Here is a 144,179-nt window from a genome sequence, read left to right on the forward strand (position 1 = left end):
GTCAGGTCCCGGCCTGCTCTGTTCTTTCTGTCTTAGACCCTTCTTGAGATATCCCATGTCAGGTCCCGGCCTGCTCTGTTCTTTCTGTCATAGACCCTTCTGGAGTTATCCCATGTCAGGTCCCGGCCTGCTCTGTTCTTACTGTCTTAGACCCATCTTGAGGTATCCCATGTCAGGTCCCAGCCTGCTCTGTTCTTTCTGTCCTAGACCCTTCTGGAGTTATCCCATGTCAGGTCCCAGCCTGCTCTGTTCTTTCTGTCATAGACCCTTCTGGAGTTATCCCATGTCAGGTCTTGGCCTGCTCTGTTCTTACTGTCTTAGACTCATCTTGAGGTATCCCATGTCAGGTCCCAGCCTGCTCTGTTCTTTCTGTCATAGACCCTTCTGGAGTTATCCCATGTCAGGTCCCAGCCTGCTCTGTTCTTTCTGTCATAGACCCTTCTGGAGTTATCCCATGTCAGGTCCCGGCCTGCTCTGTTCTTACTGTCTTAGACCCATCTTGAGGTATCCCATGTCAGGTCCCAGCCTGCTCTGTTCTTTCTGTCATAGACCCTTCTGGAGTTATCCCATGTCAGGTCCCAGCCTGCTCTGTTCTTTCTGTCATAGACCCTTCTGGAGTTATCCCATGTCAGGTCCTGGCCTGCTCTGTTTTTTCCGTCTTAGACCCTGCTTGAGGTATCCCATGTCAGGTCCCGGCCTGCTCTGTTCTTTCTGTCTTAGCTTTTTCTGGAAGTATCCCATGTCAGGTCCCGGCCTGCTCTGTTCTTTCTGTCTTAGACCCTTCTTGAGATATCCCATGTCAGGTCCCGGCCTGCTCTGTTCTTTCTGTCATAGACCCTTCTGGAGTTATCCCATGTCAGATCCCGGCCTGCTCTGTTCTTACTGTCTTAGACCCATCTTGAGGTATCCCATGTCAGGTCCCAGCCTGCTCTGTTCTTTCTGTCATAGACCCTTCTGGAGTTATCCCATGTCAGGTCCCAGCCTGCTCTGTTCTTTCTGTCATAGACCCTTCTGGAGTTATCCCATGTCAGGTCCTGGCCTGCTCTGTTTTTTCCGTCTTAGACCCTTCTTGAGGTATCCCATGTCAGGTCCGGGCCTGCTCTGTTCTTTCTGTCTTAGCTTTTTCTGGAAGTATCCCATGTCAGGTCCCGGCCTGCTCTGTTCTTTCTGTCTTAGACCCTTCTTGAGATATCCCATGTCAAGTCCCGGCCTGCTCTGTTCTTTCTGTCATAGACCCTTCTGGAGTTATCCCATGTCAGGTCCCAGTCTGCTTTGTTCTTTCTGTCTTAGACCCTTCTTGAGATATCCCATGTCAGGTCCGGACCTGCTCTGTTCTTTCTGTCATAGACCCTTCTGGAGTTATCCCATGTCAGGTCTTGGCCTGCTCTGTTCTTACTGTCTTAGACCCATCTTGAGGTATCCCATGTGAGGTCCCGGCCTGCTCTGTTCTTTCTGTCTTAGATGCTGGAGGTATCCCATACCAGGTTCCTGCCTGCTCTATTTTTTGCTGTCTTAGACCCTTTGGGCTTATTGAAGATTTGACAGGTGGGCCGCCAAACTGCTCAGGCAGTGGAAGCCCTGCCTTTTCCAGCCCTGCAGTACAAAGAGTTTGCATTGTGTTTGTGTTACTTTTTTAACGCAGCCTGATGCAAAGTCTTCTGTTGAGATTTTCAAAACCAGCGCAAATCATGATTTGCTGCATTCTGCAGCACACATACAAAGATGAAAATGTCTTTAAGCATAGTTTTGGTGCAGGAAGGGACCCCTTCTGGCACAGAAAGTATGCTGACCACAACACAGATACCCTTGGCCATGGCGCAAGAGGGCCTGTGTTGGCCGTGGCAGCAACAAGTGTGGAAGCGTATTAAGAGAGCAGGACTGCAGCACTACCAAGTAGATATGGTGTAGTTCTGCTCTCTCCCATTCACACAAAGCAGCCCAGCAACTTTACTTGCTAGGCTGCATTGAGTAAACTCTTTGTCAATATGCCCCCATGGTTTTTCCACCATATTTGGAGCACATTTTTGCTGAAAAAGATGCAGTCAACACTTTTGGTGAAATTGCAATGCTACTGCCCACCATACTATGACGTGACGTTGTAGTATAGCTTTTGGTGAAATACCCCTGTGCTGGACATTTTCCCTCCCTAAACATCAGGGACATTTCTGTAGTTTCCTACTCGTGACTCTGCAGGAAATATCAGTGTTGGAATTCCCACCATAACCTAGGTAGGCATTGACGCTAACACGTCGATGACCTTGTGATGGCTGGGAAGAGGCTACACACCCTACACAGAGGCTCATTTGGGCTCTAGAAGAAGTGGGACATCAATCCGAAACCGGCAGATGTTCAACTTCGCCCATACACGAGGCTCACCCTCTTCATTTAGAGGGGAAGAAACTGTGGGGCTTATGACAGCTGAGGGACACAGCTGAGGCTCAGCTGTCATAAGCCCCACAGTTTCTTCCCCTCTAAATGAAGCGGGTGAGCCTCGTGTATGGGCGAAGTGGAAGATCTGCCGGTCTATGATTGGTGTCCCACTTCTTCTAAAGCCCAAATGAGCCTCTCTGTAGGGTGTGTAGTCGGAAGGGTGTTGTCTTCGGTTTGTTCTTATGCGGGAAGTGTTTTTGTGTCATCGGTGATGACCACCAAGGTGTGGCTATCATGCTATAGGACTTAGTGCTCACCAGTGTTACGGATGAAGGTGAGTGGGAGATAGAATCAGTAAGCTGGCACGTTTGAACAGCTCTGCAGGTCTCTTTATGGTGTTGCTTTTGTTCACAGTTCACTTACCCAGTTACCGCATTGGGCTGTCCATTCTGAGATATTGTGTTTAAAGTTTATGGTCCTGAGCAGGCATTGGTTGGAGGCAGAGGTGGTGGGGAGATCTGCTGGAATGGATTTGGTAATATCATCCCATATCTGATTGTCATTGTGGGTGTCATGAAGCGGTCCTAGTTTGTATCTTGTTGAGACCTACAGTGGTCTTCAAGATAAGAAATCCTGTTGGCCATCGATATGTGGGAGATCTCTTGTGTTATTCCACGTCTGTTGAGTTGATGATGGGTAGTTAATGCTGTGCACCGGTGCTGTACTGGGTGATGGACGTGACCCTTTGACTATTACCTGGTTATTACAGAAACGAACTAACCAGGACCATTATTGAATAATTCATAACAGCTTGAGCATATCCAAGAAACTTTAAATGTGAGAAAAACATGGGGTCTTTAGTCTTAAAACACACCTTACTTGTCTCAATGATGCTACCCCTTGGAATCACATTCATTCCTTGTAATATGACACTCTCTCAACAACACAACTGGGATGACAGCCCATAGCCATGTCCCATAGTGCACCAGGGAAGTGGGGCCACCATGGCCTAGGCCACACCATCTAGTGTAACAGTACACGTCATTTTCCCCAGTGAAATAAATACCACCCTCTCTCCATCAGAGGATCTGACCATTGATGTACTGATGGCATTTCTTGCCTATTAATGAGAGTTTTTTTTATTCTTCTGCAAGGAACCATATATACGCTCATCTCGACTGCACAGGGAATTTGCAGTCCAGCACTAGTCGTCAACTACCGGAAGCAGATAAAGTTATGTCCCCTTTTCTATAGTATGGTTGTCAGAGAAACTTTATTGTCAAATAAATCCCCGTTTGGCACAAGTACTATACATAATTTGCCGTATAATAAATGATCCCGCCTGTAGTCTCTTATTTTTCCATTTATCTTACACTTACACTCCTTCACTGAGCACGGTCAGTCTAAGACCTCCTTAGGTTTTGAGGAAGATGTCCCCCCCTGACCAAAGAAACTCAGACACCAGGCTTTGAGTGGGGGGGGGTCCTGCCAGTGCTCAGTGCCGGCAGTAATCAGAAGCACATATCAACACGGGTCTCCTCTATGCTCTGTATTTATGCCCCTACCTTTACAAGTAAAGAGCTCTATGTATCGACAGTGCATGAACCAGTGCAATAGGCCAAGTCGGTGATGCCGTCCCTGTCACATGTCACGTGTTGCTTCATTTTGCTTGTCTTGTGTATCTCTCCTTCCCAGGAGCATTTCATTTTCCCATCTGTGTTTCTCTAGTTTTTTTTTTTTTTTTTTCCTGCAACGTGCGGGAGTGTTCTATAGCACATGCTGCAATCTGAGTTGCCTCTTGGTGTTTGGGTGAGTCCAGAATGTGGATGGGTGTTCATGATGGGGCAAGAGTGAGAGCTCTGAATTGAGGATGGCAGCAGCATGGGTTTCTCACCGTGCCTTCCACAGTGTTAGGAGTTGTTCAGACTACAAGCACATCCAGTGCTTGGCCTCTCTGCAGAGTGTAATCAGAGATGACCACATGTGTGCCAACTGAATGTAGGATTATATGGGACAGTGTGAAAGAGGCACATGACTGTCTAAATGGGTGTGTGGGAGGGAAAGGGCATGGTGACATAGAAAAGACAGAAGGAAATACATGCAGGAGAGAGTGAAATGACAAGCAAAGGACAGGAAGGAGTTAAGAAAGAGATAGAGAGAGATAGGGTGTGAGTGACTCACAGAGTGAGAGATTGTAGAGTAAATTGACATGAAGGGGCAAATAGGAGCTGTTACTCATTTATACGATATTGAATAACAATCATTCCCAACAAGCATTGGTAATGCCAATATGCATGACTGGTTTTAAAGGTCTGTTCATTGTTGTGATAATTACTAGTATGAACTGACATTAAAAAAATAAACGTGCAGCAGCATCCAAATGTTGGTCAGGAGGAACGCAGTGTCAAGCACAGGATTGTATTCGGAAGACACAGGATGTTAGGAAACAGGATGTTTTAGGCCACGCCCTTAATTATGTAAACCAATTGGATTGGTCACTTGTAAATAGTTGCAGGTACGCGGAGGGCCAATGGTCTGAAAGGGATATGCCTCCTGAGGTGAGTCCCCTGGTAAAAAATCTGAAACGCTACCTTAACAATGCCTAGACAATATGGGGTGGTGAAGGAATGGTGGACATCCTTAAGGGGCTACTAGCAGCAGGAGGATTCTGGACCCCAAGGTAGAGACAGAATCACTGACCATCTTGCTCCCTTTGATTCATGATGCTCAGTCTCCACACTGGGATTGTCTCAAGATTGCTTTGTTGAAGTATTTCTGTATGCTTGCAATGTCTCAGAGCACTGGGAAGTGGCTGCAGAAGGAATGTTGGAACTACAAAACACACCTAAACAAACAAGCAAGCAAGCAGGACCATGCTAGGCTAGGTCAGTTGGTTCAGGACTGCAAAAGCCTCCCCCCGCCCCCTTCAAAAGACTGAGCTCATTCGTACAATCAGTTTTCTGCATTTTTTATTTGAACTGGGTCAGACATTCTGAACAGGAACCAGTAGTGGCTGCTACCAGACCCGGGTGGTGAGCAGGTGGGGGTGTGGGAGGAGGGAAAGACAATGAAAAAATAAAAAAATTAAAACACTTACCTGTAACGGCAGGCCGCTGCCTCTCCCACATCCTCCATCATCTTCCTTCTGCAGTCCCGGCCGGCAACAGGAAGCACCTGGGCTCCAAAGCTCCCCTGAGCCAATCACAACGCTGCTATGCAGCATTGTGATTGGTCTGAGTGTCGTGGTTTGTCGCTCAGATGGGGACTGGGAGGCTTTGCATGTTCCTCACCAGGCTGTGCAATGCAAGCCTGGTGGGGAAGATGCAAAGTGCGCAGGACTGTTTGGCCGGCCCATGAGGACACTTAGGGAGTGTAAATCAGACCCCCCCCCCCCCGCTCGGGCCAGCCCCTCACCGAGAGCCACTGATGAAATAGGAAAACTAAAATGATAATAACTATAGTTATTATCATTTTATTTTTCCTTGTTAGGTCGAACCTAGTGCAGCGCGCATGTGCTGAACTAGGAGATGACCTTTTGGAATCTGTCTGCCCTTTTCAAGCACTCGTGCTTGTGGTGGCATTCACCTTGCGGGAGCGAGCAGCGGTGCGCAGGGGCCATCAGTTTGCAATTAGTGTGGCTGCGCGCACATCTGCACTTTTCAAGCACTCGTGCTTCTGTTGTGATTCTTCCTGTGTCTGGCAAGCACCAAGACAAATGACTTGCTCTGTTTGTTCACTATACTTTGCTGCACTATTTTAAGATGTTTTTATTTTTGAGCCGCCCATCGAACTAAGCTGATGTTATGTGCATTTTCTTTTGTAACCTGCAAGGATAGAGGGGTGCGTGCGAATAGTGTCAGTTGTAATTTGTCCACGTTGTGATGTTATTTTGGGTTAATTAAATGTTTTTCTTGTTGCGCCTCTCGTAAAAGAAAGCCGAAGTTCTATTGACATTTTTATTTGTTATCTGCAATGTTAGAGGGGTTGGTGAGAATAGCGTCAGTATTAATTTGTCCACATTGTTATTCTGTGATCTTCTTTTGGATTAATTTATTAACAGTTCCGTACCTTTCTTATTGGGCTCACAGGTCTTCAATACTGAGCGCTACAACTAATGTTGTTTTAAAAGATTGACTTATGTGTATTTATTAGGTTTATTACTGTGGAAGTAAAACATATATATATAATATACTTTACTATTTTAAAGCCAACCCTAGAAAAAACACAGCCTTGTTCTGCCCTCGTCCTTCACACTACTGTCAGTGTTTTGACTTGCTGTGTGCTTATTGAAACCGAGCTGTTAATCTTTTTGTTTTGCTTTTGCTGTTTCATCTAAGCCCGCGATCCTATGTAACAGGCTGTTTCTACCAGTGCACTTGTTTTTTTTGTTGGATTTTTAAGTCAGAGAATTATTGTTTTCCGCTCGTGTTTGTGTGTTTTTACTGCCGATGATTAAACATTTTTCCAGGTTATTATTTTGTTGAATTTTGCTTCGTTTTGGATTGTGTTTTATCTTTGTACTGGTTGCTTTAATTATATGTTACTGTACTTGCTCTGTCCATGCGCTTTACTTTGCTGCACTAGTTTAGCATGTTTTTGTTTTCGAGCCGCCCTTGGAAGAAAGCTAATGTTATATTGCTTTTGTGTTTGTTACCTGCAAGGATAGAGGGATTGGTGCGAATAGTGTCAGTTGCAATTTGTCTGCGTTGTTATTTTGTGGTGCTGTTTTGGGGTACTTTTTAACTTATCAGTTTTATTATTGTGCAAGTTAAACATATATATTATATGCTTCATTATTCTAAAACCAACTCTGGAATAAAAACAGCTTTCATGTAGTATTTTAAAATAGTTGTTGCTTTGATCTGCCGGTGGAAGAGATATAGCACTACATTATATTATTCCAGGAGCCCTGTTAGTACAGAGGGGTTGGTGCGATTAATGTCAGTTCTCAGGTGTTCGCTCCATTAATTTGTGATGTTTTTTGTGATTAATTTCTTATTTATTTTTAGTTGGGCTATTAACATTCTTTATAGTTATGTTTATGATACTGTCTGGTACAATTTATTTTGTTTTTAAAAATAGACTTTGGAGCACGTGTTGGCTTTATTGACAGTGTTAATAAAACATATATTGTACACATTTTTTCTCAAAGTTGAAAAAACTAAAAAGGTACTTGGCTGTGATTTGAACGGCCACGAACAGTAGGGTGAATAAATCTGGTTTGCGACTCACTCTCTGTGTAGGAGGTTTATTCTTAATTGAACCTTTCCTATACGGGCCCATTTTGGCAGACTTTGAGGGCAGACGCAGACAAGGACAGTTGATAGGCAGTAACCTAACATCTTTTCATTTTTTATTTTTTTATTTTGTAATTCTGTGGCAAGGTATGCTCGGAGCTTCTGAGGGTAGTACAGAGTCTCAGCAGATGCCTCGGTCCTTGATGCCGCATAGACTTTTATTTTATATTGCTCCAGCCTAACTAGGGGACCACCTTCATCGACACAAAAGTGTGGTGGGTAAGAGAGCTTTTTACATGAATGTTAAATTGACACTTATTGTTGATGATGTAGTTGCTGGTGTGCATTTTTGTGCCTTAGTTGACACTTGTGTGATTGATTGTTACACCTCAAAGCAGAGTGCATAAGGAGAATTGGCGTCTCTCTTTTTTCCTCATTATTACGTATAAAAGGACTTTCAGATATGCGAGTTCAGACTAGCAGTTGTACAAAAATAGCACTTTAAATAACTACTTCTCAATGCAGTACTATAATGTGCCTATTAGTGTCAAAGTTTCCACGTTAATAAACAGTAGATGTTGTAGCACCCAGGATAATGTGCTGCTAAATATTTATAAGGTCCCAAAGGCGAGACCTATTGGCTATGCCAATGCTTGTGGGGCGGCACTTCTCCGCCTAAGTGGAGGAGCCGCCACTGACAGGAACAACCCCATGTGTACTGTCACACACGTTGAACTGAGAGGCTCAGAGGGCTTAAGAATCTATCCGATCATTGCATGAGATGCTGTCCTACTGATTTGTATGTGCATAAATGTCACACACAAGACATTATGCACATAAACAAGAATCAATGCGTGTAGGCATCTGGCCTGGGAGCCGTTGGAGCATGTTTTTTAAACGTTTATGCAACTCAAGGCAGCAAACCAAGTTGCCGCGCTGCGTGAACAGGAAAGAGTTCAACAGTGCCATTTCTACGAAGAAATGGCGCTCTTCAGCGATCTACCTGTGCTGGCACGCTTGAAGCTGTCTAGCGCCAAAGCAGGCACCCTTGTGCCATGCTGCAAGGTTGCCTATGTTACAGGCAGGATTGTGTTTGCGGAGGAAAGGACACCTTCCAGCACAAAAACAATCCTAGGAGGCAATTTAATTTCCTCTTTCTATGTGTGATTCAGAATTCATTACACATAGAAACATATTACTCCTCGTTACACCTCTCTGTGGTAGGTGCACCACTTTGATGCAATCCAAGGATTACTACCATTAGCATATCTGAGATTGCATCAAAAGCCATGTGTGGATGCGTGGGAATGCCGATGCTCCACCCAGGGAATGCCTATCACAACAAAATGTAACGCAACGCAGAGTAAGCCGCTGCATTGCACTACATTTCTTTACAAAGTCAACCAAGGCGGCGCAATCAGCCCCATGTGTGGCTTTGTAAATTCCATTTGAGGACCTGTGTTGTCTTGAAACGACTTGCATCACGCAAGGTCAAAGGTTAGTAAATCTGGGTCTTAATGTACAGCCCTCATTGGAGTAAAGCCCAAAATATACCTCCAGCTTCTTTTCTTATTCACAAAAGTGGTTCAAGCCTTAGACATACAAGTAACACCCAAGTAGCCCATGTTTCCCTGAGGCTCAGCTTCCCACTCCTTCCCCAGGTGCTGCTTAAACTCTAAATGCCTATTATAAATGCTGGTAATACCATTGCAGGATACATATAATATGAGAAATAAAGTATTGATTTTAAACTGTAAAACATCGTTGGTTCCTAAAACATTTTTATGATGAAAATTGTCTAAGTGTTTTCATTTCATTTTTGTTTTTTTCAACGCTTTGGGTCTACGTTTACGGTATATATCTCTCTGAATATACACATATACAATCCATGATTTTCATTAAACACAAATACTTTTTTCAAGAAATTTGAAGAAAAGCGATATTTTATTAAACTATGGATTTCTTAAGAAAAACACACAAAAAGCTTTAAATAACACATACTCAAGGCATTTTTTGCATATAATCTACATTAAGCGATGCAGAAGCGTTGGAAGTAACGCAGCGATGCTACAAATCCATAAAATGGACAATTCTCCTCTTCTTCGTAAAAGGATGCACCAAGGACTGTCCATGCCAAAGTCCTGGCCCATTGTCACTTGTCGCAGGACTTTTTTTTGCACGGTGCAGCGTGTCATGGTTATTCTAGAACAGAAAATAAAAATCAGTTAGTGTTGTAAAGTCTAGCTTTATACCTCATCTAGCAGGAATCAAAAATACCCAGAGTAGATGGAAGATAGCTAATGAAAAGATCTCAAGCTACTCCACGGCAGGCCCATGTCAGGCATGAACTTGTGGGAAAGTCCAGGCTCTTGTTTACTTTCTGGTACTTGTAGCTTTGCAGTTCCCAATACATGGAGGTCTCCAGGCACCCACTCCCGCAGCACTGAAGGACAGGCAGCCTGGAAAGTGCAGTGAAGGGCTCTGGGGATTCCCACCACCTATAATGTTCCTCCTCCCCTCCCCCAGTGGTTAATTTGTAAAAAAAAAAAAAAAGTGCCGGGGCTCTCGTCAAGAGGGGCAGCTTGCTCCAGCCCATTTCTCCTGTAACGCTGTTTATAACAGAGCCAACTATTAACCATGGAATGGGGAGAGGATGTGGCGTAATGGCAGGAGCTGGCCACTTCAAAGCTAGTGTACCAGGTTCGAGTCTCGGCATCGGCTCAACATCCTGTGTGATTCAAGGCAAATCACTGTGCCTACCAGGGCCGGACTGGGAACCAAAACCGGACCTGGCAAAGTGCTCGGCCGGCACCCCCGGGTCTGGGGGTGCCGCCGAGCTCTTTGCCAGGGCCGGTTTTCGGGCAATTTTGTTACAGGGCCGATTTTGCAGCTATGCTGCAAAAACGGCCCTGTAACAAAAACGGCCCCCAGGATCCCAAAACCGGCCCCCACCCGTGCGGCGCACCAGGGGATTGCCCGGTGCCCGCTACGGCCAGTCCGGCCCTGGTGCCTACCAAAAATGAGTGTGTACTTAATTGGTGCTCATGAAACTATAGCACCGATGTTAATGATTAAGTGCCGCCACAGAGCACCCGAAACCACTGGCTCAAAGTAAGCACAGCCTCCACCCCCTTCCAACCTCAATCCCCCCCTCCCCCCCTCCCCCAAAGCGGGCCAACGGAGAACTACACAAAGGTCTGGGCCAAGCTAAAGCTCTCAGGATGGTGTCTGCCTCTGCAGTGCAGACGCCTCCTAGATCCATGTTTCACCCCGGCAGGTCCAGTATGCAAACACCACGACTAGGGTCGCTACATAGACTTGACATTGGACAACTTGAGACATCTAGCACCAGCAATCTCCATCACCCATTACATGCAGAGTTTGGAGGGAACCTACAATCCTCAATTTTCAGGAAGAAACTCTAATGCAGAATAGAATCCAAAGACAATTCAGAGAGGTGCGGGGCAAGGCTTTTGCCAGTAATCTTGGGGGTCATCCTCCATTGTACAGGACACATTCTGGTACCAGCATTAATCCTGTGCCAACCAACTGCGACTACAGAGAAATGCAACCTCCAGGAATGCTGTATAGCGCATACTGCAACCTGAGCTGCCTCTAGGTGTTTGGGTGAGTTCAGTGTCAATGTCCAACAGCCAATCAAAACAGGGGACCAAAGGTGGTATTCTGGGCCTTGAGCATTACGTTCTGTCCAGAAAGTCTGAACCTCGCAAGCGCTGCTGCCTTACCTGCAGTGTAACTCAGTTTGAACCCCCTCATTCCAATAGTGCTGTCACTGGAGAAGATGATCTGCACAGAGCTTGTGAAAGACACCCAAGTGTTGGGTGCAACAGTGCCGCAGTATTTGCCATTGGGAATGAACACCGGGACTTCGGATGGGTCATCAAACTTCATGTAGTCGAACATGCAATTCAAGCCATTTTCCAACTCAAAATCTACAAATGTAATGTTCACCTGTGGGAAAGGGAAAGGCACAGTTAAACACCACAAAGCAAATTCCCATTGTATTCCAGCAAATCAGCCCTTAGTACCACCCACCAGTAGAAGGCAGTGTGGGGCACAGTGATTATGTAAAAAAAAAAAGCAGACCTTCCATTCCCACCAAGAGGTGGTGCTGTGGGGCACTGTGCTTATAGATAAAAATGTTCTTCTAATCCCATTCTACAGGACACCCAAGGGGATGTTGTGTTTAATCACAAATGAAGGAAGAGGGAAAGTGTTTTTATACGTGAAGTGAGTTCTGTCTGGGCATGAGCACTACAGCTTAGACTAATGCCTTACACCTGGAAGTAGAGGGCGTCTAGGAATGAACACTACAGCTTGGATCAATGCCGGACACATGTGAGTAGAGCAGGTCTGGGAATGAGAACTACAGCTTGGATTAAAGCCGGACGATTTTGCACATATGTAGAAGAGGAGTTATTTGGGAGAGTGAGAGGATATTTTTCCATGTATAAATTTCCTAATTAAGCATAGTAATTAGCTACAACTGAGCACCTGACTGCCAGGTATAAAATACAGTTGAAGGTCACATTACTGTCTTCACTTGCTGACCCTTGCCTTCCTTAGAATCTGCGGTACGAATTTGCTCCAGTTTCAGATTCTGAAGGTTATACTGATCTCTAAACGACAGTAGCAGTGGCTTGGTCTGCCCCATTAGTGACTACTGTCAAAGCACAAAACTTTTTGTTGGAGTGTGTCATGCACCGTTACTGCCAGAGCTGTCCACTTCCACCTTTGACCCCATCCATTAGCAGTGCCGGCACCGCCAACTACACTGGAATAAAGAGTGCTTTGCTTTCCACCATAGTATGTTATGTTGTAATAGTTAATCGGGGGTTCTCTGCCCATGTGTGCTCTGGGGCAGAAAATGTGGTGAGAGTGGATGTATACTCTGTTCACTGCAGCTGTTGATCGATGCCTGACACCTTAATTAGAGCAGAGCTGGGAATGAGCGCTACAGCCCTTTGGATTAATGCCGGACAGCTGGGAGTAGAGCAGGTCTGGGAATGAATACTACAGCTTGGACTAATCCCCGACTGCCTAGGAGTAGAGGGGAACGAACACTACAGCTTTGATTAATGCCGGACACCTAGGAGTAGAGAAGAGCTAAGAATGAGCGCTACAACTTGGATTAATGCCGGACACCTGGAAGTAGAGCAGGTCTGGGAATCAGCACTACAGCGCTTTGGATTAATGCCCGACACCTGGGAGTAGAGCAAAGCTCAGAATGAGCGCTACAGCCCTTTGGATTAATGCCGGACACCTGGGAGTAGAGCAGAGCTGGGAATAAGCGCTACAGCCCTTTGGATTAATGCCAGAATCCTGGGAGTACAGCAGGTCTGGGAATGAACACTACAGCTTGGATTAATGCCGGACACCTGGGAGTAGAGGGGGTCTGGAAATCAACACTACAGCTTGGATTAATGCCGGACACCTGGGAGTAGAGGGGGTCTGGGAATGAGCGTTACATCCATTGGGATTAATGCCGGACACCTGAAAGTAGAGCAGAGCTGGGAATAAGCGCTACAGCCCTTTGGATTAATGCCAGAATCCTGGGAGTACAGCAGGTCTGGGAATGAACACTACAGCTTGGATTAATGCCGGACACCTGGGAGTAGAGCAGGTCTGGAAATCAACACTACAGCTTGGATTAATGCCGGACACCTGGGAGTAGAGGGGGTCTGGGAATGAACACTACCGCTTGGATTAATGCCGGACACATGGGAGCAGAGAGGGTCTGGAAATTAGCACTACAGCTTGGATTAATACCAGACACCTGGGTGTGGAGGGGGTCTGGGAATGAGCACTACAGCTTGGCCAAATGCCAGACACCTGGAAGTAGAGCAGGTCTGGGCATGAGCACTACAGCTTGGACTAATGTCGGATGCCTGGAAGTAGAGCAGGTCTGGGACTAAACACTACAGCTTGGATTAATGCCGAACACCTGGGAGCAGAGCAGGTCTGGGCATGAGCACTACAGTTTGGACTAATGCCGGATGCCTGGAAGTAGAGGGCGTCTAGGAATGAACACTACAGCTTGGATCAATGCCGGACACATGTGAGTAGAGCAGGTCTGGGAATGAGAACTACAGCTTGGATTAAAGCCGGACACCTGGAAGCAGAGCAGGCATGGGTATGCACACTACAGCTTGTATTTATTCCAGACACCTGGGAGTTGAGCAGGTCTGGGAATGAACACTACAGCTTGGATTAATGCCGGAGACCTGGAAGTAGAGCAGGTCTGGGCATGAGCAGAACAGCTTGGACTAATGCCGGATGAATCGAAATTGAGCAGGTCTGGGAATAAACACTACGGCTTGGATTAATGCTGGACAGCTGGGTGTAGAGTAGGTCTGGGAATGAGCAGTATAGCTTCCATTCATGTCTGACACCTGGGAGTAGAGCAGGTCTGTGAATGAGCACTACAGCTTGGACTAATGCCAGACACCTGGAAGTAGAGAGGGTCTGGGAATGAGCACTAGAGCTTGCATTAATGCCGGACACCTGGGTGTAGAGAAGGTCTGGGAATGAGTTCCACAGCTTGGGCTAATGCCAGACACCTGGGAGTAGAGCAGGTCTGGGAATGAACACTACAGCTTGTTTTAATGCCTGACAACTGTGAGAAGAGCAGGTCTGGGAATGAGCACTACAGCTTGAACTAATGCCGGACACCTGGAAGCAGTGCAGGTCTGGGAATGAACACTGCAACTTGGACTATTGCCGGATGCCTGGGAGCAGAACAGGTCTGGGAATGAGCACTACAGCTTAGATTAACCCTTTCCGTGCTCATGACGGAACCACTCCGTCATGAGCCACGGGTGCGCTGTGCTCATGACGGAGTGGTTCCGTCATGCTGCGGCCGTTGGCGGCCGCTCCGCCCACGCGGCGCTAATTCCCAGCCTGTGCGGGCGATTAGCGCAGTGGGCGGAGACGTGACAGAACCACTCCGTCATGAGCACAGCTCAACCGTGACTCGTGACGGAGTGGTTCCGTCACGAGCACAGCGCGACCGCAACTGCCCCCAAACCTCCTCAGCGCCGCGGCGGAATTCCTGCCGCGGCGAAGGGGTTAATGACGGACACCTGGGAGCAGAGCAGGTCTTGGAATGAGCCCTAAAGCCCTTTGGATTAATGGTGGATACCTGGAAGTACAGCACATCTGGGAATAAACACTACAGCGTGGATTAATGCCGGACACCTGGGTGTAGAGAAGGTCTGGGAATGAGCCCTACAGCTTCTTTTAATACCTGACAACTGGGAGTAGAGCAGGTCTGGGAATGAGCACTACAGCTTGGACTATTGCCGGATGCCTGGGAGCAGAACAGGCCTGGGAATGAGCACTACAGCTTGCATTAATGCCGGACACCTGGAAGTAGAGCAGGTCTGGGAATGAGCACCACAGCTTCCATTAATGCCGGACACCTGGGAGTATAGCAGGTCTGGGAATGAGCACTACAGCTTGGACTAATGCCAGACCCCTGGAAGTAGAGAGGGTCTAGGAATGAGCAATACAGCTTAGACTAATGCCTTAAACCTGGAAGTAGAGGTGGTCTAGCACTGAACACTACAGCTTGTATTAATGCCAGAGACGTGGAAGTAGAGCAGGTCTGCGCATGAGCACTACAGCTTGGACTAATGCCGGACACCTGGGAGTAGGGCAGGTCTGGGCATGAGCAATACAGCTTAGACTAATGCCTTAAACCTGGAAGTAGAGGTGGTCTAGCACTGAACACTACAACTTGGATTAATGCCGGACACTTGTGAGTAGAGCAGGTCTGGGAATGAGAACTACAGCTTGGATTAATGCAGGACACCTGGAAGCAGAGCAGGCCTGGGTATGCACACTACAGCTTGTATTAATGCCAGACACCTGGGAGTAGAGCAAGTCTGGGAATGAACACTACAGCTTGGATTAATGCCGGACACCTGGGAGCAGAGCAGGCCTGGGAATGAGCCCTACAGGTTGGACTAATGCCGGACACCTAGAAGTAGAGAGGGTCTCGGAATGAACACTACAGCTTGGATTAATGTCGTACACCTGGAAGTAGAGCAGGTCTGGGAATAAGCACTACAGCGTGCATTAATGCCGGACACCTGGGAGTAGAGCAGGTCTGGGAATTAGCGCTACAGCTTGTTTTAATGCAGGACACCTGGAGGTAGAGCAGGTCTGGGAATTAGAAGTACAGCTTAGACTAATGCTGGACACCTGGGAGTAGAACAGGTCTGGGCATGAGCACTACAGCTTGTTTTAATGTCTGGCAACTGGGAGTAGAGCAGGTCTGGGAATGAGCACTACAGCTTGAACTAATGCCGGACACCTGGAAGCAGTGCAGGTCTGTGAATAAGCACTACAGCTTGGACTATTGCCGGATGCCTAGGAGCAGAACAGGTCTGGGAATGAGCAATATTCCAACTGCAGCAACGGCGGGCCCTTCTTGCCGCACCTCACATCAGTTCTCAAAAAGATATATATAATAATAGTTATCGTGCAATCAACCCCATACGCCAGCCGCTGAGTGGCGCTACTGTGCTCCAGATCAATAATATATAAACAAAATTAAAGAGATAGTCCAAAAAGCCAAACGTTGTAACTTAATGTCCTCTTTAATTCAAAATAATTTTGGGTTGTAAAAAGATGGTCAGCCAACGCGTTTCATTCCCTCAAGGGGAACTTCATCAGGGCTTTGATCAATGATTATGTTCTTGAAAGTAGAGCAAGTCTTGAATGGTTAGCGAAGTATAGTGTAATTCACATGTACTTCGGATTTCAGCAATCGCCTACGCAGGGATCCTAGTAAAACGGCGTGTTCCTCGTTGAAACTACAGTTTGGATTAATGCCGGACACGTGGGAGTAGAGCAGGTCTGGGAATGAGCACTACAGCTTGGATTAATGCCAGACAGAAGGGAGTAGAGCAGGTCTGGGAATGAGTACTACAGCTTAGATTAATGCTGGACACCTGGGAGTAGAGCAGGGCTGGGAATGAGCAGTAAAGCTTCCATTGATGCCGGACACCTGGGAGTAGAGCAGGTCTGGGAATGAGCACTACAGCTTCGACTAATGCCGGACACCTGGAAGCAGAGGGGGTCTGGGAATGAACACTGCAGCTTGGATTAATGCAGGATACCTGGAAGTAGAGCAGGTCTGGGAATGGGCACTACAGCTTGCATTAATGCCGGACACCTGGGAGTAGAGCAGGTCTGGGATTGAGCACTACAGCATGTATTAATGCTGAACAGCTGGAAGTAGAGCAGGTCTGGGAATGAGAACTAAAGCTTAGACTAATGCCTGACACCTGGGAAGAGCAGGTCTGGGAATGAGCCCTACAGCTTAGATTAATGCCGGACACCTGGGAGTAGAACAGGTCTTGGAATGAGCACTAAAGCCCTTTGGATTAATGGTGGACACGTGGAAGTAGAGCACATCTGGGAATAAGCACTACAGCTTGGATTAATGCCGGACACCTGGGAGTGGATCAGGTCTGGGAAAGAGCACTATAGCTTCCATTAATGCCAGATACCTGGGAGTAGGGCAGGTCTGGGAATGAGCACTAGAGCTTGCATTAATGCCGGACACCTGGGAGTAGGGCAGGTCTGGGAATGAGCACTAGAGCTTGCATTAATGCCGGACACCTGGGAGTAGAGCAGAGCTGGGAATGAGCACTACAGCTTGGACTAATGCCGGACACCTGGAAGTAGAGAGGGTCTGGGAATGAACACTGCAGCTTGGATTAATGCAGGACACCTGGAAGTAGAACAGGTCTGGGATTGAGAACTAAAGCTTAGACTAATGCTGGACACCTGGGAGTAGAGCATGTCTTGGAATGAGCCCTAAAGCCCTTTGGATTAATGGCGACACCTGGAAGTAGAGCACATCTGGGAATGAACACTACAGCCTGTATTAATGCAGGACACCTGGGAGTAGAGAGGGTCTGGGAATCAACACTACAGCTTGGATTAATGCCGGACATCTGGGAGCAAAGCAGGCCTGGGAATGAGCACTACAGCTTAGACTAATGCCTTACACCTGGAAGTAGAGGGGGTCTGGGAATGAACACAACAGCTTGGATTAATGCCAGAGACCTGGAAGTAGAGGAGGTCTGGGCATGAGCACTACAGATTGGACTAATGCCGGATGCCTAGAAGTATAGCAGGTCTGGGAATAAACACTACAGCTTGTTTTAATGCCTGACAACTGTGAGAAGAGCAGGTCTGGGAATGAGCACTACAGCTTGAACTAATGCCGGACACCTGGAAGCAGTGCAGGTCTGGGAATGAACACTGCAACTTGGACTATTGCCGGATGCCTGGGAGCAGAACAGGTCTGTGAATAAGCACTACAGCTTGGACTATTGCCGGATGCCTGGGAGCAGAGCAGGTCTTGGAATGAGCACTACAGCTTGGATTAATGCCGGACACCTGGGAGTAGAACAGGTCTTGGAATGAGCCCTAAAGCCCTTTGGATTAATGGTGGACACCTGGAAGTAGAGCAGGTCTGGGAATAAATAATTACAGCTTGTATTAATACAGGACACCTGGGAGTAGAGCAGGTCTGGGAATGAGCACTACAGCTTGTTTTAATACATAACAACTGGAAGCAGAGCTGGTCTGGGAATGAGCGCTACAGCTTGGATTAATGCCGGACACCTGGAAGTAGAGCAGGTCTGGGAATGGGCACTACAGCTTGGATTAATGCCGGACACCTGGAAGTAGAGCAGGTCTGGGAATGGGCACTACAGCTTGGATTAATGCCGGACACCTGGAAGTAGAGCAGGTCTGGGATTGAGCAATACAGCTTGGATTAATGCCGGACACCTGGAAGTAGAGCAGGTCTGGGAATGGGCACTACAGCTTGGATTAATGCCGGACACCTGGAAGTAGAGCAGGTCTGGGAATGGGCACTACAGCTTGGATTAATGCCGGACACCTGGAAGTAGAGCAGGTCTGGGAATGGGCACTACAGCATGTATTAATGCTGGACACCTGGAAGTAGAGCAGGTCTGGGAATGAGCACTACAGCTTGAACTAATGCCGGACACCTGGAAGCAGTGCAGGTCTGTGAATAAGCACTACAGCTTGGACTATTGCCGGATGCCTAGGAGCAGAACAGGTCTGGGAATGAGCAATATTCCAACTGCAGCAACGGCGGGCCCTTCTTGCCGCACCTCACATCAGTTCTCAAAAAGATATATATAATAATAGTTATCGTGCAATCAACCCCATACGCCAGCCGCTGAGTGGCGCTACTGTGCTCCAGATCAATAATATATAAACAAAATTAAAGAGATAGTCCAAAAAGCCAAACGTTGTAACTTAATGTCCTCTTTAATTCAAAATAATTTTGGGTTGTAAAAAGATGGTCAGCCAACGCGTTTCATTCCCTCAAGGGGAACTTCATCAGGGCTTTGATCAATGATTATGTTCTTGAAAGTAGAGCAAGTCTTGAATGGTTAGCGAAGTATAGTGTAATTCACATGTACTTCGGATTTCAGCAATCGCCTACGCAGGGATCCTAGTAAAACGGCGTGTTCCTCGTTGAAACTACAGTTTGGATTAATGCCGGACACGTGGGAGTAGAGCAGGTCTGGGAATGAGCACTACAGCTTGGATTAATGCCAGACAGAAGGGAGTAGAGCAGGTCTGGGAATGAGTACTACAGCTTAGATTAATGCTGGACACCTGGGAGTAGAGCAGGGCTGGGAATGAGCAGTAAAGCTTCCATTGATGCCGGACACCTGGGAGTAGAGCAGGTCTGGGAATGAGCACTACAGCTTCGACTAATGCCGGACACCTGGAAGCAGAGGGGGTCTGGGAATGAACACTGCAGCTTGGATTAATGCAGGATACCTGGAAGTAGAGCAGGTCTGGGAATGGGCACTACAGCTTGCATTAATGCCGGACACCTGGGAGTAGAGCAGGTCTGGGATTGAGCACTACAGCATGTATTAATGCTGAACAGCTGGAAGTAGAGCAGGTCTGGGAATGAGAACTAAAGCTTAGACTAATGCCTGACACCTGGGAAGAGCAGGTCTGGGAATGAGCCCTACAGCTTAGATTAATGCCGGACACCTGGGAGTAGAACAGGTCTTGGAATGAGCACTAAAGCCCTTTGGATTAATGGTGGACACGTGGAAGTAGAGCACATCTGGGAATAAGCACTACAGCTTGGATTAATGCCGGACACCTGGGAGTGGATCAGGTCTGGGAAAGAGCACTATAGCTTCCATTAATGCCAGATACCTGGGAGTAGGGCAGGTCTGGGAATGAGCACTAGAGCTTGCATTAATGCCGGACACCTGGGAGTAGGGCAGGTCTGGGAATGAGCACTAGAGCTTGCATTAATGCCGGACACCTGGGAGTAGAGCAGAGCTGGGAATGAGCACTACAGCTTGGACTAATGCCGGACACCTGGAAGTAGAGAGGGTCTGGGAATGAACACTGCAGCTTGGATTAATGCAGGACACCTGGAAGTAGAACAGGTCTGGGATTGAGAACTAAAGCTTAGACTAATGCTGGACACCTGGGAGTAGAGCATGTCTTGGAATGAGCCCTAAAGCCCTTTGGATTAATGGCGACACCTGGAAGTAGAGCACATCTGGGAATGAACACTACAGCCTGTATTAATGCAGGACACCTGGGAGTAGAGAGGGTCTGGGAATCAACACTACAGCTTGGATTAATGCCGGACATCTGGGAGCAAAGCAGGCCTGGGAATGAGCACTACAGCTTAGACTAATGCCTTACACCTGGAAGTAGAGGGGGTCTGGGAATGAACACAACAGCTTGGATTAATGCCAGAGACCTGGAAGTAGAGGAGGTCTGGGCATGAGCACTACAGATTGGACTAATGCCGGATGCCTAGAAGTATAGCAGGTCTGGGAATAAACACTACAGCTTGTTTTAATGCCTGACAACTGTGAGAAGAGCAGGTCTGGGAATGAGCACTACAGCTTGAACTAATGCCGGACACCTGGAAGCAGTGCAGGTCTGGGAATGAACACTGCAACTTGGACTATTGCCGGATGCCTGGGAGCAGAACAGGTCTGTGAATAAGCACTACAGCTTGGACTATTGCCGGATGCCTGGGAGCAGAGCAGGTCTTGGAATGAGCACTACAGCTTGGATTAATGCCGGACACCTGGGAGTAGAACAGGTCTTGGAATGAGCCCTAAAGCCCTTTGGATTAATGGTGGACACCTGGAAGTAGAGCAGGTCTGGGAATAAATAATTACAGCTTGTATTAATACAGGACACCTGGGAGTAGAGCAGGTCTGGGAATGAGCACTACAGCTTGTTTTAATACATAACAACTGGAAGCAGAGCTGGTCTGGGAATGAGCGCTACAGCTTGGATTAATGCCGGACACCTGGAAGTAGAGCAGGTCTGGGAATGGGCACTACAGCTTGGATTAATGCCGGACACCTGGAAGTAGAGCAGGTCTGGGAATGGGCACTACAGCTTGGATTAATGCCGGACACCTGGAAGTAGAGCAGGTCTGGGATTGAGCAATACAGCTTGGATTAATGCCGGACACCTGGAAGTAGAGCAGGTCTGGGAATGGGCACTACAGCTTGGATTAATGCCGGACACCTGGAAGTAGAGCAGGTCTGGGAATGGGCACTACAGCTTGGATTAATGCCGGACACCTGGAAGTAGAGCAGGTCTGGGAATGGGCACTACAGCATGTATTAATGCTGGACACCTGGAAGTAGAGCAGGTCTGGGAATGAGAACTAAAGCTTAGACTAATGCTGGACACCTGGGAGTAGAACAGGTCTGGGAATGAGCACTACAGCTTAGATTAATGCCGGACACCTGGGAGTAGAGCAGGTCTTGGAATGAGCCCTAAAGCCCTTTGGATTAATGGTGGACACCTGGAAGTACAGCACATCTGGGAATAAACACTACAGCCTGTATTAATGCAGGACACCTGGGAGTAGAGCAGGTCTGGGAATAAGCATTACAGCTTGGATTAATGCCGGACACCTGGGAGTGGATCAGGTCTGGGAAAGAGCACTATAGCTTCCAGTAATGCCAGACACCTGGGAGTAGGGCAGGTCTGGGAATGAGCACTAGAGCTTGCATTAATGCCGGACACCTGGGAGTAGAGAAGGTCTGGAAATGAGCACTACCGCTTGGATTAATGCCGGACACCAAGGAGTAGAGAGGGTCTGGGAATCAACACTACCGCTTGGATAAATGCCGGACATCTGGGAGCAAAGCAGGCCTGGGAATGAGCACTACAGCTTAGACTAATGCCAGACGCCTGGATGTAGAGGGGGTCTGGGAATGAACACTAGAACTTGGATTAATGCCCGTCACCTGGGAGTAGAGCAGGTCTGGGAATGAGCACTACAGCTTGGATTAATGCTGGACACCAGGGAGTAGAGCAGGTCTTGGAATGAACACTACAGCTTGGATTAATGGCAGACAACTGGGAGTAGAGCAGGTCTGGGAATGAGCGCTACAGCCCTTTGGATTAATGGCAGACACCTGGAAGTAGAGCAGGTCTGGGAATGAGCACTACAGGTTGGATGAATGTGTTACACCTGGGAGTAGAGCAAGTCTGGGAATGAGCACTACAGCTTGGATGAATGTGTTACACCTGGGAGTAGAGCAAGTCTGGGAATGAGCACTACAACTTGGACTAATACCAGACACCTTGGAGTAGAGTAGGTCTGGGGATGAGACCTACAGCTTGGATTAATGCCGGACACCTGGGAGTAGAACAGGTCTGGGAATGAGCCCTAAAGCCCTTTGGACTAATGGCGGACATCTGGAAGTAGAGCACATCTAGGAATGAACACTACAGCTTGTATTAATGCCGGATACCTCGGAATAGAGCAGGTCTTGTAATGAGCCCTAAAGCCCTTTGGATTAATTGTGAACAACTGGAAGCAGAGCAGGTCTGGGAATGAACACTACAGCTTGTATTAATGCAGCACACCTGGGAGTATAGCAGGTCTGGGAATGAGGACTACAGCTTGGCTCAATGCCGGACGTCTGGGAGTAGAGCAGGTCTGGGAACGAGCACTACAGCTTGGATTAATGCCAGACACTTGGAAGTAGTGCAGGTCTGGCAATGAGCACTACAACGTGGATTAATGCCAGACACCTAGGAGTAGAGCATGTCTTGGAATGAGCCCTAAAGCCCTTTGGATTAATGGCGGACACCTGGAAGTAGAGCACATCTGGTAATGAACACTACAGCTTGTATTAATGCAGGACACATGGGAGTAGAGCAGGTCTGGGACCAAACACTTACACTTGGACTAATGCGGGACACCTGGGAGTAGAGCAGGTCTGGGAATGAGCACTACAGCTTGGACTAATGCCGGACACGTGGAAGTAGAGGGGGTGTCTGGGAATGAGTACTACAGCTTGGAGTAATGCTGGACACTTGGAAGTAGAGGGGGTCGGGGAATGAACACTTCAGCTTGGATTAATGCTGGACACCTGGGAGTAGAGCAGGTCTGGGAATGAGCACTACAGCTGGGATTAATGCCGGACACATGGGAGTAGAGCAGGTCTTTGAAGGAGCCCTACAGCCCTTTGGATTAATGGCGGACTCCTGAAAGTAGAGTACATCTGGGATCAACACTACAGCTTGTATTAATGCAGTACGCATGGGAGTAGAGCAGGTCTGGGAATGAGCGCTACAGCTTGTTTTAATGCTGTACACCTGGAAATAAAACAGGTCTGGGAATGAACACTACAGCTTGGAATAATGCTGGACTCCTGGGAGTAGAGCAGGTCTGCGAATGAGCACTACAAGTTGGACTAATGCCGGACACCTGGAGGTAGATCAGTTCTGGGCATGGGCACTACAGCTTTGACTAATGCCGGACACCTGGAAGTAGAGGGGTTCTGGGAATGAACACTACAGCTTGGATTAATGCCGGACAGCTGGGAGTAGAGCAGGCCTGGGAATGAGTATTACAGCTTGGAGTAATGCCGGACACCTGGAAGCAGAGGGGGTCTGGGAATGAACACTACAGCTTTGATTAATTCCGGACACCTGGGAGTGGAGTAGGTCTGGGAATGAACACTAGAGCTTGGATTAATGCCCGTTACCTGGGAGAAGAGTAGGTCTGGGAATTATTACTACAGCTTGAATTAATGCTGGACACCTGGGAGTAGAGCAGGTCTGGGAATGAGCACTACACCTGGGATTGATGCCGGACGCCCGGGACTATAGCAGGTCTTTGAATGAGCCCTACAGCCCTTTGGATTAATGTCGGACCACTGAAAGTAGAGTACATCTGGTAATCAACACTACAGCTTGTATTAGTGCAGGACACCTGGGAGTAGAGCAGGTCTGGGAATGAGCACTACAGCACTTTGGATTAATGCCGGACACCTGGGAGCAGGTCTGGGAATGAACACTACAGTTTGGATTAATGCTGGCCACATGGGAGTTGAGCAGGTCTGGGAATGAACACTAGAGCTTGGATTAGTGCCGGACACCTCGAAGTAGAACAGATCTGTTAATGAGAACTACAGTTTGTATTAATGCCAGACACCTGGAAGTAGAACAGGTCTGGGAATGAGAACTAAAGCTTAGACTAATGCCGGACACCTGGGAGTAGAACAGGTATGAGCATGAGCACTACAGCTTAGACTAATGCCTGACACCTGGGAGTAGAGCAGGTCTTGAAATGAGCCCTAAAGCCCTTTGAATTAATGGTGGACACCTAGTAGTAGAGCACATCTGGGAATAAACACTACAGCCTGTATTAATGCAGGACACCTGGGAGTAGAGCAGGTATGGGAATGAGCACTACAGCTTGGATTAATGCGGACATCTGGGAGCAAAGCAGGCCTGGGAATGAGCACTACAGCTTGGACTGATGCCAGACGGCTGGATGTAGAGGAGGTCTGGGCATGAGCGCTACAGTTTAGACTAATGCCGGACACCTGGGAGTAGAGCAGGGCTGGGAATGAGCACTACAGCTTAGACTAATGCCGGACACCTGGAAGTAGAGGGGGTCTAGGAATGAACACTAGAGCTTGGATTAATGCCCGTCACCTGGGAGTAGAGTAGGTCTGGGAATGAGCACTACAGCTTGGATTAATGTTGGACACCAGGGAGTAGAGCAGGTCTTGGAATGAACACTACAGCTTGGATTAATGGCAGACACCTGGGAGCAGAGCAGGCCTGGGAATGAGCACTACAGCTTGGATTAATGCCAGACACCTGGGAGTAGAGCAGGTCTGGGAATGAGCGCTACAGCCCTTTGGATTAATGCCGGACACCTGGGAGTAGAGCAGGTATGGGAATGAGCACTACAACTTGGAATAATACCAGACACCTTGGAGTAGAGTAGGTCTGGGGATGAGACCTACAGCTTGGATTAATGCCGGACACCTGGGAGTAGAACAGGTCTGGGAATGAGCACTACAACTTGGATTAATGCCAGACACCTGGGATTAGAGCACGTCTTGGAATGAGCCCTGAAGCCCTTTGGATTAATGGCGGACATCTGGAAGTAGAGCACATCTGGGAATGAACACTACAGCTTGTATTAATGCCGGATACCTCAGAGTAGAGCAGGTCTTGTAATGAGCCCTAAAGCCCTTTGGATTAATTGTGGACAACTGGAAGCAGAGCAGGTCTGGGAATAAACACTACTGCTTGTATTAATGCAGGACACCTGGGAGTATAGCAGGTCTGGGAATGAGGACTACAGCTTGGCTCAATGCCGGACGTCTGGGAGTAGAGCAGGTCGGGGAATGAGCACTACAGCTTGGATTAATGCCAGACACTTGGAAGTAGTGCAGGTCTGGCAATGAGCACTACAACGTGGATTAATGCCAGACACCTGGGAGTAGAGCATGTCTTGGAATGAGCCCTAAAACCCTTTGGATTAATGGCGACACCTGGAAGTAGAGCACATCTGGTAATGAACACTACAGCTTGTATTAATGCAGGACACATGGGAGTAGAGCAGGTCTGGGAATGAGCGCTACACCTGGTATTGATGCCGGACACATGGGAGTAGAGCAGGTCTTTGAATGAGCCCCACAGCCCTTTGGATTAATGTCGGGCCCCTGAAAGTAGAGTACATCTGGTAATCAACACTACATCTTGTATTAGTGCAGGACACCTGGGAGTGCAGCAGGTCTGGGAATGAGCACTATAGCTTGTATTCATGCCAGTCACCTGGGAGTAGAGCAGGTCTGGGAATGAACACTACAGCCCTTTGGATTAATGCCGGGCACGTGGGAGTAGAGCAGGTCTGGGAATGAACACTACAGTTTGGATTAATGCTGGTCACCTGGGAGTTGAGCAGGTCTGGGAATGAACACTAGAGCTTGGATTAGTGCCGGACACCTTGAAGTAGAACAGGTCTGATAATGAGAACTACAGCTTGGATTAATGCCGGACACCTGGAAGTAGAGCAGGTCTGGGAATGAGCACTATAGCTTCCATTAATGCCAGACACCTGGGAGTAGAGCAGGTCTGGGAATGAGCACTACAGCTGGGATTAATGCCGGACACCTGGGAGTAGAGCAGGTCTTTGAATGAGCCCTACAGTCCTTTGGATTAATGGCGGACCCCTGAAAGTAGAGTACATCTGGTAATCAACACTACAGTTTGTATTAGTGCAGGACACCTGGGAGTAGAACAGGTCTGGGAATGAGCGCTACAGCTTGTTTTAATGCCATACACCTGGGAAAAACAGGTCTGGGAATGAACACTACACCTTGGAATAATGCTGGACACCTGGGAGTAGAGCAGGTGTGGGAATGAGCACTACAGCTTGTTTTAGTGCCGGAAAGCTGGGAGTAGAGGCGGTCTGGGAATGAACACTACAGCTTGGATTAATGCCGGACACCTGGAAGTAGAGCAGGTCTGGGAATGAGCACTATAGCTTCCATTAATGCCGGACACCTGGGAGTAGAGCAGGTCTGGGAATGAGCGCTACAGCTTGTTTTAATGCTGTAGACCTGGAAAAAAAACAGGTCTGGAAATGAACACTACAGCTTGGAATAATGCTGGACACCTGGGAGTAGAGCAGGTCTAGGAATGAGCACTACAGCTTGGACTAATGCCAGACACCTGGAAGTAGACGGGGGTCTGGGAATGAGCACCACACCTTGTTTTAATGCCGGACAGCTGGGAGTAGAGCAGGCTTGGGAATGAGTACTACAGCTTGGATTAATGACAGACACCTAGAAGCAGAAGGGGTCTGGGATTGAACATTATCGCTTGGATTAATGCCGGACACCTGGAAGTAGAGCAGGTCTGGGCATGAGCACTACAGCTTGGACGAATGCCGGACACCTGGAAGTAGACGGGGGTCTGGGAATGAACACTACAGCTTGGATTAATGCCGGACACCTGGAAGTAGACCAAGTCTGGGAATGAGCACCACAGCTTGTTTTAATGCCGGACAGCTGGGAGTAGAGCAGGCCTGGGAATGAGTACTACAGCTTGGATTAATGACGGACACCTAGAAGCAGAAGGGGTCTGGGATTGAACATTATCGCTTGGATTAATGCCGGACACCTGGAAGTAGAGCAGGTCTAGGCATGAGCACTACAGCTTGGACGAATGCCGGACACCTGGAAGTAGACGGGGGTCTGGGAATGAACACTACAGCTTGGATTAATGCCGGACACCTGGAAGTAGACCAAGTCTGGGAATGAGCACCACACCTTGTTTTAATGCCGGACAGCTGGGAGTAGAGCAGGCCTGGGAATGAGTACTATCGCTTGGATTAATGCCAGACACCTGGGAGTGAAGCAGATCTGGGAATGAACACTAGAGCTTGGATTAATGCCCGTCACCTGGGAGTAGAGCAGGTCTGGGAATGAACACTACAGCTTGAATTAATGCCAGACACCTGGGAGTAGAGCAGGTCTGGGAATGAGCGCTACAGCCCATTGGATTAATGCCGGACACCTGGTTGTAGAGCAGGTCTGGGAATGAGCACGACAGCTTGTAATAATTTCGGACACCTGGAAGTAGAGAAGGTCTGGAAATGAGCACTACAACTTAGACTAATGCCGGACACCTCAGAGTAGAGCAGGTCTTGGAATAGGCCCTAAAGCCCTTTGGATTAATGGTGGACACCTGGATGAAGAGCACATCTGGAAATGAACAGTACAGCTTGTATTAATGCAGGACACCTGGGAGTAGAGCAGGTCCGGGAATGAGCGCTACAGCCCATTGGATTAATGCAGGACACCTGGGAGTAGAGCAGGTCTGGGTATGAACATTATAGCTTGTATTAATGCCAAACACCTGGAAGCAGAGCAGGTCTGGGAATGAGCACTACATCCCCTTGCATTAATATCTGACTCCTGGAAGTGCAGGTGATGTGGGATTGAGCATTACCATCCCTTGGATTAATGCCATACACCTGGTAGTAGAGCAGGTCTGGGAATGAGCACTACAACTTAGACTAATGCCGGACACCTCAGAGTAGAGCAGGTCTTGGAATAGGCCCTAAAGCCCTTTGGATTAATGGTGGACACCTGGATGAAGAGCACATCTGGAAATGAACAGTACAGCTTGTATTAATGCAGGACACCTGGGAGTAGAGCAGGTCCGGGAATGAGCGCTACAGCCCATTGGATTAATGCAGGACACCTGGGAGTAGAGCAGGTCTGGGTATGAACATTATAGCTTGTATTAATGCCAAACACCTGGAAGCAGAGCAGGTCTGGGAATGAGCACTACATCCCCTTGCATTAATATCTGACTCCTGGAAGTGCAGGTGATGTGGGATTGAGCATTACCATCCCTTGGATTAATGCCTGACACCTGGGAGTAGAGCAGGTCTGGGAATGAGCCCTACAGCTTAGAATAATGCCAGACACCTGGGAATAGAGCAGGTCTGGGAGTGAGCCCTACAGCTTGGATTAATGCCCGTCACCTGGAAGTTAGAGCAGATCTGGGAATGAGCAAAACAGCTCAATTAATGCCAGACATCTGGGTCTGATGCAAACCTCACAAAGAGCACCGCCGATAGGGTCAGTGTCGAATACCTGGTTTCACTGAGCACCTAACAGTGTAAACCTCACCAGCAAAGAATGTCGGACACCAGTCGTTATTGCTGATCACACTGTGCACAAGGACGCTGGGACCAATGTCTCAACACCTAACTTATTGTCCAGGACCTGTTGTGATTTCTGCCTCTACCTCAGTGACTGAAGCCTCAAATCCGCAAGCAGAAACAGCCATGGTATCAGTGCTCAGCAACAACAAATACTGCCAAAAATTAAGCAATAGCACTCCTGCTTTGGCCACCAGGGTCGCATCTCATGGATATACCTATAACACCCTCTGTGAATTAAGAACTCACTTTCACTGTCCATCCTCTTGGAAGGATGCCATTTTGAAATCCTTGGGTTATTAAGCTTTATTTGGCTGCAGATGCTCTACAACCGCCAAATACAATTCATCTCTTACCCTACACAGGAATGGCATGTTTTTCGTTCATGAAGTGCTAGACCCAGGAAAAGTGCAGGGTTTTTTTAGGTTTATGGGCTTTTGTAAAAATTGCAAGTTTTTTTTTACAAAAATCATAATTTTATGATTTTTTGCCAAATCACAGAATGCTGGAGAGTTTGACTAAAGCATGATAACCCATGGCGGACACCTGACTTGAATAATAAACTTATATTATGAAACACCATCGGATGACTGGTCTGGACCCCACCACCGTAGTTAATAGCCACCTCGTTATGAATGTTAATAGAAGTGCCCATATAACCTCATGGGTGACAAGAAGCGCTCTACAAATCTCTCGATTGATTGATCGAGGGCTGTGCTTGGAGATGCATTGAAGAGTCAAAGTGTGATCCTCTCTTACCAGTTGAGTGGCTCTGATGGTCCAGATGCAAACTGTAGATCTTGGGTACTGCTGAGGATAGTTTGGGGTGGTGATTTCTCCAGAGCTAGCCGTCAGCGTTCCTCCACAAGCTGCAATGACATTCAACACTTTACTCGTTATTGACACCTATAAATGGTCATCGTCATTGGTTCTGCTTACGACACAGAAGACAACCTCACAGGGATGCCATAAGATGTCCCATCATGCACCAGCCATCCTTTCTTGAGGGGCTTAGGGGACCGGTCCCTTCTGACGCACTGGATGGCTGCTAGATGTTGTATTTCAAAACCCAGGGTTCTATGTCACAATACTAAATATATAGGGACATATAGATCTATTTTTCTTTAACTTTATTCAATCTAATATAAAAACATAGATCATAAAAGTATACATATCAAGATAACATCATCCTTCTAAATACAATAAAACTAATGCAAACTGACAGTTAAAATAGCAATATACAAATTACAGCCCGACACAAAGGGGTATAGGATTAAACTGTGCAAAGATTCGCAATTCGGTGTCTATACTTTATGCGATAAGCACAATAGAAAGTCAAATAAAGTGCTACAGATTTCAAATTACCAGATTAATTAATATATAGCTAATAGTAGTGATCTAAAGAAAGAGCCTGCTATTCGAGCCGGTAAACAGCGTTTACTTCGCATGCGATACTTCGCATGCCATTACAACGCGGTTGTTAGAACGACCGCGTTGTTAGTTCGCATACCTTTACTACGCAAGTCAGAAAAACGACTTGCGTTAGAGGGGAGAAGGTGTTGGAATTTAAATCCAACACTTTCCCTAGTGTCCGCACAGACTGGAGTTGGAATAGTAAATTATACTGTTCCAACATCTAGCGCCTCCTACTGCAATTCGTTGTTCCGAATTGTGTAGTAAAGGTATGTGAACTAACAACGCGGTCGTTCTAACGACCGTGTTGTAAAGGCATGCGTACTAAACGCATGATAAGTAACGAGTGCTATTCAAAGAGCCACCCGTCGGGGACTTGTAAAACCATTAAAAAATTTCACATACGTTATAGGAGTCCTGTGTCGTGTCAAACCTCCTTCACGTAATTTTCATAATATTTTCTGAAGCTCAAATAAGGGTGGAGCTAAGGATTAACATAGCTTTCCAATTATAGTAAATGTCTCCTTTGATTGCAAGCCCAAAGGAATGGTGCTACGCAAAAACATACAAAAAAATCCTGGAGCTTTTTCAAGAAAAACAGGGCGAACCACCTTAGAAGAACTAAAATATAGATGTATTATTGTTAACTCTGCCTAAGCTGATGATATAATGGTAGTCTATACTGTGGATCAGATATATTTGTAGAGCTACATTTTTGTACCATGATATATCAACCGCCCCCCACTCCCACCTGACGTGGACCATTTTATTAATAATTTGTTTTCCAACTAACTATTTGCTCTATGGCATTGATTTAATATGATTTCAATGGATAAATAGCCTAGATCTCATTCATTTATCATTTATGCCACATGGAGGGAAGCTGATATATGCTGCGCCCCCACCAGAAGCCACATAAAGGGAATGGAAACGCATTGGTCAATCCAGTTAATATTCAAATGAATGGATGAATTAGTGTCAGATGTTGTGACGGAATACCTGCTACTTTACACTTTCTGTGCATGACTTACTTGCACACACCAAGGCTCATTTGGCCTCTCGAATATCTGTTTGTGTGGGGATAGTAGACTCAACCGCCCCTAGTCAAGTAGTGGCTAGCGCATCATCTAGTTTGTTCAGTTTTGCATGCCTCATATTTCTTTGCACCCACAGGCTATCACCGCCACCCGAAGACTAGTGCCAGGGGGATTTTCCCGAATCTTCAGACCTAAAGTCAGTTGCGGCCAACGAGCTGGTATGTTGTCTTCTCTAGGGAGCAGCAGCTCAAAGTGAAATGAAGCGACTGATGGAGGGCAATGCAAGGATATGGAGGCAGCAGCAGCAGCGGCTCCTCCGTATAGGCGGAGGAGCATCACTCCGTTGGCTCAGAGCCAACAGCTTCAAAATAAAATTATATTTTCTTATTGTTTTATTTTTCAGCTGCTGGTCGGGCCAGCACGTGTAGGGCGGGGTGGGGCTGAGGTCACAGGGAGGAGTAGTTGGTGCACTCCTAAGAGTGCATGTCAGTTTGGCAGGCCGTCTCAGGCTGGCCAAACAGACATGCGCAGTTAGGTTTCTGTAACCCAGCTGTAGTGGAAAAACGTCATAGACTCCCTGTGCCTGAATGGAGCATCAAACCAGCCCGCTCAGGCCAGTCCAAATGCTGCTCTCATAGGATGAGAGCAGCATCTGGATTGGTTAGGGAGTCTGTCCCAGGGACTGTCGGGAGCAGCAGAACAGAGGAGTACCGAAGCGCGAGGCGGCTGCAGGATCAGGTGAGTTTAATTTCTTTTTTATCTGTTATGTCAACCCTTTCCCCCCCACTGCTGCCACCCCCTCCAACCCCCCTCTCCACTCCCCTCTCCACTGCATATTGGCAGCAGCAACGACTGATTAGCAGCCCACTGGATGCTCTTATTGCCATGGCAGTACACAGGGAGCTGTTCTTATTACAGTGACAGCACACTGAAACATGCCTCTACTGCAGTGACAGCCCAAAGCATCTGCAATTACACTGAGTATTGTTCTTATTACAGTTACAGCACACTGGAAGATGCAGCAACAGCAGCAACTGCACAGTGGCAGCTCCTATTACAGCGACTGCACACTGAGAATTCGCTTCAAATTATTTTTCTGTAGCAGTAAAGGATGGTAGTATCTATAAGAGAGTGTTAACTATTCCTTCAGGGCTGCTTACTGTGGCTGATCCCTCATTCATGCAATCCTGAAAGCAGCCCTATAAGCCTGAGCTGTTGCAGGGCGTGAGAATACCATGTGCACACACTGCCTGCCCAGCATATTACTGTGACAGCTCACTGCTAGTTTCTGTCACTATAGGCACTGCATAGGCCATCAATTATATTTTTATGTGCACAAACAGATGCAACACACACGTCCATTCTAAGACTCCATTGAAAAATACCAATGTGATGGAAAGAGACCAAAATCCAAAAAAGTCACATACATGCTTCGAGGCTAGTGAGGCGGCTGTGCAGGAGAAACCAAGTTCCTAACTTTTTTGTTGTGTGGTCCAAATTGTAAAGTTGAATCATGTATTCAAGAGGCAGAATCATGTAGTACTCCTTTTAGATGTGTAAAAAAAAATCAACTCAGTAGTAAATCCGTGAAATAAAGCGAATATTATTGGAACATACAGACCACTTCTTTTCAGATAGTGGTTGTCAAACCTACCTCTATCATTGGAAACAGTGGTGGCAGTTCCTAGGGTACTTGGGCTTGTCGTTGCTGTTGTGGCTGTCGTTTCAGTTGTTTCGGTCGCTGTTGTGGGAATGCTGGTGATTATTTCCTCCAGCTCAGTGGCAGTCTTGATAGTGGTGGACGTCTCTGAAGTGGTTGTGGTGGTTGTTGTTGCTGTGCTGTTGATGGTGTCGGTTGTGGTCTTCATGGTCGTACTTGGAGTGCTGGTGGGCGGTGGTGTTGTGGAGGTTGGAGCAGTTGCAATCCGCGTATCGTATGTTCTGGCATCTAAATCACTTGTTTGTGTTTGGAAATCTATCACAGTCCTTGAACAGAGTCAGAATATCCACAGCATGGTTCATAGACTATTTATGCCTCCCAGTTCCTTCACGCAAGTGGAGTGGAGGCTGGAGTGCCATTTCGATACCCGGACACGCGTGTTGTAGGTGAGCATCCATAGGCAAGTGAGTGTCTGATGTTTAACAAAAGATAGTGGCTACTGTTCCTTCTTTCTGTGTGCTGGTAGCCCACATTGTTTAACTGTCAGCAAGATATTTACCCAACTTGACCCTCCAAAGCTGGGACTCCCAACCCATAGACATTCAACTGCTTTCCTGCTTCCACCTACAACCCGGGTTCCCATGCCAGCAGAACAGAGGCGCTTCCAATCCAAAGAGAGGCAGGGGAGTCAAGCCCATTCGACATCAACATTAAAGAGCACCATCATGGTCACAGCTGATCAAAGACACTAACTTTCCCCTTCAGTGGTGTATTCCAACACCATCAGCAGACACAGAAGAATGAATGCTCCACGCCCTAGACTGCTTGTACCAGGGGTCCAACTGGCATCACTCAGCTACCTCAGCCGACCTTTTTACACGCCTTGACATTTTTTTAACGGTCTGTGATTTATTTTATTTACTTACTAACTATTGGGCGCACTGATACTTAACAAAGGCTTTCTGGTGCTGATAAAAAAGAGCAATAATCATTTAATAGCAAACACAACAAGATGATGGACGGAGTCAAGCTAGCCTGGCTGATGAGGGGTGAAACCCCGAAATTGGTTCCAGGATGCTTGTTTTCAGTCCAGGGAGGACCTGGCCTGGCAGTTCAGGCTGGACTTTTTCCCTGGGGTTAAGACTGATTTGCATATGGCAGGGTTTAAACTGGAAGGGCATGGGGAGTTGAAAAAACGATGGTTTTGGGTCCAGATTTATGTACTGGGGTGAATGTTTGACATTGTTCAATATTTGGTTCATCAATTGTTCTTTTTGCAATAACATTTAAAACAAAAAAGTAAAGCTAAGACTTGATCACAGTCGAGTAATGGATCAAAGGTAACATAAACAAGGTTTTCAATGCACTCACTGTGATTTTCTACCCCCTGCAGGTGACCTCGCAATTTGTTCCAGAGTGGGCGCGTGCGATACTTGAGGGCGCCCACCCTTGTGGGGCTTCTTGATTTATGTTACATGGTAGATGGAAAGATTCTGCCACCACAGACTCGAATAAGAGCATGTTTCTTTAGCAATAGGATGATCTCTGATTTATTGTGCAGTAAAATATACTGTTGTCCCTACAGAGACATTTAGGCCCAGATTTACCTAATCTTTGCACCTGTGCAGTGTCATCCAAAGTGACACAAACTGGCACAAAGTGTTGTTTTCGAATTTACTTTCCAGCTCAAAACTTGTTTCTCCCTTTTGCCGCCCCAGGCGGCCGCCTAGTCTTGCCTAATGGTAGAAACGGCCCTGGAGGCACCCTTATGACGTCACAGGCGCTGTACAAATAATATGCAACGTAACGCAGGATGGAAGAGGATAGCCCTCTACTTGAAATGGGCCATTCCTCTGCTACTTCAAGGCACCCCCACTCCAGGGCTGTGCGTCTTCAGCACCAGCCACAGACCACCTGCGCGCAGTCTTCACATCGTGCACAGAGCTGCACAGACCCTGCAGACCGTGTTTACTCATTTCTCATCACAGAATTAAATACCCTTCATATGATTCCTGTTGGCATATTGCACACCCGAAGACGCAAAATTGCCCAAGGCTGCAATAGCGGTGTCGGTGCTCACTCCCTAGCTATTGTCAACAGAGCACATGCGACGCACAACGAGAACGGATGTCAACAGACTTACAAATGGAGGGCTAGACCCCAATGTTGCTCATGTTTTTCAATAAAAACATACATTTTGTCTCATTTGACCGTCATAAAAAAATCATATTTTTTTTTTTAACCGCTCGGTACCTTTTTGAAGACATTGTTGGAAGGTTGAGCAGAGTAACTGCGTAGTGATTACCTCTTATCCTGTAAGTATCACATATAACCTTTACGCATTTCATTACTGGTAATTGGTTAATGGCTTAACAACTGAATGATTAGAGATTTGCACTTAAGTTGGCTTCATCTTCAACATGCCTAGAACTATTAAAAATGGTTATTGTTCTCTTTTGGAATTCTGGTCTGAAATATTGGCAGCTCAGTGAACTTTGCGCCTGTTGTCATAATAATAGGCTGTTCGTGCCTAACAAAAATGAATGGGTCCTCATGATGTAACGCAACTTGAGCTTGTGTAAAGCGCTCTGATACCTGATACTTTCGGTTCAAGATCGCTCTATATAAAACTCCTTAAAAAAACCAGAACTGACCACTAGCCTAGTGTCATGTCCGATACCATCATCCGGTAGTGACTGTTTAGGCCAACGTCAATGTCCATGCTGGGATTTTTTTTTTTTTTTTTTTTTTTAAAAACCTTTATTTGTGCATAGTAAAAGAACAAATACGGGCCTACAACCATCAGGCCGGCCACAGTACGGTTGAGCACAGAGACAAACAATACATCCCCTGTGCGTCAAGGTCAAGATGAGCAACGATTCAGGATTCATACACTGGAGGAATCCTTGACACCGGGGGAAGGAGAAGTGAAGGTTCATTTTAAGGTTTTCAAAAAAAAATTTTATCGAGAAAAAAGTCAGTAAAGGATAGAAACAAGGAGATTCGAGTCCGCAAGTCGGCTTCATACACTGGAGAGCAGCAGCATCATTAAAACAGCCATAGAAAATCTCATACAGTAAGGCGATGCAATTAGATAACAGGATCATCACAGTAGTAAATACGCACCCCCTAAAAGCCGCCCCCACTCAATCCACCCCGAATCGAAACAAGTATAGCGCAGAGACATAAAAGAAAGAGGCCCATAGAACTAAAAGAAACAGTAAATTACCCCCCCACCCTACACCAATGCGGAGGCTATGGCCTACCCCCCCCCCAGCATAGTGCCTGTCGCCCAATGAACCCGAAATATAGACGAGAGAGAAAGTAGGAATAGAGTAAAGAAACTAAGAGAAGAAAGAAGAAAGGAAGCGGGGAGGAGCCCACGTATCCTCAGGAGCGCCCGACACCACCGGCCAACCAAGCCTCCACACACTGAAACCCCACTACACCCAAAGGCGGTCGTGTGAAGATAGCATGTAACACCACGGAAATGAAGGCAGACAGATCGCGACGAGTGCGCACAACATAAGTAGACAATTCCAGTCCCAGTCCAGCCCGGCCGTGAAGCCATGATGATAGAAAGTAATCTAGCCCTGGCCCGATCGCGGGCGTACGATTAGACCCGCCCCCTCGTGAATGCCCCGCATCCCGAACAGACAAAGACAATATGGCCACTTGGGAGAAGATGGAGAAGTAGAGTCACAAAATGGCCGCCGATCATCTATTGAGGTCCCCTTGCACACCATATAAAATCCAGACCTGGCTTGTAAAGTACATGAGTTCCACATAAAGGGAGCCGTAGGCCACCGTGAACGGTTCCTCGAGGTCGCCAGGTGTAGTTCAGCTGGAAACTCCTGCGGGCACGGTGAGGCAGGCAACAACAAAGCAGGCAGCAATGACCGGGGAAACAAAGTATCTGCCATTGAGCAGGAGAGCGATTGATCCTGAGCGCCGGGAAAGCCAGATGCAGACACCAGTGTAGCACCGTTATACCCAGTCGTTGCTTCCCCGCAGGAAGACCACAGCACTGGCAGACTCACGTCTTGTTGATCACAAACGGGGCGCTCACGGCCCGCAGCAGACAGTGTAGAGTCGAACCGCTCACTCAGCGTTTGCAAGCCGACACACAATTGCAGACGAAAGTCCCGCAGGGCAGCCAGAACGGAGCCGTATGTCAGCGGAAGCTGCGTCCCCACAACGGCAGCAATCCGGGACGGCACTGGGGAGCTGGAGTCTGGTAGAGGGAGGGCGAAGCAGGCAGCGGGCGAGACCGGAGCATCACCCCCCAGCAGCGAGCAGGCAATCAGCGCCATGTTTTACCGTTGAACGGTACCGTGGCCAGGGGGGGGATCGTGACAAGGAGGCAATTCCCAACAGGTCTGCGCCGCAACAGGTGAAAGCCAGCAGTCTCTTCCCCTCCCTCGGGCTCTCTTTGCAGCCGACTAGACCATAGAAGAAGGGGGTCTGCAGCCTTCCACAGCGTGGTCCACAGAGCGGGGTAGGAGACCCGCCACACCGGGGCTTACCCTCTAGCTCCAGCCCATCAGGTGCAGGGTACAGGAGGTGTCCGGGCGTCTCTCTCCCGGCTCTTCTGGCGACCGTACGTGGCGTGAGGCGGGATCGGGACCTCGGGCTCAGATTTGCACCAGCGGGTCCGGTGACTGCGACACTTCCAGGGGGCCGGCCGAGGCCACAGTAGAGCAAGGGTCCAGGGCGGGGAACAAAGGCACCAAAAACTCCGGCATCCGGGCGGGCTAAGACTTCGGGAAAGCGGCGGCGCAGTCAGCGCGTCGTCGCACACGTTACACCTCGAAAATCGGCAAGGATAGGAATCAGGATGATAGTCCGAGGCCAAGGGCCGACGGAGCCGGGCGCTCAAGCGACTGCTCCGGTCGCCATCTTGGCTCCTCTCCCATGCTGGGATTTTTGAGCCAGTGCTTACCCTGTTAAAAGTAAGACTACAAATCCCAGAATGCAACACACAGGTGGCCACAAACCCAAGATTGGTTGAAGGTGTTCCACAACATGGAACCACTTGTCAACTATGGTGAAGTGTGCATTCTGCCTCGCACTGGCTCAAATTCTGGCCAGGATTACTCTCCTAGCGGTAATATGCACGAGCTTTTCAATAACTTCTATTCACAGCGCCAAGAAGCAGTTCATTCTATGTTGCACGCCAAACTTTATTAACGTCTTGCCATAGTCTCTGGTTAGCGCAGATTTGAGCATCATGAACTATAATCTTCCTGACAAGGAAATCTTTTAATTGTTGTGATCAGCCTCTATTAAATGGATACAATGGAGATGATAACTATTTCAGACGCCTCAGTGGGAAAAAAACAAGCGTTGGCAAAACCACTAGGTCAGGCCTTGGAAGATGGTGCAAGTTACTATTTTTGTTGTTTCTGATGTTGAAAACGAGGTGCGCTGACGCCTCAGTGGTATTTAAACACAAGGCTCTATTGGGCATCCGTGTACATAGTTCTGTGAGTGTATGGCTACTGTAACGGTCTGGCCTGGGCCTTTCGTTGAGGTCGTTTGCAAGACTGACTGTTGTGATCGTGTTTCCTGATAGTAAATGAGAGTAACATAGAAGGGTTCGGCAGTAGAGGGTGTGCCTCTCTAGCCTGGATGACAGGGGGAGAGAGTGATGGTAGTAACAGGGAGGGGGTGGCATTTTTCAATTCTCGCCTAAGGTGGCAAAACACCTAGAAACGACCCTGGGTGCCTCAAAGCACTGAAATCCGTTCTCACTACACACCTCTCCTTGAGCTCTCAGTGTTTAGGAAAGCCGTGGCGAGCGATTTAAAACAGTCTACATTCCCTGCACTGCCAGCCCCTTCTCTTGCACCGACAGAGACGCTGCTTGTTTGGGATTCCAGCACTTTTAGCACACATTAGAAAGAGACGAAGGGCCCAGGGTGGGGATTTGGCGTGTGTCGCCCTCTCTGGCTGGATCCGGCGAGAGACAGTCTGCGCCCCCTGAAGGTTCCTCAGAAGCAGGGCCGTTTCTACCATTAGGCAAGACTAGGCAACTGCCTAGCTTTACGTTCGTAGGATCAAATAAAATAATGTTTCTCCCTTTTGCCGCCCTAGCCCTTTTGCTGCCCTAGGCGGCCGCCTAGTCTTGCCTAATGGTAGAAACGGCCCTGGAGGTGTCTGCACACCTCGACCCTTAACAGCGTCTCTCTATGATTGGCAGCATTTAAGGGGTCGGGGGTATTAAGCTTTCCCTCACTCGTGCTCCTAGCCGTGTGCGATGGGTTGCGCTCGATGCACAGGCGCGCCTAACTCTGAATGTGGTGGTCTCTGCACACCTGCGCTTCTGGCGAAGTCCATGGGTGGGTGACTCTAAACTAGCAGTCTTTGTAAGTGCATTAAAAAGTATGGTGCCTGTGATCCTGAGTGCAATGGGGTCCGGAGTCTAACACATGGCTGAAAAAGAATGAACATGTTGGTGTTAAGCTTTCAGATAACACACACACCGCATGCATGAAAAACAATGAATGGAACTGTCCACTGAAAATGCACGGTCTTGCCTTATGAAACCTCGACTGGCTTCCGCAATCACTGACTGCTTGTGTAACCAGAGAGCCTACATTATGGAACTTCCTGATACTCTGTCAATTAAATCCTAAATGGCTCCCAGGCAGCCTTTCGATTTGCTGATTAGCCATTAGCCAGTTGGCACATTTACATTTTCTTCAGGTGTCAGGCCCCTGGCTAGGGTTGTCTTTTATATTGCTGCCCCCCGGCTTCACGGCATAGGACACGCCATCCAGTTTCCTTTCAGTCCAGGCATCTCAGGGCTTGGGTTTCTTTTTCTTACGCAAACAGCATGGCAACTGTTTCTGTTTAAATTAAAAAACCTATGGGCATGTAGCTCCTCAGCGCACCTGCCTGTCAACTCGCGCTGGAGGGTAAGCTTCGCCAGCGTTCCAAGTGTTTTGGGTTTTCTTTGTAGATTTGGTGCGGTCTGTGGTCACAGACAGACCTGCTGTTGTGCTTTGAGGCGACTACCTCTGCCGGTAGCTGAGGTCGCGTCTCTCACGTCCCCCGATTCTGGGGTCACCGGCTCCTGGTAGCCCGTCCGTCCTCCGCATAGGACGAGGCGTCGCCCAGGTTAGTGGAAGTATACCTGGAAGCAGCAGCTTGGTGACCGGAAACGGGTGATCGATATGGGACGGTGGCTCTGGAGGAAGAGAGTGCGCTGTTCTCTGTCAAGGCTGTCTGGGGGGCCACGCAGTGGCCCCTCAACAGGGCGGCCGCCTTAGTGCCACAGGAAGGCACTGGAGTCGGCCTCCTAGTTTCCCTGGGCGAGGGACCAGGGGGACTCCCGGCCGGCCACTTCCGGAGTGGGAAGGGGGACAGGGGTACATATACTGTCCCCCGCCTACTGAGCAGCCTCTTGTCCGCTGCCCGTCTTGCCTTTCCCGCCCCACCGCATACCCTGCGGACGGACAATGAGGAGGATTGGGGGGGGGTACAATTTCTAACCTATTGTTTTGTGTTGCAGGAGGAGTTTCAGGGCAATCCAGAGTCTGCAAGTTACCAAGGGGTACTTCATGCAGCAGCACAGTATGGTGCTAAGCCAAGGATACCCAGGGATGTCTTAGCGTTGTCCCCTGGAAGAACTACGGCGCCCCGTTAGTCCTACGGCCAGTTGTGGGTCTGAGCAACTGGGGGTTGCCTGGAACGCTCCGCCCACCTTTTGGGGGGCGTGAGTAAGGAAGTGGACTGGTGGTCCACTGACGGGAGGGGTGGCCCCTCCCAAGAATTGGTAAACACCGATTGGCGACGGCCACGGTGTAATTTGGCTCATCAGACGGGCAGGCGGCATAAGGGTTGGCCTGCCCTGGGATCGCCCGTAAGATAACCCATCATGTTGGTATATTTGTTATGCAAATAAACCCGCAGCAATTTTCTCCACTAACAAGGTGTTGTGTGGTTTATTGATGTATTGTGCTGCATGTATACTGACTACTGTTGCCGATATTGGCACTAAGAGTAGGGTTGTCGGTGCGTGTTGACAGCCGGGATGTTTCTGATTGAAAGGCTGGACGTATATAGCTTAGTGCTTTTAGGTGCCACAGGTGAGATCTGTGCGCGTACTCTATAGGTCTCAGGTTCTATTCGCAGGAACTCTGACTCTTGATTACTTTGACATGTGTAACGTAATTCCATATAGTTGGGAAAGGCCGTCTGTTTTTTTTTTAGATTATGTGTAGGGCTCCCGGTTTTATGGTATTTATTTTTTGGCCATTTCCGTCTGTATTTATCCATATTTATTTTTTGGGCATTTTATCTGTATTTACCCACATGTTTTTTTTTTGCGACAAGCAAAAGTCGACACAACAGCTAGTATTGTTCCACATATATTTACACAGGAAGGGGGCAGTAGGACATTAATACCGGTTGTGACAGAGGGAGACCCATGCTAAACGTTAGCTCTAACATGGCTTTAAATCAGCCCAATTGTTTTTACTGGAAGCGGAGTGCACTAACCCAAGGTTTCGGATTGACATGTGTGACATTTTCATAATTTCAGTGAAATTCTGAGACATTTTTACGCCTATGAGTGGCTTTGTTACAAGCAAAATCAAGCAGGCACACTTAATAATCCAACTCAACAATGGTGCTAAGTTAAACCGTTCTCAGAAGGATGAAAGAAACAGCCAACCCTGCTGAAACCTCAACCTGATCTGCAGTCAATTATGGGAAATTTGTAGCACGCAGATGAATAGTGCCTCGGGGCAGCCTTTGAGATTACACATTGTGGGAGCTGCAGACGTCAGCGCATGGCCATGTGCCAAGAGGCCACTTGGTGTGGCGCTGCACAGGTCTGTCTGCACTCACTCTCCTGAAGAGCTGTCGCATGTGCACTCTCACTGCCTCAGGTATGCAGCAAGTCCCCCCTGCACACCCCACTTCCAAAATACATATCTTCCGGTCGGATTAAAGTAATACTCTCAAAACACGAACATGCCTGAGTACGGACTCAAATGGTTGGCGATAACTTAAATTCCATACAGTGAAGTTCAAGCTATTGAATATGAAAGTATGAAAGTTTGTGGCCATCGCACAATATTACCTCTGAATGAAGATTTTCTCTAAATAAATGTATGCCGACAAATCTAGTAATTTCTGTTATGGTTCAGCCCTCAATTGGTCGTGTACAATAGAGCTTCAGGAGCACTTTCAGCCAAAAAGGCATGGGAGCCTCGGCGGGGGCAGCCCGCAACAAGTCAACCCCGGCCCAGACTGGGCGACGCCGCTCTCCCGAGGGCTCCGCTGGAGCTCTCACTCGCCCACGAGTTCTGGGGTGGTGGGAAGAATTACTGCCCATTCTCCCTACTCCCCCGCGGTAGAAGGGGGGCTCCATTGCTGCCCTTAACTGGGGGTGGGGAGGGTATCCCGAAATTAAGGTGCTTTTCCCGTGATAGCATGCTCGCTGCGTCCCTTACCCAACTGGTGTGCAATGGGGGTTCACCCCAAATGGAGGTGCATTTCACGTGACAACAGACTCACTGCAGCCTTTACCAGCCTGGGGAGGTGGGCGAGTGGTGTGTTGGGTGGGGGAGGGGTTTCAGGCGTTCGATTGTGGTTCACTCTGAAATCAAGGTGAATTTAGTGACAGTAGACACTTTGGGACCCAACGCCGGAGCTTCTGTTCAAAGTCCATGTGCGTTTCACATGAAAACAGACAATTTGCGCCATTTACTGATAGATTTTGCTCCGAAATCGGGTACATTTCCTGCGATAAATATACCTCCTTTCCGCAGCGGCCTACCGAGAGTTTCACCCCAAAATTAAAAAGCATTGGACGTGATAAATGGACTCGCTGCCGATTTTTATGAGGGATGTCACCCCAACGTTAGGTTGCACTTCTCATGATATTCAAACAATGGGAATTTGTGCCGCCTCCGTTTCATAGTAATTCATTGCCATATGGTGACATTTAGCCACATGCCGATAAACATCTCAGAGTGTAATTGACTCCAGCCGCACCCGAGTACTTCACAGGTCTTTAAAAAGACCATACACTAGTTAACGAGGCTTTATTGTTCTGTTCACCCCTTCTTACCAGACTATGGGCAGTGTCTACAGAGCCACCCTGTGCTCAGTGGCTTAACCCCTTCGCCGCGGCGGGAATTCCGCCGCGGCGCTGGGGGGGGGGGTTTGGGGGCACTGCAGTGGCGCCGTGCTCATGACGGAACCACTCCGTCATGAGTCACGGTTGAGCTGTGCTCATGACGGAGTGGTTCCGTCATGACTCCGCCCACGGCGCTAATCGCCCGCACAGGCGGGGAATTAGCACCGCGTGGGCGGAGCGGCCGCCAACGGCCGCAGCATGACGGAACCACTCCGTCATGAGCACACGGCACCCGTGGCTCATTACGGAGTGGTTCCGTCATGAGCAGGGAATGGGTTAAACACCGAAACGTAAAGAGCTGCCTTTTACACGGGACAGCAGAATTGTTTATTTTGAACGTCGGTAGCAAAATACTCAACGGCAGCGCGGCAAAATTTGCTAGTATTTTGCGGTCTCTAAATATAACTACAGACAAAGGAAATGTAGTTTTCCGTCTGTATTTATATGTAAAAATCAGTAAAAAGGGAAAACCGGGAGCCCTAATTATGCGTAAACTCAGAGGTTAGGGAACAATATACAGTGGGCTGTTTGCAATGGTGGAAATGACAAACGGAGGCGTGGGGTGGTGATTAAAGGGGGTGAGGTCAACAGCTGTCTACTTCTGCACACTTTTTACATACTTCGCCACCAACAAAAATGGCAACAAGGAGATCATGGTAGTGTGGCTTACTTATTTGGTCACTAACGGGCTCCATTTGATGTCAGCCGAGGAGGTTGAAGCGCCTGCTGCACCCACCTACAAGTTTCATTGTATGAAAAGCGCGAGCCTCGGTGAGCGTGTCTTTAGGGCCCGCCCCCCCAGGCCCCAAGACACCCCCCCCCATTCTCTGGTCCGTGCCGGACGAAGTGCTTCCGGGTCAGGCCATGACGTATGTCTGGTCAGGGCCTGGCCCGGAAGGGGTGGAGTCGAGGTGGGGGCTATTTAGCCCCTGGACTAACCTGAACGCCCTCTCTTTGCACCGGTATCCTGGGACCACGACGACCCTTTTGTATCTGCAGCGTCGTCCTCGTGGCATTGCGGCGTCATTTTTCTGCGGCTTGGAGTTTGGGTGCTGTCGGCGGTAGCGAGGTCCAGGCGGCGGTAGTGAGGTCGAGTCGGCGGTAGTGAGGTCCAGGCGGCGTGGAGTTTGTGGTGTCCGGATCTGGAGGTGTGGTGTCTGGGGCGTGGGGGAGCACTTTGTGGCTGCCGGTGGTAGGCGCGAGGGGAGCGTGTGTAAACTGATTGCCTTTCCGTGCGCCAGGTGCCGGTGGCTGCTTGCGGTTCCCGTAGTAACTGGATGACGCCTCCCTCGGGGGATCCGGACTCGTTAGTGCACTGCATTCAGCCAGGCGGGGTGGTATATACTGTACAAAAATCTTCGTATCTCCTGAGTTTATACTGCCCAACTTTCTTATAACTTTGCAATAAACCCCACCCCAGTCTCCCTGGCCTGCGCTACCTTTCACCTGGGGGGCCTCTAAAAAAAAGCGCAAGCGCGCGCATCGGAGCTTTGGCGCGCATTTGCGGGGGTGAGTTTCTGGCATCACGGAGCGGGAAGCGGGTGCATTTTGGCGGGAGTTTCAAACGCTCTTTCGGTAAATACGCGCTTCTCTGCATTTGAACAGGCGCTTGCAGGATAATGAAAGCATTTTTAACAGGGCGTGAAAAGTGAACAGATAAAAGGCATTGTGTAGCACAAATTGTTCTAGTTGCAGTGCACAGGTCGTAGGGTGGAGGGTAGCTGTAAGTGATTGGCAGCAACTTCACGGTAAACTGTTGATTGTGAGCCACGCGCTCTGGTGGGATTGAAGGGGCATTGTTGCAGCAATATTGTTGTATCTGCGGTGTGCAGGGCATACGCGGTGTGCAGGGCATACGGTGGGGGTGGCTGGGATTGTTACGCATCAGTTTCTCAATCGACTGTTGATGGTGAGCCACACGCTCTTGTTTGAGGAGCATTGTTACAGCAATCTTGTTTGGTTGGCGCACACGCTCTTAATTGATTAGGTAGCATCACTGCAGCTAGCCAGCGTAGAGCATCTCAGTAGAGGGGGGTTATTTCAGCAGTTTGCCACCCGATTAGAGGGAGAACAATGCCTCCTAAACGCAATCCAAAGAGGAAAGGGGGAGAGTCTGAGATAGCACAACTTTTGAAGTTGGTATTGGAAAAGTTGGGCAGGGATGAGGAGGAGAGTGAGGATGAACAAGGGGGGGAGGCGCCAGTGTCCAATAGTGAGGAGATCACTGAGCCGATTGAAAGGGCCCGCCCCCCGAGAACTATACTCCCACAAGGCAGCATTTCCAGCTTTAGTGAAGAAGCCTAAGGTGGCCAAAAAAGGGAAGGGGGGCAGGGGATCAGAAGATATACCTAACCTTCCGGTAATGCCTCAGCAGCCAGTGCTCCCCCTGTCTGGTGGGCTCCCTACGCCAGTCCTCAACCCGCCTGAACCTGCGCTTCCTATGCCTGTGGAGCCTCCCGCACCGAGGCTTACTAGCCCTGTGCCTGCTACCCCAGTACCCGGGGACCCGCATTACCCAGCGTGCCCCCGCCAATTACTCAAGGGGTACCCCCCACAGGTAGGAAGTGTCCCACCGTTAGAAGGGCGGGACTATGTAAGTACAATCCTAGCAGAGATTAGAGGGGCTTTGAAGGCCTTGGTACCAACACCTGCTCCCCCAATCATCGCAGTATCAGAGGAAGCGCCAGTGGTAGCCCAAAGCCCAGTAGGAGTGACTGGTGTGATAGTGCCCCCAACTTCAGGACAAACGGGGGCAGCAGCAGAGGGGGGCAAACGAATACAACGGCCATACTGGCAACGGTGGCGACACTGTTAGCACAACTGGCCGCACCCCCAGTAGGGAGCCCGAGTAGCAGCGGCGCGACAGTAGCACCATGGGCGTCAGCAATGGGTACGCCAGACGTGATCGGCGAGTTGAACAAACAGGTGGCCCTTTTGGGTAAAGCGCAGGAGAAGGATGCAAGCACACCCCCTCAGGCGGTGGGTCAAACAGCCCCCGCTCTATGCGTGACAACGGGGGTTACTGCAGGTAAGGCAGGAGAGTCTACAACCAACGAGGTGGACAGCGGGTCAAAACCAGGTGGAAGCCATGAGGTAGTGTTATCTAAGCGGGGGAAATTGGCATTGCACGTTGCGCAGGACACAAGGGAGATCTGGAAAGGGGATTTTATTGACATATTCTCCTTGATTAGACCAAAGAGGAGGGAGGTGGAGCCTAAGGAGAAGGATGGGAAAGACAGTTCCTTCAGAGAGAGGAAACCTAGGGTGGAGGAGTCGATCACTAACTGGTTGTTTGGGTTTAATGTTTTTTTCCATAGTAATGCTAGAAAAGAAACCAGAGTTGGCTATTCCCTTGATTTGCTATTCCAATAAGATTTTTAAAGCTCAAGCAATGTATGGGGGTATGGCTTGGCTAGATTATGATAGGGACTTCAGATGGGCCAAGGTAGATGACCCAGACATGGGCTGGGATCAAACTGAGGTAAATTTGTGGTTAGAGAGCGTCAATAACAAAGCGCCCATGAAACAGCCCTTTTGGACTTCCCAGGGAGGGACGGGGGAGAAAAAAGGAACATGTTGGGCTTTTAATCGGAAGACGTGTACCTGGCCCCCCGGGGCATGTAAGTTCAAACACGCTTGTGCCTACTGCGGCCACCCTTCCCACCCCGAGTTTAAATGCATCAAGAAGTCCAAAGAAAAGGGAAGAGAGTCTAAACCCCACACCAGTGAGCTGCCCATGCCAGTTGATCTAGGGAAGCTGATTTTCTGGCTGAATCAGTACCCGAATTGGAAAGCAGCCAAGATATTGTATGAAGGTTTCTCCATGGGCTTCCGCATTCCGGCACAAGGTGTGCCCCCGGTGGGGTACTGCAATAACCAACTCTCCGCACGCATGCACCCTGCAGTGGTTAGTCAGAAGGTCGATAAAGAGAGGGTGCTGGGGCGGGTCGCTGGCCAGTTCGCTGCTCCTCCGTTGCCTGGGTATGTGTGTTCACCGCTGGGCGTGGTTCCTAAGAAGGAGCCAGGCCAGTTCCGGATGATTCACAACTTGTCAGCGCCACAGGGGGCATCAGTGAACGATGCCACTGACCCGTCCCTTTGCTCTGTGACATATGCTTCCTTTGACGCGGCCCTGCTAAGGCTGCGTGGCCTGGGGCCCTGCGCCATCATGGCAAAAACAGACATTGAGTCTGCTTTCCAGCTATTGCCAGTTCACCCAGATGACTATCATTTGCTGTGTTTCCAGCTGAATCACCAGTTTTACTATGACCGGTGTATACCAATGGGTTGCGCAGTATCTTGCAAGTACTTTGAGATGTTTAGTTCTATGCTGGAGTGGTTGTTTGGCTTCCGAACAGGGCATAGGGATGTAGTACACCACTTAGATGACTTTATGATCAGGGGCCCCCCAGCGTCAGGAGTTTGCGGCCAGGCACTGAATAAGCATAGTAGGTATGATGGCGGAGCTGGGCGTGCCACTGGCTCCTGGGAAGACGGTGGGCCCGGCCACTTGCATGTCTTTTCTGGGGATTGAGATAGATTCTGTATTGGGGGAGTGCAGGTTGCCCTGGGACAAAGTTCAAGCCTTTTCAAAAGCAATAGAGTCTGCCTTGGCCAGGCCCAAGGTCACGCTGCATGGTTTCAAGTATTGGTGGGTCAATTGAATTTTGCCCTAAGGATCATCCCGATGGGATGCCCTTTCTCAAGGTCGATTGCCCAGGCTATGGTAGGGTTGACTCAGCGACATCACCACGTGCGATTACAGGCTGATGTGAGGGAGGACCTGAGGGTCTGGTGCAGTTTTCTGAGCGATTTAAATGGGAAGGTAATTTGGCCAGAGCCCGCGGTAACCAGCTCTGAATTGGGTTTGCTCACTGACTCAGCCGGTATAATTGGTTTTGGAGCGTTTTTTGGGGCCTCACTGGTGCAGGGGTGACTGGCCATCTTCTTGGCATGAGAGCGGCTTGACCAGGAATATAGCCTTTTTGGAATTATTTCCCATAATAGTGGCAGTGGACATCTGGGCAGGGTTCATTAGGAACAAATCTGTAATCTTGGTCAGACAACATGGCAGTGGTCGAGGCAATCAATAGGCAAGGAGCTACTTGTAAACACGTTTTGAGGCTATTGAAACATCTGGTGTTAGCTTGCTTGAAGCTCAATCTGCTTTTCAAAGCAGCTCATATCCCTGGGGTTGAGAATCAGGCTGCTGACGCTTTGTCTCGCTCCAAGTTGCAGGATTTCCGGAAGTATCACCCTCAGGCAGAGGAGCAGATGACTGGGTTCCTGACATCTCTGTGCAGGATTGGAGCCCCACCCTAGCATATTTGTAAGGCAGCTCTAGTGCCTGCAGCAGAGCACAGGTGATAAATGTAGGTTACAGATTGTTTTAGAGACGATAGCACAGAAGGCTGTGGAGAAGTGTGGCTCAATGATTAGAGCGGCAGACCCTGATGCAGAGGTCTAGCCCGGGACCAGGGTTCAATTCCCCACCTCGGCGGGTCTTGGGCTTGAAAATTCCACGGACCTGATAATTCTTGCCTCGGTGCCTATTCCAATCATGGAGTGCCACTCTGCAACTCTGGGCAATAGCTTGCTTAATCTCCACAACGGCCCCCACAATGCTAAGGATGCCTGGCCTCCACCTTGGGGTTGCCCAGGAGTGGACGCCTCACAGGGAAAGCCAGGATGGGTTCCACAGCGGTATTCGTACAAGTGCCTTGAGACCCTTGCGGGTGAGTAGTGCGCTATATAAGTATCGATTTTAAGGCTAACAAATACTTACAAAATGCGAAACAACATTCTTCGTGCTGTATAGATTAATTCCTTTTCAGTGTCATCAGTAACATGATCCTGCGCAACTTTTATGGACATACTCCGCCGATCACCTTCTTCACTTTCTATTTTAACAAAAAAACGCGCGCGTCTCAGACTGTGGCTGCCAGTGTTCTCCTCGTCTGTCGGTTGTCGAATTCTCGAACCCACTCAGGCCAACCTCTCGATGGGCTGTTGTCCCAGTCCCAGCTTTGGTTTTAATGTGCTACGCTGCAAATCTCTATTCTATGCTATGTTTCCTTTCTCTGTTTAAAGCTCGATATCTTAAGAGGATATGGATCTGTTTGTTGTTCCACACAGCGTACAGAGAAGGCGATCCCGAGAAGGTCAAATCCCTGTTAAAATATCCGTTATCTTTCAACCATGTCTGAAGTGACAGTGGGCCCTGCAGGGTACATCATTGTATCTGCAAGGTGTGACTGCCGTGCGTGGGCTCCAACTGCTCAGAACCAGGGCACACTACTTGAGATTCACTGAAGCAAGCCATCATGTGGACCACTACACTCAGAAGGAAACTAGGGGCACTAAAGGTCTCCAGTGAGACACACTGGATGTGTGCCCCATGTCTGCACACAGGGCATCGGGCCCAATCAAGATAAGACTCTCGAGTGAAACCATCTTATCAGAGGATGTGGCACAAGGGCAAGAGCTGGCGACTTGGGAACTGAGGAACTAGGTTCGAGTCTCGCCGTCTGCTCAACATCCTGTGATTCTGGGCAAATCACTTAATCTTCCGTTGCCTACCAAAAATGAATGTGTCCTTGTGTACTCTGTAACTGGTGCTCATGTAAAGCGCTCCAATACGGGTTTGGGCGATAAAAAACTGCAAAAGAAAAAAGACACCTACCGAGGTGGTGTTGTCCTCAAGAATAAAGGAGGTTAACTGCCCCATAGTCAGCAAATCAAGTAACTACATTTATTAAATAAGCCATCTCTAGACAAAATATGAGTTAGAAACCATTAATTTTGTTAAAAGCTGAAGTACACTACAGAAGGCAAAATATGGTTAGCCCAAAATATATAATAAATCATATATGGGAAATCAGCAAAGGCTCAATGAATGGCAGAAATCAGTCGGCAGTTCTAGTTAAGAACTGGCATTAAGCTAATAAATGCAACATGAGACTCAGGGTCTTGCCCAAGTAGAATCTGCAAATTATTTTAAGTCCAGGGAATGCAATAAATCAAGCTGAGTCTGCTTTCTAGGAATCAGGAAAGCAACATTGTGGAGAAGTGTGGCTCAATGATTAGAGCAGCAGACCCAGATCCAGAGGTCTAGCCTGGGACCAGGGTTCAATTCCCCGCCTCGGCGGGTCTTGGGCTCAAAAATTCCACGAACCTGATAATTCTCGCCTCGGTGCCATTCCAATCATGGAGTCCCACTCTGCAACTCTGGGCAATAGCTTGCTTAATCTCCACAATGGCCCCCACAACGCTAAGGATGCCTGGCCTCCACCTTGGGGGTGCCCAGGAGTGGACGCCTCACAGGGAAAGCCAGGATGGGTTCCACAGTGGTATTCGTACAAGCGCCTTGAGATCCTTGCGGGTGAGTAGTGCGCTATACAAGTATCAATTTACATTTAACATTGGCTCATCTCCAAAATGATCCCTCTTTTGTAGGAAAATACACAGTATAAATCACACCGTCAGCAGAAGGTGAGCAAAATGTTACAAAGGCTCAGCGAATGCAACAATACTTGACACCGTCCTAACAAGATTCCCTAAATAAATAACAATTAGTCCCCTTGCTAAAAATTGTGTTATTAGTTGAGAGGGGTGGAGGCTCCACTCAAATAATAAACACAATCCTTGTAAGGGTGAATCACAAAAAGTCACTAATTTCCCTTTGCTTAATCCTGTGGCAGCTTGACACAAAAGCAGTCAGGGTTAAGTTAGACAAACACAAATAGGAGAGAAGCACCCATAAAGTGTTATTTATGTGCAATACACAATCTGTTCATCCAATATGACTTAAATGTAATCTGTCCTATCAGTGATGGCCACAAGGTATTCCACATTGAGTCCATCAATATGTCCAAACAGACCAATTCATTATGTATTCCTTTTACTGTTGATTTTTATTTACAATATTCGTCTTTATTACATATGGTAATCAAATTGTCAGTCTAGTCAAAGCTTTTCTTCCCTTCTACAGGACTTCATCGAGGGTGTAGAGAAACATATACAAAAATATTTATAATTTAAAGAATCAAAAACCCCTAATGCATACATTTCCCAATTCCACATATCACAACAGTGATACTGGGACACTCCTCGGAGTAACTATTGCGCGTTATAAAAATATTTAACATAACATAACATAACATAACAGTACATCAACCTTCACGGCCAACAGAATAGCAAACCTCATCCGGAAGAGTAGAGCCAATGGATCCCACGGCCCTGACGGCATTCCTGCCTCGGGATATAAGCAGGATGCTGGGTTTTGGTCCCTGCTGATGTAAAACCGTCCGTACTACAGAATCCATCCCTTCGTCTTGGAAGGGATCGAAACTGCACCCCATTTACAAAACAAGCATTGGCATAGCCAATAGGTCTCGCTTTTGGGACCTTATAAGTATTTAGTTTTGCAGCACAATATCCCTGGTGCAACAACATCACCTGTTGCATGGCGAAACCTTGTACCTTATAAGTGTTTAGCCAGGCAACAGTTGATGTTGTTGCACCAAGGATATTGTGCTGAAGTTATCCAGCACAATATCCTTGGTGCGACAACATCAACTGTTGCATGACTAAACACTTATAAGGTCCCAAAGGCGAGACCTATTGGCTATGCCAATGCTTGTTTTTTCAGATGTGTGTGCCTTTCTGGCTCTAGTTTGTCACTGTTTGAGTTTGTCCCCCTCCCTATGTGTCTCTCCACAGTTCTAGTGCTAGGATGCCTGCGGATGCCAGTTTCCTCTCTACAAATAACTACATAGAAAAAAAATAAAGAAAAGTACTGCATTCCTGCTGAGAAGTGCTGTTATTTTAATGTTGAAATAAAAGTAGTGTAGGTACTAGGTACCAGACAGCCCTTGCCCATTTAAATCACCACTAATTACCTATAGTATTCTGAGTTTTCAAAATTAACTTTCTGCTCGAGATCGCATGCTTGAAATCGTTGACTGTCAACTTTTTCTTTGAAACTCTTTGTTAAAGTCAGGAATCACAGAGAAACTTCCTGGCTGGGTTCTTTGCACCAAGGAAACCAGAAGGGGCTCGGTGTGACACTCCCCTCCTGGGAAAGAGCGCTCAACTAAACAAGGAAGGCTGTTCCATAATACCATAACTCCGCGTCCTTGCTGCACTTGATAAGGAGCCCCGAAGCTGGTGGGGTGGATTAACAGGAAAACACAAACGCATGAAATAAATAAAGCTATACTTTTTGTAGTGGAGGTAGGGACGTTTTAAGGATTTTGGGGGCCCTGGGCCAAATATATTTTGGGGCCACTGCTTGGAACAGCTTTGATTTTAATGATCCATTTTCAGCTCTTACATGCCCTCTGCTCAAATCCTAAATGTGCGTACTCTGATATTCAGGAAAAGTGATGTTTTGTTTTCAGTATTCTAACACAGCAGCAGCTCACTAATATTACTGTAAATCTCCGTGATACCCCCCCTTTTCACATATGGGAGGTCCTGTATTGATCTAAAAGAAACGTTTCATATGTATGTTGCAAGAAACAAAGAAATTTTGTCTGCCAAATGTCTGTAATAGACTCTAACCGATTAAAAATAAATGATAATAGAAAAACGCGCTTTACAACAATCTGTTCAAAACGTATTCAAGGTCATCAGGGCAAGGCCCTTTGCAGAACAGAGCTGGCTCTGTCAGGGCCCCCTGAAAGGCTGAGGCCATGGGCCAGAGCCCACTTTGCCCATGCCTTAAAACGTCTGAGTGGAGGGTGGACAGCGCATAACAAATCTGTGCAAAGAAGCTATGCTAGTCTCTGACGTTGATAGACAAAGCACAGGCAAAATGAGAGAAGGATTTATGATCCTGGTTGTCTCATGAAGAATGGTCCACGGTGAGCATCCACTCCAAATCAGTATCACGCAGTAAGCAGAAGGGAGGATGAGTGATGAAAGTGTCACTCCTTTCAGCCTTCCTATATCATTGGGTGAGTAGGTGGGTGAAGCGAAAATGTGCGTAAGGGTGGAAGAATACTAGTGGCATCACAGATGTTTGCAGCTTCCCTCTTCAGGGATTGGATGGATGTATGCGTCGTGACGAACTCTGACCTTTATCTCTATAACTTTCGATAACGTCGAGCTATTTTTTTTATTGCAGGGAGGGTTCCGAGCGTACGGTAGACAACATTGTAATATAGGTTAGATTTTCATGTCATTGTTATACATAAAATTGCTCTCACATTGAGCACAGAGGACATCAATACCCCTTTGAGGAATTATGGCTCTCATCAAAGATGGAAAGCCGTGCGGCCGCCCGTGAAAGTTAAACTGATCGCGATCATAGACACAAGACAAGCCCGGCTTCTAAAGTGGTGAGGGCGCGAGTGCCCGCAGCGCGAAAGTGAAAGCAAATATGTCATATGTTTACAGTTACAGCAAGACGCAGGCAAGAGAAAGGCAGATGGCGGTGTTAGCAAATTGGATAAGGAAGCTTTTGAAATGTACAGCGGAAACAATAGTGCTCCTGGGACAAGGTATCTTTTAGGGTGGAATGTGTTTTCTGGCCTGATTCATACAGGGGAAAAAGCAGGGTAGTAATGCCGCGCGGCCGCCGTGAAAGTGAAACCGATCGCGATCATAGACACAAGACAAGCCCGGCTTCTAAAGTGGTCCGATCGCGAGCGCCCGCCGCGCGAAAGTGAAAGCAAATTTGTCATAGGTTTACAATTACGGCGAGACGCGGCGGAGCATGGCGCGCGCGCTTGGCGGGGGCGGGAGAGCGCATTCCAGGCGGGGGAGCGGACCCTTTGAAGTATGATGCCTAGGCTGTGGCTACACGTGCACGCGCCAGTGGGCTGAAGCGCTTCCCCAAACGGATTGCATGGCGGCACGATGCACATGATTGTGCGCGTGCTCGCCATGCAATCCACTTTTGGGAGCACTTTGAAATGCCCCTCTTACTAGAGTCTTGCATTGCGATTGCGTAAACGCAATAGCTAGGCGAGACCTAAAAAGGGCCTAGTAGCGAACCCCGAAAGCTGCTGTCTTCTAGCCCTTTTGAATGTTGAGGCCAAATACTTCACCTCCTTTCTACTGGAAGACTTGAATGCATGGGCAAGTTGAAAAAAAAACTTGATAACCCTGAACCAAACGACAATTTTGTGGCTATTAGGATGTTGGTGGCAAAGCCGACAAGCATTTGCAATGCAATTGGTCTCGCATGTACGCGTGTTTGAGCTATTGGCATTGAAAATGACAATGCTTTTTATTTATGTTTTTGTTTTTAAAACATAAATAATAGGCTTTGTCATTTTACTACAATTATACATAAAACATACTCACTTATAGAGACTACCAGCCAACCCTCTTCTTCCATTGGTCTGCTATTTGGCAATTAAAATTTTCCTTCCACCCACCACATCGCTGAGCATGGGACAATGGGTCAGCCCACTTCAGCCACTGGCTAACTTCACTGTGAGTGAAGGCATTCTACTCTTTCACAAGGAGCCCTGCCACACACACAAAGTAGTTCTTTTCAGTGCCAGAGACCACTAAGGCAATGTGCACTTTCTGAAACCCAAAAAATGCTTTACTTTTACCAGTTTGTTTTAGATTGGCTAGAGCCCGGCAGCTTCCCCAAGTGTAACGTTTTGCAAAAGCCATGGCAAAACAAACATCAGCAAAGCCAAAAGGCAAGCAGCCAACATTAGATCTATTGGCTTTGCCAGTGCTTCGTTCCATCAGAGCTCAACTCAGATTTCTCCACAGGCAGCATTCCTCTCCAGTATGCACTCCTTGCACTTCAGTGAATTTGTCCTAGAAAAGTAACCGGCAAGTAAATTATTATTGTAAAGCGCCTGCTACCATTTTTATGCAGTCAGTTTAATTTAAAGACATTGGGGCAACACCCTACTGGCTCAGGACTGCTCCCCTGGTAGTTCAGGGCCTCTTCTCTTCTTCAACACAGCAGGATGTCAGTAGACATGGGTGCATAGGTCCCTTCTGGGCCTCTGTCTTATGATACAGTCCCTGGCATGGAGAAGAGTGGCCCTGAAATGTCCACATCTAGGGTACGTTACTTTCTAAAATCCACTGACAACATGGCTAGCTTCACCCATACCGATGATAGAGAATTTTATTAGAAATTAAAATAATATAGTTAAAACCACAAGTGCAGTATTTTATGGGCAATTCATATTGAACCGAGAAGTCGTTTAGAAATGTGCAATTTGCAGTAGTTGGTTATACATATTTGTATGAGGCCTCCGAAAATGCCTCAAGCAGCTTTGCTTTGCAAGTAGCTTGAATAGACGTGTTGAAACATGCATAAAACGTTTAGAACGTTGACCTTTCCATGACTATGCCTTTAATGAACACTTCACATAACTCTGCAAAATGATTCTGATAAATAATAATAAAGTTTTGAAATGTTTACTGAGAAACCTTATCGTTAGATGGAATTATGAAAAATAATCACATAGGAATGTAATGCTTGAATACAGACGTTAACCTTTTAACATATTTTTCCTTATTTTATAAAGGAAGATGTGGTGGTAAATCATTTCCCGCGACAGTTGTTGTTTCGATTTTGCTTAGCTAACATACAATTTGTTTTATTAGAAAGTTAGAAATGTAGTCTCGCTTGTGAGAAAGGAGGTCTGAGACCCAAAAGACCTCATTTGTAGTCATTGTAATAACTTTATTTCACACTTCATGATAACTGTCAGTAGTTCATTGCCTCGTATGTGGGAAAGGAAGGAGCGAGTATGTTCTCAGAAGCTGATTGGACGAGAGGAAAAGAAGATGCAACATGGATTGCAATATTTCTTTACGACTGTTTATATTAGTGTGTGTGTCCCTAGAGTAGGGATGGACATGCTTTTTGCCCATACGCTTTACCCTCATGCTTTCTGTATACACCATTTCCCATCCACTCCTGAGGCTAAATGCTGAAGGCTTAATGCTGAACGCAGGAAGCTGATTCGCCACCTTTTAGAACCTTATTGCCGATTGTTTCATGAACCTCTCCTTATGGGAAGTTCTGCTGTTATTGATTAATTGAATTTGAGCTTTACGCTCTATCTCACTTTTACCTCTCGAACTGGAATTCTTCATGGGTTCATAATGACACCTTTCATCCCATTTTTAAAACAGGGGTTCTTTCCTTTATGGAACGCATTATTATGATTTTGTTCTAACCATATTTTATCAATACTGTTAATTGACTGAGATATTGAACTATTCGAATAAAAATAGATTTTACTAAACCTTGAATAAAATTAAAACCCTTAAAATGAACTCCAACTTTCATTATTGACTGAATTTAGAAATAAACATTGTGATTATGATTTAGGTGATGATTTGCTCCTCATTCTCAAATGTGATGACCAAGGTCTGTGGCATATTTTGATCAAGAAGAAGAAAAACAGAAAGAGAATAGGAACCCGAGCGTGGACCAGCCCTGTGTGTGTGTGTGAGAGAGAGAGAGACGATAAACCACAATATTTAAATTGATTCACACTCCAGCAGATTCTGGTAGTAGAGGGAAGGGTTTAAGTTTTGAAAAGAGGAGCTATAAAATACTTGCCCAAGTTGTAGTAATGCACGAGTGGCGGAGCCCAATGCCCAGAACTTGAAGACTGATAAGGTGGAATTTGCGAAGGCGGATGCTGTTTTGTTTGAGTATTATTAGAGTGATGCGTCATGATTTGTGATTATTTGTTGTGTTATTGAGAAGTGATTTAGGGTGTGTAAAATCAATAATTTGATTAAATTATATATTATTTTGTTGGGAAGTTAAAGAGTTATCAGGCTCGGCGTAGCCTAAGATCCCGGCATATCGATATTGAACTTAAGAGAAAAGTGTGGAATGCACTTTATGGTTTTCTTGTCTGCTGAATGTTTGTGGTGTAGACTATGACGTACTGTCGACTACACAATTGATATAGGGATTATATTAATCTGTTGTCATTGTATTAATATTGAATGATGTTGGCAGAACCTGATTGTGCAAAGGGTGACGCTACATTGATTAGAGTGATTTCCCGCTGGTGTAGATTTCACTTGTGAATGTGAAAATCTCTTTTTATGGAAAAAATCAGAAGGTGTAAAAACCTTAATATTCCCATTCTTGAATTGCTTTGATTTTCTTTAGTGAAGCAGGCAAAGATTGTTTAATTTATTTTTTAAAAGTTGTAGAATTGTGTGTATGAGAGAAATTGTAAAGGAGGGTGAATTGCTGCAAGGAGAGAGATCATACGTCATAGTGTGCTGCGTTGGAATCAGTTGGTTGGTGTATTGTTGCACTGTGATTGGTTGATGACGACACAGAATGCCACACTGTGATAGGTCAGGTGTTGTGTGAATACGGCATTGATAATGGTTAATAAGTCTTCAAAGATATAAACTGTGAGAGGATTGGAGAAGGAGATTTGATGTTTAGGGAACAAAATCAAACCATTGAATTTGGATTCTTTTATTCAACTGGTTATTGTTGAACTTTGTAAAGATCATGAAGTGCTTTAAAGGACGTTATAATTTTGTGAGAGGTGATGTTACCATTTAGATATGGAAAGGTGAGGAAGAGCCTCCGCAGGGTAAACTTGCACATTATATGACCACAGAATTGGGATTACATACATGTCTGTGGCTTCATCAATGGTGCAAGATTACTGCAAAGGATCGGCCATTGCTTTTTCCTTGATATGGTGCCTTTGAAATTAGAAATGAAGGTTGAAGGAGAAGCTGTACGACATGAAGCCACTACGAGTTCTTTCCCAGAAGGCACACTTTGTCTTGAGGCCAATCCTTACCTGCATCTTTTCCTGGGCACAGTTCTACGGTCGCTGCTTGTCTCCCTCCCGCCGCCGCTATTCAAACGCGGCCGCTGTGCGGAGGCGGACTACGTTTCCCAGCACCCTCAGCGGCGGAACCGGAAGCCGCCTCCTGCAATCTCGCGCCTGGAGGCGCTCAAATTCCAGCAGAGCCACTGGCAGAGCGGGCGAGTTCTTTCCCAGAAGGCACACTTTGTCTTGAGGCCAATCCTTACCTGCATCTTTTCCTGGGCACAGTTCTACGGTCGCTGCTTGTCTCCCTCCCGCCGCCGCTATTCAAACGCGGCCGCTGTGCGGAGTGGACTACGTTTCCAAGCACCCTCAGCGGCGGAACCGGAAGCCGCCTCCCGCAATCTCGCGCCTGGAGGCGCTCAAATTCCAGCAGAGCCACCGCCTCGCGGGTCTGCGCGCGGGACTGCGTCGGGCTAAGCCCGGGCAAAGGGTGGGCCCTCTGAGGCCCTCAGAGGTCAACATTGGTCGGGCGGGCCACCCCTCTAAGTTGCCAGCAAGGTGAGCCCTGAAATATTTATTATGGGGAAACGAAATACAAGTTCTACCACACAGGCATCTGAGGGACCTTCTGTGCTCCCGCCTACATTCGAAAGTATACTGGAAAACGCCTTCAATATGGTTACAAACGAAATTGCCAATACTGAGAGGAGAATGTCGATGGACCTTATAAGTCTACACTCAGAGCCCCAGCAAACGAGCTCAAATAATGTTTTGTTGCTTTCCCCTGTGGTCACAGTTATGAAATCTAATCCATTGGCTAATCCGTTGGCAATGCTACCTGGGGGTAGAAGTCCTATTATTCTTACTGACTCACAGCCTGACCCTGTTGTACATGTTGCTATCTCTCCTCTGAGCCCGAGCAACAAGATTGTTGGAGAGAAAAGGAAAAGAGGCCCTTCGAAACTAACAGTAAATAAGAGGAAACAGCCCCCTCGTAACAAGAGCCAATCGACCCCCCAGAGTATGTGGACTAGAGGGAAGCAACAACCGCCTAGGGGTGGCAGCGATGTTATTGAGTCTCTACAACTCGCAGAGGGGCTCCCAGTCACAACTCTCCCTAAAGAAGGACATAACTCTGCCCGCACACAGACTGAGCCTATTAATGAAAGTGTTACTCAAAAAAACCCAAATGGGAATTTTATTGAGACTATAGTTGATACTATTTTTAAACAAATGGAAAGTCAAATGATCAAACAGTTTAATACTATTTTTAAAAGATTAGATAGATTGGAAAACCTGGTAAAAAAGGAAGACGCAAAAAGGAAAGGGGTGATTAGCCTTGATCGAATGAGGGGAGATCGCCTACTGAAAGATTTGGAAGTTGTCAGCAAGGGCTTTTTGGGTGGCAGGCCTAACACCACCAGTAGTACACCCACATCTAATATTGCACCCAGGGGTGATACTGTAGGGAAAACCCAATCTGCCATGACATCGCAGCACACCCCGGCTGTAGCAGCTGGACCGCCTTGCCCCACTAGTGTGGTTGCTGGTACATCAAAGGGCGGATCCACCTTGGCCATCACGAAGCCGGGGGCACCAACTAATATTGGCTCAGATAAGGGCCAAGCTGTTGCTACTAGGCCCATAAAACATCTGGGGCCGGCCCTTCATTTGCCTCCTGATGCTTGCCCATATGTTCTCACCTTGGCGGGTCTACCACCGCTTAAGGAGGGACAAGGTGAGTCCTGGGTCCAGTTGAATAACAAGTGTATTGACTGGTTGACTAAACATAAAGGGATAGATCCTAACATCTCGAGTGAAATTTTGTCAATCCGCCGGGTGAGCTGGGTTGGTCCTTTATTTAAGAATATCACTGGAGATTACATTGTAATCAATTTCAGACACCCCACTATAGCTAAATTCATTCTTAGTAGCAATAACATCTATCCTAGCCCTTCAACTGTTGTAACCCCATTGCCTTTGGGTTACTTCTATAGGCCACCTCAGAGACCATTTAGCCCAGCTCCACCACCCTATCCACTGTATAATAGATTCAGTGTACTATCTGAGTCGGGGACCTTGGACTGACCATCAGCTATCTTCCCAGATATAGCAACTAGCGATCACTTGAATACAACTGGTCCCGTGGGTGAATCGTCAATTTGCTCCACTACAATGGTGTCTAATGGCATTAGAGCGCCAGCGTCGCCATCCCATTTTAAAATAATCGCCCATGCCACCGTCACCCCTATACTGTCCGATAATCTGACAATCCTGAGCTGGAACATTGCCGGTCTCAATGCGAAAATGAAAATTAGGGACTGGACAGACTGGGTTATCAATTTTGACATTTTAATGTTCCAGGAAACTTGGTGTACTAGTTCCTTGCTCTACGAGGGTTATAGTTGTTACAATCAAATTGTACCCATCCCGGATATGGGTCGACCTAGCGGGGGACTTTCTATTTGGGTTAAGATTAGGGCAGGAGATAAAATTAAAGCAGCCTTGCAAAGTAACGATATGAATTTCCAGGCTCTGATTTTTACTAGTAGGATAAAGTTATGTCTAATCAATTTTTATAACAATGAATTCACAACTCATCCCAATACAAATTTTATAAGATTGTTTGATTTTATTGATGAAATTGTAGACGGTCAAAAGTATGGTAAATTTGATGGTATTTGATTAGGAGGCGATTTTAATGCACATATTCACCTCAGAACCGCTCCTTGTAAAAGAGGGGAAGAATTGCTCAATCACCTAGCCACACGGGATCTAGTCAATGTTATGGAGAGGGCAAACACCGCCGTGAATAAAGGACCTGTGGCCACCTATGTCGGGCGTGGGAGCTCAACAACAATAGACTATGTATTTATATCCTCCCTGCTCGTGGACCTTTTATTAGAGGCTGTGGTTGTTAGTACCATATACAGTGACCACCACCCAATCTTAACCAGTTTTAAATCTATCAAAATACAGGGGAATCACAGAGAAATTGGGGCAAAAAACTTAGTAGCGTCAACAGACAAACTTAGGGTGGTCTGGAAGGGGATTGACAATAAGGGGGTTCTAGCTCGCACCATTAAGATGCACCCTTTATTAGTGTCTGTCTGTTTATCTACTGATAGTTCTGGACATGACATTGTTGAGGCATTTATTGGGCTGTGTAAGGCCATAAAACCAGCTCCAGCCAATAATAATAAAAACCAAGGTAGTTTGACACCTCATGTTCCAAAGCAAACCGGGAACTAAGGGCTGCCCTTATAGTTGAACCACGGGACCAGTCTCTGGTGAGGAGACTGAGGTCAAGTTATAAGCGCACTGTAAAAAAAAGATCTGAAGAGCTACTAAAAGACCATTGGGAATCCCTTGTGTGCACAGCGGCACTGAGAGATGCCGCCGGGTTCTGGAGCGAGGTTAAGAACTTGAGATCAATTGGATCTAATATCACCCCCATAAACTGCAATATATCAGGGGACGCGTGGGTGGACCATTTTTCAAATATTTATGCTGCACCGCACCCTTCCACGGAAATTTCTCAGCCCTTCACGGCACTGAATATTTCTATAATGGAGGTGGAAGATGCCATTTCACAAAGTGCGGGGAACAAAGCACCTGGACCCTATGGACTATCCATCGACCAAATAAAATCAGAGCCTGACTTTTGGTCACCTTTATTGTGTAACATTTTTAATAACTTATCTCATACCCCACTCCCAAGAACCTGGTCTAATAGCATCATCGTGCCAATTTTTAAAAAAGGCAACAAACTCGACCCTGGTTGTTATCGCCCAATATCTTTAATAGATAACACCCTGAAGATTCTAGGTAGGGTTATCTTTAACAAGATCAGAACCTGGGCGGAGGAAAATATGATCTTACACCCGTGCCAGTTAGGCTTTAGAAGTAACGTAGGGACTGTGGAGCAATGCCTAAATCTAAACTTAATACTGGCCAAATACACCATCGCCAAAAAATCCCCATTGTATTTAGGGTTTATGGATTTAAGTTCTGCTTTTGATTTTGTTAATCGTTCCCGCTTATGGTCAGTTCTGTTGAATTATGGTTTAGATGAATCTCTGGTTTATTTTTTGGCCCACCTACACAGTGACTTGAAAGCCCGCCGCGTTCGAATAAATAATGATGGTGAAGTTTCTGGTGACATTTTAATTAGCAGGGGAGTCAGACAGGGCTGCGACTTGGCCCCCCTGCTTTTTATATATAAATGAATTGAGTAATTCTTTGCGTAAACTAACCAGTGACGTCCCGCACATTAATGGCAAACCACTCCCTGCACTCCTCTATGCGGATGATGCGGTCCTTATGGGCCGCACACCCAATGCACTGCGCACTTTAATATCAGGTTTCGTCTCATATATGGCCGACCTTGGCTTATGTACCAATTTTAATAAATCTTATATAATGTCCTGCGGCCCAAAGAAACATAGAATTCGTCATATCATGTCAGGGAACAATGTTTTAAAAAGCACTTGCACTTTTCCCTATTTAGGCCTGTTGTTCTCCGATTCTGGATCCTGGCAGCCTCACGTTGCCTGGGGGAGGAACAACCTGGGCAAAGCAACTAATTCTATAATCACTCTCCGCCAACCCAAACATGCCGAGGTTATTACACCATTGTTACAAATTTACAGAACTCAATGTTTACAGACAGGAACCTATGGTGCAGAGGTGTGGGGACATTCGAACTGTACTAACATACAGACCGAAGAGAATAGATTTTGTAGGAAGGTTCTGGGGGGGGGGGTCATCTCAGCCCCATCTTACGTGTGCCATAGGGAATTGAATCTCCCCTATATAGAGGATTATATAAGATGCAGACCCGCCCTGTTTTGGCAGAAAATATGGCGGAACTCCGCTGCCTCTTTGACCCGTGATATTATCTCGGACTGCTTAAAATGTGAGCGGGCTAATCACATACACTGGCTCAGGGCAGTCGAGAAAAGCTTAGTAAGCGTGGAGAAGGGGCATCTATTTTTATCACCTCAAATTATTGATTGCACGCATAAGAATTCAGAAATCTCGAGAAAAGGTTTCATTTTTCTGAGATAGCTGAGGTGGAAGCGGGCATTTTTAGTCAATAAGTTGACGTGATTTTGCATATTAAGGGTCTTGTCCAGAGTGATACCTAGTGATAAGGAGGAGTCTACTACAGTTGGCGTGCAATTCAACGCAGTGATAATTTTGATCCATTCCTTTGTCTCAGTGGAGTTCTTAGGGGGGGAGATTAGGAGAAACTCTGCTTTTTGAGAGTTTAGCTTGAGGAAGTTGGTCGATAGCCATTGGACTGTCTTTTCGAGAGCTAGGTTCATTGTCCTTATCTCTTTGATAGAGGAGATCTTGATGTACACCTTGTAGTCCTCTTTGTCTTATGCAACATTTTCTAAACATTGATTTACACACGTAGGATTAATTGTCTCTGTATGTGTGTGTGTGTAATGTAAAATGCTCCGACACCCTACACTGGTAAGAGAGGTGCTATAAAACAAATGAATTAAATGCTGAGAGAGGGGATATGGAGAGATGAGAGGCACTGCTGGAGGGTGATAGTGAGGGTATCATTGAAGAGCCCCATAAAGATTGTTGTATTCTGGTGCACTGTAAGCTTATCATTTACTATGCTTTAAAAACGAATACAATTGAATATATAATGAAAAGTTGGTTGTAGAATCCACCATTTTTGCTATATTTTCCAGGGGAAAACCCCCCAAATCCCACGTGTAGTGGTCAGGCTCACCTGCTGTGCTCGCTATGAACCGTATTTGGGCTGGTCTGACAAAATTTGCCAGGGCTGCTTTGGGTTCCCAGTCCAGCCCTGACACCTGGTGTTGCTGCTTCAATTATGACTGTTGCGGTACAAAAAGGGCGTTGTAAGACCTGTACCGCAAAGATAGGGAAAAGACCGAGTATGTAAAGCCAGCTATTATAAGGTACATTCCCCTTCTGGAGCCATGCGGTAGGCCCTACATCATGCCCCAGGGCTACCTGCAAAAAAAACTGGGCAAATTGAATAGGAGCTTGTTGTTTCGGTTCAGGGATGGGAGCATTAAAAATCTACTTTGCTTCCCTTTAGGCTTTAACAAAAATTTGGAAAACTTAAGCTGTCCCTGTAACCTAGGTGGCAAACAAAGCCTGTTGCATTTTACGTTCTTTTGTGGTTTTTACATAAAATATACCAAACACTACCTAATCCCGTACCTTAGAAAGAATGCTCTGATGGATTTTAATCTAGCATTTAGAGATTTATTGATGCTAAGCTCTGATGATGTAATCCTCAGAGTTAGCTGCTTCCTTCAATCCGCGGTTCGATCCCGAGCAACAATGTACACGGTCAGATAAGTTTGTTTTATTCTTGCATAGTTTGCACATTGCATATTTGTACCAGTGGCTGCTTTTTTTGCACATGCCATAGCTAAACTAGCTGTGCATTGTTTTAATTGTTGCCTATTCTAGCCTAAATCATATTGCACATTTATTGTAGAATTATTGTTACTGTCATGATATCCGTATTCTATAAAATGCTTACATTATAAGACTAACTAGGCCGCTTTTTTATTAGCTTTTAAAAATTTATCTTATTGTTTTTATTGGATGATTGTTGTGATTTACATGTACTTTTATGGATGGTTTTTTTTCCGAATAAAGATCTTTGACTTGACTTGACTTGAAGCCACCACCTAGACCCACCCAATACCAAGCACTGAATATTTGGGAGAAGGTAGCATGAGACAGGGAAAGAGACAAATATCAGAACAGTATTTTATGTGTATAGCTCAGTGGATTACTGCTTTTGTCACAGAGATCCTTTTGTTATTGTACAGTTCATTAGTTACAAACGTAATCTAGGTTAGTGTGTTTTTTTTTTCCCCGGAGCGTCATTATCCTAATTTTGCTTACAAAGGGTTTGTTTGGGTAGAAATAAATTCTTATTAGTAGAGTCAACTCCTACCAATGTGTTACGTTCTGAATCCCGCGTATGTACTTCCACAGACCAAGCACTCTTAAAAATGCCTACCAGTAAGGATGACATGTGAATACTATTTATTTTTATTTAATTATTTTATTTTTATAGTTTTATAGAGCGCGAACCAGACCCAAGCTAGGGTATCAGAGCCTTTACATAAGGCAAATGGTGAACACATTCAAAGGGGAACATTGCATACAAAGAAACATAGTCTGAAAGTAACAAGGAGTAACAACATTGAGAGGACTTGTTCTGAGCAGTAAAACCATTCAAAGTTTGTATAGGTTTTCACTTCTCGTGGCAGCAGTGGGAAGAAATGTTCTGAGCATTAAAAGACAGTTCAAGTTCGTGTAGGTCTTCACTTCACGGTCAGGTAAACCGAGAGTAGAGTTAGTTAGGGGTTGTAGATCAGGGGTCGTGGTTGTGCAGATTTAAGGTAGGAATTTGCTCATAAGGTATAATTTTGCTTCCTTTTTGAAGAGAGGCGTAGAGGAGATTTTTCTGATGTATGGTGGAAGCGAGTTCCATAATCTTGGCGCTGCCCCGGAGAATGCTCTGTTGGAAGTTTTAGACTTTTTGAAACGTGAAGGTTTCAGAAGTAGATTGTTTGCGCTCCTTGAATGTCTGTTTCCTCCAGATAAGGTACGTTTTTGGGCTAGGTACTGGGGGTGTTGTGGTGTAACAACTTGTGTGTGATGCAAGCCATTTTTAGGTGGATTCGGGCTTCGTAGGGTAGCCAGTTGAGTGCTTTCAGATGTGGCGATATGTGGTCAAATTTCCAAGAACCTGTTATGAGTCTTGCTGCGGCATTGAGACAGGCTTTTAGAGGGGCGGTTGAGACTTTGGGAAGCCCAGCGAGGGTGGTACATCCGTATTCAAGCCTTGAAATAACTAAGGACTGGACTGCAGTTTTGAGGTCGGAAATCTCGAGAAAAGGTTTCATTTTTCTGAGATAGCTGAGGTGGAAGCGGGCATTTTTAGTCAATAAGTTGACGTGATTTTGCATATTAAGGGTCTTGTCCAGAGTGATACCTAGTGATAAGGAGGAGTCTACTACAGTTGGCGTGCAATTCAACGCAGTGATAATTTTGATCCATTCCTTTGTCTCAGTGGAGTTCTTAGGGGGGGAGATTAGGAGAAACTCTGCTTTTTGAGAGTTTAGCTTGAGGAAGTTGGTCGATAGCCATTGGACTGTCTTTTCGAGAGCTAGGTTCATTGTCCTTATCTCTTTGATAGAGGAGATCTTGATGTACACCTTGTAGTCCTCTTTGTCTTATGCAACATTTTCTAAACATTGATTTACACACGTAGGATTAATTGTCTCTGTATGTGTGTGTGTGTAATGTAAAATGCTCCGACACCCTACACTGGTAAGAGAGGTGCTATAAAACAAATGAATTAAATGCTGAGAGAGGGGATATGGAGAGATGAGAGGCACTGCTGGAGGGTGATAGTGAGGGAATCATTGAAGAGCCCCATAAAGATTGTTGTATTCTGGTGCACTGTAAGCTTATCATTTACTATGCTTTAAAAACGAATACAATTGAATATATAATGAAAAGTTGGTTGTAGAATCCACCATTTTTGCTATATTTTCCAGGGGAAAACCCCCCAAATCCCACTTGTAGTGGTCAGGCTCACCTGCTGTGCTCGCTATGAACCGTATTTGGGCTGGTCTGACAAAATTTGCCAGGGCTGCTTTGGGTTCCCAGTCCAGCCCTGACACCTGGTGTTGCTGCTTCAATTAAGACTGTTGCGGTACAAATACCACAAATTACAACAGCACAGACAGTCCCAGACCAATTGCGACTGCCCCAATACCTATTGCCCCAACACCAGCAACTCAAGTTACTCATTCCCAAAACTCACCATCCTTTTTGGCTTCAATTATAGGGTCGAAGATTCTCTTCAGTGGGACCCCGCCTGCAAAAAGAAACAGCATAAATATGACATGTTTACTGTGCAGAGTAAAGAGCTTGCAGGTGTGCCTGATTGGAAGACACATAAAGTGCTGTACCCTTTTACCTCAATGTGTATATCTGTGATTTACTCAAATATTTGGCATAAAACGGCAAACCCTTTTACCACAGTGTGTATATTTGTGATTTACTCACATGTTTGGCATTTAGTTTCATTGTGAGCACTGTTTCTATCAGTGAGAAAGTGCATGGAAGGTGAGACGATTAAATGTGAGTCTACATATTGGATTGCTAGTATTGATTGTAAGTTGTGAAAAGAATGAACCTTGTTGTTATCCTACCAGAGGGGCTATTTTAGTACAAATACATTTCTTAAGGGGTAGCATTGCACCTTTTTGCTTGAGTGGCTTATTTGTGGGAGTTACTTCTACGTGTGGTTGTGCTGACAAAATCCTAGTGCAGGTGGAGGCCCAAGTTGTGTTAAAGGCGGTTGCTATTTTGTTTGAGTATTAATAGAGTGATGCGTCATGATTTGTGATTATTTGTTCTGTTACTGAGAAGTGATTTCGGGAATGTAAATTCAATGATTTGATTAAATTATATATTTTTTTGTTGGGAAGTTAAAGAGTTATCAGGCTCGGCGTAGCCTAAGATCCCGGGATATCGATATTGAACTTAAGAGAAAAGTGTAGAATGCACTTTATAGTTTTCTTGTCTGCTGAATGTTTGTGGTGTAGACTATGACGTACCGTCGACTACACAATTGAGATAGGGATTATAATAATCTGTTGTCTTTGATTAATATTGAATGATTTTGGAAGAACCTGATTGTGCAAAGGGTGACGCTACATTGATAAGAGTGATTTCCCGCTGGTCTAGATTTCACTTGCGAATGTGAAAATCTTTTTTTATGGAAAAAGTCAGAAGGTGTAAAAACCTTAATATTCCCATTCTTGAATTGCTTTGATTCTCTTTTTTGTGAAGCAGGCAAAGATTGTTTAATTTCATTTATTAAAAGTTGTAGAATTGTGTGTATGAGAGAAATTGTAAAGGAGGGTGAACTGCTGAAGGAGAGAGACCATACTTCATAGTGTGCTGCGCTGGAATTGGTTGGTTGGTTGGTGTAGTGTTGCACTGTGATTGGTTGATGATGACACAGAATACCACACTGTGATAGGTCAGGTGTTGTGTGAATACTGCATTGATAATGGTTAATAAGTCTTCAAAGATATAAACTGTGAGAGGATTGGAGAAGGAGATTTGACATTTAGGGAACAAAATCAAAACATTTAATTTGGATTCTTTAATTGAACTGGTTATTGTTGAACGTTGTAAAGATCATGAAGTGCTTTAAAGGACTTAAGAATTTTGTGAGAGGTGATGTTACCATTTCGATATGGAAAGGTGAGGAAGAGCCTCCCTTGGGTAAACCTGCACATTATATGACGACAGAATTGGGATTACATACATGTCTGTGGCTTCGTCAATGGTGCAAGATTACTGCAACGGATGGGCCATTGAGTTTTCCTAGATATGGTGCCTTTGAAATTAGAAATACAGGTTGAAGGAGAAGCTGTACGACATGAAGCCACCACCTAGACCCACCCAATACCAAGCACTGAACATTTGGGAGAAGGTAGCATGAGACAGGGAAAGAGACAAATATCAGAACAGTATTTTATGTATATAGCTCAGTGGATTACTGCTTTTGTCACAGAGATGCTTTTGTTATTATACAGTTCATGAGTTGCAAACGTAATATAGGTTAGTGTGTTTTTTTCCCCGGTGCGTCATTATCCTAATTTTACTTAAAAAGAGTTTGTTTGGGTAGAAATAAATTCTTATTAGTAAAGACAACTCTTATGAATGTGTTACGTTGTGAAACCTGAGTTTGCACTTCTTCAGACCAAGCTCTCTTAAAAATGCCTACCAGTATGGATGACATGTGAATCCTACACCTTGTAGTCGTCTTTGTCTTATGCAACATTTTCTAAACATTGATTTACACACGTAGGATTAATTGTCTCTGTATGTGTGTGTGTGTGTGTGTGTGTGTTTGTGTGTAATGTAAAATGCTCCGACACTCCACACTGGTAAGAGAGGTGCTATAAAACAAATGAATTAAATGCTGAGAGAGGGGATATGGAGAGATGAGAGGCACTGCTGGAGGGTGATAGTGAGGGAATCTTCGAAGAGCCCCATAAAGATTGTTGTATTCTGGTGCACTGTAAGCTCATCAATTACTATGCTTTAAAAACGAATACAATTGAATATATAATGAAAAGTGGGTTGTAGAATCCCCCATTTTTGCTATATTTTCCAGGGGAAAAACCCCCAATTCCCACTTGTAGTGGTCAGGCTCACCTGCTGTGCTCGCTATGCACCGTATTTGGGCTGGTCTGACAAAATTTGCCAGGGCTGATTTGGGTCCTCAGTCCAGCCCTGACGCCTGGTGTTGCTGCTTCAATTATGACTGTTGCGGTACAAATACCACAAATTGCAACAGCACAGACAGTCCCAGACCAATTTCGACTGCCCCAACACCTATTGCCCCAACACCAGCAACTCAAATCACTCATTCCAAAAACTCACCAACCATTCTGGCTTCAATTATAGGGTCGAAGATTCTCTTCAGTGGTACCCCGCCTGCAAAAAGGAACACAGCATAAATATGACATGTTTACTGTGCAGAGTAAGGAGCTTGCAGGTGTGCCTGATTGGAAGACACATAAAGTGTTGTACCCTTTTGCCTCAATGTGTATATCTGTGATTTACTCAACTATTTGGCATAAAATGGCGAACCCTTTTACCACAGTGTGTATATTTGTGATTTACTCACATGTTTGGCATTTAGTTTCATTGGATTACTGCTTTTGTCACAGAGATCCTTTTGTTATTGTACAGTTCATGAGTTGCAAACGTAATATAGGTTAGTGTGTTTTTTCCCCCGGTGCGTCATTATCCTAATTTTGCTTAAAAAGAGTTGGTTTGGGTAGAAATAAATTCTTATTAGTAAAGACAACTCTTATGAATGTGTTACGTTGTGAAACCTGAGTTTGCACTTCTCCAGACCAAGCACTCTTAAAAATGCCTACCAGTATGGATGACATGTGAATCCTACACCTTGCAGTCCTCTTAGTCTTACGCAACAGTTTCTAAACATTGATTTACACACGTAGGATTAATTGTCTCTGTATGTGTGTGTGTGTGTGTGTGTGTGTTTGTGTGTAATGTAAAATGCTCTGACACCCTACACTGGTAAGAGAGGTGCTATAAAACAAATGAATTAAATGCTGAGAGAGGGGATATGGAGAGATGAGAGGCACTGCTGGAGGGTGATAGTGAGGGAATCATTGAAGAGCCCCATAAAGATTGTTGTATTCTGGTGCACTGTAAGCTCATCATTTACTATGCTTTAAAAACGAATACAATTGAATATATAATGAAAAGTGGGTTGTAGAATCCCCCATTTTTGCTATATTTTCCAGGGGGAAAACCCCCAATTCCCACTTGTAGTGGTCAGGCTCACCTGCTGTGCTCGCTATGCACCGTATTTGGTCTGGTCTGACAAAATTTGCCAGGGCTGACTTGGGTCCTCAGTCCAGCCCTGACGCCTGGTGTTGCTGCTTCAATTAAGACTGTTGTGGTACAAATACCACAAATTACAACAGCACAGACAGTCCCAGACCAATTGCGACTGCCCCAATATCGATTGCCCCAACACCAGCAACTCAAATCACTCATTCCAAAAACTCACCATCCTCTTTGGCTTCAATTATAGGGTCGAAGATTCTCTTCAGTGGGACCCCGCCTGCAAAAAGGAACACAGCATAAATATGACATGTTTACTGTGCAGAGTAAGGAGCTTGCAGGTGTGCCTGATTGGAAGACACATAAAGTGTTGTACCCTTTTGCCTCAATGTGTATATCTGTGATTTACTCAAATATTTGGCATAAAACGGCGAACCCTTTTACCACAGTGTGTATATTTGTGATTTACTCACATGTTTGGCATTTAGTTTCATTGTGAGCACTGTTTCTATCACAGTCAGAAAGTGCATGGAAAGTGAGACGATTAAATGTGAGTCTACATATTGGATTGCTAGTATTGATTGTAAGTTGTGAAAAGAATGAACCTTGTTGTTATCCTACCAGAGGGGCTATTTTAGTACAAATACATTTCTTAAGGGGTAGCATTGCACCTTTTTGCTTGAGTGGCTTATTTGTGGGAGTTACTTCTACGTGTGGTTGTGCTGACAAAATCCTAGTGCAGGTGGAGGCCCAAGTTGTGTTAAAGGCGGTTGCTATTTTGTTCAAGTATTAATAGAGTGATGCGTCATGATTTGTGATTATTTGTTCTGTTATTGAGAAGTGATTTCGGGAATGTAAATTCAATGATTTGATTAAATTATATATTTTTTTGTTGGGAAGTTAAAGAGTTATCAGGCTCGGCGTAGCCTAAGATCCCGGGATGCAAGAAAAAAAGAGTTGATGCACACGCTATTGAAATAAATGCATAGTTCAAAACAATCAAATACAGCACAAAGCTTCCATTCTTCTTAATTTATTAGCGAAGTTCTTCCACTCCCCAACGCGTTTCGTCGTTTCGAGGGAATTATCCCATACGACTTCCTCAGGGCTGGAAGTGACACAAATAACATATGTATAGAGAAATGAGTAACACAGGAGTATTCTTGTTAGTACTTACAGGAATGAGATAGTCATACTTCTTTGAGAAAGTGAAAACCCTACCAGAGTTATAATCTACCTCATCCCTTTTCAGCTTCCTAGCTTTGCGCTGTTTGATATCATTCTGATGTTCAGATAGTATCCCTTTCAAAATATCATAGTTTTTAGATGTTGCTTCAGGCAAGTTTAGAGAAGCAATCTCGCTTTCTAACTGGGTAATTTCGGCCTGTAGTTTCTGTACTTTTCTTTCAGCATTTTCTATAAGAATTTCCATAAGTTTCATGGAGCTAGATGTAAGCTCCTTTTCCCAGATACCCAGAAGGTCATCGTCCAGATCATCATATGTTGGCATGATCTGAGAACGTAGGCCTCTGGGTATCCTGTTGAGCTTCATATATTGCTTAAGTGTGGCTCCATCCCACCATTTTGACATCTCAAAACGTTTAAGTTTCTCCAGTTTGATAAATTTATCACGCAATCCTTCATTTTTTGGTTTGTTAGTGACATTAATGGCCTGTATAACCGAACTCCCTTTACTAAGATTATCAAACAGTTCTGCCGCCAATGAATCTTGTGATATATTTACGCATTTTAGTGTTACTTGCAGTTTATGCTGGAGATGTATTTACGATTTTCTAGTTATACTGACTTCAATTCGTCATCGTTTTAGGTATATTCAACTTAAACCTGGTTATTTGGACGGCCAGCTTATGATTGAGCAGCTTTTTTACAATTGGTATTAGAAAATAGGATCATTTTCCAGTTATACCAGGTATATATATTTTTGAATTTTGGTCTCATGATTGTTTGTGATTGATCGTGCCTCATATGTGACGCAATGACTAAAAATGAGTCATTTATATTGTTCTAGATTGGCAGTTCATCAAATAATTGAGGTACAGATTTTTTCTTTTCCTTTGATTAGTAATATTAGACTCACATGGGTTGGTGAGTAGTTTCTTTTAGGATTTTTCACTGATGTTTACTATTATTTTGTGTTTTTTATTGATATACTGCTTTAGACTAGTGCTTCATATCGTTACTTTAGAATATTTACCATTCTTGTCATATAACTTTGCCTGTCTTTTGAACCGTTTGTCTCTTTACTTTGTGTTTCAGTCATTGTGTGTTGTAAAAAAATGTTTTGTGTCTTTTTTCTGCTGCCATTTCTCTATACATATGTTATTTGTGTCACTTCCAGCCCTGAGGAAGTCGTATGGGATAATTCCCTCGAAACGACGAAACGCGTTGGGGAGTGGAAGAACTTCGCTAATAAATTAAGAAGAATGGAAGCTTTGTGCTGTATTTGATTGTTTTGAACTATGCATTTATTTCAATAGCGTGTGCATCAAGTCTTTTTTTCTTGCATCTTTATCAATCTTGTATTGAGCCTTGTGGGTTTTGGGTGTTGTTCCCACTGTTGTTTGCACCGCTGTCAATTTGACTTTCATATATTGGATTCTGTGCAATTTTTGTTGATAGCGCCATTTGCCTTTCACACCCTGCGAATTGTCTGTAAGATCCCGGGATATCGATATTGAACTTAAGAGAAAAGTGTAGAATGCACTTTATAGTTTTCTTGTCTGCTGAATGTTTGTGGTGTAGACTATGACGTACCGTCGACTACACAATTGAGATAGGGATTATAATAATCTGTTGTTTTTGTATTAATATTGAATGATTTTGGCAGAACCTGATTGTGCAAAGGGTGACGCTACATTGATTAGAGTGATTTCCTGCTGGTCTCTATTTCACTTGCAAATGTGAAAATCTTTTTTTATGGAAAAAGTCAGAAGGTGTAAAAACCTTAAGATTCCCATTCTTGATTTGCTTTGATTTTCTTTAGTGAAGCAGGAAAAGATTGTTTAATTTCATTTATTTAAAGTTGTAGAATTGTGTGTACGAGAGAAATTGTAAAGAAGGGTGAACTGCTGAAGGAGAGAGATCATACTTCATAGTGTGCTGCGCTGGAATTGGTTGGTTGGTGTAGTGTTGCACTCTGATTGGTTGATGATGACACAGAATACCACACTTTGATAGGTCAGGTGTTGTATGAATACTGCATTGATAATGGTTAATAAGTCTTCAAAGATATAAACTGTGAGAGGATTGGAGAAGGAGATTTGACATTTAGGGAACAAAATCAAAACCTTGAATTTGGATTCTTTTATTGAACTGGTTATTGTTGAACGTTGTAAAGATCATGAAGTGCTTTAAAGGACTTAATAATTTTGTGAGAGGTGATGTTACAATTTCGATATGGAAAGGTGAGGAAGAGCCTCCCCAGGGTAAACCTGCACATTATATGACGACAGAATTGGGATTACATACATGTCTGTGGCTTCGTCAATGGTGCAAGATTACTGCAACGGATGGGCCATTGAGTTTTCCTAGATATGGTGCCTTTGAAATTAGAAATAAACGTTGAAGGAGAAGCTGAACGACATGAAGCCACCACCTAGACCCACCCAATACCAAGCACTGAACATTTGGGAGAAGGTAGCATGAGACAGGGAAAGAGACAAATATCAGAACAGTATTTTATGTATATAGCTCAGTGGATTACTGCTTTTGTCACAGAGATCCTTTTGTTATTATACAGTTCATGAGTTGCAAACGTAATATAGGTTAGTGTGTTTTTTCCCCCGGTGCGTCATTATCCTAATTTTACTTAAAAAGAGTTTGTTTGGGTAGAAATAAATTCTTATTAGTAAAGACAACTCTTATGAATGTGTTACGTTGTGAAACCTGAGTTTGCACTTCTCCAGACCAAGCACTCTTAAAAATGCCTACCAGTATGGATGACATGTGAATCCTACACCTTGCAGTCCTCTTAGTCTTACGCAACAGTTTCTAAACATTGATTTACACACGTAGGATTAATTGTCTCTGTATGTGTGTGTGTGTGTGTGTGTGTGTGTGTTTGTGTGTAATGTAAAATGCTCTGACACCCTACACTGGTAAGAGAGGTGCTATAAAACAAATGAATTAAATGCTGAGAGAGGGGATATGGAGAGATGAGAGGCACTGCTGGAGGGTGATAGTGAGGGAATCATTGAAGAGCCCCATAAAGATTGTTGTATTCTGGTGCACTGTAAGCTCATCATTTACTATGCTTTAAAAACGAATACAATTGAATATATAATGAAAAGTGGGTTGTAGAATCCCCCATTTTTGCTATATTTTCCAGGGGGAAAACCCCCAATTCCCACTTGTAGTGGTCAGGCTCACCTGCTGTGCTCGCTATGCACCGTATTTGGTCTGGTCTGACAAAATTTGCCAGGGCTGATTTGGGTCCTCAGTCCAGCCCTGACGCCTGGTGTTGCTGCTTCAATTAAGACTGTTGCGGTACAAATACCACAAATTACAACAGCACAGACAGTCCCAGACCAATTGCGACTGCCCCAATATCGATTGCCCCAACACCAGCAACTCAAATCACTCATTCCAAAAACTCACCATCCTCTTTGGCTTCAATTATAGGGTCGAAGATTCTCTTCAGTGGGACCCCGCCTGCAAAAAGGAACACAGCATAAATATGACATGTTTACTGTGCAGAGTAAGGAGCTTGCAGGTGTGCCTAATTGGAAGACACATAAAGTGTTGTACCCTTTTGCCTCAATGTGTATATCTGTGATTTACTCAAATATTTGGCATAAAACGGCGAACCCTTTTACCACAGTGTGTATATTTGTGATTTACTCACATGTTTGGCATTTAGTTTCATTGTGAGCACTGTTTCTATCACAGTCAGAAAGTGCATGGAAAGTGAGACGATTAAATGTGAGTCTACATATTGGATTGCTAGTATTGATTGTAAGTTGTGAAAAGAATGAACCTTGTTGTTATCCTACCAGAGGGGCTATTTTAGTACAAATACATTTCTTAAGGGGTAGCATTGCACCTTTTTGCTTGAGTGGCTTATTTGTGGGAGTTACTTCTACGTGTGGTTGTGCTGACAAAATCCTAGTGCAGGTGGAGGCCCAAGTTGTGTTAAAGGCGGTTGCTATTTTGTTCAAGTATTAATAGAGTGATGCGTCATGATTTGTGATTATTTGTTCTGTTATTGAGAAGTGATTTCGGGAATGTAAATTCAATGATTTGATTAAATTATATATTTTTTTGTTGGGAAGTTAAAGAGTTATCAGGCTCGGCGTAGCCTAAGATCCCGGGATATCGATATTGAACTTAAGAGAAAAGTGTAGAATGCACTTTATAGTTTTCTTGTCTGCTGAATGTTTGTGGTGTAGACTATGACGTACCGTCGACTACACAATTGAGATAGGGATTATAATAATCTGTTGTTTTTGTATTAATATTGAATGATTTTGGCAGAACCTGATTGTGCAAAGGGTGACGCTACATTGATTAGAGTGATTTCCTGCTGGTCTAGATTTCACTTGCAAATGTGAAAATCTTTTTTTATGGAAAAAGTCAGAAGGTGTAAAAACCTTAATATTCCCATTCTTGAATTGCTTTGATTTTCTTTAGTGAAGCAGGAAAAGATTGTTTAATTTCATTTATTTAAAGTTGTAGAATTGTGTGTACGAGAGAAATTGTAAAGGAGGGTGAACTGCTGAAGGAGAGAGATCATACTTCATCGTGAGCTGCGCTGGAATTCGTTGGTTGGTGTAGTGTTGTACTGTGATTGGTTGATGATGACACAGAATACCACACTGTGATAGGTCAGGTGTTGTGTGAATACTGCATTGATAATGGTTAATAAGTCTTCAAAGATATAAACTGTGAGAGGATTGGAGAAGGAGATTTGACATTTAGGGAACAAAATCAAAACATTGAATTTGGATTCTTTTATTAAATTGGTTATTGTTGAACGTTGTAAAGATCATGAAGTGCTTTAAAGGACTTAATAATTTTGCGAGAGGTGATGTTACAATTTCGATATGGAAAGGTGAGGAAGAGCCTCCCCAGGGTAAACCTGCACATTATATGACGACAGAATTGGGATTACATACATGTCTGTGGCTTCGTCAATGGTGCAAGATTACTGCAAAGGATGGGCCACTGAGTTGTCCTAGATATGGTGCCTTTGAAATTAGAAGTGAAGGTTGAAGGAGAAGCTGTACGACATGAAGCCACCACCTAAACCCACCCAATACCAAGCACTGAATATTTGGGAGAAGGTAGCATGAGACAGGGAAAGAGACAAATATCAGAACAGTATTTTATGTGTATAGCTCAGTGGATTACTGCTTTTGTCACAGAGATCCTTTTGTTATTGTACAGTTCATTAGTTACAAACGTAATCTAGGTTAGTGTGTTTTTTTTTTCCCCGGAGCGTCATTATCCTAATTTTGCTTAAAAAGGGTTTGTTTGGGTAGAAATAAATTCTTATTAGTAGAGTCAACTCTTACCAATGTGTTACGTTCTGAATCCCGCGTATGTACTTCCACAGACCAAGCACTCTTAAAAATGCCTACCAGTATGGATGACATGTGAATACTATTTATTTTTATTTAATTATTTTATTTTTATAGTTTTATAGAGCGCGAACCAGACCCAAGCTAGGGTATCAGAGCCTTTACATAAGGCAAATGGTGAACACATTCAAAGGGGTACATTGCATACAAAGAAACATAGTCTGAAAGTAACAAGGAGTAACAACATTGAGAGGACTTGTTCTGAGCAGTAAAACCATTCAAAGTTTGTATAGGTTTTCACTTCCCGTGGCAGCAGTGGGAAGAAATGTTCTGAGCATTAAAAGACAGTTTAAGTTTGTGTAGGTCTTCACTTCACGGTCAGGAAACCCAAGAGTAGAGTTATTTAGGGGTTGTAGATCAGGGGTCGTGGTTGTGCGGATTTAAGGTAGGAATTTGCTCATAAGGTATAATTTTGCTTCCTTTTTGAAGAGAGGCATAGAGGAGATTTTTCTGATGTATGGTGGAAGTGAGTTCCATATTCTTGGCGCTGCCCAGGAGAATGCTCTGTTGGAAGTTTTAGACTTTTTGAAACGTGAGGGTTTCAGAAGTAGATTGTTTGCGCTCCTTGAATGTCTGTTTCCTCCAGATAAGGTACGTTTTTGGCTAGGTACTGGGGGTGTTGTGGTGTAACACCTTGTGTGTGATGCAAGCCATTTTTAGGTGGATTCGGGCTTCGTAGGGTAGCCAGTTGAGTGCTTTCAGATGTGGCGATATGTGGTCAAATTTCCAAGAACCTGTTATGAGTCTTGCTGCGGCATTGAGACAGGCTTTTAGAGGGGCGGTTGAGACTTTGGGAAGCCCAGCGAGGGTGGTACATCCGTATTCAAGCCTTGAAATAACTAAGGACTGGACTGCAGTTTTGAGGTCGGAAATCTCGAGAAAAGGTTTCATTTTTCTGAGATAGCTGAGGTGGAAGCGGGCATTTTTAGTCAATAAGTTGATGTGATTTTGCATGTTAAGGATCTTGTCCAGAGTGATACCTCATGATAAGGAGGAGTCTACTACAGTTGGCGTGCAATTCAACGCAGTGATAATTTTGATCCATTCCTTTGTCTCAGTGGAGTTCTTGGGGGGGGAGATTAGGAGAAACTCTGTTTTTTGAGAGTTTAGCTTGAGGAAGTTGGTTGATAGCCATTGGACTGTCTTTTCGAGAGCTAGGTTAATTGTCCTTATCTCTTTGATAGAGGAGATCTTGATGTACACCTTGTAGTCCTCTTTGTCTTATGCAACATTTTCTAAACATTGATTTACACACGTAGGATTAATTGTCTCTGTATGTGTGTGTGTGTGTGTAATGTAAAATGCTCCGACACCCTACACTGGTAAGAGAGGTGCTATAAAACAAATGAATTAAATGCTGAGAGAGGGGATATGGAGAGATGAGAGGCACTGCTGGAGGGTGATAGTGAGAGAATCATTGAAGAGCCCCATAAAGATTGTTGTATTCTGGTGCACTGTAAGCTCATCATTTACTATGCTTTAAAAACGAACACAATTGAATATATAATGAACAGTGGGTTGTAGAATCCACCATTTTTGCTATATTTTTCAGGGGAAAACCCCCCAATTCCCACTTGTAGTGGTCAGGCTCACCTGCTGTGCTCGCTATGCACCGTAGTTGGGCTGGTCTGACAAAATTTGCCAGGGCTGCTTTGGGTTCCCAGTCCAGCCCTGACTCCTGGTGTTGCTGCTTCAATTATGACTGTTGCGGTACAAATACCACAAATTGCAACAGCACAGACAGGCCCAGACCAATTGCGACTGCCCCAATACCTATTGCCCCAACACCAGCAACTCAAATCACTCGTTCCAAAAACTCACCAACCATTCTGGCTTCAATTATAGGGTCGAAGATTCTCTTCAGTGGTACCCCGCCTGCAAAAAGAAACAGCATAAATATGACATGTTTACTGTGCAGAGTAAAGAGCTTGCAGGTGTGCCTGATTGGAAGACACATAAAGTGCTGTACCCTTTTACCTCAATGTGTATATCTGTGATTTACTCAAATATTTGGCATAAAACGGCGAACCCTTTCACCACTGTGTGTATATTTGTGATTTACTCACATGTTTGGCATTTAGTTTCATTGTGAGCACTGTTTCTATCAGTGAGAAAGTGCATGGAAGGTGAGACGATTAAATGTGAGTCTACATATTGGATTGCTAGTATCGATTGTAAGTTGTGAAAAGAATGAACCTTGTTGTTATCCTACCAGAGGGGCTATTTTAGTACAAATGCATTTCTTAAGGGGTAGCATTGCACCTTTTTGCTTGAGTGGCTTATTTGTGGGAGTTACTTCTACGTGTGGTTGTGCTGACAAAATCATAGTGCAGGTGGAGGCCCAAGTTGTGTTAAAGGCGGTTGCTATTTTGTTTGAGTATTAATAGAGTGATGCGTCATGATTTGTGATTATTTGTTCTGTTACTGAGAAGTGATTTCGGGAATGTAAATTCAATGATTTGATTAAATTATATATTTTTTTGTTGGGAAGTTAAAGAGTTATCAGGCTCGGCGTAGCCTAAGATCCCGGGATATCGATATTGAACTTAAGAGAAAAGTGTAGAATGCACTTTATAGTTTTCTTGTCTGCTGAATGTTTGTGGTGTAGACTATGACGTACCGTCGACTACACAATTGAGATAGGGATTATAATAATCTGTTGTCTTTGTATTAATATTGAATGATTTTGGCAGAACCTGATTGTGCAAAGGGTGACGCTACATTGATTAGAGTGATTTCCCGCTGGTCTAGATTTCACTTGCGAATGTGAAAATCTTTTTTTATGGAAAAAGTCAGAAGGTGTAAAAACCTTAATATTCCCATTCTTGAATTGCTTTGATTTTCTTTAGTGAAGCAGGAAAAGATTGTTTAATTTCATTTATTTAAAGTTGTATAATTGTGTGTACGAGAGAAATTGTAAAGGAGGGTGAACTGCTGAAGGAGAGAGATCATACTTCATCGTGAGCTGCGCTGGAATTCGTTGGTTGGTGTAGTGTTGTACTGTGATTGGTTGATGATGACACAGAATACCACACTGTGATAGGTCAGGTGTTGTGTGAATACTGCATTGATAATGGTTAATAAGTCTTCAAAGATATAAACTGTGAGAGGATTGGAGAAGGAGATTTGACATTTAGGGAACAAAATCAAAACATTGAATTTGGATTCTTTTATTAAATTGGTTATTGTTGAACGTTGTAAAGATCATGAAGTGCTTTAAAGGACTTAATAATTTTGCGAGAGGTGATGTTACAATTTCGATATGGAAAGGTGAGGAAGAGCCTCCCCAGGGTAAACCTGCACATTATATGACGACAGAATTGGGATTACATACATGTCTGTGGCTTCGTCAATGGTGCAAGATTACTGCAAAGGATGGGCCACTGAGTTGTCCTAGATATGGTGCCTTTGAAATTAGAAGTGAAGGTTGAAGGAGAAGCTGTACGACATGAAGCCACCACCTAAACCCACCCAATACCAAGCACTGAATATTTGGGAGAAGGTAGCATGAGACAGGGAAAGAGACAAATATCAGAACAGTATTTTATGTGTATAGCTCAGTGGATTACTGCTTTTGTCACAGAGATCCTTTTGTTATTGTACAGTTCATTAGTTACAAACGTAATCTAGGTTAGTGTGTTTTTTTTTTCCCCGGAGCGTCATTATCCTAATTTTGCTTAAAAAGGGTTTGTTTGGGTAGAAATAAATTCTTATTAGTAGAGTCAACTCTTACCAATGTGTTACGTTCTGAATCCCGCGAATGTACTTCCACAGACCAAGCACTCTTAAAAATGCCTACCAGTATGGATGACATGTGAATACTATTTATTTTTATTTAATTATTTTATTTTTATAGTTTTATAGAGCGCGAACCAGACCCAAGCTAGGGTATCAGAGCCTTTACATAAGGCAAATGGTGAACACATTCAAAGGGGTACATTGCATACAAAGAAACATAGTCTGAAAGTAACAAGGAGTAACAACATTGAGAGGACTTGTTCTGAGCAGTAAAACCATTCAAAGTTTGTATAGGTTTTCACTTCCCGTGGCAGCAGTGGGAAGAAATGTTCTGAGCATTAAAAGACAGTTCAAGTTTGTGTAGGTCTTCACTTCACGGTCAGGAAACCCGAGAGTAGAGTTATTTAGGGGTTGTAGATCAGGGGTCGTGGTTGTGCGGATTTAAGGTAGGAATTTGCTCATAAGGTATAATTTTGCTTCCTTTTTGAAGAGAGGCGTAGAGGAGATTTTTCTGATGTATGGTGGAAGTGAGTTCCATATTCTTGGCGCTGCCCAGGAGAATGCTCTGTTGGAAGTTTTAGACTTTTTGAAACGTGAGGGTGTCAGAAGTAGATTGTTTGCGCTCCTTGAATGTCTGTTTCCTCCAGATAAGGTACGTTTTTGGCTAGGTACTGGGGGTGTTGTGGTGTAACACCTTGTGTGAGATGCAAGCCATTTTTAGGTGGATTCGGGCTTCGTAGGGTAGCCAGTTGAGTGCTTTCAGATGTGGCGATATGTGGTCAAATTTCCAAGAACCTGTTATGAGTCTTGCTGCGGCATTGAGACAGGCTTTTAGAGGGGCGGTTGAGACTTTGGGAAGCCCAGCGAGGGTGGTACATCCGTATTCAAGCCTTGAAATAACTAAGGACTGGACTGCAGTTTTGAGGTCGGAAATCTCGAGAAAAGGTTTCATTTTTCTGAGATAGCTGAGGTGGAAGCGGGCATTTTTAGTCAATAAGTTGACGTGATTTTGCATGTTAAGGGTCTTGTCCAGAGTGATACCTAGTGATAAGGAGGAGTCTACTACAGTTGGCGTGCAATTCAACGCAGTGATAATTTTGATCCATTCCTTTGTCTCAGTGGAGTTCTTAGGGGGGGAGATTAGGAGAAACTCTGCTTTTTGAGAGTTTAGCTTGAGGAAGTTGGTTGATAGCCATTGGACTGTCTTTTCGAGAGCTAGGTTCATTGTCCTTATCTCTTTGATAGAGGAGATCTTGATGTACACCTTGTAGTCCTCTTTGTCTTATGCAACATTTTCTAAACATTGATTTACACACGTAGGATTAATTGTCTCTGTATGTGTGTGTGTGTGTGTGATGTAAAATGCTCCGACACCCTACACTGGTAAGAGAGGTGCTATAAAACAAATGAATTAAATGCTGAGAGAGGGGATATGGAGAGATGAGAGGCACTGCTGGAGGGTGATAGTGAGAGAATCATTGAAGAGCCCCATAAAGATTGTTGTATTCTGGTGCACTGTAAGCTCATCATTTACTATGCTTTAAAAACGAACACAATTGAATATATAATGAAAAGTGGGTTGTAGAATCCACCATTTTTGCTATATTTTCCAGGGGAAAACCCCCCAATTCCCACTTGTAGTGGTCAGGCTCACCTGCTGTGCTCGATATGCACCGTATTTGGGCTGGTCTGACAAAATTTGCCAGGGCTAATTTGGGTCCTCAGTCCAGCCCTGGCGCCTGGTGTTGCTGCTTCAATTATGACTGTTGCGGTACAAATACCACAAATTGCAACAGCACAGACAGGCCCAGACCAATTGCGACTGCCCCAATACCTATTGCCCCAACACCAGCAACTCAAGTTACTCATTCCCAAAACTCACCATCCTTTTTGGCTTCAATTATAGGGTCGAAGATTCTCTTCAGTGGGACCCCGCCTGCAAAAAGGAACACAGCATAAATATGACATGTTTACTGTGCAGAGTAAAGAGCTTGCAGGTGTGCCTGATTGGAAGACACATAAAGTGTTGTACCCTTTTACCTCAATGTGTATATCTGTGATTTATTCAAATATTTGGCATAAAACGGCGAACCCTTTTACCACAGTGTGTATATTTGTGATTTACTCACATGTTTGGCATTTAGTTTCATTGTGAGCACTGTTTCTATCAGTGAGAAAGTGCATGGAAGGTGAGACGATTAAATGTGAGTCTACATATTGGGATGCTAGTATTGATTGTAAGTTGTGAAAAGAATAACCCTTGTTGTTATCCTACCAGGGGGGCTATTTTAGTACAAATGCATTTCTGAAGGGGTCGCAATGCACCTTTTTGCTTGAGTGGCTTTGTCCTGGGAGTTATTTCTACGGGTGTTTGTGCTGGCAAAATCCTAGTACAGGTGAAGGCCCAAGTTGTGCTAAAGGGGAGGGTCCTTGCCCTCAATGCACACTCACTGTCCCGCCCTCCTCACAAAGATCCCTTCTTCCACTGTGCTTCCTGCTCAGAGTAGAATGGGAGCTTGGGGGGCAGCCGAGCACAGCGAGGTCTGCCCCCCGGGCAGGTTGGGAGGGGGGAGGGGGAGGGGGGGGGGGAGTGGCCGGAGCGGCCATTTTGAGGGATTTGTAGCCCAATTTTGTAAATTGTAGCCCAAAGGGTTTATAATGCATTTGCGCGCTAACCCAGCCACCATTTTAGCATTTTAGGTTTGGTGACCTGGTGGCTGGGAGCGCTGGTGTAGGGCTGGTGTTTTGTCAGTTAGATTCGAATTCTTTGGTTAGGAAAGGACAATGAAGCAGAGATACGTCAACATTGAGCCCCCGGCCTGTCATCTCTGCTCTTCTGTCACGCTTTTTGCAGTGAAAGACTCTAAGAGTGTGGGGTCTTAGCCCTTGCCTACTCTGTTCCTGATTGGTAGAGAGGGATTTGGCCTGTCTATCAATCAGGATGCCTTTTAAGTAAGAGAGTGGACCAGGAGCTATACCTGAACCTATTAAGCTGAGTCAGTCACATGACGATGATGCTGGGCCAATGAGGAAGTATCAGAGATATGATGGAAGGACGTGGTCCAATGGGACTGCAGCTAACATGATTACTGAAACATGAGTATGTGGCAATTTTACATGGGCGGATGAGATGGTATAACATGGACTGCTGTAGACTGAGGCTGATATAAGATGGTGGCTATATGAGGCTGCAGGTAGCATATAATGGCTGTTTCTTTGCATATCTGAGCCTTGCAAACAATGCCAGCATGTGGGCATGTGAGGCTAAGACACAGTATATTATGCGGCTGCACCCAGAATATGGTGGCGCCATGGGGATTGCGAGACTCCACCTGGCATATGTTGTCAGCATCTAGAGGCGAGATTATATTTATCTGGCATATTCCCAGTAGATGGGCATGTGTGTGTGTGCACACGAGTGAGTGTGTGTGTGTTAACATAGGAGGGAGCGCCTGCCTATACAATGACAGTTCATTTCCATGTCATGTGATGCTGCACAGGGCATACAATGACGGTCCCTTGGCAAGGGAGGGAGCATATAATAAAGGGAGAATGTGTTGATGCACAAAGTGCCATGTCTAGTCATGTGCTTTCGCCCCTGGTTATGTAAGGCTGCCTCAGGCATAAAATAGCAGTAATTCTCGGGCATGTGTGTTTGTATGATGGTTACACCGGATCTGTAACTACAATACCTGAGCATGTAATGCTGTGCCAGGGCTCCTGTGGCTGTGCATGGACCTATGGAATTGTATACGAACACCGGATGCTGTGGTTGTGCATAGCCTGCTATGTCCGGCATCTGATCATAACATATGATCATGTGATGTCCTACCTGGACCCCTAAGGCTGTGCCTGAGCATGTGAAGCTGCAAGTGGGCATCTGAGGGTGCAGCGAGGCACAGGCATCTGAAAGCGGTCTGAGAAGGTAGGCCATCTGCCTTTGCCAGTGCTCGTTTAAAGATGGAAGTTTTCGCTTAATAGGGTTTGAGTGGGCAGAAGAATTGTGTAATAAACCAAGACCACTTAATTGGGGAGACAGACCTATGAAACAGCTGGAGATTTCGTACATACTTTAAATGTAAGCCTACATTGTAAAGTAAAACATGTATGTTCTCGAGTCTGGCCCATTAGTGAGAATCACTCTCCTTTTCACTACAAACCTCCCCACTCTGCACTTTAGGGGCACCCCAGGCGGGAAGGACTTCAGTACATTCAGGTGCCGAACCACAGCACACACCCTGGGTCTGACCAGGGATATTCTAATAGTGATCGAAAGGCCACAGTGAGGACAGGGATGCAATCCTAGCTAATCTCACCCTTACCAGCTGCTGACCACGAGCAAAGCATTGATTCCCAATGCACTGGAATGATGCAACCAGCTAGAATGTCCCTGGGCACAAAGTAGATGCATTTAATCATCACTCAGATACATTGCATTTTCAAAAAAGAAAAAACAGAAAAATGCTAAATGGACTGGTTAGAATAAAGAGGAGACGGGTCAGTGGGGGCTGGACTGGGAACAGATATTCCCCATGTAAGCTGCAGATGATGTGCAATAGATATTTCCGCTGGTGTATGCTGGACCGTGGGAATCTTTCTGCACTACAAATGGACCTATTACATATTGCTGTAAATGTGCTATAGCACTACCAGATGAAAACTACTGGGGTTTATATCCCAGAAAATGGACTATTGCGTTGGAGAGAGCTTAATCCATCTGATAACCTTACGTTAACAAAGTGCTTCCGTTTCAGTGCAAGGATAGAGAAGCGGCCATTTTATGCAGTAAACGTACAATATCCAATATGGACATGATGCTGCTCCATTTTGGCATGGCATCTGTCCTTTGCTTAACTCTGGCCATACATGAGCTGTCCCCATGTAGTCATCACCTTCAAGAAGTGTGGAGTACACTAGAGGGAGTTGTTCTCCTTTTTGAAAGATGCTCAGCGGAGCAGTGACCAAGTGCATCGATCAATGGAGTGCTCTGCTTCTCTGTCTCTTCTCTCCTCCCGCCCCAAGGACAGCATCCCATTCTGGGGGAACATACATCCTTACCGGTGTCTCTTCAAAGTATGGAACAACAGTATGTATGATTGAATTGTAAATAAAGTATGTTACATTCACTGCCATCCCTCCTTGCACTGTCCACAAGGTATCCCTTCTTCAGAAAATAGTCAAGAGACCTCTTAAAATCAATAGACTATTTATAAGCATCATGAGAAGAAATTGATGAAAAAGTCCTGTGACATGATGAACTCACAAGCTGTGGAAAAATCATGAGCCTTGTGAAAGAATAATGAGAGATTAAAAAAGAAATCACCATAGCTGGCAAATGTGCCAGTGTTATAATAGTAGCAGACAGCTGATCAATACACAGGAGATTAAATAGTTGCCCTCAGTGGGTATCTGATGCAAAGAATGTTAAAACTCTGCAGAGATCCACCACACCCTGTATCCCGGGCACACGATGCTCACCTTCCAGGTCCCGCTCCACTCTTTGTTTTCTCTTCAAAAGAGGGTTCTGGGGAAATAACACATTAAAAAATCATCACTTGGAAAGAAAGCCTATTTTAAGAAACTAAAATCTTACTGCAGGCTGATCCTAAATGCAGCACTGCTGGGGGGTTATTCATCATCAAATTAACTTTATTCGGCACACGGCCATAAAAGTTTCAACCAAAAAGACAGTCCAAGTTTAAAATACACAATTCAAGTTTAAAATACATTCTTTTGTCCTTTAAAAATATTATAAAAGAGATAAAAGTTCATATGGTCAAGCTAAAAAACACGATTGTACATAGATGAAGTAGTGAACGTCGAGTTTAGTTCCTATTAACATGATTCATTTCCTCATTCCCCCTTAATTACTGTACTTCATATAGTTTCCTAATGCCCATTGCTGATTTAATAAAATGCCATACTGCAGTACAAATAACAGGCTGAGTCAATGATTGCAAATGTCTGAAGCCCTCTAAATATGTACATGGGTGAATGTTCTTTAACATGTGCACCAAAAATCTGCTCCTGGGATCTTTGTAAAGTGCACAAAAAAGAATAAAATGCAAAGTACTCTGGGTAGTACTATTGTCGCATGGGCAAAGAGTAAGGTTGTCTGTCCACCCGGATTGTTTAGGGAACCCTACCAGAAAGTGCCGCGTGCTAAGACGGAATCTTGTGAAACGAAAACGCAACTGGCTGTTCGTAGGAAAGGAAAGGTAATACTGCCGTTTACGCATGAAAGGGCAACTGGGGCCAGGTGCCTCCAATGGTAAATGGCGCATTTTGGCCCAGACACCATGCTCCTCTTTAATTTTGCCCTTCGCATTCGTGGGGATGCTTGACGGGGTATCAAAGTACTCACCCAGCCCGACCTGGAATAACCGATCCCTCACAAACCAAAGCCAAGGGACCCGCAAAGACTTGTCCAAGTTAATACAGTCTTCGATGATCTGCCCTGAAACCTGTAACTCTTCTGAGGCCCAGATCTTGGCCCACAGAAGCAAGGGGGCAGCGCCTTGGCCCACAGAAGCAAGGGGGCAGCGCCTTGGCCCACAGAAGCAAGGGGGCAGCGCCTTGGCCCACAGAAGCAAGGGGGCAGCGCCTTGGCCCACAGAAGCAAGGGGGCAGCGCCTTGGCCCACAGAAGCAAGGGGGCAGCGCCTTGGCCCACAGAAGCAAGGGGGCAGCGCCTTGGCCCACAGAAGCAAGGGGGCAGCGCCTTGGCCCACAGAAGCAAGGGGGCAGCGCCTTGGCCCACAGAAGCAAGGGGGCAGCGCCTTGGCCCACAGAAGCAAGGGGGCAGTGCCTTGGCCCACAGAAGCAAGGGGGCAGCGCCTTGGCCCACAGAAGCAAGGGGGCAGCGCCTTGGCCCACAGAAGCAAGGGGGCAGCGCCTTGGCCCACAGAAGCAAGGGGGCAGTGCCTTGGCCCACAGAAGCAAGGGGGCAGCACTTTGGCCCACAGAAGCAAGGGGGCAGCGCCTTGGCCCACAGAAGCAAGGGGGCAGCACCTTGGCCCACAGAAGCAAGGGGGCAGCGCCTTGGCCCACAGAAGCAAGGGGGCAGCGCCCATGGGATCTTCTATATATTCCATCCCCACTTCTCGATGAGAAAATGAGGTGGCAGCACTGCTAGGAATCCTCAACAGGCGTTTTATAAACTTGTACTCCACCACTTGCAACGGGCGGGTTCTTTGGGGGGTTATTCAATATGAAACCTGAGCAGAAGGGGTTAAATCGAGGCAGTGCTACAAAATCTCCATCAACAAACGGGTGTGGGTGTATTTAAAATATCCCTGCTTTGAGCATGGCACGCACTCCTCTTTCGATCCACCATCCAAATGACGCAGATTGCATAAGTCATGCACATTTTTGAGCCACATTTCCAGGTTACATTTTTGCACCAATATTTGCAGTACCTTTGTGTATTTTTGAGGTTCAAAAAGGGCTAGAGGTAGGTACTTAAATAACTGTTTGTGCAAAATCCTTTGTATTCTTTGTAACACAGTAATTCTGCCTCTGGTTGCTTTCAAAATCATTCAGGAATATGAAGTGACAGACATCAGGAGCGCGCGCTCTTCCCGCTCAAGCAAGACTTACCAGCGCAGGGAGAGCCCAGCCGGTGGCACCGAGTGCCAGCAGCCCCATCAGTGCCAGGGCGTGCATGGTGGCAGAAGGTTCCGAGACGGCAGGAGCTCTGGTGCCGCGTGCGAGGCAGGGTGGGCGATGCTTCGTGGCGCAGGAGTGGTCGACCGTGTGGCACCACCCTCGGTTTAAGCCCTTTATACTCTGTCATTCGTGCAACGCCGTCTGCCCAGGGCACACATGTATGGAAATTAGCAGCGGGGGCTGGCGAGCTTGCAAGAAAGTGCAAGGACTCCGTTCACACACGCTCTGGGAAAAGAAAACTCCCAATGACCCTCAGGGGAGACACGTTCACACGTGAATTTCCTCTGTTTAATAGATGAGCCATCGATTGGGAAACTCCAGCTTTTTATGAATTGCTTCACGCAAGGTGTGTTTATTCGTCTAAAATCACTTACCCGTTGTTTAAAAAAGTCTTGTGTCCGGCGGTCTCCACCTCTCCTGACTAGTAAAGGAAGTGTGATCACTAATATACGAGTTTGTTGGGTTATACTGAATTGTAATGGCATGTATAAAGCGCTTACTACCCCCAGAAATCTAATCACAGCTGCAAACATTCTCTACTGGCCCCTTCTTAGCACCCGACTTGTTAAGGGTGTAATTTACACACAAAAAATCTGGCGAGGTTCTCTGCAAATCACTTAGGGGCATATGTATCAACCGAATTTTTAATCGCAACGCTGCGAATCGCAAAAAACAGCGTTTGCGATTAAAAATTAGCAAAATGGGATGTATGAGGCAAATCCTCAACGCAAATTTAAGGAATCGCTAATTTAGCGATTTCTTAAGTTTGCGTAAGCATTTAAGAAATCGCAAATTGCGATTTCTTAAATGAAATGTAAGATGCACCAAAGTATTGCGAATAATCCTTAAGAAATCACAAATTACCACCAACTACAAGTTGGTGTTAATTTGCGATTTTTTTCTTACAATGCACTTTTTTAAATTTTACAAAGTGCCACGTGGCGCAATACATGCCCTTAGGGCATGTATGTGCGCCATATTACCACACATGCTAATTTCAGGGGTGCATCAGGGTGTCATCTTGACACCCTTGCACCTTTGAAATTATTCTCAAATTGCGATTAGCTAATTGCGAATCGCAATTTGAGAATTACTTCCCATTCATTCCTATGGGTCTCCTGGCCCATAGAAATGAATGGGAAGGTATTCCTTAATTGCGATTTTGCAATTTGCTAATCGCAATTAAGGAATTTTAAGAAATCGCTAAAGTTTTGCGATTTTTTTAAATACATCCCGTTTTGCAATTCTCAAATAGCAATTCTTTAAAAATCGCTATTTGAGAATCGCAAATGGAGATGTTGATACATATGCCCCTTAATCTCCCCGTGCCTAAAAATGCATGTGTCTGTCTGTAAGGCGCTGGTGCCCAGGTAAAGCGCTATTGATACCTTAGGGTTAAGACTACCACTCCCTAAAGTTCATCATCGACATCGAAGCTTTGCCCTCACAGGGGTCTTCCTTGGGTTTTTGTGACCCTCCATATCGAGGTGAATCACACATTTCTGCTCTCCATTTATCTGGCTCAGATAAGGCCCCGGAGATGCCGCCCCTCAGAGTGTGTGCGTGTGTGTTTTACCATCCCTCCAGGGCAGAGGCGATGTCAACAAAAGGCGCCGGCCTTTTCCAATTCAAAATAGCTTAATATTTATTAATTAGGGGGTTAAAAAGCTGCTTACGTAGGCCGAGTCATAATAATGACAATTGAATATTTCGGATATTTTAAACTCACAGCAGCAGCTGCAGGGCCCCTTTCGAGGTTACAGTATGACCAAGAAAGACCCCCAAGGCCCAGGGGGGAATCGTTTACTTCTGTGCTGTAAAGCCAGTAGTTCCATTATAGGCACAAGACCCCACCCACACCACAACAGAGTAGGCATGCATGAATAAATACACAACACAACTTTTGTTTGGAGAAAATATTGCTGCAGGTTTATTTCATTCAAAAGTATGGTGGGTTATCTTACGGGCGATCCAAGGGCAGGCAGCTGTACCAACCTATGCTGCCCTGTCCGCCTGATGAGCCAAGCACTGTGGAAAACCCAATCAGCGCTACCCTTATAGGGGTGATCCCCTTACTGGATCACGTGACACATTGGTCCCTCATTACTCACGCCCCTTTCAGGGCGGAGCGTAACAAGGCAAGCCCCCAGTTGTTCAGGCCCACAACCGCCCGAAGGACTAACGGGGCGGCGGCATCATTGTTCCAGGACCCACCCATGAGGCTCCTGGGATTTAGCTCTGGCACCCCTATTGTGCTCTTGCAGAGGTATCCTTCTGTACCCAAGCTGCTTTCAGATCGCCCTGTAACTCCGCCTGCAACGACAAAGAAATCATTACAACGTCCTCTGCAGTTCGTCTGCCTGTCCCATGCCGAGTATGCGGTAGGGTGGGAGACAGCGTGCCAGGCAACAAAGAGGACCCAAAATGGAGGGGTGAGGCCTAAATACCCTCCACACCCCACAGCGTGCTGGAAATGACGTGTCTGGTGCGCCCTGTAAGGGGACTCCTCCTGGAGTCCCGCAGTACTGAGTGGGGGTGGGGGAAGTGCCCAAATGGATCTAAAAGGGCCCCCCTCTTAGGTGGCCCCCTGCGGGGGCCGTGGGCAGACGCATAGTTCCATTATAGGCACAAGACCCCACCCACACCACAACAGAGTAGGCATGCATAAATAAATACACAGCACAACTTTTGTTAGGAGAAAATATTGCTGCAGGTTTATTCCATACAAAAGTATGCAAGTATGGTGGGTTATCTTACGGGCGATCCAAGGGCAGACAGCTGTACCAACCTATGCTGCCCTGCCCGCCTGAGCCAAGCACTGTGGAAAACCCAATCAGCACTACCCTTATATGGGTGATCCCCTCACTGGATCACGTGACACATTGGTCCCTTATTATTCACACCCCTTTAAGGGCGGAGCGTAGCAAGGCAAGCCCCCGGTTGTTCAGGCCCTCAACCGCCCGAAGGACTAACGGGGCGCCAACGTCATTGTTCCAGGACCCTCCCATGAGGCTCCTGGGATTTGGCTCTGGCACCCCTATTGTGCTGTTGCAGAGGTATCCTTCTGTACTCAAGCTGCTTCCAGCTCGCCCTGTAACTCCGCCACAGCTCTGGAGGCGGCTTCCATCGCCTAAAGAGCCCCCCACCAACACAGCTGTATTCTCACTTGCCACCTGCAATTTCCTGGGCCTCATTCATGTCCAGTAAGAACAGATTCAAGCCCACCTGTGCCAGGTGCACCCCAAATATGTCAAAATAACCTTTGGTGTTTGCCCGGCATAGCCCATGCCTGCTGAAGCCATAGGACCCGGACCCCCCAGTGGAACCCCGCTCCACCCATAGTGAACCCACAAACCATTCAATAGTCTAAGGTGTGGGAAAAATAGGCCATGTTTAATCCAACAAAATATTCATAAACATGACAATCAATAAACATTAATACATTTTAAGATTACAAATTCACTTAACCACATTTTTAATATTTACAAGCGTTCAGAATTCATAACCCTATTTTTGTCCCTAAAACCCTCCAGCACTAAGGGGCCTCCTGGCTCGCATCCCCAACGATTGAGAACTACGCAAGGCGCAACCCACCTGCGTCCTTGAGTGGTGAGCCTCCCAGCCCTCGGTCCTTGTCCGTCTATTTCCTGGGGGCCCACCCCTCGCCACCAGGCTGCCAAGGAGGCTCGTGTGACCTGTCGCCCTTGCCTCTCCAGCCGGTGTCCCCATTCTCCCTGCGGAGAGCTTACCGTCTCTCCCCTCAGTGCTGGCCTCGGGAGTATGCCAGCGGGCCTCCCGTTACCCTGAAAATCACAGTTCTGTGGCCCCTTTTCCGCAAACCCCCCTCACTCCTAACCTAACTCCAAACCCTATTTCTAGGGACGGGTGGGTGGGAGATCGCAATGGTCCTCAGCATATCATGGGCAGGGGCAGGAAAATCAGGAACAGAGGAAGAGTGAAGGTGAGTGCGGGGCCTAAATAGCCCCCTGGCCCCACCTCCACCCCCCCCCTGCAGGAAGTCCGAGTTGGGCCCACGTCGTGGTGCCCCGGAAGTACTACCACCGGCCAGCAGCCAATTAGGCTGCTGGCGGAGCTAATGGTTGTGTCACGGGGACGGGGGGACGGGTCCTAGGTGCGCGCTCACCCAGGGCCGCGCTTGGCATAGGACCCGGACCCCCCAGTGGAACCCCGCTCCACCCATAGTGAACCCACAAACCATTCAATAGTCCAAGGTGTGGGAAAAATAGGCCATGTTTAATCCAACAAAATATTCATAAACATGACAATCAATAAACATTGATAAATTTTAAGATTACAAATTCACTTAACCACATTTTTAATATTTACAAGCGATCAGAATTCATAACCCTATTTTTGTCCCTAAAACCCTCCAGCACTAAGGGGCCTCCTGGCTCGCATCCCCAACGATTGCGAACCACGCAAGGCGCAACCCACCTGCGTCCTTGGGTGGTGAGCCCCCCAGCCCTCGGTCCTTGTCCGTCTATTTCCGGGGGGTCCACCCCTCGCCACCAGGCTGCCAAGGAGGCTCGTGTGACCTGTCGCCCTTGCCTCTCCAGCCGGTGTCCCCATTCTCCCTGTGGAGAGCTTGCCGTCTCTCCCCTCAGTACTGGCCTTGGGAGTATGCCAGCGGGCCTCCCGTTACCCCTAAAAATCACAGTTCTGTGGCCCCTTTTCCGCCACTAGGGTGGCCAGGGCCCACAGGTCCTTCACCCTCCCCACCGAAAAACAGATTTTGCACGAATGACCAGATCCCCTTGATCCACATGTCCGTGCCAATGTCTGATAAGTGAACGCCGTCTTGGTGAAACATCCGGTCTCCAGCTATTAGTCTGTGAGGGATATGACACCGGCTGCCTGGACCTGAGCACAGCTTGGCCAACTTCCTGTTGAGGCGTCTCACTTACACATTCAGGGCCCGGGATCTGACCCCCGTCACCCAAGTTCGGCGAGGGATCATGCATGACCACGCAATCCGGGCCCATAGGAATGTTCTCCCCAGCCAGGCAAATTCGGTCAGTAAGTCCTCCCTTACTGCCATGCGACCTAACATCACCATGTCATTTCCTCCCAGGTGCAGGATAATTAAATCCGGGGACGGATGTCCTTGGTGTTCCCGTGTTTCCTCAACCAGTTGTCGCAACTGCCGGATTCGCAGACCGCCGACGCCTCGCCATAAGAATGATGTCCCTTTTAAACCTGATGGTTTCGACACTCGCTTCTGCCGCTGCTAGACCGTGGCGCACCGCACAAACGAGTGTCCCAACACCCAAATCACTTTCGACGACATACTAATAGCGAGGGAGAAGAAAAACAAGGTCAGCGAGGTCAAATCCATACATTGCTCCTTGTTTCAAAGCAACTCAGGTCGCACATAGCGCTTAAAACAGAATGATAACCAGCGCCCCACTTTCTTAACCGTCTCGGCCGGTAATCCAGCACCTGCAGCCAGCGTTGCTACCCCTATCCTAAAGGAGTGTGATGAATATCCCTTAGGATCCAACCCCAGGCAGTCCAGAGCCCGTCGAAACACGGCCCTGAACTGGAATTGAGATAAACATTCACCCTGCTCATGTATGAACAGGGCTTGTCCCCCCCAACTGGGCCGTACTAGCAGATATGCCTCCATACTGGCTACGGGGCACGCCACATCCCCTGGAGCTGGGGACAAGTGAATTAAGGACCCTTTCCCCAATGGGTCAGTCTTGGATTTCCTTAGTACTACCTCCAAACCCCCTGGGTCTATTCTTGTGTCCTGCCACTGGAGGCCCCCTGTGTCATCTCTTTTTGAAGCCCCACCTAATTCGCCCAGCCGAAAGGCCCCGTAAAAAGCTAGGGAGAAGGCTGCCCAGAATAGTATACATTCATAGTGGGAAACGCATACCGACTGTAATATCCCTAACATGTCCCTTAGCGTCTTTACCTCCAGAGGCCTCCTCTTGTCTTTCTTCACCCCTTCCAGCCTAGCCCAGCCTGACAAAGCCCTCCTTACCACAAAAGTTGCTCCGGGGTCCTGCTGACCTGCCAATTTCGCAAAGAAGCTTATCGCCGTTACGTGAGCCCTGGCGTAAGATGCCAGTCTACCCTGATTTCTTAATGCTACTAAATACTCGCAAAGTGCCTCTGTGGAAAAAAGAGGGGACCGACTCGTAGGCCTAGCAAACATCCTGTATGTTTTGAACTGCTGCTGGTAGGTCAGTCCAGTGCGTTCACTCAACGATGCTCCCACCAGCCCTGCTATTCTGGGACTCCAATCTTCCACAAAGATGTCGGGAACACCGTCATCTGCTCGTCTGCCTGAGGGTGGTACTTTCTGAACTCCTGCAACTTGGAGCGAGACAAAGCGTCAGCAGCCTGATTTTTCACACCCGGGATATGTGCTGCCTTGAACACCAGATTAAGCTTTAGACCAGCCAAAACCAAATGCTTCAACAATCGCAACACATGCTTACAAGTTGCTCCCTGCCTATTGATGGCTTCCACCACTGCCATATTGTCAGACCAAAAGATTACAGTCTTGTTCCTAAAGAATGTTGCCCAGATTTCTACTGCCACTATGATTGGGAATAGCTCTAAGAAGGCTATGTTCCTAGACCGACCACTCTCATGCCATGCCGCCGGCCAACCGCCTCTACACCTCTGAGGCCCCAATATCGCCCCAAAACTAATGCTACCTGCTGAGTCCGTGAGCAAGCCCAATTCTGAATTGGATATCGCCGGCTCAGGCCAAATTACCTTTCCATTGAAATCCCTCAAAAAACTACGCCAGATCCTTAGGTCTTCCTTCACATCCGCCTGTAACCTCACGTGATGACATTTCTGAGTGAGTCCCGCCATTGCCCGGGCAATTGATCTCGAACGGGCGGCCCATCGGGATGATCCTCAATGCGAAATTCAACTGACCCACTAGTACCTGAAGCTGATGTAGCGTGACCTTGGGACCTGCTAATGCAGCATCTATTGCCTGCGAAAAAGCCTTTACCTTGTCTAGTGGCAACCTGCATTCCCCTGCCACTGTATGAATCTCAATGCCCAAGAAGGACATGCTGATAGCAGGGCCCACCGTCGTACCTGGGGCCAGTGGCACTCCCAGCTCTTCAAACAAAGCTACCAGTTTGCTCAAAGCCTGTCCGCACCTCCCTGAAGTGGGGGGGCCCATGAACATAAAATCATCCAAGTAGTGCACTATCTCATTGTGCCCTGTTTTTAATACAAACAACCACTGCAGCATAGTGCTGAACATCTCAAAATATTTGCATGACACTGCGCAGCCCATTGGCATGCACCTGTCATAGTAATATTGGAAATTCAATTGGAAACCCAGGAGATGATAGTCATCCGGGTGCACTGGCAGGAGCCGAAAGGCAGACTCAGTGTCGGTTTTTGCTAAGAAAGCATTTGGACCTAAATCGCGCAGCCTCTGTAAAGCCGCATCGAACGAAGAGTAAGTCACAGAGCACAGGCACGGGTCTCTGGCGTCGTTCACTGATGCTCCATGTGGCGCCGATAAATTGTGAATCATTCTGAAGTGACCAGGCTCCTTTTTGGGCACCACCCCCAGGGGTGAACATACAAAACCTGGCAGTGGCGGAGTCTCTAAAGGGCCTGCCACCCGCCCTAGCGCCTTTTCTTTGCTCACCTTAAGCGCAACTACTTCTGGATGCATGCGTGCTGACAATAAGTTTCTGCAATAATCTACTGGGGGCACTCCATGCGCCGGGATGCGGACGCATGAAGAGAACCCTTTGTATAAAATTCTGGATGCCTTCCTGTCAGGGTACTGGTTTAGCCAGAAAATCAGCTTCCCTAAATTGACCGGTGTAGGTAAATCATTGTGTAGGTGGTGGCTTGGAGTCCCTCCCTTTTTATTTGGACTTCTTGATACACTTAAACTCAGGATGGGAGGGGTGGCCACAGTAGGCACATGCGTGCTTGAACTTGCATGTCCCAGGGGCCCAGGTGCACGTTTTACGGTTGAAGGCCCAAAATGTCCCTTTTTTCTCACCAGTGCCTCCTTGGGAGGTCCGAAAGGGCTGCCTCATGGGAGTCCTATTGTTCACGCTTTCTAACCAGACATTAACCTCCGTTTGATCCCAACCCATGTCGGGGTCCTCCACCTTAGCCGACCTAAAATCTGTCATAATCTAACCAAGCTGCACCCCCTTACATGACCTGAGCCTTTAGAATTTTGTTAGCATAACATATCAGGGGTATAGCCAACTCTGGCTTTTTCTCCAGCATTACAATTGAGAAAACATTGACACCAAATAGCAAGTTGGTAATCGATTCTTCCACCCTTGGTTTTCTCTCCCTGGAAAACCCATCCTTCCTGTCTTTATCTCTATTTTCTTCTTCCCTCCTCTTTGGCCTGATTAGGGAAAAAATGTCCACAAATTCACCCTTCCAAATCTTCTCTCTTGTGTCCAGCGCCACATGCGCTGCTAATTTCCCCCGCTTTGATAAAACAGTTTCCATACCGCTCATTACTTTACATTCTTCACCTACAACTTTACTTGCGCATTCCACTGCCTTACCTGCAGTGGGCACTGCCGTTGCTGGTTGTGCGGGGGACGCTTGACCCACCGCCTGCGGAGGCGTGTTCGCATCTGTTTCTTGCGCTTTTCCTAAGAGGGACACTTGCTTGCTCAACTCGGCTAGGACCCCGCCTGTCCCTGTCTGTGAAGCCCATGGGGCCACTGCTGCGCTGCCTAGTACAGGCGCCCCCAGCTGTGCCAAAAGAGTTGCTACTGTCGCTAATATACTAGCGTTGGCTAACTGCCCCCCTTCAGCTGGCGCGCTCGGGGTCCCTTCTTTCGGTACCTCACCCTGTGGTACCGGTGCTACCATTGGTATTGTTGTTATTACTGGTATATTCTCTGGGACTGTGGGTATTGGGGTGTTAGTGGCCGGCGTCAAGGCCTTAATAGCCCCTCTAATTTCAGCCAATATAAGGCTCACATCATCCCGCCATTCCCCTGGCACCCCACCCACTGGGCGTGGGGGCGCTTCTTGTGGGACCAGCGGTGCCATGTTGGCACAGGCACCGGGGTTAACGTAGGTAAGGGGGCCACCAGACCCGGTTCCACCGGCGCAGAAGGCAGTGCAGGCAATGGTTCTGGTGGAGGCGCTCTGGGCACCGTAGGCTGCTGTATTACCGGTTGCAGCACGGGAGTAACTGGCACTGGTCCCTATAGCTCCCTTACCCCCCTCCTCCTCTTGTTTCCCCTGGCTTTCTTCACCAAAGGGGAGAAGGCTGCTTTGGGTGGGACAATAGCCCTACGAGGGCGCTCCCTTGCTACTGGCTCTGGGATATCCTCACTGTCTGACTCAGGAGCCTCCCCCCCCCCCAGCACTCTCAGGCAATTCCTCCTCACTATCCACGTCCCTGTTCAGTTTAGCCAGCACCAGCTTCAACAGCTGTGCAATTTCTTACTCCCCCTCCTTTCTCTTAGGGTTCCTCTTGGGGGGCATTGTAACTACTGTGTGCTGAGCTGGGTGTTTGTCCAATAGCCAATTGTGTTGACCTGCTAACCCCGCGTGCCTTCACCCACTTCTCAAATCCCCTTGAATCCGCCCAATCCCCTTATCTTTATTACCTAAATTGACTAGCACCAGGGTAACTGTACCCCTGCCCACGTGCTAATGAGGCAACAGATTGTTCAGTTTATAGCTGATGAATTTTTCTGCTAGCGTTAGCAAATTGCTTTTACGTCCTGTTTTACTGGTACATTCACTGCTGTGCAATATCTGCGTTGCTAGTAACCACTGCCGCCCGCCGCTCTACCCCCCTACTGATGAGGCAACAATCTGTTTGCGCTAACGTTGAAAAAAGGTGTCTCCTCAGTTAACCCTGGTTCTTTGTAAATTCCCAATGTCGGTTATGACTGCTTAAATTATGGAGCCCTGATATTCGTTTTTTTAAATCCCCCAAACTTGGGCAGTGGAACGCTTGCCGCCCTCCTTTACGCGCTTTAAATTGCCCCCGTGTCCCGAAGACGGTTCTCCGTTGCACTTGTTGCACTTCCGGCTCTTGGAAGGCCAAGCGCTCTCTCGCACTCCGCTCGCAGCTGTTCCCGTTCGCTGCTAACCTGCGCTAGCGCCCTCTGGTGTGCTTTTTACCCGCTGTTGCTGGGCCCTCCGAAGCAGCTATACCTCAATTAACCCTGACTGCCGCACTTCCAGCCCGCAAAACCAATAATTAATTCTAGCCCCGGGAAGCGCACATGAAGGGCGAAGACTACGCCGCGCCTGCCTAACGCCACACAAGTCCGAACCTGGAAGGGCACCGCGCTGCGACCGGAGAACAGCGGGGACCACGGCACCACTAAAATTACACCGATGGCCGCCCACCGAGACCCGGAAGCTGCACACATGCCCCCACCGCCCCCAACACCTCACCTGGGAATCCGCGACACCGCAAGAAGCTGCTGCCCAATAAACCACCAACCGCGACCCGACACCCAGCAGCCTGACGAGCAAAGCCACAGCACACGACGACCTCGACGATTGCAGGAAAATCAGATCGCAATGGAGATCGCAATGGTCCTCAGCATATCCAGGGCAGGGTCAGGAAAATCAGGAACAGACGAAGAGTGAAGGTGAGTGCGGGGCCTAAATAGCCCCCTGGCCCCACCTCCACCCCCCTGCAGGAAGTCCGCATTGGGCCCACGTCGTGGTGCCCCAGAAGTACTACCACCGGCCAGCAGCCAATTAGGCTGCTTGCTGGGCTAAGGGGTGTGTCACGGGGACGGGGGTCGGGTCCTAAGTGCGTGCTCACCTAGGGTCGCGCTTGGCAATGCCCCTTGCTCTGCGAACTTGCGCATGGAGCGGGTTATCCTTCTCTGGGAATGTACCAGTGGCGCACATGACATGCAAGAAGGTGATGGCTTCCCTGGAGGGAGCTCTCTTAAACATCACTATATTACCCTGCAAGCTGATGTGGCTCCCACCTCCTGCAACCTGTAGTTGCAGCCCTTCTAGCATTTTGTGCTCCCTAACGCCTGTTTCCCCAATTTATGGAACAGCAGCACGCTTGCTAAGAGGACCGCTTCCACAACCAGCCTATATACTCTGGCTATGCGGACGGGGTATTTCATGCATCACTGAGCAACCCGTAACCTGCCCTGGGAACAGAGTGCACCTACTTTGTTGAGGTTGACCAGACATGTGTATAGACCTTTGCGATTAATAAACCATGGCGAACAAGACTGCTCGCATAGCGCACACTATTGCAGTCACAGCTACCATATGGAGTGACAACTTACGCCAACTACCAGGCTTGCTTAACTAAAGCTCGATCACAGATACCCACATACCTGCTAACCAGCTATGACCCTTGATGCTCTATAGATCTTGACCCCACTCTATTTATGCAGATTCCAGCAATGTACCCTTCTGCCCCTGTATGGGCGGAAAAATACCTGTAATATTGCACATCCCACTGCACTCACATTCTCAGGGAATCCAGTGGGGGAGATGGGTCCTTAGCATTGGTTCTGCTACATTGCCTGGCCTCCTAGCCCGCATGCACCCTCGTCTGGCAGCAAACTATCTGCATCTGTCGCCCGTGCAATGACCTCACCCTGGCGCAAGACGTCCCATTCTACACCTCTGCTAACAGATTACCTTCAGTGAGGCTGGAGTGAACGGTTGTATATTGTGCATCTGACCCTAAGAACTTTGGTTTGCTTTGGCAGGGATCAAATTGTTGCATCTGTCACACTCAAAATAGTGGCAATGCAGTTCTTTTGCATTCTACACTTCAGAGTGGGACTACATACCCCACAAGACCACGGAGTCGTGTGTATATTACCAATGATACTATTAGAATCTAAGGTTCCCAGTCTCAATTGGTGACTATCTCTCCATGGAATATGTGACTTAAGCAAGGGAGTCTTCGTGTACTGCCATTATCCCTCCTGTTGTACGGTAATTTTGCCTTTACAGTTTAATCTGTGGTATTCGCCCCCAGACTTCCCAGGCTGCATACTGCTGGCCACGTGTGCAGCTGCTGGCGTAATAAGGGAATCTCCCGTTGCAACTTGCAATAAAACAACGCCTGCTTGAATGTGCTACGTTGTAAGCAATTAAGTGCCTAACATATCTCTTCCCCTTAGAAAATATACCACAAACCGCACTGGTCATTAGAACCTTAAGCAGCACACAATTTTCACCTGGGCATACCTCTAACTGAGAATGGCTCTACGTCGCCGTAAGGCCAGAAACACCCATCTTTTACATATTTTCTGGGTTTACCACTTGGCACCCTTCTGGTTGGAAACATATGGGAGGCAACCTGTACAACCGACACTGCTTTGATGCCACAGGTCTGTGTCATAAACAAAACATAACACAACTTTAAGCAGAATTATTTGAGAACAATGAACAGAAATCAAGAGTGCGCAATATTGGGTGCAAACACAGTTGTTGTTTTTGAACCTCTGTGTGCTTTTCACACTAATGGAGCCAAATGGGTCAAGCAGAGTTTGAAGGCATAACTTTAATAACTGCCTTGGGTGCCAGGCTGAGTAGCCCTCTCACAGTGGTCTGGCAGACATCACCACTGTTCTGCTTACAAGCCAAACGTCGAAGAAACGACTGGCCTTCCCTTCCCATGATTGAATTGTCTGAAGCCTGGGGCTTAGATGAAGAACTTAAGGACTGTTTTATTGTTTTTTTTGTTTTTGAAGTGCAAATGTGAGCTTCGTTTGATGGATTTTGTTTTGTGCGCGAAGCGCTAGCACCAGCCCGGACCTGGATTGAGCAAAGCCCTTTGTTTTTGCTCAGCCAGGCGACAAAGGCTTGCACAGAGGTCTGCGGATTTTGCCAACGTATTGAGCCTATTGTGTTTTAAACAGTTTGTTGATCCGCTCGTTTTAGCGCCCATCAAATGAGACATTTGTTTGCTGTAGATGTCACTTCAAGGCCACGTTTTCCTGTCGGTGGGTGGTGGGACTGAGAAGAGTTGGACTCTGAAAGATGAGGCAGGGAAATGACTTTGTTGCTTTCACTAAATTGATGACCTTTTAGTTGCAAGGCACCTAAAGTAAACCAAAACAAAACACAAACACTTATCAACATGGCTTCCATAGCTCACAGTAACCAAGAGAGTGTGGCGTGAAGAAAGATCAAACACGGCAAATGAAGTGGACGTGAACTTTTCATGAAGCCAGCGTACAAGCGCAGGCTGCTAATTAAAAAAAACAGCAGCGCAAGACAAATGGTGGGGCAGGCACAGGAATGCAGAAGCCTCCCTGCGCGCAGCTGCTCGCTCCCGAGAGCAAAATGCCGTGGGAGTGACACATTGGAAAGGAGGTGGGACATGCACCCACCTTTGGCCATTTGCATGCTTTCATTATTGAAAGCCAAACGCAAAGGCCAATATAATGTGTCAAAGGTGTGTGGGCGGAGAGAGACCCACAAGGGAAAGTTTGGAGTGCTCACAAGAAGCCTCCCATAAGCAGAGGATGCGTGCTGCGCTAGGCTCGACCTAAAAATGAATTAAAATTAATTAGTGGATAAGTGCACAATTACGTGATTTACTTCTACGAATTCCATGTTTTCAAGTACCTCAGGCCTCACTCGTTCAGTGTGAGCCTCCCTCTTTTGCAAACAATCTCGCTCCTGGTCACAGGGTTGATGGTAAAATGCAGACATCAGGGTGGGGCGTGCACTTGGATCACTGGCTCCCAAGCCGGGCCTTTAGATCTGTCCTCATCCCATTCATTGAGGTACAGCAAGGATGAGTAGACATGGCTTCCATGCCAAGGAAATTGATTTTTGATATCTGACTTGTGTTTTTATTGACCATAGTTCACACCTAGATGTATTTTGGTGCTATTTGCACTTTACTAGTGTATATTTTTCCTCAAGTGGGGTGAAGTCAGAAATTCTCCCATGGAGATGTTGAGTGAAGGGGGCGCTAGGTGGCGCTGGAGCAAGATGGCCACGCAGTGGTGAGGCTCCCGTAGGTCGGCCCATCGATCTGCTGATAACTCCTGAGTAACGGATGTCGCCCCTTCCCAATTACCGCTGTGGGGTCCTGGCGACTTTCGGCACCCTCGCTGCAAGTTTGAACGCCGAGCGTTAAGGAGCGCCGGAGTTGTGCCCCTGTCGGATTCTGGCCGGAGCGCTGCCCTGACTGCCTGGAGCTGTGCGGCAGAGTGCGAGCTGGAGCGAGCTCACGGCTCCCACGTGGTGTGTAGGCCGTGGCCTGCGGGGACGCGCTGGACGAGCTGAACTCGGAGGCGAGGTGCGGTCGGCCTGGCGGGGCACCCCCGAGTGGACTGTGGAGGCCGGCACTGACTGCGGTGAGCGGAAACCCTGATTGCGGCCTGGGGCGGCCCCAGTAGCCAGCGGGCGCGGCGGAGGACGGAGTGCTTGACGCTGGGCTGCTGAGGCTGTGGCTGGATTGTGCGGGGCGCCGTGACCACGAGAGGCACAGGAGCCTGCTTGCTGGGGGAGGCGGCTGCTGCAGGCGCCCGAGTGCGGCGTGAGCTCGAAGGCGCCCTACCTGTGGGACGACGATCGGACTCCCGGCGACTTCCACTGGGTAGTTGGCTGTGTGGTGAGAGGCCGCCTGATAAGGGACCCTGGATGCGACTCGGCCGAGTGGCAGTGGTGTTGAGAGAGACATTGGATCCTCGCCTTTCCACCCAGCGGACCTGCTGGAGGGGGGGCCGGAGTTGCTGGGGCGCTGAAGATCCTCGCGGCCTTGACCGGCCATAGATACTGTGAATCGAGGCGAGGGACCTGGCCTGACGGGGCCCGGCTTTGCTGAGCGGAGAGGGGGCGCGTCTTGCACACGTGCTGGGGGGCTGGCCCCGAGAGTCCCGGCGGGGGAGTGTTGCTGCTGGGGGCCCCACTGAGAGTTCTGGTGAAGTCTACAATCAGAAGGTGAGCGCGGCGGCCCGGCAATCGTTGGGGGACCTAGTTGGATCTGCTGGGCATCTGGGGCTGCCTGTGACCTGTTGCCGCTTACCCCCCTGGCTGGCGCTACCCGAGAATCCTCGAATTATTGCCCCTGCCTACGGATTGCGGATCGGAGTGCCTTGAGTGTGCACGGAGCCATGGGTAAACCCAGGGCCAAGGTTGAGTCGGGTTGTGGGCCGGCGGGGGCGCCCTCCGGCTTACCACAGGGGGTGGCCGGGGACCCTGTGCAGCGGCAGCTGCAGGAAATCTTGGCAGCTATCACGGACATGAAGGCTACCCTCCACCAAGACATTGCAACGGTGTCGGTTGGGCTCGGCCTGCTGCGCGATGAGCACAAGAAGCTGGCGGGACGGGTCAAAGACACTGAAACGCATGTAGCGGAGTTGTTGCCGGCTAAGGCGGAGGTGGCCCGGCAGTTGCACGAGCTCACGTCGAGGGTGACCACCCTGGAACGTCGGGCGGAGGATGCGGAAGGAAGGAATCGGAGGAACAACGTTCGGGTGGTGGGGCTGCCGGAAGGCGTGGAGGAGAACGACATGGTGGGGTTCCTTGAGTCCTGGCTTCAAACGGTGGTGGCCCCGGAGGGCTTGTCTGGCTTCTACACCCTTGAGCGGGCCCATAGGGTTCCGGCTCGTCCCCTAGCACCGGGGAGGCCGCCGAGGCCAGTGATTGCCCGTCTACTCCACTACCGCGATCGGGACATGCTGCTGCAGAGGGCAAGAACAGTGGGTCCTTTTGTGATGGGGAATAGCAAGGTGACGTTGTTCCCTGATTACACACTGGAGGTCCAGCGGCGGAGGGCCTCCTACTTGGAGGTCAAGAAAGCTTTGAGGTAGGCGAACTTGCAATATTCCCTCTTGTTCCCGGCGCGACTCCGCGTGGTCCTCGATGGCGCATCCCATTTTTTGACTCACCTGCGGAGGCCTGGGAGTTGATGGAAAAGCACACGGGGGGGCTGTCGGCTGCGGACCGCCGCGGAGGGTCAGCGCCCCGAGGAGGACGGTCTGGAGGCTCTGGTCTGCGACGGCGGAGGTGGAGTGCCCGGCAGGGGCCCTCGACAGTACAGGCGGAACTGGAAAGGTCGGCGGCCTTGAGGGCGGTTGAGTCGGTGTCCGGCTCGCCTGGCCCGCTGGTACGGGCTGAGGAGGGGACCTCTGCGGAGGACTCGGCAGAGAGTGGAACGGATGACTCTTCGACCAGCAGTACAAGGCTTCCGGTGGTCACGCCGCAGAGTGTGGATGACATAGTCTGACTTAGGGCTGGGTCGGGTTTGGAGTGGGTTGGGTGCCTTGCTGTAGCGCACTGGTTTATGTGCGGGATGGGAGGCTTTTGGGAGATTGGTTCTTCTCTAGGCGGTTGATGCTGGCTGGCTGATCGGGGTGCCAACCCTGGGTCAACTATGCCCACCCTTGCCTCTGAAGTAGTCGGAGGAATGCTCGATAAGTTACATGATGTTTGGATGGGTACTAGTTTTGAGGTAACTGTCCTTGGGAGGGGGGTTGGGGAGTTGGGGGATGTTTTTCGGGGTCTCCGGCATGACTGTAGTGAGCTGACCTTGAGGCACTGGATGTATTACAGAACATGGGTACACTAAATGACCTAAAGTGCATCACGTGGAATGTACGGGGCTTGCATACCATGAGCAGACGGCACAAGATACACGCATACCTGGTCAGAAGGGGGGTGCATGTGGCGTTCCTACAAGAGACGCATATTGCGGGTGGCGAGGGATTGGCGCTCCGCCGCAGATGGAGGGGGCAAGTGTACCAAACCTCCTTTTCGGCATTTGCGCGGGGAGTGCTGGTGTGGATTAGGGCTGGTGTCCCCTTCCAGATGGCGCAGCAGGTTGTGGACCCGGAGGGGCGGTATGTGCTAGTGCAGGGCAGGCTAGATGAGAGGGACCTTACTCTGGGTAGTATTTACGCCCCAAATACTGGGCAACAGGCCTTTTTTGATTCACTGTCCTGTAGGCTGTCCTCATTCTTGTCTGGCCCAATCATGCTTAGGGGTGATTTTAACTCGGTGGCAGATGTTGCGCTTGACAGGTCCCATCCGCCGCTTTTGATGGCGCCGTCTGTTGGGGCTGCCAGGGCTCGTGGCGCATGGCAGGCCAATTGGGGGTTGGTGGACACTTGGAGGGAGCGTCACCCGGATGAGCGGGATTACTCCTTTTTCTCCCCGATTCATGACTTGCATGTGGGGTTGGATGCAGTGCTTTGTTCCCCTGATGTACACATGGCAGTCCAGAACAGTGAATATTTGTCCAGAACCTTGTCAGATCATAATCCCCTGTTGTTGCGGCTGTGTTGGGTTCCGCGGTGCCCGCCCATATCTGCATGGCAACTCAACCCAGAGCTGTTGGACGATCCGGTCTTCCGCGACGCGATTGGAGAGGGGGTGACTCAGTACTTCCGGGAGAATGAGGGCACTGCCTCCACACTAGCGGTGGAATGGGACGCCTTCAAGGGGGTGGTGAGGGGGCTCTGTATTGCGCAGAAAATAGGGGTGCGGAGGGACCTCCTTAAGGACATAGACGCTGCTGATCAGCGCCTGCGCGTCCTAGAGCGTGATCGCCCGGAACATCTGGAGAGGCAGGGGGACCTATTGGAGGCCCGCGAGGCGGTGGCGGTGGGGGTTGAGAGACTACGGTCTTACGACCATAAGCGCTACCTGACCAGAGCTCATGCGGAGCGAGATAAGTCAGGTGCGTTGTTGGCGTGGCTTGCGAATCCCTTGAAGCAATCGAGCCCCATATTGGCGCTGATGGACCCAGCAGGGGAATTGTGTTATACCCAGCAGGGTATAAACTCCATATTTGCTGGTTATTATGAGACACTGTACGCCAGTAGAGTTGACTTAGACGACGACCGGCTGGAGGATTTCCTGGTTAGTGGAGATTTGCCAGCTCTCAACAAAGGGGAGGCGGACCTCTTGGGCCAGGAAGTTACGCTTGGGGAGGTCCGAGGGGCAATTAAGCATATGGCACGGAAGAAGTCCCCCGGGGTGGATGGGCTCCCTATCGAATTTTATGCAGCCTATGTTGATCTCTTGGGGCCTAGGCTGGTATCCCTCTACAATCAGTCACGAGCAGCGGGCAGGCTCCCTGCTGTGATGCGGGAGGCGCTGATTGTGCCTTTGCTGAAGCCCGGGAAGTCCCCCTCCGATGTGACTGCATACCGCCCGCTGGCAATGCTCACCGTCGATTATAAGATCTTAAGTCGGATATTGGCCTCTCGGCTTCTGCCCTACATGACTCGGCTGGTGCATGGAGACCAGGCAGGGTTCATCCCCACGCGTGATACGGCCGGTAATGTCAGACATCTCCTTCGGGTGCTGGAGGCTGTGTCGAATAGTCCGCAAACTGCTGCCATTTTTTCGGTCGACATAGAAAAGGCCTTTGACAGCTTGGAATGGCCGTACTTGTTTCGGGTCCTGCGTGCCTTTGGTCTGGGGGATCGCTTTGTGTCTTGGACGGAGCTCTTATATAGGGAATCCACGGCCCGCACTAGAACGGGGGGGCTGGTGTCCTCCCCGTGCGCAGTGGGCAGGGGAAAGCGCCAAGGGTGCCCCTTATCGCCGCTGCTGTTCGCGCTGGCCATGGAGCCGCTGGCGGCTCAGGCCCGAAAGGGGAGTTGGTTTGAGGGCCTCCGGGTGAACGATGATACTCACTATATCGCGCTATACGCGGATGACCTCCCCATGTTTTTAAGCAATACACGGGGTGATCTGGAGGGAGCCAAGAGATTGCTGGGTTGTCTCGAGGACTTGGCAGGTCTGAAGGTGAATTGGGCTAAGTCGTGTCTCTTCCCCGCTTCCAGGAAGGCGGGAGGCCCCTGCTTTATGGAAGAGGTCCGCTGGGAGTATACTTGCATAACATACTTGGGGACGCGCATTTACAATGACCGCACGGACCTGGTGGAGGGTAATATCGGCAGGGCGGTGCGTGGTCTTCGAGGTACTATGGACTTCTGGCAGACGCTGCCACTCTCCCTGATGGGACGGGTGGCTCTTCTCAAGATGGTGGCACTTCCTCGGCTGTTATATTACTTCAGGACGCTGCCAGTCTGGGTCCCGGCGTCGACGTTTAAACGACTCCAGCAGATGATCACGGGGTTCTTATGGAACTCTGGCCGGCGTCGGGTAGCTTTGCACAAGCTGCTGAGACCGCGGGGTGAGGGCGGTCTGGCGGTACCAGACCTAGAGACTTATTACTTGGCTGCTCAATTGCAGTGGTTGACCCAGGCGGTGGCTCGAGAGTTCAGGGGAATCCTACAGCAGCCGCTCCGCGTGGGGGATTTGCCTGCTGAGGTACAGACCTTCCGGCAGTGTTCGACTAGGAGTCAGCAGAGAGAGCGGGTCGCCCGTCCTTATGCACCCGAGATACCTCTATTGATGTGCCAGCAGCTTCCGCATGGAGGCAACTGGTCGGCGTTGTCGGGATGGAGCGATGCGGGTTTGATGACGATAGGGGATCTGTACGAGGATGGCGTGCTCCTGCCTTACGACTCTGTTCGTGAGCGTTATGGGCTGCCGTGCGGGGATTACTTGCTTCACTCGGCCCTGGTGTCGGCTATTCAGCGTCGGTGGCGGAGTGGATTATCGGAGCCGCAGACCTCCATATCTTGCCAGTATGTGGTACTGGCGGTGGGCACGATCAAAGCGGTCACATGTTTATGTCGGCGGATGACGACAGAAAGGCTGACCCCTCTGGACAGGCTAAAGCTCGTTTTCAGCAGATTCAATTCTTTATTTTACACCGGGCTTACCTCACCCCAGCCAAGATTCAGAGTTATTTCCATACTCTCACGGCGCCCTGCCCTCGCTGTCGGGCGGAGGGAGCTGACCTCTGCCACATGTTGTGGGGTTGCCCTCAGGTTAGGGACTACTGGCGGGGGGTGTGGACGTTACTATGCACTATCACGGACAGGGAGGTTGAATTCGGTATCAGTCCGAGCTTATTAAACTGGTTCCCCCACACCTCCAAGAATAAAATAACCAGTAAATTTATAGACCTAGGGTTGGTGTTAGCCAAGCGGGAAATCACTGCTAACTGGAAGTTGCAACGAGGGCCACGATTGCAGAAGTGGAGGGCAGAATTTACTCGGTGGGCAGAATGCGAGGCGGTCCTTCGCACGCAGTCGGCTACCCGGGCACATAGTGATAGGGCGTTGGAGTCGGCCCGAGCTTGGGGTATATTGGTGGAACTCTTAAAAGTTGCTGACACTGATGGGGACCGGGCCTCTGATGCAGAGGTGGGGCAGGTACTGCCCTCCCCTGCATCTGATTAGAGAAGAGCTGAGGGACTAGGAAACGGCACACTTGGGTGGTCGGTGGTCCTGTGTTGGGAAGGTCGGAGATGTAGAGTTAAAGACTTGAGTGTCTTGCCATGTATCCTGTCAAGCAGTCATGCCGGTGGGGGGGGTGGGAGCAGAGGGGGGTGGTTGGGGGGAGGGTTGTAGCATGGGGTAGTTGTTTGACTTTTGTTTGGTTGCTCCAATTGCACGGTGGAACCCCCTGAATGGAGACTCCGCGCTCTGCGAGTATATGGTAAGCCTCAATGCGGACGCTGGGTGGTGGGCCTCTAAGGGATACCCTGCAAGGTTGCTGGGGGGGCACCGACTTACCCCATATACTGTGGACTTATTATTGGGAAGTTAATGCGATGGGAGTTGTATATTGGCATGCCCAGACAAGAGATAGTTGTTGATTGTACTGTTTTTTGAGTGATTTCAATGCAAATAAACATTTACCAAAAAAAAATGGAGATGTTGAGTGAAATTTTGTGACTTAACCAGATGCAAAGTTAAATCCTCCCCTGGTCGCCGCAAGATAGTGCCATGCGACAGGGTGCTCTTTAGTGGTGCATGGTGTCATTCTGAAGCATTATTGGTGGTAGCAACTCCCCCTGCATATACCAGGTGGGGTACAAAGCATGGCATGCTGAGGTGTCTGGTGGTGCCGCACCGGGTGCGGTTCACTAGGAATCTGGACTGGTGCTCTGAAAGGGAACAGTGCAGGGCAGGAGCGGGGTTGAACCAGGACTTACTGTGATCAGATGCATTACACAGGCCCCTGCAGCCCCTATGGTGGACCCCAGCCCTCTGGGACAGGGGGCATTCAGCCCAGTGATCAGGAATAACTGTACAATAAGGCAGAATAAGGACGCCTCATCATATTCTGCACAGGGCCCCATCATTTTGTGTTAACCCCGTGACCATGATGGCGATCTCCCAAGGGATGGAACACTATCCTGCTGCATAAAGAACTGCTAAACATATTCAACATTTAAAAAAAAAAAAAAAAAAAAACTCTGTATTTTGTGGAGCTCACACAGTTTTAGGAAAACGTGCAAGTCTCCTAACTTCACAACTTTGCTCCCCCCCGCTGTACCACCAGACACTGCGCTGCCCTTTGATCTCAGAGTTGGTTGTGGAATACTGTACTGCATGGGTCCTGGTCAGTAGACCGCTGACTCTGTTCCCATGATTGGACCCACTGTATCCTTCTAACCATGTATCCACTATTAATCCACCGCTTTCAATGGTGCATAAGAACACAAACTTGTTGGAGCATCTGGGGTCCCTCAACAAGGGGTGATTTCCTCCTGGGTATCACATTTAAGGAGAATCGCGTTATCTTGGGGCATCTCTCAAAATTCACCCACCTAGCCTCCTTCTCCTCTGTTGGAGGAAGTCATTTCATTGGGATCACTCGTTCCAATAGGCCACTTACATTTGGTGTACCCCTTATACATGGTCATATGAATTCTCTCACACACACTTACTTTGTCCCCCCCAAACATTTGGGGCAATGATAAGTAATTTCATCTGGTGTGAAAGTGCCAGTGGTTCAATTGTGGTTTCCAGGAGCATTTGCAAGCCAAAGCTTGCGTGTAGCTTGCGTGTATGGTTACTAAGGTGCACGGGGGGATGTAATAGCGTGGAAGAGTTCGGCGTGGTGTGTGAGAGATTTGCTCCAATCATGCCGTGGCAGACATGCTGCTGAAGCAAGGTGTGCATATGCCAGGGAGATGCTTATTGGATTGTTATAGTTACATACATTAAGACTGAAGGCTGGCGGATGAGCACAAGCCCACACACACAAAGACACACACATCAGCCACACAGATTACAACCTAGCAAAATGTTTACTCTCCAGACACACAATATATAGTTTGAATGGGGCAAAAATACCCAGACTGAGAAAAATAATGATGTACAGTATCTACTCTCACCATCACTTCTGCCAAATATCTTCCCTAGTGCCTCTTAGGCGCTACATGAATGACCTAAGCATTATTTTACTATCAAAGACCGCAGGTATTCAAAAGAAAGGGAGGTGAGGACTATCTAGGGTGGTGGAGAGGGTATCGTCTGGAGGAAATTATATTGTATGTATCCTTTGGGAGCAACTCATGATGAAAAACATATGATCTGCATTTTAGCCTACATAAGTTACAGATTTTTTCTACAGCTCATTTACACCCTAAAGAGTTTCATGGCGCTAAGAGAGAAATCCTTGCCATCTCTAGTACAGTCTGGCCTCCTTAAAACTGATCAAACCGGCAGGTCTTTAGCGCTCTTTGAAAAAGAGACAGATCTTAGACACACCTCACAAAATGTGGAAAGGGTCGGTGCCAGTGCAGAGAACGCAAAAGACAAACAAATGATGGCCGGAACGCAGAACAAATCAAACATTCACCCCCCAGTCAAGAGATCTGGTTTATGACCATTGTTCTTTTCCTCACCATGCAATCCAAGTTTGGACCCAGCCATGTGCCAATCAGTCTTGACCCTGCTCCTCATGGGAACAGTCCAGCCCGAATTGCCAAGCCAGGTCCTCCCTGGACCAGAAACAAGCATCCTGGGACCGGTTTCAGGGTAACACCTCTCATCAGTCAGGCTAGCTTGAATCCAGTGGAGCACTGAGAACGGGACCCATGTCTGGGCGCTCTTAGTGCGAGAAAACAAAAGACACACAGAGAAGGCGCGTCCTTCCTGTCTCTGGCGGTGATATTCACTGTCTGGGTTCGGCACCCGAACTTTTGAGCGATCAAAGAAATTAATGTCAGAGAGGCAGAACATAATTTAATGTTTGTGGGAGAGCGTGGAAAAACATTGGCAGAGAGGTGTGCTGAAACTCCCAACATAGAGATGATATCACTTGAGGAGAAAAAGTGCAACTAGAAGAGAAATAGAAAAGGACACAGCCTTGCAATGCCTGAAGAGAGATGGGGGCTGTGGATGGCTGGTGGACCATGATATCAAACATTCTTTTTTTTTTTTAAACAGACTTTTATTGAGTTTCACAGGGTAACATATTCAAATCTCCTGCCCACTGGCGGGCCACCCAAATGAACCAGGACATAGGAAATCGACCATCTCGCTTTTCGGAGCCCAACAACATATCTCTCTTCCCACAAGGCGTCCGCGCAATCATACAGTCCGTCCACAAGGGTGGTCCACTACCATAAATGCAACACCCTCAAAAGACCCCCCACCCCTCCCCCATCTAGTCTCCCCCAACAACACCCCCCACCCTCCCAAGCATGTCGCCAGTATCTAATGCAGTCAAGTGAACCCTGAAGCCTCCCGCGCCGCTTGACAGATTCCCCTCTTCCAGGGCACAGCAGCGAGTATGGCAAGAGGTCAGGAGGTCGCTGCTTATCCCTGGTCTAGAGTCCTTCCCTCGCCCTACAGTCCCATGAACATGGAGAGAATCTCAAGGGTTTCCTGCCATAGCGCCCTCCTCAGGTCCCCCCTCACCATCCTCAACCGGCTGTTTGAATAGTTCCAGGTGTGCCACCCATGCCCGGGCCATTTCTTGTGACTTCTCACTTCCATTCTGCCGAGCCATGCACAATCTATAGCTCCCCTCGCTTCCCGCCCACTTCACCACCTCCCTATGCCAGCGCGAGAGGTTAGGCCCTTGCCTCGCCTTCCAATGGGAAGTAAGTTCCCGCTTGGCCAGGACAAACCCCAGGTCAATGAACCGGCTGGTGACCTTAGTCTTAGCAGTGTGCGGGAACCAATGCAACAAGCAGACCCCTGGTGCCGCCTCCAGTTCCCTCTCCGTCACAGCCCGCAGTGCAGCCATCACCTCCCGCCAAAAGTCTCCCACCCGTGGGCAGTCCCAGAACATGTGGAGGAAGTCTGCCCCATCACGGTCACAGCGAGGGCAAGCAGCCGACCCCCCAAAATACTCAGCTATTTTACTAGGTGTGAGGTAGGCCCCATGAAAGACATAGAACTGGATGAGTTGGAATCGGGCATTTCGGGAGCACTTCCACGGGCGCTCCATGACTTCGTCCCAGGCTTTTTCCGCAATGGGTTTCCCCAGGTCCGCCTCCCACTTGAGTCGCAGCGCAGTCAGGGGTCGACGCGTATCACAGGTAGTCCGCCGGTACAGGCAGGTCACCGCCTTAAAAGTCCCCGCCGCCATCACTACATATTGACAGGCAAGGGACGTGGACGGCTCCACCAGCACCTGTCGCCAGTGCTTCCTGATAGCCGCAGTCAGAGCTGCATGCAAGAGGAAGTCCCCCCACGGGAGATCGTGCCGCTCCCAGAGATCATCAAAAGGGAGAAGGTTGCCATCCTCATAGAGGTCACCCAACGTCATAACTCCCGCCTCTTCCCAGGCCGATAACCGGCTCCAATCGCCCCCGTGAGGCAACACCCCACACATCCGCAAGGGGATCTCAGGCGCATAAGGAACCCGAACATGTGTCCTCCTGGCTAAGCGCGCCCAGCATTGTCGGACCACCCTCAAGTCCAATGGCATCAAAGCATCCCTCACCGGGACCCGGAGCAGCACACAAGACAAATGATGCCAGCTCGGATCCGACCCTCCCCGGTCCTCTGGATGCCTGATGTGGCCCGCCACCCATTTCGTGAACCACTGGAGCTGCGCAGCATGGTAGTAGGCTTCCGGATCTGGCAGCGCAAGGCCTCCCTCTCCCCTGGGCCTCTGCAGAGTAAGTAACGCTACCCTCCGTCTCCCAGCACCCCAGAAGAATCTCGTAATCAAAGCGTTCAGTTGTGTGAAGAGTTTACCCGGGATCCAAACTGGGAGGGTCCCAAAGTAATAAAGGAACCTGGGCAATATGATCATTTTCACCAGGGCGACCCTGCCGGCCACTGACAAAGGGAGAGTCCCCCAGAAGTCAAAACAGGTTCTCGCCCCGCGCACTGCTCGCCCCACGTTGCCCTCCAACAGATCAGCGTGAGCATGATAAATCTGAGTCCCCAAATAGGACAAACACCGAGGCTCCCACGGGACTTCCCCTGGGCGAACCACCCCGTCCGGCTCGATAGGGAACAGACATGACTTGGTCCAGTTCACCCGAAGGCCCGCCACCCTCCCCAAGGTCTCCAGCAGGCCCCGTGCTCCCTGTAAAGCCTCCCCAGCATCCGGCAATAAGAGGAGGAGGTCGTCCGCATACAACGCTATGTGATGCACTCGTCCCTCAACTAAGAGCCCCGGCAAATATCGTCCCGACCTGGCCTGCGCAGCCATGGGCTCCATTGCCAGGGCAAATAAAAGGGGAGACAACGGGCACCCTTGCCTCGTCCCCCGAGCGACCGTGCAGGCACCAGAAATCAAGCCCCCCGTCCTCACCCTAGCAGTGGAAGCACTGTAGAGAAGCGCTGTCCACTGCACAAACCGTTCCCCCAGCCCAAATGCTCGCAAAACCTCGAAGGTAAGGCCACTCCAGGCTATCAAAGGCCTTTTCAATGTCGACCGCGAAAATACAGGCCTCCGCCTTGTCATAGGAGTCGGACCCCATGATCCGCAGGAGTCTGCGAACATTCATCGCAGTGGTACGGGAGGGAATGCACCCTGCTTGGTCCTCATGGATCAGCTTCAGCATATGGGGCATCAATCGACTAGCCAGGATGCGACTCAAAATCTTGTAGTCAAGATTGAGCATCACCAAGGGTCTATACGAGGAGCGATCCCAAGCGGGTTTACCCGGTTTAAGAAGTGGGACTATGAGGGCTTCTCGCGTGGTGGCAGGGAGGGCCCCCTCCCGGCGCGCCGTATTATAAAGCGCCCCCAAGCAGGGAACTAAAACATCCGTGTAAGCTGCATAGAATTCAACGGGGAGCCCATCAGTGCCCCGGGTCTTGTTCCTGGCCATGCCCTTTATGGCACTACGTACCTCACCAGCCTCAATGTCCCGATTTAGGACCTCAGCGTCCGAAGCCGCGAGCTGCGGGAGCCCTGCCCCCGGCACAAACTCCTCATCTCCCAGGCACCCAGGGCCCACTCTGCTCTGGTACAGGTCGGCGTAATACTGTAAGAAGTGATCATTAATGTGTTTTTGGGAACAAAACACCTCAACACCCCGCCCCCGCAGTTCGACTATCGGGGTACCCCTGCGCGCCGGGTTGGCCAGCCAGGCTAGCAATGTCCCCACCTGTCGCATTCCACATGCGCCTTATCTATGTAGGCCTTATAGTCATAGCAGCGCAATCTCTCAATTTGAACTGCCAATGCCTCCTGAGCCTCAAGTAATCCTGCCTGCCTGTCTGGGCGCTCCGGACGCTCTTTCTCCAACTCGCGCACCTGCCGTTCTACCCTCTGAATGTCCTGCAACAACACTCTACGCACTCCCACCACCTCGCCTATACAGCGCCACCGAACTACAGACTTAAAGGCGTCCCATTCCACCAACAGGGATGACGCCATACTGGCGTTAAGCCGAAAATAGTCCTCAATGGCCGACCCAATGTTAGCACGAAATACTGGGTCCTCCAACGTGTCGGGGCAAAGCCGCCACGTAGGAATGGCCGGGCGATCCCTCATCCAGTGTAATACTGTTAGTAGTGGGTTATGGTCAGAAGATGTCCTGGCCAGATATTCACTGAGTACCATCGCCCCATGAACATCTGGAGAACTAAGGATCGAGTCCAACCGAACATGGAGGGCATGTAATGGTGAGAAATAAGAATAATCCCTCTCGCCTGGATGGTGTGCCCTCCAGGTGTCAGTCAACCCCCACTGTCGCTGCCAGTCCCGCCGCACCATCGCCAGTCGCTGTACAGGGGAATCAGCAAGAGGGGGATGAGAGCGATCCAGGGAAACATCCGCAAAGCAATTGAAGTCGCCCCCCAGGAGCACCGAGCCGGTCAGCAAGGGGGCCAATGTTCCAGACAAGCGCTCGAAAACGGAAGCCTGATCCGTATTTGTGGCATAGATACTCCCTAGGACAATGTCCCTGCCATCCAGTCTCCCCTTCACCATAACAAATCTGCCTTCCGGGTCAATTACCTGTTCAGTGCTTTGAAACGGCACCCCGCCCGGACCCAAACCAGCACACCCCTTGCATATGCTGAGTACGTGGTACAGAACACCTGTTCCCGCCACCTCCGCTGCAATGCCAACCCTTCTTGTTTGTTCAGGTGTGTTTCCTGTAGCAGTGCTATCTGCACCCCACGCCGACGGAGATAAGCGTGGATCTTGTGGCGGCGAGTCATACTATGCATCCCCCTAATGTTCCACGACAAACACTTAAAACCTACGGCGGTATCCATGGCATGGTGGGAATAATACTATGCATCCTATCTCTCCCTGCGACATGCCTGGTCCCTCCCTCTCCCCCCCTACCCCAACACCCCAACTCCCCCAACTCCCACACCCCAGGATAGGTTCCCCAAAACTAGTCCCCATCCAAACTAAAAGAATCATCAACCTTGCCAACATGGAGAGTGAGACGTGCGCCGACCCAAAAAGAGGACCCAGAGCCCCCTGCCAGCACTCCCCCACCATATATGACAGAATCAGCAGCAGCCCCTTGGAGGCCCTAATATAGTCATTCGAAGAGGGCCAAGTCCCCTGCATTCACCAGGGAAAATCCCCTCCAGCCACCAGACCTGGGCTACAATACAAGGGCAATCATCCCCACCATCTGACCCCAGCTCAGCCAAACAAGTCCACCGTCTGTGGGGTTATCACCGGAAGTTCAATCTCAGAATCCCCACTCGCGCTGCCATCCGGAGAGGACCCCGGGCTTCCCCTCACTCGTCCAGGAGAAACAGAAGCCGGACTGGTGCCACCCCGACTGATCGCCACCACTGCCCGCACAGCACTGTCCCGTTCACGGCGGTGGTCTGACAATGGGGGAACCCCTGATGGACTCACAGGGCCAGGAGATCGTCTCTCCGCAGCGCTCTCCGGTGACCTCCGATCCAGGCCCACCTGCCGAGTTTCCAGCCAGCGCCACGCCTCCTGCGGGGCGGTGAAGAAGAGAGTGCTAGGGCCGTCCACCACTCGCAGCCGCGCCGGGAAGAGCATTGCATATGGAATGCGTAGTTGTCGCAGCTTCCGCTTGAGAGCCAGAAAGGAGGTACGCTGTCTCTGAACCTCCCGTGTGTAATCCGGAAAAAGCATCACCCTAGAATTGTCAATTTGTAGGTGCTGCTTCTCTCGGGCTTGCTGCAGGAGATGGTCTCTGTCTCTGCAGTGCAGCAATCTCACCACCATCGGTCTCGGGGGCGCTCCTGGCTTGGGAGGCCTCGCCGGGACCCTGTAAGCTCGTTCAAGGGCGAAAAATGGGGACAACCCCTCCGGGGCCACCTCCGATCGAAGCCAACCCTCCAAGTACCGAACTGCATCAGCCCCCTCCGCTCGCTCCGGAACGCCCACTATCCGGAGGTTATTCCTTCGAGAGCGCCCTTCACTGTCCTCTGCGCGCAACACCCTGTTCTCCATCTGCGTCAGGGGCTGCTGCAGGGCAGCCACCCTATCCGGCACCTCTTCCATCGTTTCTCGGTCGCTTTCACCCGCTCCTTCAATTTCCTATGATCGTCCTTCAGCAACGCAAGGTCCACTCCAATGGTGTCTATCTTTGTTTCGAGGGCCTCCCGGGAAGCCGTGATGGCCTGCATAATATCCGCCAAGGACGGGCCGCTCGGGGCCTCCACGCCGGGGGAGCATATCACGACCTCCTCATCCTCCGACCGATGCTCCCCCTCTACGTCCTGGAGGGCGTGAACCCCCTTCTCCGCGACGTTCGCCCCATCCCAGGCGCTCACCAAGGGCCCCAACAGCCACCACCAGCCGCAAGACACCGTCCGCCCCAGCAGCGCTGGAGCAATGCAGCCACTCCAATCGGCGATCCAGATACAGTAGGTCAGGCCTGGCAGCTATATCGGCGGCTAATAATCCAGGCAAGTCGAAAGACGAAAGGGGGCCAGCACCTCGCCACCAACCTGTCGCCGGGGCCACCCAGCCACCCGTGCTCACCGTGCTGCAGTGCAGAAATGTGCCGCCAACTTCCAGCTGCCCACGAGCATGGTCTCAGAGCCCTCAGCCCAATCAAGAAACTCCTGCCCACCGGTGGCGAATACGGGGCAACTCAGGCAGGATCCTCCGCTAGTCCTCCAGCGTCCGCCGTCACCGCCGCAGCTGGCATCCCCCGTGCGGGAGTCACGTTCCTACTCCGGTCAGGCAAGGGGCGGTCACCCAAGGGGGCAGCAGCGCACCAACCCAGCTCGCGGCCGCACCGGGGGGCTCACATCCGATCCATACCTCCTCCGACTGGCACCAGCCGCACCGGGGGCACCAGGCCGTGTAGTCACACACCCCAAGGGCTGCCCCTACGCCATAGGAACCTCCCAACAATCTCGCTCCTCCACAGTTAAATCGCAGCGTCACTCCGGTCCCTCAACAGGAGACAAGAAGGGGCTCCGCTCCACCATCCACGCAGGAGCACCGGGCCGGCCACCCCTCCGCTCTCCAGGCCGCTCCTCAGCGTCTGCTCCGGGCCGCCATCTTAGAGCCAGGCAGCAGCGGCGCCCGGCCTCAGCCCTCCGCTCAGGCCACTCTTCGCAGGCACAGCGCCCGCCAGCCACCACCGCAGAGCAAGCGCCAGGACTCCTCACCACTTCACCAGGCGACGCGCCGCCTCCAGTCCCCGGCAGGGGACAGCGATCTCAGCGGCGGGTCGCGGCCGCCATTTTGAGCCGCTTCAAGCTGAAACTCGGCGTGGAAGAAAGACCAGCCCCACTCCGTCACCGGGGCACCTCCGCCGTCGCGGGAGCGTCCACCCGGTCAGCAGGTATTCCCAATTAGATTAGGGGAGTAGGGGCCCCCCGTAGTGGCTCAGGATGTAGTCAGGCAGAGGGAGGCCGCGGAGGAGCTCCGGAGTCCCCGTCCGTCTACATCGGCGTCAGGCCACGCCCCTCCATGATATCAAACATTCATGATCATTGGTTAGGATTGGCCGTCCCCATCATCCAAGATCAGACCATTAACTGGATCAGTTAACTGGGGGACTGCCTTGGTCTTCAAGTTCAAAGGCGGCTGAGAGATCAAGCGGTGTGAGGCTGATGCAGAGATGGGTGTGATGGTCTGTATGGATGCAATTAGAGACAAACCTCAGTTTTAGAGGATTTCAGTGATGGTTCATGCAGAAGTAATCTGAGCTCTCAGGTTTTCAGATTCCATGAAAGAGTAGCACAATCTACCCATCTTTTTTGTTGAATTCTGGAACTTGTGGGGTTTGTTTATAATAGGAAAACAGAACTACAAGTACCATAAAGTAAGCAGAAACCTGTACTCGATGTGTAATTACTGAATGGAAATGGTAAACCTAAGAGCTCTGCAGATAGTATGTGAGGTCATTGAGGAAAGGCCACTCAAGGTTTTGGAGAAGAATTGCGGGGCACAGCTTCCAGGTTTTCAGTCCACATATGCATGGCTTTTCCACACTTTGTGTGCCTATATTTGATGTTTGATGTCTTGTGTGCCAGTTCTCTGTTTTTTCATTGTATTCAGGGGCATGTAGCTTTGTGTTTATATTGAAAACATCAAAACTACAGGTAAATGCAATGGAAAGAGAAATGAATAGATGAACTACTGACATGTGATATGGGACAGCTGAACACGTCATGTAAAGATCTCTGAAAATATGCCATGCCATGCCAACTTTATTCTTTCTGGCTTGGATGCTTCTGGAGATATCTGTAATGACAAATTTTGATCTCCCCTGGACCAAGGAATGTACCGTCACTTTCCCAGGGCGAGAATATAACATATACGCAGCACTTCCTAAGGTGGGCAAACTTTCAACACTCCCCCAAAGGCAAGGCAAGAAAACAATAATTTGCGCATCACTTGTCAGGAGTAGCACAACTTCCTATAACACAATTACCTGCTAGAAGGGAATTCACCCATCCTTCTACAACATAATACTTGGCCAGGAAGAGTCCACACCTCCTGCTACAAGGAAAAGACGAATTGGTATATCTGGGATGTATTTATTAGTAAATAGCACCACACAGTAAGCCAAATGCACCTATCATAGCAGACTCTAACATATCAATAGTATGATTGAAACACAATCAAGGCAAATATATATGTAGAAATATATATGTATGGATATAAGAATCAGAAAATAAGAAGGAAAGGAGAGAATCAGTAAAGAATCAAGAGACAGTTAGTAGCAGAGACACCTCACCTAATGCTCCATCATTTCACCCCACTTTGTTCAAGGGGAGTCCATTGCTTGAACCGGGTGAAGCTCAGAGGTGACACCACTTTTTCCGTGACAGCACATCTGCTCCACGGATGAACTTCCACCAGGCCAGTGTAGTCTCCCCTTTTTAATACACATTCAAAACACAGCGAAGCTTCTAGCAAGCCCCGCCCCCTAGTTCTCATGAGAGCCCGTACCAGCCTGCTCCAAGGTCAGAGCAACGGTTGATCAGGCCCTTGCTATGACTACAAGACAGACCATGTACATTCCTCTGAAAAGAACCAGTTCTCTCTAGTCAGTAAAAACAGGAGGAAAGCAAAACATGCCCTCTTCTTCGTGCAGGCCCAGAAAATGGCTTCAGCATGAAAATGGAGTTAGTTAAGCCATGCACACAAAGCCCCAAAGCAAGATGGAATCAGAAAAGCAAGGATGACATGAAACCATGTCAAAGGCACCTATAATTCTCATCCACACAACTTACAAGCACCACTGTGCACACAGAAAAATTTGAAGCAAGGTAAAGTCAGAAAGCAGAATGACATTAGACCACGTCAAAGCCAATAGGTCAAAGTCATAATTCACCTAACCCAAATAACATTATACACTTAATCCCTCAGTATACAACATTGAGCACATGTGTGCACCACCACCCACAACATTGCACCTCGACATCCCACACCTTCTATTCTATACAGCGCCTTGATACCCTCCGGGTGAGTAGCGCGCTCTATAAATACCAATGATTGATTGATTGATTGATTCTTGGCTAGACTATTCCACTAAAAGGCAGAAGAAAAGCAGGCATATGCAAACCCATCCTACATTAAGGCTAAGGTAACATAACACAATTAAGTCAATACAAAATGGTGGTGGTTGAGGGTCATCATAGGGTGTCAGACCACAAAAGTGGCTCATTCACTTCATTGCACCCCATGACCCTCGATCATCACCATTCACATATGTCACAATGAAACGCATGGTCACTCATCACTGAGCGCATGCTGCACTCTTCCTGAGCCTACAATTGCATCTCTACTTGTTGTTTCTGATGCTGTCATACTGAATAATGATTTTTAAACTTAAATGTTGTTTTTTATGTTTCCTTTCTCCCCATTTTGTCCTCATTAACGTCCACAGGCTTTGTATTCATACCAGGCAATTGTTTTATATCTCCTTGTCCTGATGATGATCCCAATACACTAGGAGCTAGGGATCGAAACGTTACGTCGACTTTCTAGAACAGCTCCACATGGTATCCATTGTGTAAATGTATGTGGTTGCTGTCGGCTAGTGCCTACTTATAATTGATTACTGTATAGTAAGCCGCCTTGTTCGCTCCAAAGCCTTTTTGCCTTTTTGTATTGTCTCCTATTTTCTTTATTTTTGTATTTTTTCCCCTTACTTTTTGGTTGAAAACTTGGTACAGGCTTGTGCCTTTGTTTCATCAGTTTTCACTACCCTAAATTATTATGCAACAATAATCAAGATTAAATGCTTCTCTGTCCGGCTGGACACAGGAGGAATCAACATAGGTCTCAGTGAAGTCTATGTGTAATTATATTACCTATCCAAGTTTATGCTAGGGACTATTGTTAACTAAAATACTCTTCTTCGTGCAGGCACAGAAAATGGCATTAGCATGAAAATGGAGTTAGTTAAGCCATGCACACAAAGGCCCAAAGCAACAAGGAATCAGAAAAGCAAGGATGACATGAAACCATGTCAAAGGCACCCATAATTCTCATCCACACAACTTACAAGCACCACTGTGCACACAGAAAAATTTGAAGCAAGGTAAAGTCAGAAGGCAGAATGACATTAGACCACGTCAAAGCCAATAGGTCAAAGTCATAATTCACCTAACCCAAATAACATTATAAGCTTAATCCCTCAGTATACAACATTGAGCACATGTGTGCACCACCACCCACAACATTGCACCTCAACATCCCACACCTTCTATTCTTGGCAAGACTATTCCACTAAAAGGCAGAAGAAAAGCAGGCATATGCAAACCCATCCTACATTAAGGCTAAAGTAACATAACACAATTAAGTCAATACAAAATGGTGGTGGTTGAGGGTCATCATAGGGTGTCAGACCACAAAAGTGGCTCATTCACTACAATATCTCACGTCAGTTCCCAGCCAACTTTATTCTTTCTGTGTTGGATGCTTCTGGAGATATCCCACGTCAGGTCTCAGCTTACTTTATTCTTTCTGTCTTGGATGCTTTTGGCTTATTGAAGGTTTGACAAGTAAGTCGTCAAACTGCTCAGGCAGTGGAGGCCCTGCCTGTTCCAGCCTTGCGGCATCCTACCATCCAGATCAGGGCCTGAGGCATAGTCTCTTCTGAAATCTACAAACCAATGCAAAGCATGCTTTTCTGCATTCTGCACCACACATACAAAGAGGAACATGTCTTCAAGCATAGTTTAGTTCAGAAAGGGACCCCTTCTGGCACAAAAAGTATGCTGAGTACAATGCAGATACCCGTGGCCAGGGCTTTAAGTGGGCCGGGTCCTGCCAGTGCTGAGCACTGGCAGTAATTAAATGGGGGTATCGAAACAGGTCCCTATCGGGCTCTGTTTTTATGCCAATGACACACTGGCTACTCACTGCGTGCCGGTGCCTTTGCAGCGCTGTTATTCGGTTAAGACAAAAACCACAAAGTGAGAGACTAGGGAGTGAGCCTTCTCTAACTCCCCTCATGGAATCATCTAAACTCACAAATAGAGAAGGACTAAAAAATAGCTATGGCAGAGACCCTGCAGTTATTCGCTCTCTCTGTGCCTCTATCCTAAGTATGTAATAAAAAAAAGGGTTAAGGTAAAGAAATATGTAGGAAACCATTACTTAAAAAAAAACTGCCCTCACCCACTATGTAGAGGCATGCTTCATCATAGGGCCGCTAACCACACCCAGGTGCAGACCAACACTGATAAAGAGATAGAAGAAGAAGGAGAAAAAAGGAACATTTCCCCAGTGAGGGATAACTTGTGCAGAGCAAAATGTGAGATAAAACTACCTAAGTAGGTACCTTCCGAACTCCTTTATTTATTGGTCCCCTTTGGCAGGATTAAAAATCAACAAGGGTGCATGGGAGAAGTTACCGCTCCTGTACCCCATCTGCGTTTACCAACATGTTTCAGCTAATTGTGGTTGCCCTTCTGGGTCACTGGCCTTCTTCAGGGTATAGATCCCTCGTGATAATTGTAATACTTATAGTCACAGTCTGACCTATTTTTGGGGTGGTTAATTAAACCTTACTTGTTCACTGTGGGCACACTCGCCTGTAGCACGCAAATATCATATTTTGTTCTCCAAACCGGGGACCGTTGTGGGAACACCGCCCTACAGTCACACATTTGTCAAGGGTCAATGTCTCCGAAAAGTTTCACTTCGCGTCCTCTGTTTCAGTTAAGACATTCAGTCGCTTGAAGCCTGCTGCTGGTTTGTAAAACTCCTGATCTGTTCGTTTTATTTACTTCACACTAAACAACCTGCCCATGGGCCAAACCTCTTGGATTAGTAGTGTGGTGTAAAGTGCTAAGACAATACTCCCCAAGAAAGGATTCCTAAGTAATGTAATGTCAGTCATTGATGGAATTTTTCTGTGCATAAAACCTAATAGTCATTTGTATCCGTCGCTGCAATGAAAGAATACACAATATTCCCTCTTTCGTCTTAAAGCGCTTTACACATATTGCAATAAACCTATTATCCTAAAATTATCACAACTTTACGAGAGACAAATTCTGACCACTTGTTAAAATGTTAATTTGTTGCAAAGGTTCAGACATGATACTGAATTAGAACTTTAAACAAAATAATCTGTTTTAATTTTTAACATTGCTTCAAAGGCTATGGCGCAGGTGCACAGGGTCATATACTGTCTATGCAGAAAGAACTCGGGCCTACCTGTGAAACGCTGAGAGTAAAACCACATGGGAGTTGCTGGTGATGTGTGTGATTATACTCCCCTGTTATGTAACGATGGGGTAACCCGAAAGACCACTGGACCCGGGTAAAATACAGTACAGCAAAAGATGGTCACATTGGGGATAAATTTACATTAAAAGAAATTAAGTCACTAAAGCATCACCAAGACAAATCAAATAAAATAAATGCATTCTCTAATCATAGCATGATTATAGAGGACAGCATGATTGTCGGCACATTTGCTTGAAAAGGGGGGGGGTAGAGTGCTCAGTAGTGAATGTGTGCTTGTGAGGGTTGTAGAGAAGGAAAGGCAATGTGTAATATATACATCAAATATCACTGAAACCTACCCCGCCTAGTGAAGGCAAATTAATACAGAAAAAACATAGCATTATGTAAACACAGATAATTAATTTCTGTCGTCTGTGCTTGAAAGGTTGTGAAGGACCGTTGACGTTTCGACCTCTATGTGAGATAAAGGTTATTTTTTCCTTAGCCTGGGGTCTTCATCAGGACGAGAATAGGGAGGGGGGAAAGACAACGATTGACAGCAGCGAGAACAATCAGGCTGGTAATTTGGAGACGGTGGGCCCTTGGGCTCTTCATGGTGTAAGATTAGATTTTAAATGGTCTTCAAAAGTGAGTGTGCGTCGGAGCAGGAACTCCAAGGCGGGTAGTGGATCTTAATTCCCCAAGTCAGAACAAGGTCGGTCATAAGTCTCCTTCCGAACAACTTGACACAACTTGTAAACGATTCTCAAGAGATGCAGCGATTGAATCTGATCCTGCCATCTGACTCGTCACGAGTAATATGGCAGGAGCAGATTCAATCGCAACTACCTGCTGTGCTACATTGAGTAAACTCTTTGTACGTATGGCCCCCAAGATTTTTCAACCATGTTTGGAGCACATTTTTGCCGAAAAAGATCCAGACGGCACAGCGGGGGCACTTTTGGTGAAATTGCAATGCTACTGCCCACCATATTATGACATGACATTGTTGCATAGTTCAGAACAAAAGGCCCCTGTGCCAGGGACATTTTCTCTCCCTAAACATAAGGGACATTTCTGCAGTTTCCTACTCGTGACCCTGCAGGAAATATCAGTGTTGGAATTCCCACCATAACCTAGGTAGGCATTGACACTAACACGTCGATGACCTTGTGATGGCCGGGCTGTGGTTGAAAGTTTCCAACAGGGGACACAGCTGAGGTTCAGCTGCCATAAACACCACAGCTCCTTCCCCGCTAAATGAAGAGGGTGAGCCTCGTGTATGGGCGAAGTGGAAGATCTGCCGTTTTATGATTGATGTCCCACTTCTTCTAAAGCCCAAATGAGCCTCTTACCTCTGGAGGGTACTCTCAAAGTTAGGTTTAGTTGCTGAAGCGTAACTTAGGGCCTCATCTACAAGAAAATGACGCAGGGTGGCGCCGAAAGCCATTTTGCTGCTTTACAGGGATATGTCATATTAACAACAATACAACGCATCCTGTGCTTTCCCCTGCGCTGATACACAATTGGCTGCCATGCGCCATCGCAGGCACCCTTGCGTCATTTTGCAAGGGTACCTGCACTGCAGGAAAGGGACACCTTCCTGCACAAAAACAATCATCAATGGCATTTTCCTTCCTCTATGCACGCTGCTGGATGCAGCACGCATAGAAAGAGGAAAAAATAACAGGGAGAAATAAAAGTTGTACCATTCCTATGCTTCCCCTGGGAAGACGTAGAATTCTGACTCATTCCCAGTTTTACAAAATGTTTGAAATCTGGGAATGCATCAAGTTGCAAAGATGTTGCATGGGAACACCCACAGTAACACCCATAGAACATCCCTTTCACGCAGAGTAATGCGTGAAAGGGAAAAATATTTAGAAGGCCATGAAAAGTCACGGAAATATAGGCAACCGATCTTGTAAATAAGTCCCTTAGATGTCTGCCCCATGAATTTATTTACTGCTTCTCTGTTCAGCACTTCTGCTGAGATGATGTTCCGTCCATCCCCATCTCTTTAACTGAATTTATGATTTTCTTTATCCCCCTCCTCGCTCTCCCGGTCTCACTAAGCCCTCTCTATAGTGTCTGTCCCGAATGCCGATGTCCCTAGTTCCTTCTCTGGGGTCCCTTTGTGTCGGCGGTGAGGATCAGGATTCGCGGTCCTGCAAGCAGAGATACCAGATGCATGGGCTTAGCTCGCTGAGCCATGTGGGCATGCTTATGACTAAAGGGCGGAATGGTATGGAAGCCTGGATGGGACCCAACGGGCGAAGCAACAAGGAGAGTCCATATAGGTGTATACATTTATGGTACACAGCGGATTTAGCACTTTTAATGATAGCAAAAAGCTTTGTCATGTGGGATACAGAAGGGGGAGGGCTAGCCCAGACCCACTCTCTCACAATAAGTACAAATTGGCACAAGTTATGCCAGAGGCTGGAATTTGCTGCAAAATGCTGGGATAACTGTGCAATGTGCCAGTTTGCACACCCAGGTATGTATGAATCCATGCACATTTGTACACAATTCCCAATCCCAAGGTGCCAGTCTTAGAATTGGTGCAAATTCCATAATCACTAACAGCACACCCTGTGGTAGCTGCAATTGGTGTTTGCGCAATTTGCAACTGGGATTTGCACGCTCAACGTACTTGAGGCCTATTATCAGTAATACCATTTTGGGCATAAGTTCCTGTTCGCACCCAAAACAGAGTAACAAATTGATTGCAAGTTACACCCTGCACTGGAGGTTGCCTCAACAACTTACAGTTTTTAAAGCCTACTACAGATCGGGGGGGGTGGAATAAAGTGCTCAGAATCATGGTTTGCACATCCGGGAATGCGGTGAATTCATGCACAGTTAGTCTGAGTACAATTTGCACCCACAATTTGTGGGAGAAACAACTGCCTCATTTGTAGGAGATACAGTAAGTTTAAAATTGGCTTAAACAGTATTTTCTTTCTGTTTTACAACTATATTGTATTGCAGAATTTATATAGCGCTTATTACCCCTATGTGGGGCACTGAAGCGCTTGCCTAAATGGGTAGCATGCTGCACTGTGTAGGGTGTTCGGCCCGAAGAGTGTTGTCTTTGGTTTCATCTTATGTGGGAAGTGTTTTTGTGTCATACGTGATGGCCACCAAGGTGTGGTTATCATGTTATAGGACACAGTGCTCACCAGTGTGACGGATGACGATGAGTGGGAGACAGACTCGCAGCTTATGGGTTTCAGTAAGGCGGCCCCTAGAGCAGCTCTGCAGGTCCCTTTATGGGATTCCTCATGTTCATAGTCCACTTACCCAGTTACCGCATTGGGTTGTCCATTCTGAGATATTTTGTTTAAAGTTTATGGTCCTGAGCAGGCATTGGTTGGAGGGAGAGATGGTGGGAAGATCTGCTGGGATGGACTTTGTTAATATCATCCCATATCTGATTGTCATTGTGGGTGTCATGAAGCGGTCCTAGTTTGCATCTTGTTGGGACCTACAGTGGTCCTCGAGATAAGAAATCCTGTTGGCCAACGATACGTGGGAGATCTCTTGTGTTATTCCACGTCTGTTGAGTTGATGATGGGTAGTTAATGCTGTGCACCGGTGCAGTACTGGGTGATGGACGTGACCCTTTACCTATTATCTGGTTATTCCAAAAACGAACTAACCCGGACCATTATTGAATAATTCAGAACAGCTTGAACATATCCAAGAAACTTTAAATGTGTGAAAAACATGGGGTCTATAGTCTTAAAACACACCTTACTTGTCTCAATGATGCTACCCCTTGGAATCACATTAATTCCTTGTAATATGACACTCTCTCAACAACACAACTGGGATGACAGCCCATAGCCATGTGCCATAGTGCACCAGGCAAGTGGGGCCACCGTGGCCTAGGCCACACCATCTAGTGTAACAGTACACGTCATTTTTACCAGTGAAATATATACCACCCTCTCTCCATCAGAGGATCTGACCATTGATGTACTGATAATGATGGCATTTCTTGCCTATTAATGGGAGTTTTTTTATTGTTCTGCGAGGAACCATATATACGCTCATCTCGACTGCACAGGGAATTTGCAGTCCAGCACTAGTCGGCAACTACCAGAAGCGGATAAAATTATGTCCCATTTTCTATAGTATGGTTGTCAGGGAAACTTCCTTTTATTGTCAAATAAATCCCCGTTTGGCACAAGTACTATACATAATGTGCCGTATAATAAATGATCCCGCCTGTAGTCTCTTACTTTTCCATTTATCTTACACTTCCACTCCTTCGCTGAGCGCGGTCAGTCTAAGACAACCTTAGGTTTTGAGGAAGATGTCCCCCCCTGACCAAAGAATCTCAGACACCAGGCTTTAAGTGGGGTGGGTCCTGCCCGTGCTCAGTGCCAGCAGTAATCAGAAGCAGATATCAACACGGGTCTCCTCCATGCTCTGTATGTATGCCCCTACCTTTACAAGTAAAGAGCTCTATGTATCGACAGTGCAAGAACCAGTGCAATAGGCCAAGTCGGTGATGCCGTCCCTGTCACATCTCGCGTTTTACTTTATTTTACTTGCTTTGTGTATCTCTCCTTCCTAGCAGCATTTCATTTTCCCATCTGTGTTTCTCTATTTTCTTTTATTTTTCCTGTAAAGTACGGGAGGGTTGTATGACGGAACAACGCATTCCGTTGCAACGCAAGCCTTTACCACGCGTGCGTTACAACGCAAACTCCTTTACCACGCATAACCTTTGCCACTCATTTTCTAACAACGAATATGCCTTTACCACGCATGCTTTTGCAACAAATTTCGTTGTAAACGCAGGAATGTTGAAAGCATGTGCGTGGTAAAGGTTTTCCCTGAGCCCTAAAACCGGTCCCCGTCGCGATCCTCCCTTGGCCCCCAGCACTTTTTACAAATACCTGACCCCTGCCCTGAGCCCTAACAGTGGACCCCAGTGCAACCATCCCCCCGGCCCTTCTAAATAATACCCGTCCCCTGCCCTAAGTCCTGAAAACAGTACCCCTGTGGGACTCCCCCTCTCCCCCCCCCCCCCCCCTAGCCTTCCAGCCTTTTTTTTAAATACCTGTCTTCAGCCCTGAACCCTTAAACAGGACCCCTGCACACACACACCCATAGCCCTTTTTTTTTTAGAAATAACCTAAAACCATAACCCTGCCCCTAAAGCCCTAAGAGCGCCCTTCCCATCCCAGGCCCAATCTCCTACTTACCTCACTCACAACGACGAGTCGTCTCTTCAGGCGTGGCGCAGGTCGTAAAGAAGAAGCAGAAGGGTCTCTCCGTTTCCAATTCAGGCGTGGCACAGGTCGTAAAGAAGAAGCAGAAGGGTCTCTCCGTTTCCTCTTCAGGCGTGGCGCAGGTCGTAAAGAAGCAGAAGGGTTTCTCCATTTCTTCTTCAGGCGTGGCGCAGGTCGTAAAGAAGAAGCAGAAGGGTCTCTCTGTTTCCTCTTCAGGCGTGGCGCAGGTCGTAAAGAAGAAGCAGAAGGGTCTCTCTGTTTCCTCTCAGGCGTGGCGCAGGTCGTAAAGAAGAAGCAGAAGGGTCTCTCCGTTTCCTCTTCAGGCGTGGCGCAGGTCGTAAAGAAGAAGCAGAAGGGTCTCTCCGTTTCCTCTTCAGGCGTGGCGCAGGTCGTAAAGAAGAAGCAGAAGGGTCTCTCCGTTTCCTCTCAGGCGTGGCGCAGGTCGTAAAGAAGAAGCAGAAGGGTCTCTCCGTTTCCTCTTCAGGCGTGGCGCAGGTCCTAAAGAGGAAGCAGAAGGGTCTCTCCGTTTCCTCTTCAGGCGTGGCGCAGGTCGTAAAGAGGAAGCGGAAGGGTCTCTCCGTTTCCTCTTCAGGCGTGGCGCAGGTCGTAAAGAAGAAGCAGAAGGGTCTCTCCGTTTCCTCTTCAGGCGTGGCGCAGGTCCTAAAGAGGAAGCAGAAGGGTCTCTCCGTTTCCTCTTCAGGCGTGGTGCAGGTCGTAAAGAGGAAGCGGAAGGGTCTCTCCGTTTCCTCTTCAGGCGTGGTGCAGGTCCTAAAGAGGAAGCAGAAGGGTCTCTCCGTTTCCTCTTCAGGCGTGGCGCAGGTCCTAAAGAGGAAGCGTAAGGGTCTCTCCGTTTCCTCTTCAGGCGTGGCGCAGGTCCTAAAGAGGAAGCAGAAGGGTCTCTCCGTTTCCTCTTCAGGCGTGGCGCAGGTCGTAAAGAGGAAGCGGAAGGGTCTCTCCGTTTCCTCTAACAATGCCAATAGCCTTAACCATGCCAGCAGCTTTACCACGCATATGCCCTTACCACGCATATGCCCTAACCATGCATACCTTTACAACGTTAATTTGCTGTAAAAGCATACATGGAAAAGGCATATGCTTTGTAAAAAAAAATGCATGGTAAAGCACGTGTGGTAAAGGCATGCGTGGTAACAGCCGCGTTGCAATGGCTGTTTCCCATACAGGAGTGTTCTATAGCACATACTGCAATCTGAGTTACCTCTGGGTGTTTGGGTGAGTTCAGAATGTGGATGGGTGTTCATGATGGGGCAAGAATGACAACTCTAAATTGAGGATGGAAGCAGCATGGGTTTCTCACCCTGCCTTCCACAGTGTTAATAGTTGTTCAGACTAAAAGCCCATTCAGTGCTTGGCCTCTCTGCAGAGTGTAATGAGAGATGATCACATTTGTGCCAATTGAATTTACGACTCTATGGGATAGTGTGAAAGAGACACACGCCTGTCTAACTGTGTGTGTGGGAGTGAAAGGGCATGGTGACATAGAAAAGACAGAAGGAAATACATGTAGAAGGAGAGAGTGAAAAGACAGCAATGGAAAGGAAGGAGTTCAGAAAGAGATAAAGAGAGAGAGGGTGTAAATGACTCCGGGGCCGATTCACAGAACTAACCTAAGACAAAATCCTAAACTTACTACTTTTGGTATTCACAGAAGTTAGGTTAAGTCTGTCTTAAGTCTGTCTTAAGTGTGTCTTAAGACAAATTTAAGACAAAATCCTAACTTCTGTGAATACCACAAGTAGTAAGTTTAGGATTTTGTCTCAAGTTAGTTCTGTGAATCGGGCCCTCCGTGTGTGAGAGAGAGAGAGAGATTGTAGATTAAATTGATATGAAGGGACAAATAGGAGCTGCTACTCATTTATCTGATACTGAATAAAAAGCAGTCCCATCAAGCACTGGTAATGCCAATATGTCTGACTGGTTTTAGATATCTGTTCATTGTTGTGTTTCTTACTAGTATGAAACTGACAGCGAGAAAAAATAAACGCGCAGCAGCATCCAAATGCTGCTCGGGAGGAACACAGTGTCAAGCACAGGATTGTATTCGGAGGACACAGGATGTTAAGAAACAGGATGTTTAGGCCACGCCCTTAATTATGTAAACCAATTGGACTGGACACTTGTAGGTAGTGGTACTAGGCACAGTGAAGACCAGGGATATGAAAGGGATATGCCTCCTGAGGTCAGTCATCTGAAACGCTGCCTTAACAATGCCTGGAGAATGTGGGGTGGCGAAGGAATGGTGGGCATCCTTAAGGGGCTCCCAGCAGCAGGAGGATTCAGGACCCCAAGGTAGAGACAGAATCACTGACCATCTTGCACCCTTTGATTCATGGTGCTCAGTCTCCACACTGGGATTGTCTCAAGACTGCTTTGTTTAAGCTTTTCTGTATGCTTACAAGGTCTCAGAGCACTGGGAAGTGGCTGCAGAAGGAATGTTGGAACTACAAAACACACCTAGAAAAACAAGCAAGGAGGGCCATGCTAGGCTAGGTCAGTTGGTTCAGGGCTGCAAAAGCCTCCCCCACGCCCCCTTCAAAGGACTGAGCTCATTCGTGCAATCAGTTATCTGCATTTTTTATTTGAATTCGGTCAGACATTCTGAACAGGAACCAGTAGCGGCTGCTACCAGACCCGGGAGGCGGGGCAGGTGGGGGAAGAGGTAGAGACGAGGTAAAAACCACTTACCTGTAACGGCCAGACGCCGCCTCTCCTACGTCCTCCATCATCTTCCTTCTCTTCCTGCAGTCTCAGCCGGCAGCAGGAAGCACCTGGGCTCCCAGCTCCCCTGAGCGAATCAGCCAATCACAACGTCACAATTCAGCGCTGTGATTGGTCTAAGCGCCGTGGTTTGGTGCTCAGACAGGGAATGGGAGTCTGTGCATGTTCCTCACCAGGATGTGTAATGCGCCTTGTGAGGAAGATGCAAAGTGCGCATGACTGTTTGGCCGGCCCAAGAGGGCACTTAGGGATTGTAAACCACTCCTCCCCCTGCTCGGACCAGCCCCACCCGAGAGCCACTGATGAAATAGGAAAACTAAAATAATAATAACGATAGTTATTATAATTTTTCCTTTTGTTCAGTGGGGCGGCGCTCCTCCGCCTTAGTGGACGAGCCGCCACTGAGAGGAACAACCACATGTGTGCAGTCACACATGTTGAACTGAGAGGCTCAGAGGGTTTAAGAATCTATCCGATCATTGGATGAGAGGCTGTCCTGCTGAATTGTATGTGCATAAATGTCACTTACAGGACATTGTGCACAGAAACAACAATCAATGTGTTTAGGCATCTGGCCTGGGAGGTGTTGGCAAATATTTATTAAAAGTTCATGCAACGCAAGGCAGCAAGCAAAGTTGCGGTGCTGCGCTGTATGAACGGGAAAGAGTTCAACAGTGTCGTTTCTACTAAGAAATGGCGCTCTTCAGCGGTCTACCTGTGCTGGCACACTTGAAACTGTCTAGCGCCAAAGCAGGCACCCTTGTGCCATGCTGCAAGGGTGCCTATGTTACAGGCAGGATTGTGTTTGAGGAGGAAAGGACACCTTCCAGCACAAAAACAATCCTAGGAGGCAATTTCCTCCTTCTATGTGTGATTCAGAATTCATTACACATAGAAACATATTACTCCTCGTTACACCTCTCTGTGGTAGGTGCACCACTTTGGTGCAATCCCAGATTTACTACCATTAGCCTATCTAGGATTGTATCAAATTCCATAGGTGGATGTGTGGAAACGCCCATGCTCCACCCATGGAATGCCTATTACAACATGATTCAACGCAACGCAGCACAAGCCGCTGCGTTGCACTAGATTTCTTTACAAAGTCAAGCAAGGTGGCGCAAATAGCCCCATGTGCAGTTTTGTAAATTCCATTTGAGGACCTGCGTTGCCTTAAAACTACTTTCATCACACAAGGTCAATTGAAGTCCTTAATAAATCTGGATCTTAATGTGCAGGCCTCATTAGAGTGAGGCCCAAAACATACCTTCAGCTTCTTTTCTGACTCACAAAAGTGTTTCAAGCCCTAGGCATAAAAGTAACACCCAATGAGCCCAGGCTTCCCCTGAGGCTCAGCTTACCCCTCCTTCCCCAGGTACTGCTTAAGCTCTAAATGCCTATTATAAATGCTGTTAATACTGGTGCAGGATACATATAATATCAGAAATAAAATATTGATTTTAAACTGTTAAAAAGTTTTGATTCCTAAAAGGTTTTAGGATGAAAATTGCCTCAGTGTTTTCATTTCACTTTTGTTTTTTCAGTGCTTTGTGGCTTTGGGGCTACTTTCACGGTATATAGATCTCTGAATATACACATATACAATCCATGATTTCCATTAAAGAAAAGTACTTTTTTCAAGAAATTTGTAGAAAAGCGATATTTTATTAAACTGTGGATTTCATAGGAAAAACACAAAAAACTTTAAATAACACATACTCAAGGCATTTTTTCCATACAATCTACATTAAGCGATGCAGGAGCGTTGGAAGTAACGCAGCGATGCTGCAAATCCATAAAATGGACAATTCTCCTCTTCTTCGTAAAAGGATGCACCAAGGACTGTCCTTGCCAAAGTCCTGGCCCATTGTCACTTGTCGCAGGACATTTTTTTTGCACAGTGCAGCGTGTCATGGTTATTCTAGAACAGAAAATAAAAATCAGTTAGTGTTGTAAAGTCTAGCTTTTTTACCTCCTCTAGCAGGATTCATAAATACCCAGAGTAGATGGAAAAAAAGCAAATGAAAAGATCTCAAGCTACTCAAGCTACTCCATGGCAGGGGCGCCCCATGTCAGGTATGAACTTGTGAGAAAGTCCAGGTTCTTGTTTACTTTCTGGTACTTGTAGCTTTGCTTTTCCCAAAACATGGAGGTCTCCAGGCACCCACTCCAGCAGCATAGAATGACAGGCAGCCTGGAAAGTAGAGTGAGGGACCCTGGGGATTCCCACCATCCATAATGCCTCCCCCACCACCCGCACCCCAGTGGTTAATTTGTAAAAAAACATAAGTGCCGGGGGTCTTCTCAAGAGGGCCAGGTTGCACCAGCCCATTTCTCCTGTAACGCTGCCTAAAACAGAGCCAACTACTAACCATTAAGTGGGGAGAGGATGTGTCTTAATGGCCAGAGCTGCCAACTTTAGAGCTAGGGAACCAAGTTCAAGTGTTGGCATCGGCTCAACCTTCTGTGTGATTCAGGGCAAATCACTGTGCCTACCAAAAACGAGTGAGTCATTAACTGGTGCTCATGAAACTAAAGCGCCGGTGTTGATGATTAAGTGCCGGTGCTGAGCACTGGAAACCACTGGCTCAAATTAAGCACTGCCCCAACCTCAATCCTTCCCCAAAGCGGGCCAAAGGAGAATTACACAAAGGTCTTGGCCAAGCAAAAGCTCGCGGGGTGGTGTCGGCAACTGCAGTGCAGATGATTTCTGGACCCATGTTTCACCCCGGCAGGTCCAGAATGGAAACAGCACGACTACGGTCGCTACACAGACTTGGTATTGAACAACTTGAGACCTCTAGCACCAGCAATCACCATCACCCATTACATCCAGAGTTTGGAGGGAACCTACAATCCTCAATTTTCAGGAAGAAACTCTAATGAAGCGTAGAATCCAAAGACAATTCAGAGAGGTGAGGAGAAAGGCTTCTTGCCAGTAATCTTGAAGGTCATCCTCCCTTGTACAGGACACATTCTGGTACCAGCATTAATCCCGTGCCAACCAACTGCGACTACAGACAAATGCAGCATACAGGAATACTGTATAGCGCATACTCCAACCTGAGCTGCCTCTAGGCGTTTGAGTGAGTTCAGGGTCAATGTCCACCAGCCAATCAAAACAGGGGACCAAAGGTGGTATTCTCGGCCTTGGGCATTACGTTCTGTCCAGAAAGTCTGAACCCCGCAGGCGCTGCGGTCTTACCTGCAGTGTAACTCAGTTTGAACCCCCTCATCTGAACAGTGGTGTCACTGGAGAAGATGATCTGCACAGAGCTTGTGAAAGACACCCAAGTGTTGGGTGCAACAGTGCCGCAGTATTTGTCGCTGGGAATGAACACCGGGGCTTCGGATGGGACATCAAACTTCATGTAGTCGAACATGCAATTCAAGCCATTTTCCAACTCAAAATCTACAAATGTAATGTTCACCTGTGGGAAAGGGAAAGGCACCATTAAACACCGCAAAGCAAATTCCAATTGTATTCCAGCAAAACAGCCCTTTTTACCACCCACCAGTAGGAGGCAGTGTTTTTTTGCCAAATCACAAAATGCTGGAGAGTTTGACTAAAGCATGATAACCCATAGCGGCACCTGACTTGAATAATAAACATATATTATGAAACATCATCAGATGACTGGTCTGGACCCCACCACCGTAGTTAATAGCCACCTCGTTATGAATGTTAATAGAAGTGCCCTGATAACCTCATGGGTGACAAGAAGCGCTCTACAAATCTCTCGATTGATTGATCGAGGGCTGTGCTTGGAGATGCGTTGAAGAGTCAAAGTGTGATCCTCTCTTACCAGTTGAGTGGCTCTGATGGTCCAGATGCAAACTGCAGATCTTGGGTACTGCTGAGGATAGTTTGGGGTGGTTATTTCTCCAGAGCTAGCCGTCAGCGTTCCTCCACAAGCTGCAATGACATTCAACATTTTACTCGTTATTGACACCTATAAATGGTCATCCTCATTGGTTCTGCTTACGACACAGAAGACAACCTCACAGGGATGCCATAAGATGTCCCATCATGCACCAGCCATCCTTTCTTGAGGGGTTTAGGGGACCGGTCGCTTCTGAAGCACTGGATGGCTGCTAGATGTTGTATTTCAAAACCTAGGGTTCTATGTCACAATACTAAATATATAGGGACATAAAGATTTACTATTGTAAGTTGAAGATATAATGGTAGTCTATACCTTGGATGCAATATATTTGCAAGAGCTATATTTGTGTACCACGATTATCAACCACCCCCCACTCCCACTTGACGTTGACCATTTTGGCAAGCGTATGTTTTTTAAAAAACTGTCTGCTCTATGGCATTGTTTTAATATGATTTCAATGGATAAATAGCCTAGATCTCATTCATTCATTCATCATTCATGCCAAATGGAGGGGAGCCAATATATGCTGCACCCCCACCAGAAACCACATAAAGGGAATGGAAAAACTTTGGTCAATCCAGTTAATATTCAAATGGATGAATGAATTAGTGTCAGATGTTGAGACGGAATACCTGCTACTTCACACTTTCTGTGCATGACTTACTCGCACACACCAAGGCTCATTTGGCCTCTCGAATATCTGGTTATGTGGAGATAGTAGACTCAACCGCCTCTAGTCAAGAAGTGGCTAGCGCATCATCCAGTTTGTTCAGTTTTGCATGCCTCATATTTCTTTGCACCCACAGGCTATCGCCGCCACCCGAAGACTAGTGCCAGGGGCATTTTCCCGAATCTTCAGGCCTAAATTCAGTTGCAGCCAACGAGCTGGTATGTTGTCTTCTCTAAGAAGAAGCAGCTCCTGGTGAAATGAAGGGACATATGGGGACAACGCAAGGATATGGAGGTAGCTAAAATGAATGGGCTAACGGATCTACTGCTCGCTGGAAAATGCTCTGATTGCAGTGACAGCACGATAGCAGCAGCGGCGGCTCCTCCACAATGGCGGAGGAGTGTCGCCCCACTGGCTCAGAGCCAGCGGCTGAAAAATGAAACAATATTTTATAATCGTTTTATTTTTCAGCTGGTGGTCGAGCCAGCGAGTTTAGGGCGGGGTGGGGCTGTAGTCACAAGGAGGAGTGGTTTGTGCACTTCTAAGTGCCCATGTCTATTTGGCAGGCCATCTTAGGCAAAACAGACATGAGCATAGTATGAGAGCAGCATCTGGATTGGTTAGGGAGTCTGTCCCAGGGACTGTTGGAAACAGCAGGAGAACCGAGGAGCACCGAAGTGCGGGGCGGCCATAGGATCAGGTAAGGCTTTTTTTTAAATTCATTTTTTAATTCAACCCTTACCCTTCTCCCCACTGCTGCTGCCCAGCCTCCTCCCCCCCCCCACACACTGCATTCTGGCAGCAGCCGTGACTGATTAGCAGCCCACTGGATGCTCTTATTGCCATGGCAGTACACAGGGAGCTGTTCTTATTACAGTGGTAGCACACTGAAACATGCCTCTACTGCAGTGACAGCTCCTATTGCAGTGACAGCACACTGGAAGATGCACCAACAGCAGCCATCGCACGGTCACAGCTTCTAATGCAGCGACTGCACACTGGAAGATGCACCAACAGCAGCCATCGCACGGTCACAGCTTCTAATGCAGCGAATGCACACTGAGAACTTGCTTGTGAATTATTGTTCTGTAGCAGAAAAGGATGATAGTACCTGCAAGAGAGGGTTTACTATTCCTTCAGGGCTGCTGCTGGATTGGCTGATCCCTCATTAATGCAATCCTGAAAGCAGCCCTATAAGCCTGAGCTGTTGCAGAGCGTGGGCATCCCATGTGCACACACTGCCTGCCCAGCACATTACTGTGACAGCACACTGCTAGTTTCTGTCACTATAGGCACTGCATAGGCCATCAATGATATATTTATGGTAAAGTATACATGCAAAGAAAAAATGGCAAAAAGTGCACAAACAGATGCAACACATTCGCCCATTCTAAGACTTCATTGAAAAGTACCAATGTGATGGAAAGAGACCAAAATCCCAAAAAGTCACATAAACATGTTTCGTGGCTAGTGAGGCGGCCGTGCAGGAGAAACCAAGTTCCAAACTTTTTAGTTGTCTGGTCCAAATTGTAAAGTTGAATCATGTATTCAAGATGCAAAATCATGTAGTCCTCCTTTTAGATTAGTAACAAAAATCAACTCTTACTTGGGGTTGTCGTTGCTGTTGTGTTTGTCGTTTCAGTTGTTTCGGTCGCTGTTGTGGGAATGCTGGTGATTATTTCCTCCAGCTCAGTGGCAGTCTTAACAGTGGTGGAGGTCTCTGAAGGGGTTGAGGTGGTTTTTGTTACTGTGCTGCTGATGGTGTTGGTTGTGGTATTCATGGTCGTACTTGGAGTGCTGGTGGTCGGTGATGTTTGGAAGGTGGTTGGTGCTGCTCTGTCGATGGACAGAGAGAATTCTCTGATTGATTTAAAACCGTCCTGGAAACGATCTGTTGGAAATCACATAAATATAAAAACAAAGAAATAAAATGATGCTTTATATTTAATAGCCAATCCGCGTATCTTATGCTCTGGCATGTAAATCACTTGTTTGTGTTTGGAAATCTATCACAGTCCTAGCACAGAATCAGTATAGCCACAGCTTTGTTCATAGACCATTTATGCCTCCCAGCTCCTTCACGCAAGTGGAGGGGATGCTGGAGTGCCATGTCGATACCCGGACACGCGTGTTGTAGGTGAGCACCCATGGACAAGTGTCTGATGTTTTGTAAAAGATAGTGGCTACTGTTTTTTTTTTAAGTTTTATATAGCGCAAACTAGACCCGAGACATCGGTATCAGAGCGCCTTACATAAGCACCAGTAACATTACACAAGGACACATTTATTTTTTTTAGGCACGGAGAGATTAAGTGATTTGCCCAAAACCACAGGATGTTGAGCGTCGTTGCCGAGACTCGAACCTGGTTCCCCAGCTTCAAGGTCGACCGCTCTAGCCGTGTGCTGGAAGCCCACATTATTCAACTGGCAGCAAGATGTTTACACAACTTGATCCTCCAAAGCTGGGACTCCCAACCCATAGACATTCAACTGCTTTCCTGCTTCCACCTACAACCCGGGTTCCCATGCCAGCAGAACAGAGGCGCTTCCAATCCAAAGAGAGGCAGGGGAGTCAAGCCAATTCTACATCAACATTAAAGAGCACCATCATGGTCACAGCTGATCAAAGACACTAACTTTCCCCTTCAGTGGTGTATTCCAACACCATCAGCAGACACAGAAGAATAAATGCTCCACTCCCTAGACTGCTTGTACCAGGGGCCCTAATGGCGTCACCCACCTACCTCAGATGACCTTTTTTCACGCCTTGAAGACTTTTTAATGGTCTGGGATTTATTTTATTTACTTACTAACCATTAGGTGCACTGATACTTAACAAAGGCTTTCTGGTGTTAAAAAGAACAAGGATCATTTAATAGCAAACACAACAAGATGATGGATGGAGTCAAGCTAGCCTGGCTGATGAGGGGTGATGCCCCGATACCAGTCCCAGGATGCTTGTTTTCAGTCCAGGGAGGACCTGGCCTGGCAGTTCAGGCTGGACTGTTCCCATGAGGCACAGGGTCAAGACTAATTTGCATATGGCTTAATCTAAACTGGAACCGCATGGGGAGCAAAAAAACGATGGATGTTGGCCCAGATCTCTGCACTGGGGTGAATGTATGACATCATTCTGCATTCTGTTCAATTTTTTTTTTTGCAATAATCATTTAAAACAAAAAAGTAAAGCTAAGACTTGATCACAGTCGAGTAATGGATCAAAGGCTACATAAACAAGGTTTTCAGTGCACTCACTGTGATTTTCTACCCCCTGCGGGTGACCTGGCAATTTGTTCCCGAGTGGGCGCGTGAGATACTTGAGGGCGCCCACCCTTGTGGGGCTTCTTGATTCGTGGCACATGGTAGATGGAAAGATTCGGACACCATAGACTCGAATAGGAGCATGATTCTTCAGCAATAGGATGATCTCTGATTTGTTGTGCAGTAAAATATACTGTTGTCCCTACAGAGACATTTAGGCCCAGATTTACCTAATCTTTGCACCTGTGCAGTGTCATCCAAAGTGACACAAACTGGCACAAAGTGTTGTTTTCGGATATACTTTCCAGCTCAAAACTTGTTTTGTGCTGGAAAGCAGCCCTAAAGTAACACAAACTAGAGCTTTGCACTACTTTGTCCTACTTTTTTTTCCAGAATTTTATATAGCACAAGCTCAACCCAAAGGTATCAGAGCGCTTTACATGGACACCAGTTACGTTACAGACGGACACATTCATTTTTGTTAGGCATGGAGAGATTACGTGATTTGCCCAGATTCACAGGATTTTAAGCGCCCTGGCAGAGACACGAAACCGGTTCCCCAGCTTCTAGGTTGACCGCTCTAGCCGTTAGGTCACATCCATGCATCAAGGGGGTATTCCATTGTAGTGCATAGCTGCTCCCATCAAACCACCCATGGGCTTTAGCAAATCACTATCTACTAACATTGGTAGACATGGATTTGGGCCAAAAAACTGGGCCTCCTCGAGGAAGGCATGGATTCGACAGATTGTTTAAAAACCTAAGAATCCTTCAACCTTTGGTTGTGTGCTGCATTGTAAACAAGCACAAGTGCAAACTTGGAAAAGATGTAAAGTATATCTAGGCATGGCATGCATACTGGAAACACGCCTTTCCAGTACAAAGCCTATGCTACACATTACACAGACACACTTGCAGTCTGGTGCAAGGGATTGTGGGTAGCGCAAATCAACCTTAAGCAAGCCAGCTCTGTGGAAGAGAGCAACAACATCTTACATGCACTTTGTGCTGCTAGGCTGAATTCATAAGCTCCTTGCCAGACAAAGATGGGTTTGTGCATCCTCAGCATACATCTGCAGTCTGTAGTGGCTGATGAATTGAATTAAAGGACTGATTCAGTTATAGAGGATTGTTGCACCCATTTCAGGATGGTCCCTTAGATCACTATCCCTAGATTAAGGCTTTTAATCAGAATGGAGTGGTCCACAGTGGCGTAAGCCATCACGAGATCCCAGAGGATCTAGACTTACTGGCTCCAGCTACCCATCGTCTGGAGCAAGTTCTCTCAATTGTTCATAACTTTAGTTTTGGGTTCTCCCCTAGACCTGCAGGCCGACTGGTGGTATTGAAGAAGACTATTTCCTACCAAAGGGGCTTGTAGTAGCCTTATCGCTTCACTCTCAAAAACTTCATTTGAGTGATGGAAGTTTGAGATCAGTTTAGACTTGGTTACTATCCCTGGGTCAGCTGTGGGCTCCTTCAAGAGAGACGTGGTGAATGCTCGCTTCATACAAGAGGGAGCTGAACCTCTGATCAATCACATTCATGTTATCTAGAACTAAATATGGGAGCATGACTTTGAGGCCTGCTGATGAGCAAAGTTCTGCTGCCATGTTAGAGACTTTGGTTCTGTTGGACAATTTCCTACAGCCGTCCTCTTATCTATATTGAAGGAGGGCAAAGATGCAGGCGTGATGGCTGGAGTAAGGCGAGATCACAAAGGGACTTATACAACTAGATATTCACTATTTTTTATTTGTTATAAAAAGGTTTCATTTGGGGTATTCTTTACTACTTGTGGGTTTGGTTTTAATAGGAAAGGTTGGCTATATCCCTCACTTTGTTGCAAACTTGACTGATACATTTGGAAAGCAATCATTGTGCACTCTTTAATACCCTCATTTGTGGATTTCCCAGGAAATCCCAAAAAACTGGTGCCCTGCCAGTGGTGTTCTAGGTTAAGTCCCACACATTGCTGTGTAGCCAGGTCCAAGTTTTATTGACTGCTGTTTAACTTTTTTTTTGTTGCTTTGTTTTGGTCCCTTAAATGAATGTATGACGTTACAACGCATACATTTGCAACGCATGCCTTTACTATGCAGTTTTTACATCGCAGCATCCTTTACAATGCATACATTTACATCACATACCACTAAAACAATTTTTTTTAAACTACACTTACAACGCATTCCATTACATCGCATTATACCTTTACAACGCATACCATTAGATTGCATTTAAGGTAAGTGTTGGATAGTGTAGGGGTAAAATTTCTATTCCAACTCCAGTGAGTGCAACATTAGGGAAAGTGTTGGATAGTGTAGGGGTAAAAATTACTATTCTAACTCCAGGGGGTGCAACAGTAGGGTAAGTGTTGGATAGTGTAGGGGTAAAAATTACTATTCTAACTCCAGGGGGTGCAACAGTAGGGTAAGTATTGGATAGTGTAGGGGTAAAAATTACTATTCTAACTCCAGGGGATGCAACAGTAGGGTAAGTGTTGGATAGTGTAGGGGTACTATGCGTTGTAATGGTATGCGCTGTAATGACATGCGATGTAATGCCTGCGTTGTAGTGACATGCAATGTAGTATCATGCATTGTAGTGACATGCAATGTAATGGATGCGTTGTAGTGATATGCGTTGTAAAGGATGTTGCGATGTAATGACTGTGTTGTAAATGTAGTGTGATGTAATGACTGCGTTGTAAAGGTTGTTTCCCGCCAAATTCAATGTTTTGACTTTGTACCGTAAACGCCAAATCTCCTTCTCCAATCCTGTCACAGTTCATATCTTTGAAGACTTGTTAACCAATCTCAATGGCGTTTTCACACAACAACTGAACTATCACAGTGTGGCATTCTGTGTCATCAACCAATCAAAGCGTGACAATACACTAACCAACCAATCCCACCGTGGCACACTATGATGTTTATCACAATATTCAGATGGATTCTGAATAGGTGAATTTTTAGTGTGCCACAGAAGGATAGGAAGTTTAAATTGAGTCTGCGTTCTTCAGGGACTAGTAGTATTCTAGTTAAATAATCTAGTTTAACAATGCCTTTGCATTCTGGAACGTGTAGTCCTATTTATCCCATTATAGACACAGCACTACAAGTAGACAAATGCAAAAAATAACTTGGACCTGGGAGACTTGAAATCACTGCTCGAGGCAGCTCTGAGAGTTCATAGCCACAGCCTGCAATGCCACTCTCTCTCTGACACTGATTGCCCAGGTAATCTCTGGATGAGTGGCTGTGTTCCTAAGTCACTATGTTCACAAGCATTGGCAAAGCCAATAGGTCTGGCTTTGGTCACCAGCCTTTTGACTTTGTCAATGCTTGTTTGATTTTGTGAAGGTCTTTACAAAACGTTATTATTAGGGATGCTGCAGGGCCCCAATGAGTTTACAAAAGATCCATGGTTAAAAAAAATTGTAAAAAATGTTTTGGTTCTCAAAAAGCCCACATTACCATAGTAGTCCCTGACATTTAAGGGAACTACTTTGTGGAAGTGTTCCTTGTGGAAGGGCAGAATGACATCACTCGCAGGGAAGTTAGAGAAGAGTGGGCTGAACCCGACCCAGGATGGTGGGAGGAAATAAAATGTAAATAAGACAATAACTAGATCACTGGATGAAAAGAGTTTGCTGAAAATCCCTGTAAGTAATAATAATATACATTTAATTTTAGTAAAATCAAAACGCCAAACCTAAAATTGCTCTCAGGCGGCCTAAGTTGACTTGTGTTTTATTTTTACATGAAGTGCTAATCGGGGTCTAAAAACAGCAGAACCTACTTTCGAGGAACGCAGATGCCTGCTCCTTGAACGTCGCCAGCTGCCTTGCCCTGCTGAACTTTACCTTCTCAGGAACTTTTCTTTGACATTTTTTCTTACTGCGAAAGTAATCTGAGACCAGGCCCAATCCACCTCGGATGTCCAAACCGTGCCACATAATGGTCAGCCATGTCCCATTCTCGCACGATCAGCTACCCTTGGTTGGCGCTTTGATCTTTCACACACTATTTTTCTCTTAGATAGAACTTAAAAGATTCATAACTCTTTTTCTCCTGGCTGCATTTAATTTGTTTGGTGTTATTTTATTTCTTACATTTTGTTCTATTTTCTAAATTGTTGTGGGATTTTTCTTGTTTTGTATTTTCACTTTATTACTGTTTGTGTGCTGCATAAATACTTTTCACATTGTCTCTAAATTAAGCCTAGCTGCTTTTGTGCCAAGCTAACACCGGCTAATTTAGTGACTTTATATCCCTCCACCCCCCCCCCCACACACACACACAAAATCAATAATCCAATTTCCTACACTGCATAAATGTTGTGAGGGATCTTTGTTGCCATCTTGTGCAAAAATTCTGAGGTTTTGGTTTCAACGAAAAAGCTTTATAAATGTATCCAGTGGGCTGGTACCAGTGGTAATCAATTGAAGCCAGAAACCATCAACAATATTTACTCAGAACTCTTCAAAAATTCAATATCAGCCTCCTAAGACTTCAGAACCGATCGAGGAACTTCAGACCCTATCAATCCCCCATCTGCCTGGATTCTTGAAACCCTCCCACACTGTAGTATTTCTAGGCACCGCTGACAAGGCTCAGGAGCTGCCCAAAGGATGGACACTGCACTATATCAAATAACTTCACGAACACATAAATACGTTTTATAAATTGTGTTTTTAAACAATCGCTTGGGAAGAAAATGATGCACCCAGCACGTTTTGAATTGCTGGTTCTTCTATAGCATAATATTCACAGTGAGATCTAACCCTCTCTTTTAGAAGACTGCAGGGGAGTGAAAGAATCCGGCAATCAGGTTATCAGACATTGTTCATACTATGTACCATTTTG

At 47.3% G+C, this 144,179-nt stretch overlaps 2 protein-coding genes across 9 annotated transcripts in view; both read right to left on the bottom strand.

Moving 5' to 3' along the window:
* Window positions 1–9,532: 9,532 nt before the first annotated feature.
* On the bottom strand, window positions 9,533–88,311 carry LOC146796718 (membrane frizzled-related protein-like). 8 transcript variants are annotated; one of them, XM_085629389.1, is made up of 11 exons: window positions 88,076–88,311; window positions 85,956–86,001; window positions 82,360–82,413; window positions 78,561–78,614; window positions 74,758–74,811; window positions 70,367–70,420; window positions 69,202–69,255; window positions 66,560–66,613; window positions 29,449–29,558; window positions 11,354–11,579; window positions 9,533–9,809 (listed from the first exon to the last, which is right to left on the bottom strand). In XM_085629389.1, the coding sequence occupies exons 1-11, from the start codon at window positions 88,139–88,141 to the stop codon at window positions 9,805–9,807; spliced, it is 777 nt and encodes a 258-aa protein (XP_085485515.1). In that variant the 5' UTR covers window positions 88,142–88,311; the 3' UTR covers window positions 9,533–9,804. The 8 variants fall into 8 exon arrangements, with proteins under 8 accessions (XP_085485515.1, XP_085485520.1, XP_085485519.1 ...); XM_085629394.1 differs by lacking the exon at window positions 69,202–69,255 and having other exon boundaries at window positions 88,076–88,298; XM_085629393.1 differs by lacking the exon at window positions 78,561–78,614 and having other exon boundaries at window positions 88,076–88,296.
* Window positions 88,312–133,138: 44,827 nt separating this feature from the next.
* The window catches only part of LOC146796719 (uncharacterized), a 13,614-nt gene continuing 2,573 nt past the window's right edge, over window positions 133,139–144,179 (bottom strand). The window contains exons 3-6 of the mRNA XM_085629388.1: window positions 137,657–137,941; window positions 135,300–135,409; window positions 134,699–134,924; window positions 133,139–133,414 (exon numbers count right to left, since the gene is read on the bottom strand). Of these exons, the coding sequence (XP_085485514.1) occupies window positions 133,410–133,414; window positions 134,699–134,924; window positions 135,300–135,409; window positions 137,657–137,941 (626 nt within the window). The 3' untranslated portion in view covers window positions 133,139–133,409. The remainder of the gene's footprint in view (window positions 133,415–134,698; window positions 134,925–135,299; window positions 135,410–137,656; window positions 137,942–144,179) is intronic.

The sequence above is a fragment of the Triturus cristatus genome, chromosome 10 (genome assembly GCF_964204655.1).
Source record: "Triturus cristatus chromosome 10, aTriCri1.1, whole genome shotgun sequence".
NCBI classification, from domain to species: Eukaryota; Metazoa; Chordata; class Amphibia; order Caudata; family Salamandridae; genus Triturus; species Triturus cristatus.

Coding starts and splice junctions, on each gene's coding strand:
- LOC146796718 (XM_085629389.1), bottom strand. CDS start 88,141: ATGCACGCCCTGGCACTGATGGGGCTGCTGGCACTCGGTGCCACCGGC. Junction 86,002..88,075: donor GCTGGGCTCTCCCTGCGCTG/GTAAGTCTTGCT, acceptor TTATTTCCCCAG/AACCCTCTTTTGAAGAGAAA. Junction 29,559..66,559: donor AATTGAAGCCAAAAAGGATG/GTGAGTTTTGGG, acceptor ATGTCATTGCAG/CTTGTGGAGGAACGCTGACG.